Source organism: Cygnus atratus, chromosome 2 (assembly GCF_013377495.2).
Source record: "Cygnus atratus isolate AKBS03 ecotype Queensland, Australia chromosome 2, CAtr_DNAZoo_HiC_assembly, whole genome shotgun sequence".
Lineage (NCBI taxonomy): Eukaryota > Metazoa > Chordata > Aves > Anseriformes > Anatidae > Cygnus > Cygnus atratus.
Window position 1 is genome coordinate 11,279,739 of NC_066363.1, and position 144,179 is coordinate 11,423,917.

The 144,179-nt window shown below is 43.2% G+C and overlaps 3 protein-coding genes and 1 long non-coding RNA gene across 5 annotated transcripts; 2 read left to right on the forward strand and 2 right to left on the reverse strand.

The window, feature by feature from the left end:
- Positions 1-2,060: 2,060 nt before the first annotated feature.
- LARP4B (La ribonucleoprotein 4B) lies at positions 2,061-59,285 on the reverse strand. 2 transcript variants are annotated; one of them, XM_035564318.2, is made up of 17 exons: positions 59,079-59,285; positions 40,934-41,068; positions 27,070-27,217; positions 26,704-26,865; positions 23,886-23,967; positions 22,840-22,976; positions 22,162-22,265; positions 20,388-20,498; positions 19,767-19,820; positions 19,207-19,416; positions 15,761-15,867; positions 14,994-15,248; positions 13,934-13,979; positions 10,537-10,701; positions 7,624-7,748; positions 6,474-6,585; positions 2,061-5,969 (listed from the first exon to the last, which is right to left on the reverse strand). In XM_035564318.2, exons 2-17 carry the CDS (start codon positions 41,012-41,014, stop codon positions 5,688-5,690), a joined length of 2,181 nt encoding a protein of 726 aa, XP_035420211.1. In that variant the 5' UTR covers positions 41,015-41,068; positions 59,079-59,285; the 3' UTR covers positions 2,061-5,687. The 2 variants fall into 2 exon arrangements, with proteins under 2 accessions (XP_035420211.1, XP_035420214.1); XM_035564321.2 differs by having other exon boundaries at positions 14,994-15,131; positions 59,079-59,281.
- Positions 59,286-69,662: 10,377 nt separating this feature from the next.
- LOC126913215 (uncharacterized) lies at positions 69,663-73,227 on the forward strand. The gene is made up of 3 exons (XR_007707929.1): positions 69,663-69,790; positions 72,978-73,029; positions 73,132-73,227. It is a non-coding gene; the product is annotated as an uncharacterized LOC126913215 (long non-coding RNA).
- Positions 73,228-123,423: 50,196 nt separating this feature from the next.
- GTPBP4 (GTP binding protein 4) lies at positions 123,424-133,994 on the forward strand. The gene is made up of 17 exons (XM_035564304.2): positions 123,424-123,586; positions 124,300-124,470; positions 125,502-125,605; positions 125,684-125,820; positions 126,432-126,532; positions 126,923-127,015; positions 127,535-127,726; positions 127,823-127,888; positions 128,621-128,710; positions 129,163-129,273; positions 129,561-129,638; positions 129,747-129,798; positions 130,351-130,451; positions 131,294-131,491; positions 131,865-131,930; positions 133,123-133,257; positions 133,803-133,994. Exons 1-17 carry the CDS (start codon positions 123,539-123,541, stop codon positions 133,953-133,955), a joined length of 1,896 nt encoding a protein of 631 aa, XP_035420197.1. The 5' UTR covers positions 123,424-123,538; the 3' UTR covers positions 133,956-133,994.
- A 1,891-nt stretch (positions 133,995-135,885) lies between these two features.
- On the reverse strand, positions 135,886-141,227 carry LOC118256907 (isopentenyl-diphosphate Delta-isomerase 1-like). Its single transcript, XM_035564305.1, has 5 exons — positions 140,967-141,227; positions 140,509-140,663; positions 139,758-139,850; positions 138,594-138,724; positions 135,886-137,637 (listed from the first exon to the last, which is right to left on the reverse strand). The coding sequence occupies exons 1-5, from the start codon at positions 141,140-141,142 to the stop codon at positions 137,320-137,322; spliced, it is 873 nt and encodes a 290-aa protein (XP_035420198.1). The 5' UTR covers positions 141,143-141,227; the 3' UTR covers positions 135,886-137,319.
- Between the last annotated feature and the right edge of the window lie 2,952 nt (positions 141,228-144,179).

A 144,179-nucleotide genomic window follows, 5' to 3' on the forward strand; every position in this document is an offset into this window, starting at 1 on the left:
TGATTAAGACTGCCATCATGAAACAGATTTCAGAGTTGACACATTTACAGCGTATATATAATAGCCATTAAGGCTAAGGCAAGAACTATACCCTTTTGTCTCTCTTCTTCTCCCCATTATGAAAACAAGGCTCAAAAATGATCAAGCTACCTTAGTTTAACAAGTTGAGCCGCATTCACTTAATGTAAGGTAACACAACACACACAAGCAAGGCTATGTTTACGCCGAAGCCTTTTGCCCTGAATTTGTCATAAGCTAATTGTACATATTTCCAGTTCGTTTCAGCTGATGTAAAACACCAGCATTGCCAAAAACACCTCACCTTTCTCATCAGGGTGCCGACTGCCCACCCCTGCCCCTTCCTCCATTCTGCCGACTGTATGACAACCTGACACATTCTGGAAAAGTTCTCTCTGCTACTTTTCAGACAGGCGAGCGCGCTGATGACATGAAGGGAATCAACAAGAGGACGACACTGCTAGGCACAGGTAAGCCAGCCTTTCAACAGCAGTAGCATTTCTTGTGCTTATTTAGCATAAGAATTTGGTATTAGCATTCCACCTTCAGCATTAGTATTCCACCCAGAACTGTTGTTTGATCAACTAACGTTGATCATTGAATTACGTGAAAGATGTGTAGTCACGTTTTAAGTTTCATGATGCAACAACTCAGCCACCATGACCAGCTGGCATCAGCGCCCTACCCCGCTGTACAGCTCCTTCTTCCAAACACAGAGGTAAGCGGGTAACATTACTTCCACCAGCTAACTTTTAGTTGAAATCACTTCCCTGACTCAAGCCATTACACCCATAAAAGCCAGGCCATAAAAGCAGGTAGAACAGGAGGTTTCCAGGATTTCGTGAAGTAAAAGCACATTAGAAAGTGTAGAAAAAACATTTTATGACATTTTAAAGAAGCCCCAGGATCAAAATGCAACAAGTTTCTGTGATAGTAAATACTGTCTGGATACTCAATTGCATTTAAATCTTCCCCATTTGCTATTTCTCCTCATGCCCAGTAGGAAAATAAACCGTTTCTTCAGTGTGAACATTGGGGCAGCCATCATCTGTCACTTCATACTGGGGAAAACTCGCACAAAGGGGACACTGCCTAATTCTGTTGCGTGAGCAGATCGATCCCGCATTTCGCCCAAGCAGGGATGGCCCTGAGGAGCTACTTCAGTATTGCGGCCACAACGCTGGTGAGTTTCCGTGCATTTCTATGTGTTAGGTAATAGGGGACTAAGTTCCAACAGTAGAAAAGCACACCCTATTCTGACGTTAAAATTGGTTGTCTTCAACTACTTGTAGTCCACACGAGGACCAAACGTTTAGCTGGCACACCAAGGTTTTCTATCATGCAGAAGCCTGCAGTGCCCAGTATGCCAGGGATGGTATACGCCAACAGTTCAGTGCTGCTCCACTCTGTCGGGCATACAGTCGGGGAAAAAAAAGCAGCACACAGCCTCGCCTGTACAAAAGCTTACAGAACATCCAGCCTGTAAAATAATACTGCAATACTTCCCAAGATGAACACTCAGACATGGAAGTCTTAGGAATTATGTCCATCATTAAGCCTGGTCAAATACAGGTGAATGAGACGCAAACCTAAAAAAGAAAAACTGTTATAAGCATTTCTAAAATAGATGTGCTTAGAGGGGGAAGCTCTTCTTTCCTAAAGAAGGCACAACCACAATAACCTAAAAATAATGCCAGGACACCCCCAGATTCAAGTAACCAAAACCTTAAAATGAATGTTTTGAATAACGTTCTGACTCAATCATAGACTCTGAGGAAAGCACTAATAAAGACAAGAACCCCTTGTGAACAAAGCATCATATCAGCTCTTCCCCCCCGCCCTTTATTCCCACCCTCAAGTTAATCATAGTTAACTAAGAGAGATGTTGCTGCCTCCACCAGCGATGTTATTTGCTGCTGCTGCTGCATAGCCCTACGTGATGGTTACAACAGCTGTGCTGAACAGGAAAGATTTTTTTTTTCCCAAAATTAGAAATAAAGAATTTCCAAAAATGGGAGCAAAAGACAAAAGGTAATAAAATACTGCTGAAGAAAGGTTTAATTAAAAAAATCAGGAATTCAACAGTGCCTAAATCTTTATTTTTCATAACCTACATATTTTTTTTTTTCAAATTAGACAGTTTTACATTTTATGACACAAAAGGAAACTTAAATTACTGATAGTTTACATGTAAGCTTGATTCCAGTCTTAATGGAAGAAGAACAAAAACAAAAACCCTCAAGAAGGCTTCCATATTACACTTCTATTTCATGAATTGGCAGCTGTTAGGTCTCCTTAGAAATCTTCGATTGTCTGCTGCTATTAGTGTAATAGGTTACAAAGCACATAAAAATCCCTAACTGTAGCTAGCTGAAGGAGATACAGAGATAGGTATGCACCATTACAGTCAGCTGTTGCTTGTGATACACTGCACCACGCTCAAACAAGGGCCTTTCTGTGCCAACTGCTGAAGTCTTTAAAAGGATAAAGCAGCAACCGAAGAAAATTGCCACCGTTCATAGGTTTCCACGTGGCAAGTGACAAATGTCGTGGTGGGGGACTGATCCGAAACAAGATCACACAAAGTTTTAAAAGCAACCCTTGTTTTGTTTTTTTAAATTCCTGGAAGAAGACTCTCAGATCCCGTTTTAGCTTGTTTGCAAAATGAAGAGCATCACGACACAATCCCACAAGGTAAAATGCCAATTTTAATTACTGTATCCCTGAACCTTTAACTCAGCTACTGCTTTGGGGAGGTTTTTCATTTTAAAAGCCACATTTTATTATCTCTATGTATCGTAGCAACAGTCTGCATGCAACTTCACAACTCTACTCCGAAAACTCCATTTTGTCATCGAGTGGAAAAAAAATCTCCAAGTAAAATGCAGTAAGGATAAGTTGTACATTACACAGCTATTTGGCGTGTCACCTTTTTTTTTTTCTTTAAAAAAAGCTATAAAAACCACATCAGAGGAAGATTTAAACTTTCGATGCAACAGACTGTTGCTGGGTAAGCAGTAATTACAGTGTATTGACCTAGCACAAATGGCAGCAGAATACATTAGAACAGCACAACACATCCTGCTGGTCTCAATATATTACCTTATGTACCAGTTGAGCATTATGACTAGCTGTACACAGTCGCTGTAAGTAACCACTTGTGATTGTTTGCAGCTGGTAAGCCTTTCACTTTCAGCAGACAAACAAAATGAACCATACAGCTGGCCTAAACCATACACAAATCTAGCTACCACTTTCACTGCCACCGGGGAAAGGATAAGCATGTTAAAATCCAACGACAGAACTAGCTGAGCAGTTTTGGTGATGTTGTCAGAGTCCTATCTCCTCCCACGGCATTCACAAAGTGCGCTTTTTAAACGAGAAAAATCAACGGCTTCCAGCATGCCCTATTTTAACCAATTCTGCAGCATACAACAGGCTGGATTTAGAAGGTCAACTAGTTACCGATAGATGCTTTTAATAGGAAATTTATCAGGAGTTAACTTCTACAGTTACTTTACAGTTCTACGAATCATACTTAGGAAAGCACTGATATTCTTGAAAGCAGACAAATAAGATTCAGTGTATATTTTCTTAGCAGTCTGAAGATTTTTCCAATTAAATTTGATTTTATTAATGACTTAAAATTACAGTTTGACTGCTAAAATTCAATATTTACATTGCAGAAAACTTTGGAATTGGTTAAATCACTTGTTTTTAGAGGGATTTAGGAAAACATTTGAGGGCTTTCAAATAAGACTTTCGTTCCATTTCCCTTTTGCAGTGAAGAGGCAGAGTCAGTTCAGCACACCAGAATAAAATAAGAAAAAGAAAAAACAACAAATTAAAGTAATATTCAAACCACAACATTTAGTTTATCTACATCCAGCTCAACAGCAACATTTATAATATCAATAATTTTTATCAGATTTTTTTCTTTAGGGTACCTTTTTATATGTTCTGATTATTTACAACTGTACAAGCAAAGCACACACTTCCAAGTGCACATATTTAATACAGTATTGACTATTTGCATTTACAGATTTTTCAACAATCTGAAAAAGATCAACTGTTTAAGATCTTTAAGGTATATTACAAAAACTGCTGCTAGTTCCTGTACTACAGTATGTTTACCCAGTAAGACCAGTGACAATAGATACATACTGTAACTGAGTAATTCTGTATTCCACTCTTGCTAACCCTCAATGGGGTCAGACCTCATTAACTCTAAGCTGTCTTGTACAAAAGTTAAGGCAAAGTCATTTTCAAGTTTAAATAAAATTCAAGTCTTTAAATATTGGATGGAAATAATTCTTTAAAAAAATCAGTTGTTTAAATAAACATTTTTGTGGAATAAACTGTACTGTCATAGTCAGCAGGAATGAGTTTAGGCTGAACTTCCTGCAGTTTAAACACTTAAAGAAAAGCTTTAGGCATTTTAAAACAAAAATAATTTATATTCAACTTTATTAGAAACTTGCTAATTTAGTGCATCCTTGTCCTTCAGAAAGCGCATCACTTCTAAAGTAAGTGTGAGAAACCTCATCCCAGAGGTAAATATCAGGGATCTCTTCCTCCACCACACAAAACAAACACCATTATCTCACGTCTCGAAAAATTTAAATCCTTATGCCAATGCTTGTAGTTACAGGAAGACGTCAACACAAGGCTGACTAAGATATGAACTCTTTCAAAGAGCACTTGGGGTAGAGTTTAAAAAAAAAGTCTACACAGAGCACAGGGGTAACCAGAACATACAGCGCTGACTCAGTTAACTCCCTTACAAGCACAGGGAAGCTAAGGTTATCACAAGAAGGCTACAGTGCTTTCTCCTGATAACATCCACTAATAAGCTTCACCACCATAGAAGCTCAAAGACTTAATTCTTTCTATTCACAATGTGCTTTGTATTTGCAAATTATAACATCAGTTTTATTCTGGAGTGAGAAGATGGTTACTTGCTTGCAGTAAGTCAAAAAAGGAAACGTTTTAGAAAGACTGCTATGGTGCTCCATAGGATTCATTCTCTGTGTGCAAAACATCAAAAAAAGATTCGATTTTTAAAAACGCTAGAAACAACTACTCGTTTAACCTAAAAGTGCAAGTTCATTTGCTGACATTTAGTACAGCAGCCCAATAAAAAAAATCTTCAAGGTCACATACTAACTCGTAAAATGTATCTACTTCCTTGCACTCTACACACTAGCTGCCGTTATCAGTCTTTTGGACACTTTAGATATGTACTTGCAGACCAGTTTATTAAAAATATTGCAGCAGCACATTTCTGCTTAACAGTTTAGAAAAAAACTCACTATACAGAGCTTGCACTCACACAGCCACAGAGAGGCTTAATAAAAAGTTGATTTTTTTTTTTAAGACAAATATTTTACATCTTGAAAAAAATAATCACACTAAGCTTCACCTCCAATTAAGCACCAACCTAAAGGTAAGGTTTAGAACAACTATCCAGAAATATCCAGAAAAAATAGAATGTTTGTTCAAGAGGGGAAAAAGTATTTCACAGAAAAATAACTTGCAGGCATTGTTATATGCCTAGTATCACTGCAAGCTCCTAACCAGCAACTCATTCTCAGGTATCTTAGTGGGAACATGGGTTTAATTTGTGGGAAGCAGACCTCTTTTTGAATCCCTCCCAGTTGTTAGTTTCATCACTGAGGAGATTTGGGAGGGGTGTTCTGTTCTTTATTTAAGCGTTTGCCAACAGCTGGAGGGGACGATCTGCGTCCTGACTGTCTCCTCTGGTCTTTGGGTTGTCCAGGATGTGACTTCGCAGGAGGAGGTTCTCTGTTTTTCTCTATTGTTTCTGTGGGCTTTCTTTCTTCTTTCCCACATGCTACAGTGTTTGGCTTCTGTTCTTTCTGGGGTTGCAATGTAGGAGGATCCTTAGTTGTTCTCTGGCAAATTTCTGCATAACTAGGTTTTCGCAGTTCCTGTGAAATCAACAGCAAACAGGACAGCAGAGTTTAAGCATCCTGAGCAAAAATCATTTACTTTAATGAACAAAAAAGGAAAACCTTTAGTCACAAGTGACTGATGTGCTTAAATGCGTATAAGAGTTAGAATATGAAGTTTACAGAAGTGGTACAGAAAACAAGGAGCGAGACAAGGTAAAATGCAGAACACTATTCCAGAACAACGGAATACTGTGACAGAGAAAATACTTCTAATTCAGGTAAACGCTAAAACAGCTGAAAGAGCACGAATACTCCGGTTTAGGTATCAACATACAGATTAATACTTCTACCTCAAGGCAACCACCAAGTAAGACGACAATTCGGGTAGCGCTATCATTCACTGGAAGTTATCTTGAACATTTTTGAACTGTTAATTGCATATCACATGACCAAGCAGCAATGGAGAGCAACAGAAGCGATATTCTGTTAAATACACCAAAGTGAATCATTAAGAGAAAGTGAAGTAGTAAGGGCACTTACTGTGGCAGCCCCGTTGACCTGTACCGATTTGCATGCAGTACTGAGTGTGGAAGAAGAAAGCCTTTCTGTGCTCTGTGTCTCTCTCTGCTGTTTATCCACAACCTTGGAGTCCCTGTAAAGCATCCAGCAGGAAAAAAGTCTCACGAAAACTGAAACATCAGGATAAGTGATTGATCTAATAATGGCTCTGAAACTGAAACTGTGTTTGAGTATGACTGTGAAGTTATAGCTATAATTTGCCTGGCACGCTATGACTAGCATTGCATTTAAAAAACACTATCAAACAAATATTAGTGTGGAATTTGACATGACCTAGTATTTGTGACATTCTGATAGCTTTTGGTAGTCAGTTATCTTACTCCTGTTACTTGAACACCTCCATGTGATTTGCAGGCTCCCTCCAAATGGTCTTACTGAAAACTTTCTTTCTCCTATGAAGACAAACTGAGGGAGTTGGGGTTGTTCAGGGAGACCTTATAGCTACTTTCTAGTACCTAAAGGGGCATACAGGAAAGCTGGGGAGGGACTCGTTATCAGGGGGTGTAGTGACAGGATAGGGGATAATGGCTTTAAACTAAAAGAGGGGAGATTTAAATTAGATATTGGGAAGAAATTCTTCACTCAGAGGGCGGTGAGGCACTGGCACAGGCTGCCCAGAGAAGCTGTGGATGCCCCATCCCTGGAGGTGTTCAAGCCCAGGCTGGATGGGGCTCTGGGCAGCCTGGTCTAGCAGTAGGAGTCCCTGCCCTTGATGGGGGGGTTGGAATTAGATGACCTTTAAGGTCGCTTCCAAGCCAAACTCTTCTATGATTCTTTATTGTATGGACAATGATACTGCCCACAGGATCATGGATTTACTCCCTATGCTTCAAAGCTATCTAAATACAAGACAGTAAAGTACTCAGTAATTTTTTTTTAATACTTGCCAAAGCTAAAATACAACACTAAACTTTTGTCTGTTGAATGACCGTCTGGATCACCATTATGATACTGTTCAGAAATTAAGTTTTATTGCCTTTACTACAAGTACAAAAAATTACTTTCATCAATATTTTAAAAGCTATTTACAGTGTTCCATCTTGCATTCTGATGACAGCAAATGCAAACATGACAGAGTAGAATAATTACAGATGTGTAGTTAAGTTCTTACTCAGAAGACTGGGTTGGCGAAGGAGACCTTTCAAACGTCCTGGGCAATGCAGAAGAGACTGGCAACAATGGCTCCCGAGGAATTCCAGATGGAATAGTGTTTGTACTTGCATCCACATTAAGGTTCTGAAGGAGAAAAAAAGGCACAGAAGGGCAATCATAGTATCCAATTAACATGGTTTACCTGAAAATTAATGCAATCGGGAAACAGTTTGTATGTTGATTTTAAATTGTGGATTAGCTACAGGAAGCTACAGAATTAGCTACATATATTGGAAGGGTCCAATATATGGATTGGAACTTAAGTTTTTTCCTTTACAATTACTTAGAAACACTGACAAATAAATCACATCGAGGTTCTTTTGCAAGGAGTCTGAAGCTTTTTTCCCTGTGGGACATATCTGGATGACAAAATCACTTTTCGACCTTGGAATTTTGCATCCAGTGGTGACAAAGAAGGCTTGGTGTCTCCTTACATACCCATAGCTAGCTTATTAAGACAAAAGTCTCTCAGAGTTATACACTAAAAATCAGCTTCTGCAAAGCTCTAGCTTCTAACTCAGCACCATCCTGATAGCTGGTGCTAAAACCAAAACAACTCTAAAAAATTAAGTTTTTGCAAACTAGGTTATGAGCATCAATTCGAAGTCCCTTTTCTATGCTTACACTGTGATTTGCTATGAAAGAGGCGGCTTCTGCAGCCCTGACAAGATTGTTCTAATGTCAAGTGACATGGTGCTTCCGGATAAGGCCAGATAGATTCGAGATGCACACATGAATTTAAGTTGTCACAAAGTAAGAAGAAAAGTGAAACAAGACTTTCTCTAATTTTAAAAATGTATTTCTAATATTTTAACCATTTCACTTGTTCTAAAAAGTGCTCTTTTTCATACTGCTTCTGACCTGACTGATTCTAGAACCAGAACTGGAAAGAAGGGAGATGTTTAAAAATAAAGGAACAGCTTCTATAGTCGTACTCACTGTAGCAGTACGTGCCTAGTCTTGAAATTGCAAGTTGCTGAGTATTCTGGCCCAAGTTCATTGAAATTCACAGGTACACGGTTAATTGAGAATAACTTCAAGTGAAGCAGGCATGCAAGTGCTGTTGCTAGGCCAAAACTCTCAGCCTCTCATCTGACAGAGCTGCAGCTTCCCAGTTAGAAAACATGGGATGATTAGCTCCTGCCATTCCCCAGAGCTACATCTAAAGTGCAGAAAGACATGATGCCTCTCTAACAATTGCTGGAAATCATAAAACCTAAGTCCGCTTAGCTTCTTTACAAGGGTCTTGCTGATCTATAAAACAAGAGCACTACTGCATAAATCTAATTCAGCACTACGTAACTCTATGTCACGCAACAAAAAATTGCTGAGATTAAGATGAAAAGTAGCCTGTATAAACTGGCAAGATTCCAATGTTAACCTTACTAGCAGAACACAATTGCTCTTTGAAGCCAGTTACTGCTATCTTATTCATTATTCACGCCAACATGGAAAGAGTGCAGTTCCTCTCTTGCACACAATGGTACAGACATTAACTCATGGAACCCAGAAAAATAAAAATAGGAAATCAAAGGAAACTTAAAACGTGACAGTGCATTGTACCTGCACGGTATCACAAACCATCAGTGCCTCTACAGGGGAGAAGTGCAAATTCATTACGTTAAGTACACTGCAAAGCAAGTACTGGATTTGCAACAGGAGGAGCAATGCGTTTTAAATCGTAGCAGTGATAGTGACTGCTGAAATTACATTTAAAACATGAAATATGATAGCTAAAACCACTCTAGAAATAATACAGGTAAAATACAAATACACAGATTGCCAAGAACAGATCGCAATCTAGATTACTGGCACACATTAAAGACTGCTCTTGTCATGGCACTGTTCTGCACATTCCTTCTAAGCACAGCCCTGGAACGTAGCTGTCTCTTGTCTACATATGCAGGAGACAAAATAAATACCGTGTCTGTGTAATTTCGTTTGGATGGGGACTGCCCCGCTACCACTACTTTCCTTTACCAACCTGTATCCTAACAACCTCTGATACCTGGGCAACAAGAAAACACATCTGCAACAGTCCAGGTTCTAGAGGAAAAAATCAAAAGATTTTGGCATTCATTGGGTTGCTTTGCACTGTTATATCCAGCAGTTAGCTTCTTCATTTAGAAGTCAGCCCCTGGATATAGCAGTGCAAAGCTAGAAAAACACAAATTAACATTAGAGCTAGCAAAAATTTTAAATGATACAAACTTCCATAGCCTGGGCTGTTCAGTAGTGCACAGGGTGTATCACTCTTGATAGAGAACATACTGTCACTCACAGTTCTAAGGATGAAATCTATGAACAGCTACTGAACGTCAATTCTCACCTGCATCTCTACAGTATCTAGAGAGCAAACTTTGGTTGCCAAATCATAGTTATATTTTATCTTTGTGCAATATGACAAGACAACTCTTGGATCCAGCTGGTTTTGATAGCAGTTCTTGTTCCAGCTGTGATGCTTTGTGTATTAAGACTACATAAGCAGCTTCTTTATATTTCAGCACTTAAGCTTGTCACTTGAAAGTGTTTTATATACAGTTCAGAAGTCTTGACTTTCAAATAGGACGAAAATTAATCATTTTTCACGTGGGTCCATCAAAAACGCTGAGGCAATCAGGAACAGTAAAGAGTACATTTTCTAATCTCTGATAATCTACTTATGTGGGTGCATGTATTCCACACCATTTCAAAGAGAATACCCAACAAATTCTAAGATATAAATGCGGAAGGCAGTCGCACGACATTTGACAGCTGCTTTTTTTTAAAAGCATTTCTCACGACCTGTGTCTTTCTTACATATAAGACACCGAATCTGAAAACAAGAGATACGCAATCCTTTGTTTTCCCAATGAAAACATTGACTACTCACTCTTTCTTTTGACGTTCCTATTACCACACTGGACAGTCTGTTTTCAAAAAGGTCTTCGGTCTTTAAATTGCCAGCAGCCCCGGGTAATGGAGGAAAGCTAGATAAACCCAATTCAAAGCTAGGAGATGGAGGTTTTGGTGGTGGTGGAGACTGTGTTTGGCCTCTCTGGAACAGAAATAACATGCTGAGGTTACCACACTGGATGACAGAAAAGGAAGTCATGACAATAAGTGGTAATTTGCATTTGATTTATATGTGCGAAGCCCTACAGACCTCCCCCACCTCACTTCCCAAGAAAATCACAGTACCCAGGAATTCATTTCCCATTGGTGCCCTTAAAATGTTTAATTAGAATTTAAATAGGATGGCGTAAGTATCTTTAAAAATGTCACATGCATAAACTTTAGTGCTGCTGGTATAGTTAAGTCTTCTCCCTGACCCTTCTTTCAGGATGTGCAATACACTGACATGGAAAAGAAAAAGACCCTTTTAGATATCATCATATAGTGAAAATTCAGATATAAAGCCCATTTACGTGTTGCTGTTAATATTCCACGTGAAAGACAAGAGTTAACAAGAATCTTATATCGTTCAAGTTCAGATATGTTAAAAATTGGCAAGACAGCATGCCTTGCATTTAATGTAGATGACGGCACTTTTCATCAAATTTACTAAGTGACCATATGAATTCACATTAAAAATGCAAATAAGCAAAGTTATTTTTGAAACATGAACTTTTCTAATTAAACCTAAGAAAAACAAAGTTCCAGGCAAAAACATTATTGGGGTAAAATCTGTACCACCTACAGCATTTCAAGAATTAAATGAGTCCCTCAGGCAAAGATCACCCATGGAGACTGCTTGTAAGAATTTGTAAAACTGTTCTATTTCCATTGAAAAACTAAATTCCTTATGTTATACACTGTAACTTAAGTTACCCATTAACTTTGTCTACAACATGTAAACAAAGATGTAACTGTTTCATGACTGTGCTAACATTATCTCTGCTTCAAAATAGTAAATGCAAAGTTGTCTTTGAGATGATTCCTATTTTTGACAAGGGAAACAGTTACTGGTATATCGCTGAATGTGAGAATAATGCTTATAGACAGAATAGGAAAAATGTTGCATTACTTACTGTTTTATCCCCTTCTTTTTCAGAAGAGCAATAGACATACAAAACTACCCTTGAGATCCCTTCACAAACTACATTCTATGCCAAAAGATGTGTGTATCAGTTGGGAAATAGGGAAAGAATAGACACAGAAGCAAGAACAACTGCAGCCCTCAGGATTGCTACTAAATCAGCATTATGCCCCTCCAAAGACAGAATTCAAGAGCGTTACAGCAATGAATGGTGTAAACCTCCCAAAATAGAAGCTAGGTGACCCATCAAAGGGTCGTGGAAAGAAACTACACTTTATCCAGCTCAAACTGTAAGAGGGACAACCTTTTCCTTTTTAAAGTATTTCAAATCACAGAACTTTGTTTTCTTAAACAGGACTCAAGTCCTGTAATAGATACTGCTTTAGATATTCCTAAAAAATAGATCCCCCTAAAACTATGTAAGAGAGAAGTAGCATGGATATATTAACATCTTGAATTAGACGGACTAGGAAAGACTTAAACATAACTTAAGCTGCCAACTGCATAAAATTTCTCAAGTCAACTTATAATTGGCTTATGTCCCTATATAGCCTCAGATATAAACTGATCAATTTCAGGTTTCGTGTGCTTTCTCAAGCAAGGATGCATTCTTCCTGTAAGTGCTCCTTCTAAAAATTAAAAGGAGTCATCACTCCTTTCAAATACAGCTGGCTGTGCTGATGTCCTACATACAATACACAACCACTGCACACGAAATAGGATCCTGCGTTGTACAGTCTGAAGGTGTCAAATGTCAATCTTTCACTTCAGGATACGTTACCTAACAGTGTACGCACTGAGGGCGTGCAGCTGCTCCCACCTTTGTTGAAGCTGCAGTATGGGACAGTAGAGAGTACAGATTCATGGGCCAAAAGAGACTGGAAGGAACCTGACTACACAGGCTGCAGTTAAAGTCTGCTGCTGAGAAAAGGGAACTGGTAGACCTGACTTCCAAAGAAGTCAGTTTTATCAGTTTTACATTTAAAGTTAAAACAACCTTTAAAGTCAGCTGAGTCTGAAGAGCCTCTTTGTTCAGTAAGAGTGCCCCAGGTAATCCTTGCTCTTGCCACTCATTTATACATCATGCCTAACCTGTACCACTTCCTTGTTCTTTCAAAGGAAGGAAAAAAAGTCATTGATGGAAAAAACATCAAGCAGCTCTTAAAGAGCAGAAGAAATAAGTACTGAGAACCTTACATGTAATCTGATCTTACTGAGTTTTGAGAAGTTTGACAAGAACCAAAAGGAACCACTTGCCCTGTTATACTTCCTAAAGCCTTGACGTTCTTTCTTATCCACGTCCCATTAAACTACTCAACAGCAGGAGGCACCAGTATGCAAATGCAATTATTTCAGACTTCTGAGAATGTGTTATGGCTCAAGCAGTGGCATTTCTCTGCAACTGTAACGTGAATCATGAAATAATCCAGTGAGACTTCATGAACTTGCCACGTGAAACAGAAATGAATTGCAGAGAAGTGTCTGGTTTTAGCGAACCAAACCCTAAGCACTATAAAAATATAGCTAGTGGGTAGAAGAAAGAAATAAGTCCAGACTTTTCAAGTATTTATTTAGGTATCCACCTTGAGTTTAAGTTCACAAAAATCACGGTATTTCAAGCGTTAGTATATCCACCCTTATCAAGTGGTCCTGAACACCTTAGTGCCTCTTGCATAAGCAGAATCTCTCATACACTCCCTATAAATGAAGGATGACAATATGGTTCCTGAAAAAACCAGCTTTGTCCTTCCAAGGAGAACTAGAACTGTTTATTTTTTTATTTTTATTTTTTTTTAAACTCAGAGTTGGAAGTAGAAAGGGAGAAAGAGGGAGAGGTATTAGATTTAAGAAATATAACTGATCTCTTCATAACTAACATTCTAGTTATACATTATGTGACACATAGTTCTATACAATACTCAACGTCTACATGAATGATAATCAAATCTCAAGCTAAGCTAAAGTTGGCCCTCCGTGAATGCGAACAGTCAATCATACTGACAAAATAACACTAAGGTAGAAGTCATTTGCCATGACAAAAGAGTAATTTTAACTTTTTCCTGACTTTTGAATTAATGGACAATCTTCTCTGATACCCAAATGCAGTAAACTCCAGTGAATTTAATCAGCTATCTTCAGTCAAACAAGTTCTTATGCAATAGGTCATCTCACCTGCTATTACACATAACATCCATACTATTGCCTTGCTACCCCACTTTAATTATGATTGAATGCGATCATGAAAACTCACCGTAAACTTGTCCTCCCTTTTCTTTCGGTAGCCATACGAATTTTTCCTAAGGGAAAGAAAACAGTTATCAGAACCTCGCCTTTACATGAATAGAGAGATTAGTTTGAATCACTATTTCATTCATCTTTAGTTCTTAATAACCTGCCTACAATGTTTTAGGGGAAGGTTAGCAAACTCATTAAAATAAACACACAGACTTTATACAAGTCAGCATAACACACTATTTGCAAGTAATTCCTGAGTTAAAAGTGCATCTCAGTGCCAAATATGTCTAATGCTTAGACAAAACCTTTGAATAGCCGGGGAAAAGTTGTTTTTTTTTTTAAACACACAAGTTTAATACAGGATCATCTGCAAAAGACTCAAGTTATCTTCCAATTCTGTAAGCAACTCAAAATTATTTAATTGGAGACAAAAGCACAACCATCATTAAAGAAAGTACTTCTATAAAACACTTATTAGAACTGCACTGTATTTCAAAAATTCCAAGATAAACCTGCTAAATTCTCAAATTAAAATTGTTGCCATCAGTTTTCAGCTTCCCCCCCCCCCCTCAAACTGCACAACAATAGGTTTTCTTAGTTGCACATAATCCTTCTTCCTCCCTCCATACAAAGCCATCATCTTGGACATTGTAAACATCTAATATGGGTAAAATTCTGGTCTTTCGACTGAAAGTATTAAGAATAAGCTCTGCTGGTACAGATTCAGGTGCACGATCTACACTGTGACAATGGAATGGCAGAACTGCTTCATTAAAGTCAAACATGCAAAAAACTTTCCTACAACACCTAAAGAAAGCATAGAGGATTAGATCTATGTAAATTGTTCATCAGGTGCCTTTAATGGCTTTCATTTGGTAGGAAAGTATGCAGTTCCACTTTGCATTTTATTTCTCTATTTAGGACTTCCTCTGAAGTACTTTCCAAGATTTTAGGTATGAGGAGAGAGTCTCAGATTAAAACAGTAATGAGAACAGTACTGATAGCATTCCTCTTTTAGTAAAAGCAGCAGCACCGACATTGTGTTCTTCAGCAGACACCTACAGAAGCACACTCACCTTCCTCTACCTAATCCAGGAGACGAGTCCACGCTGGTCTGTTCCATTCGTCCAGTTCCTACTTCCCTCTTGGTGTAACTCGTAGTAGCATTCTGCATCCGTGTCCTGTTTTGTCCCGGCTGCCGCGTCTGTGGACTCCTGACGCCATTGATTAAACGATCAGCAGAAAAGTTGAATATTGTAGGACTGTCTAGAAGCCCAGGTCCCCTTTCTGCACTGGGTATTGTATGTCGTATATGGGACTTGCTAGGATTCCTACAAATTCAAAAGTCATTTCAACATATGTACTATGATAGATCTTCTGAGGCCTAAGTCTATACACAGAATTCAGAAGAAGCAAAATCTTTGGTCCTCTATTGAGCGTTTCATTTACATGTTAAAATATTCATTTGAACAGGCCACGTGAACTATCAAGTTAACCTTTCCATTGTATTTTCAACTCTGGCTTAACTGAAAACTACTTGAAACTGAAAATGCTAGATCAATAATACTGCTGGTCACTTACTATCATTCAGAATATTTTATCTGAACGTATTAAATCATGGAACAGAAGTTCTCAGCTTTCAGACAGTCCATTTGCAATTAGAAGCAGCATGTTCACTAACAATAGCAACACCATCTGGCCTTTGCTGTCACTTAACCTTGCACCAAGTTCAGTTGCACAAGTATTTTCAAGTTAGGTGGTGTTTCTAAGATAAGTAGATTAAAACCCCATATACCGGGTAATATAGTCCTGCATATATGGCTAAAAGATAAGTTGAACTTGCCTGTTCCTGGGAGGGTATTGTCTGAGTGTAGTCAGTGGAGAAGCAGCAGGCTTGAAGGTTGGAGATGTGAACCCATTGATAAATCCAGTATTTGGAAATGGTGTTACCTAAAAAAAAAAAAAAATATATATTGCATGCTCATAATTATAAGCAAACTGTATACTACTTTCTCTTAGCCTTGTATTTTATATCTACACAGGTATTTTATATTCTATATTTTATATTCTATATTCTGTATTTTATATAACTGAATATTCTATATTCTGTATTTCATATTCTACACAGGTCAGTACTTAAAAGAATGTCTCAAACAGCAATAGAGCATTTGCCCAGTACCTTGTAACCATCTTACAAAATGCTTTTTTTTGTTTTGTTTTGGTGGTGTTTTTTTTGAGAACACAGCCACTATATACATATATTCAAGCTCTGACTTGTTAAAAGTATTGAGAAATATTGAGCCAAAATTCTCAACTGTAGCACTCCTCCTCTTATTTCAGACCACACTATGAAGCGTCTCTAACCCTGAAGCCATACATTGTTAGTCTCTAATGTACACAACATGTAAATGTTTCTTATTTATATGCAAATCACTCCTTAAAATAAACCTTCTCCATTAGTTCCTCATTCTAGTTAGTTATCTTCCACATGACACCTACATAAAGCCAAGAGAACTAATGAATGTTAAACAGATCTGATTCTTTTTGCATCTTACTAACTTAAACTGCACGCTACTCACTGTCTCATTCCCAAAAGAAAACGCATTAGCAAAAGATTTTACGGGGGTGGGTGCATATCAACATCTGATATTAACAAGATACCTCAATTTGAAGCACATTCATATTAGCTTCCCCAACATCACTAGTGTACTTTTTTTTTTTAAGGGTATGAATGGGTTTCATTTAGGAAGTATTATTAGCGATAGCAAATGCTTGCTTATCGTCTTCTCTCCCTGGAAATAACTAAAATGCAGAAGAATAAGACTATTTTCAATTAACATTTACATCATACTCAGGAATAAACTTCCACATAGCACTCTTTCTGTACATAATTAAATGATGAAAAAAAGACTGCATCTTCCAAAAACAGCTGGGATTAACAGTTTCCTATAAATGGATCGGTAAACTTGTCTAAAAAAGCTTGTCTTTGTTCTTGTGAAACTTAGAGCAAATCACTAATCAATGAAAACACCAAAGCTGTCATCCCAAACTACTGTTTGCCTAACCTAGTGCATGTTAGCAAATGCTACCTCTGACTCCCAAACCAGACCCTTAAGTTTAATGAAGGAACAAAGTTTAATCAAAACACTGCTTTGAAGTGCTTTGTGCTTTGATATTTATAACTTGAACACTGTAAATTCAACCAAAGCTAGCAAACAGCTACTGAACCTGAATAATGAAAAAACACTGAATGCAGAAAAGGAAAATCCATTTAATTCATTGCTTAAATGGACACTAGCAATATTCACCTCTTCTTTCTTTAGAGGGATGATCCTTTTAGAGATAAAAACATATTTCCATTTTGCAGTAATGACAAATGCCTTAATTTGCTTTCTCCACAGAATTAATTTGATTCCTCAAAAGTACACCTATTTTTACAAATAGTACAAGACAGATCTTTTTTCAAATACTATTATGTACTTGATGAAGAAGTAGGTAATTTTAAAATTTGGAGGCCATGCTGCCGTACTCTAGTTTCAGAATTAAAGCTTTAAGCCCACAGTGTTGTGTGTATTTCATCACAAGCTGGAGATGAGAAAGAACAGTTAGCATTTATGCTGAAGCAGAAGACGAGAGAAACTTCTGGCATATGTGCACACCAGTCTCTACACGCAAACTGCAATCTTGTCTCATGAAAATTATTGCAGTATCATTGTTCTTCTTGGTCCCTGTTCTCCTCACAAATGATTTCTATTCAAATATAGCTTTTTCTATTGTGTGAAACCACCACGAAGGTTCAATAAATATCATACTACGTTCATGTACACAAACTGCAGCCAAATGCTGTAAAGAAGTGCAGCCAACCAACGGCAATATGCCTCAACACAGTGGGAGGCAATGCTCTGCCAGTTAATTTTCCTATTTTTACTAAGAAAGGTATGAGAACTTTTAATGCTGACAAACTTTTAAAGTCTTCCCCCAAAAGCCAGGACTAGTAAGCTTTCAGGAATACAAAGTTCCACGATAACTTAAGGCAGATGCACGCTACGTTGTGCTTGAACCTGTGGCCAATCAATCTACATGTACATCGGTGCTACCAAATGACTCCACTATTCCACAGCAAGACTTGTGAATAGCTGGGTTTCATTTTTCTAGAGTAAGAACCACATTCATTTTAGCTTCTGCTTAATAACATGTCTGCCTCTTAGGATAACATTGTTCGCTATGCTCGTTACCTTGTCTCCTCCACATTCTTCATCCCCCTTAAAAAGCCTTCCCCTGCAAGGGCTCTGGCTGCCTTCCCTATGTGTGAAGTGTTTAGCACACCAACTTTTTAATTAGCTTGCTGTTTGGTACACAGGAAGTTTGCTCAAGTTTGTTCAAGGACACTTTCATCCTCTGCCAAAAAAACTAAAAAGCTTCTGATTTTGAAGCATTACTACCCTAGTTTTTCAGCTGCGAGCAAAGAGGCATTTATAGAGGGGACAAAGCGGCTCCAACAGAGGACAACATTAGTCCCCGACTCATTAACAGAAAACTATATTCATATTAATTTCCATAGGATGACAATGGAAGACTAAAATGAGCCAAGAATGTCATAATGGAGGAAAAGATGGAACACTCACTGCAGGATCGATGTCCCAATACAGTATAAAAGGACTTACTGTTACCACTCTAGCTCTAAGGCTTACCCTTTTTTTTTTTTTTTTTTTAAGAATTTGAAAAATAATTAAAAAAACTTTTAAAATGCTTAACAGAATTAATTCTATTTTTTATTGCCAAAAAGATGCACAGAAAATATTTTACCCTGTTTGAAATGTTCTTAAGGGAATTTAGCAGGTTAAGCTAGAACTTCCCTGCTGGAAGACCAAGACACTAAATCATCCTCATTTATGTAATATGGTAACATTAAAGTTATTCAGTACAGATTTTTTTCTGGTATTCATGTACATATTCTGAAGATCTAGTTTCTACAGAAGATTTTTGACCATTACTGAAAGAAGTCTTCACTTGGCCATTATCAAGAGAAAACTTTGCTAATCTCCGGAAAGAACTACTGCCTCAAAACCTGAAAGATTAAGAAGAGAATCTTGCTCCAGGTTAAGAACAGATGCTATTCTCAATCTTGTACATCATGGAGAATTTTGAAGAACTGTTTTTCAAGAAGAATCAGCATCTTAAAACTACGCTTTTTAGGATACGTATGCTTCCTGTACCTCAAGATCAAGACTCCCTACCAAAAATACCAACTTTGAGCAGAATTAACTGCTTCTTAAGCAAGAGACTTACCAAAGCAGGGTCAAGGTAGCTGTGTGTGGTTGACCAGGTCTGTGGGGCGATTAAGCTGTACAACGGAAACTGCTGTTGGGGGCTGTATACTGGAGGTAAGTAAAAGGATGTTGTGTAACGCTGCTGCGTGTAGAGGTTCATATCCAGAGGTCTATATCCATTCTTTGGCAAAAATGTGTTTATAGCTATTGCCTTTGCTTTTATCCTTGCCTGCAAAGGAGATTAAATTATTTATTACAGCAGCCTTTCAAACGTAATCAGGATGGTTCAAACTAGCAGATCTCAAACTGGACACTTGTCAGTCATTGCTCTCTCCTTCAAGGAAGGCAGGAACTGCTGAATGCTTCCCTGCCGGCCTGATGCTGGGTTGGACATACTGCTGCCAGAAAGGAGGAGAAGGAGAAGTATAACAGCATCTGCTACATTTCAAAACCAATCTCCAGGTCAAATGGCTGCTGAGATTGGACCACCTTAATATATATCAGAAAACACAAGTGGGCCCCCTCAATAGAACAGAACATATGCGCACACACAAAAATAAAACTGAAAGCTCTACTTACCTTAATGGGTTTTCCTTGGAAAGTTTTCACTTCTTCTCTAAGGTATCTGTAAGCCTTTAAAAAGTCATTGTAAAATTTGTCAAATATAGTTTAAACAAAGGCAAGTTAAGTTTTGACAGGCTAAGCCTAACAATAATTCTTGAAGTGTCCGTAAAGAAAACCCCCATATTTAATCTGCATTTGGCCAGATTTAAGTTATCACTGCAGAAGTGCTTCAGTAGCATTAAAACAAGATTTTAAGTCTTACAAATGAAGTGTTTCAATGCGTCATTTAAAATATCAATGCTCTTAGTACATAGTATTATAGCTTTGGCCAGGAAGCCAGGATACGCAAACAAGATAAAACTTAAAGGATTATGTTTAATAGTACTGATAACTGAGTATTAGCTAATGGGAAGCACTACTGATTTTTAAAGGATTTTTTTCTTCTTAAGTTCTTACACATTTGTAATACAGCTTATAACACCTTTTCCAGGAGGACCCATGGGGGTTGGAGTTTGATGATCTTTAAGGTCCCTTCCAACCTGAGCCATTCTATGATCCTACAACCCAGCCAATCCTCTCTAATTTCATCCTTGTTTCCCGTTATAATTTCTAATGCTTCAAAAAAAAAAGTGTTACCTGCTGTGCATCAGCTTCTGATTCAAACGTGATGAACCAGTTGTCATTATAGGCAAACTCACAGTTGATAAACTTAGGCAAATTATCTCCTTTGAAAAGTGCTTCAACCTCCTAAGGAGAGCAGTTTTGACAAGAAGGAAGAAAAAAGTGTGGGAGAGAAGAAGTGGACAGACAAAAGAAAACATCAATTTGAAACAGGATTCAAAAATTCCTGGTAAGAAAAATTAAAAGCACTTTTCAGCTTACAGAACAGGAACCGAGAACTTCAGAACACCTACTCTAAGTGTTCTCTCTCCAAGCTCCCTGGTAGTTTGAAGAAAGAGAGGGAAGCACTGTCTAGGCCATATCAAAGCAGCTCCTGCTTGCTCCCTTGAGCTAGGGGAGATAAGCTATTTAGGCCATAGAGAGACGAGTAAATTTGGCATCAAGTGCAGAATTCTTCTGAAAAGCTGTTGCACCTTATCACTCCTGCATAAAACCACTTCTTCCTCCCTCCTTTTGTGAGGCACCAGTGTCCACGAGAGATGAGGAAGCTGATCCAGAACAATGTCTGCATGTCCCTTGTCCCTAGATCCATGGAGCCACAAAAACTTGTCCATACTGCATGGGATAGGAGATCCCTGACCTTTTGGCAGAAATTTGGAGATACACTTTAACTCAAGTGGCTACAGATTAATAGATTTGAGAGCAGGGTTTATGTTACCTGGAAAACAATGAACTGATTTTTATAGCAAAACACACCTTAGACTTATTATTTTGCACACTATTCAGTTTTGTCACTCAATTGAGTCAACCAGCATCAAAAAGCAATGCAACTTGGGGGGCCTTACAGGAGGTCAGAACATTGCTGCTTAAATAAAGCCTGACCATGCTCAGCCAGAAAATGTATCCTGTTAAGCCTGGCTGGTTAAGTCTAGATTTTCCAGTCCCACAAGTTTAAACACAATGTATAAAACGTTTCACTTCAGACTTCTCAGAACTTTGTTTTTGTTTTTAAGCATTTAAGAGAGACCACCCAGTGCTAATATATCCAACCTGACAAACCGATGACAGTAAGAAAAACAATATATTATATTAAAAGCCAGGCAGTCTTTGAAAGGCTACATTTCATTTAGAAAGTTAAAAGCAGCTGATATTTTTAAGCAGTGTACATAACACATCTAACTTCTTCCCTCTGATTCCTTTGAGCATTTTCTTTTGTGCTCCAGTCTCTCTAGGCCACTTGTTTCTTTACTGTAAGTTTTTAATCTAACAGTACTACTTGCACATTCAAAAAATCAAGCTCACCACTCTTATACCCATTCCACAAGCTAGCAAGATCCTTTGTGACTTGTTGACACCTTTACCTTCAGCATCGTGGGAATGTTCGCAGAGCTTTATGAACTTTACCCTGAAGAGGTGCAGCAATGCCATTTCCCATCCCAAGATTTATCTTCTCTCATCTTTGTTTACTATTTATCCAAATAGCTAAGAGCTAAATGTGTATGGATACGCCAGAGTCCAAGAAAATTATGGTATCTCTACTGAACACACAGCATCATCAGTTATTCAGCCCTCTTTAGAGCTACAGATTTTACTGCAGTCTTTCTATGAGTGATATGCTTCTAACAAATATATTTATTATCCAAACAAAAACTATAAGCTAAGGCTTAGAAATGCAGACAGTAATAAGAAACATAGTAAGAAATATGATGCTCTTATTAAAACCTGGGAAAAAAAATCTAACTTCCAAATATTAAGTAAGAAACGTTCCTCCTACTAAACAGTTACTTACTTCAATGGGGGTAGATTCAGGTACTTCACGTAAAATCACAATACAGCGATTCTGATTTGGCCTAACTTTTTCTCCCTTCTCATCCACTTGGACTAAAGGCAACGCTAAGAGAGGAAAAAAATGTATTTTAGCTGTCAGCAATCATAATAGCTTTGCACACCAGAAGATGCTGTGGACACATTTTTACGACAAAATTGTGCGTTAAACTTTAAATACTTTAAAATATTAAGAAATAATAGAAGACTGCTGATAATTTCAAACACTTGAAACTGAACAGACGTGTTCCTTGAACTCTCCACTCTTTTCCTACGCTTCCAGACCAGGAAATCTCAGTTCATTAGTTATCCCTTTGAAGTTGCACATTGAGTCTTGTTCTTCCTTAATTCTTACTTTAGGGGTAATGTCCAGTAGCCTTTTCTGAGAACCTAAACTCACATTACTCTCATTTACATAGATCATTACTCAATACCTCAAATGTGAAGTAGCTTTTACAGGGCTACCATTCCAAAAGCGTGATGGTCTAAACTGGAAGATGCCTGCTCTTTAAGCTTTACAGTAAGAAGGATGACAATTTACTGTAATACTTGACAAGCAAAATGAAAAGTTATTGAAAATCTTGATTAATAGTCCTACAGCAGTTACCAAAATGCATTCAAGCGTTGAGCTATTTTTACTTACATCTCAGCACTTCAACAATCAAATCCATATCAGTACTGAGTTTCTTGACATGATCAAGGTTTGCTACTGTCATTATTGGCACATACTGATCACTGTCCATCTGTGATATAAGGTACATGTCACTGGCAAGATTTTCTCTGTTGGGAGAGAAAAAAATGGGGACATGTCACAGACGTAGCTTTTTGTGATCTTTATAAACTTGAGACAAAAACTGGGTAGAAGACACATTCCTGCAGTAAGCTGTATTTTCAGTGTTTTCAGTTCCCCAGCCCATTCAACTTACCATGTTCAGCTGTTTCACCTCCCAGAAACCATGAAAATGACTTTTTTTTTTCCTTCATGCAACAGTACTGGCATCTTCCTGTTAAGGCAGCACATTACCCCCACAAACATGTAATACTGGTAAGCATTTATTACTTCAAATGACCACTGATTGCAACAGGCGATGCAGGAACATATGGATTAGGAGTTTTTCTAGGTTACTAAAACAGGTGTTTAGGATTTTTTTTAGACTAGAAACAAGTACTGAGAACAAATGGCTTTGATAAGCTTGCATCGGTCTATAATGGAATGTGTACGTTTCAAAGCCCTTAATTTTTTTAAACTGATCATTAAAAGATAAAGGAATCTACGGATGCATGTACAAAAATCCTAGTCTGTTTCAAGCCAAATTTTAAAAGATTAGTTTACTCAAAGCTTATCACATGGGTTAAGCTACCCAGTTTTAATTTGCAAAAGAAACCCAGTAACAATACAAGCTGTTACACATCAGGTATATTTTAACAACTCTTACTTCAAAGCAATATATCTACTAGCTTAAGTTTTACCCTCAGAAGTTTCACATGAGCTTTAGGAGGTACATCAAATATGATACTCTATCATCCTAAAAGGACCATCAACATGATTTTTCTGCTACCTTCCTCAAATTCTCATCCTTTCCAATCAGTTTTAAGTGGTAGTTGTGAAATATATTAACATACATGCCAAATTTGGTATGAGATCCTGTTGGTAATTCACCAATTTGCTACATTTAGGTATATACATACCTAGATAAGCAGAATTCCAGTGTTTTTTTCAGTAATTCTCGTAGATCTTCCTGCCCCTCTGGCTGCAACTGTTCGTTTCCACCTAGAATTAAAAAAAAGGTTAAAATTTAGTTCTGCTATATTATTAAACGACAGATATTTTAATCAAGTCATCATATTTACTACTGGCTGTCTATCTAGTAAACAATTTTCAAGTTCAGTAAACATTTGAGTATTATAGTTCACCACCCAATAAAACTGCAAAGGGAACACTTTATTTGAGACAAAAGAAAACCATATACACAGAGATTTGAAACAGCTTTAGAAGAACAGCTACAAACACATCACAGTAAATAGTGAACTGATGTAGCTCGTATACACGTCTTCCAGCCTCAGGAAACTAGCCAATTTCTAGCTGACTAAACCCAAGAACACAGCAAGAACGCAATGCAAGAGGCAGATCCATTCTTTCTTCCGTTCCCGCTCTAAATTCTTGATATACTGATTCAGAAAAGGTTTTTAAAATGTAGTTATGAAATATCAACAGGTGTGATCAATTAACAACAGAAATGTAATCATTAACCACCTCTCGGCAAAGGAAAAGAAGTTTTTTTCTTATATCCAGAGGCTTCCAAATTATTGCATGGAAAACAATTTTTTGTTCATTTTAGTTTGGATCTAGTATGCTATAGTCAGTCAAGTGAAAGCTAAAAGTGTCAGTGGGAGAACTGTTTAAAGATCAGAACTTCGATAAATTTCTAAAAGCCACACTAAAGTGTTCAGTAACATGTTACGCTATCAGGAATAGTGCAACCAGCAGGACCAGGGAAGTGACTGTCCCCCTGTACTCTGCTCTGGTTAGGGCACGCTTCAAGTGCTGTGTTCAGCTTTGGGCCCCTCACTACAAGAAGGACATCGAGGCCCTGGAGCATGTCCACAGAAGCTGGTGAAGGTCCTGGTCCTGGTCCACAAAGCTGGTGAAGGGCCTGGAACACAAGTCCTGTGAGGAGCGGCTGAGGGAACTGGGGTTGTTTAGTCTGGGGAAGAGGAGGTTCGGGGGAGACCTTATCGCTCTCTGCAACTACCTGAAAGGAAGCTGCCGGGAGCCGGGGGTCGGCCTCTTCTCACAGGTAACTAGTGATAGGACTAGAGGGAATGGCCTCCAGTTGCACCAGGGGGGGTTCAGGTTGGAAATGAGAAGACATTTCTTCTCAGAAAGAGCAGTCAGGCATTGGGACGGGTTGCCCAGGGAGGTGGTGGAGTCACCGTCCCTGGGGGTGTTCAAGGAAAGGCTGGACGTGGTGCTTAGGGACATGGTGTAGTGGGTGACACTGGCAGTAGGGTGATGGTTGGACCAGATGGTCTTGGAGGTCTTTTCCAACCTTAATGATTCTTAATGTAAGTTAGCTAAAGCTATTGCACACAAACTATTACCCTCTATACCCTTCCCTTCTTCAGTAACCTTCATCCTTTTCTTCAGCTCTCCTTAACCTTTCTTCTTCCTAATGCAACTTTTAAATTTCCTGCCAGTATTGTCCTTCACATGTTCTATTTCGAGGTAGATAATGCCAACATCTGAAAAATATATATGTTGCATACTAACCAGTATTCCCTTTCCCCCATCTCCTCTTTCTTGCTTGGACAAAACCTAGCAAACATTATTTGGTAAGACCAAAATTATATGCATTTTTAAATATTATAATGAAGAACAGACAATAGTTGGAATCACCTATATGATTATTTATCAAACAGAATAGATGCAACCTGCTGTTCAGCTGCTTTATAACACTATTCAACTCTTGTAAGAAATTAACTACTTTGGACAAGTAAAGCATATGCTGATTAAGTTCTAACGTAAGTTGAGGAAAACCGTTCCCTTCTAGAGTGCTAGGCACCATTAATGTAATTTCTATTTGCCAGTTATTATTTAATATTCCACAACAGCACCTTTAAGTAGAAGTGTCAAAAGAACTTTGTTTTCAACACAAGTAAGAATGATGCCAGCAACTGTGTCTAATTTCAGGTGTCTTTATTCCAAATATTATGGATGCTATTCTGGTTATTTAAAATACATGTTATCGTCAGCTAGCCACAATAAATAAGGGGCAGACCTCTCAGGAATCTCAAAACAGAAACACCCACAGCACATTCTCCTCTTCTTCATCCCTTATCTCAGTTGAACTAGTAATCCTACACAAATCTAGCAGACCTTCTGTCCGTTTCAGTGAAATATAAGCATGGCTTAATCTCTACACTAGTTTCCAGAAGTTTCTTAAAACATGCCATCTGGTATAGACTACAATTGCTAACGGCTGTACTGGAAAAAAAACATGAAGGTCAAAGAAATTACATTAAGTTGTTGCTTATTTTAGCATTTTAAGTACTAGGCTCATCTTTAAACACACTAAACTTATCACAATAATACTTGTGAAAGACAAATAGTATGTGAATTTCATCTCAGCACTTGACCCAACTAGAAGCATGCAGAGTAGACAGGTGGATTATCAACAAATACAAATATCAGCACTAGGGACTTGCATTCGAAATATTTCAGAAGAAAATATTCAGTTACATCCAAAAGTTACAACTGGTTCTGTACGCATCTCGTGAGGCCTATTCTCTTAACAGGAAGACTGTTTTCTAAACATGCCTTTTCTAAACATGCCTGAGACCAAAAAGGAGTTTTTTTTCCCCACTAGGATGTGTCTACAGAACATATACACTGAACAAATATATATATATATATACACACACACATACATATCTTTTAATGGATGTTCATTGTTCAACTTTTTTTTTCTTTTAAATCAAGCCCAAACAAATATCAGCTTTCTGTTACCTGTCTGAGCAGTTTCATGCATAGACTCATACTCAGAATGATCGAGAGCCAAAGGGTTCATATCTGTCTGGTCTGACACCGAAACAGCTGGCGACGGCTCCTGCAGTTCTGTCACCACTGCATTCTGATGCTTTTTGTCGCCGTCTCCATTGGCATCCAGTCCTGTAGTGGAGATCGCAGAGGTAACACACTCAAAAAATCTTCCTTCCAAGCACAGTAACATTATAGCTGAATCTAAATCTCAAGGATAAGAGTTGCTTACATACTTGCATTCGTTTTTTAAATACAAAATAAAAGTTGAAAGAGTTCTGCACTGATTTTTTAACCTTTGCTTGAGCAACAGCCTAAAGACTATGTTATTCGTACCTTCTTTACAGGAATCTGGGGGCTGGTCAGGTATTTCTTCCCACGTTTTGCTCACACTACCATCAGTGGCACCACTTGCTTCCAAATGTAACATATGATTTCCCCACACCTTTGCATTAGGATTTAACTCAGAAACCTTGGCTGATTCCTACAAAAGAAATTTTTATTTTGGTTACGCGCTTTGTGGATACACAGCACACACCTATGTGCATGCACATACATTTCAAAGAATAGTACCCAACATACATCTTAATATGGTAGTGCCAGGTGTTTTCACACCTGAACGTATTGACTGAGTTGACATCCAATAGTGATTTTAGGTACAAAAATATCTGAACTGTGTAGCACGGAATTCATTTTCCTGATTAAGAAACACCAGAAAATACTAGCCAAGCGGCACAAACTACAACAGACATTTCACTCTCTGCTTTTGACAGACTGATGCAACCTGAACTTGCCCTAGACTTCAGGCAAGTCTCTAACACACGTTAACAATAATAACAATTTTATTTCATCTGCTTCTGTGAAGGAACAAAATCAAATACAAAACCATGCTTGGTTTTCCTTTGGACTCTCATTAGTACATAACAAATAGTTTTAAGGAAGCATTACAGAAAACTGTGCACGAGATGTGTGACAACTACCTTTACTTCCAGAGAAGAAACAGCATTAGCAAAAAATTAGGGTAGTTTTTTTTTCCCTAGGCAAGACAAAAAAAGGAACAGATTACCAGTTCCAGTTAAACCATCGTGATCTACCTCCGTTAACCTGGACTGGAAATCGTTACGTTTAATGGTAATATATAGAGATATATAACTGTTATGTGAAGAGTTATATTTGCACTTCAGAGACTGCTCTCTGCAGTGCCAACATCTACAATATTTTCTTCTAATAGTTTTCTCTTATTTTGCTACCGCTCAAGCAAAATGCATTATTTTATTCCACGTCCATATCTTTGGTATGTGCTAATATGATTAACATATTGCAAAAGAGTGGTACCCATGATATCACGTACTACTTAGACTTATTAAAATTTGTTTTGTGAATTAAGGGATGCTAGGAACATCATGTAGTTCAACATCAGCACTTCAAATCTCCATAGAGCTTTGATAATTCTGAACACTGGCACCCAGGTAAGTTATTATTGTGCATGGAAAGCAAACCCAGAAGGTAGGAAAATCTAAGGAAACTCAAACACATGTATTAAATAACAGAGAAAGGGCTGTTACAAAGTAGAAAATTACAAAGTAGAAAAGACGTTGGACATTACTACTTTAATAGTAAGGATTCAAAGATGATAGCAAGTTCCACCAGTTTCCATTTTTTAATGCAAAAAGCCCCCCTAACAGATAAACTTAGCTGCTAGCATGATCCACTGCTGGCACTGCAATTGCTGGGCAAGGTCAGAGCAGCTGCCGCAACGCGGTCAGTGCGGAGAACAATGCTAAGCGCCAGCTCTGCTCAGAGGCAGAGGAAGAAGAGCAGCAGCTGCCACAGGTCATGTTTGTTGCTTTCTTACCCCAGCTAGCCAAGATGCAGTCTAGCTCATTCCCCATGCTTCTCCTGCAGCCATTCGTTTCTACAGCACTTCAGAAGAAGATCTCCAGAAGTGAGCAAAAGGTTTCCTAACTGCTATCAAGCAACAACTTTAAGATTTCAGGAAATCCACAAACATTTCTTCCTATACGAAGGTAAAGAGCACTATTAACAGCCTTCCACATACCAAAGTGTTCGTCTCAAGTTCATCTAGAGATTGAGAATTCACAATCAAGACACTTTACCCAAGGTTTAAGCTTTCAGACAAGGTAAACAACCAAAAAGGAAATATCAATATTTAGTAACATTTTGTACTATTCTGTACATTCTGTTTAACACTACATTTTGCAAAGGAAAGAGACTGATCAGTTTCAGGACAAAAAACTCATATGAAACTGTTAACTATTTAACGAAACCAAGGTTTGACTTAGTTTATTTCAATTACAGCTTCAGCCTCAAGCTTTAACATCAGATCACTTCTGCAGAATACTTACAAATTCATCTTCATCTTGCCATCCCCAAATACCAACATTTTCTGATGCTACCAGTTGATAAGGGTATCTTCCCACAGCATATGATGCACCTGTTAAATCTTCAGTTTTGTTCTGGAAGTTTTTGCTACCTTTATGTCGTCTGGCATTCTTTACAGTTCTGTCAGAAATTTTATTATTCCATAAAAAGCCCATCAGATATTGACCATTATCTGCAGTGACACAGTCAGAACACAGCTGATGTGTCAAATCAGCACTGCCACCCTGCAGACTTAAGAAGTGTGACCACATTTCAACTTGGGGATTTTGTCTGTCCAGTTTATAGGAACACTCTTGGTTACTCAATACATCTTCCACCAGATCTAATACGCACCTCTCACTGCATCCCTGAAATCCTTTGGCACCAGAAGAGGCGCTGTGTATTTCATATGAAGGAGTAGCAGCATATTTGTCTACCTGCTCTGGGTCAACAAAAGCTCCAAGCTCTGTATTTGAGAAAACCTTGTGCTCTGACTGTTCACAACTTGTGGTCAAGTCATTCGTTTGAGTGTTTAATACGTAACTGGTATTTTTCAGTTCAGTAGACTTGGCTTCTAACTGCTTTGAATTCCCAGTGGTAAAAGCATCTACTGTGCCAGCTGACAGACTAGCAACAGTGAGGTTTTCCTCCGTTGAGTGGATACTGACACACTGTTTTGCTTCATTCTGAAGATGACATTCATTTACATCACACACACTTTTTTCATGAGTTTCTGACTGTACTTCAGTAACGGGCCCAGAAGAAACTTGGGTATTCCTGAATTCTGGCTCTGGGCTGGCACGGTTACATAACTGACTCTCTTCCATTGGTTTATGATGCACATGAGAATATGAATTTTGATGCAATGAAGGTAAACAACCAAGGTCTTTATGAAAAAGATTAGTATCTTCAGAAGTTTGAGAGTCGTTTATTAATTTTACACTCTTGTACATACAACTGTCCAAAACTGCAGGTACAGCGAGCCCAGAGCAAGTATTTTGATCACGAGTCAAGTCTTTATAGAAATTTAAGGTGCTGCTGTCATGATCAATAACATTAGCATCAGAATTCTGTTTTACATTTTCCGTCTTGTTATTAATCGTTTCATTTGGATGAACTTCAAATTTTGTCTGTTTCACAGATTCTATTCTATCCCCAGCTACTGTGTCCAAGTCAGTCCCTGCACTCCACTGATCTTCCACTACATGGAAGGAACATGCAGCCTGTTGCTTGTCTTGTCTACAGTTTGAGTCCACTTTATTCATATCCTCATGTTCCACAGACACAGAAGAGACACTGCTTTTGCTATCTGAATTTGAATAGTTGCATACTTTACCTTTATTCCCTAGTGACTGTTGTGAAATCTGAAATTCAAGGCTGTTTTCCTTTAGGAATATTTCGTCTGTGCTTGTGTTATGAAGTTCACAAGATGCCAAAGCACCACTTACCCATGATTGAGTTCTGCTCAATCTACGACCTTCCTCAAGCACGTCGTCTTTTAGCTCAATGCTACTCATACAGACATCTTCCTGCACGATCCTTTGGCATGCGCTTTCAGTTGATGTCTTGTTTTCAGTGCAATCCTTAATTTGAGTTTGAAGATCAGAATTTCCTTCCAAGCTTTCATGCATATCAGTCACATTCAAAGTTTCACAGCTATGCAGAACTGTACCTGTGCATTTCTCTTTATCTTTCAAAAATTCTTCCAAGGTGCTGTGATGTTCACATGAGTCAGGAGCAAGCTTTTGGCTATTGCAACACCTTCTTCGAAATGTTCCGTTTTCCACAGACGAGTTTTCTTCACTTGCTGGCTTTAGGCAGCATTTTTCAGCAAAGTTTTCTACATGTTGACTCATCAAAAAAGAGTCATTGCTTGTTTCATGCAACTGTAATGATAATTCAAAGTTACCCTTCATATTCTCTACCACTTGCTTAGTATTTACGTCCTTTGCAACAATTGAGGAATGCATACTTACAATCTCAGAATCATTATTTTCCTCAATTTTCCCTGAATTGCATATTCCAGTGTTTAACAATACACTAGAAGTACAATCACTAACACATTTCATGTTTTCTGAATTAGGGCTGTTTTGGTCCTCTTCAGCAGGATCCACAGTTTTTACGGAATCACAAGTTCTATTAAGTGATTCATTCCAACTGACACCGTTCTCTATGTCATATTCCTCCTCTTGTTGATTCTCAGCAACAACTTCATCGTATACTTTTGCTCCTAAGCCAACTGTTACTATACTGTCAGTGTTTAACATATCCATATGACACCTGTCAGCCAGTAAGTTATTGTAAGAAGATTGGGTGTCCATGTTACAATATTCCTTTGTTTCATTTTTCTGCATATTTGACCTGTCCTCTTTTTTACACACAATCCATTCTTTCTGTGAATTAAACTTAGCTTCCACTTGTGCCGATTGCTGCACTGGAAATTCCTTCCCAGTGTCTAGAGGCTGTGCCATGCTGCACATTCCTTCATCAGTAACAGCTGAGTTATCTACGTCTGCTGCAATCTCTTCATGCACAGTAGCTGGCACATCTTCATCCCCTCGCAGATCTTCAGCATCTACAACACAAAGGCTGTAAAACTCCCTATCTTTTGAATGTTGTCTGTTGTCTACATCAAGATAGGAAAAGGTTGGAGATATCTGCCTATGTGAACTTGAAATTTTTTGTGAGCTGTCACTCCTATCGTCTTCAACATTTACAATCGTTTCGTGTAGTCTTGAATGGTTGCATGTAACTGCATAATCATCCAGAAAATTTCTATTTAAGGAAATTTCATCCTGTAGGGCTTTGTCTGTGACGGCCGGTACACATGAAGTAGAAATATGATATATTGAACAATGCTCTTCTGCAGATACATTTTCATTATTACTATTATTTTCTACATCGTTCATGTGCTGACCACTATTATTAGATTTTTTAGGTGCTCGTTTTTTAATAACCCCATCTTTCTTTTCTTCACTTTTCTGCAGACTTCTGTACCCACCAGAGACCTTCAAGAGGTGACTAAAGGAACTAAAGAAGCTTAAAGGTCTGTCACATGATCTCCTAGAGCTCTCACAGTGACTGTTCTCCACGCTTTTGTATGACTGATACTTTGCTTTTCTATCCCAGAGCCCAGATTTAGAATTTGACGCCGCGCAATCATCGGTACAAACGCATTCAGTGCCGGCTATCCCAGCCGCCCCGTTAACCGTCCTTCCCACTGTACGCAGATCCTTGCTGTCTACAGTTCCTAAAATTGAAGATAAAGTTTTACTTATCCTCGAGTCTGGTGCCTCCTCTTCCACAGATTTTTGTAACAAGCCAGTTTTCTCCTCATTTGTGCTGTTACTCAACTCCTTACTGAAGCAGCAGCCCATGTTCAATTAGTGTCAAAGGAGCCTTCTCATTGCAAATCACCTTCCTCTATACGCTAAGCTAGCTTTCTACAGCTACTGAGGAGACAAGCCAACACCCAGCTGCCAAAAATAGCACTTTAAAACCATGCAGGGGTTCATATGTCAGTGCCACTCAAAGTCCAAATCCCAGTTGCTGAGCAATGTTTTAGTGTTTCATCATATGCGCTGCAATATTCAAGCCAAATAATTTTCCTAATGAGATTACAGTCTGTTTACAAGTATTACTAAGTCTTACGAACTTCCATTGTTTAATTTCCTGAAGGTTCCTTCATCCAAATCATTAAAATATTTAAATGACATCTTTCACAATGTCTGTGCGCCAAAAAAGCTGCCTGCTTTCAAGCTTAACGTGATTCCCACTTTCTATACTAGGAAAAATGCAGTCTGGCTTCACATGTTTAAACCTGATTTGAAGACTAAATTAGTGGAAGCTATTAGATCAAACAAGTTCTGTGCCATTTTCTCCTTCTCTTCCTTCCCCCTAGAGCTGAATCTACACCGAGATGACTTCTTTTGGAAAAACAGGCTAAAGATAGATAAGACCTCATGTATTCCATTGAACAGTCACTGTACGTTATCAGAAGCTAGCTCTGTTCCAGGATTTTTTTTTTATCATTATCTGTGTGAAGAAAAAAATCGCTCTGTGAATTACAGCACTGGAAGAGGCCTCACAATCATCTAGCCATCTTGTGGAACCGTGGCAGGATTAAGTATACTTAATTTCCCCCCCAGAATTGTGTATTCTTTTACAAAAAAACTCTAAAGATTTTAAAAGGTAGTTTGACTAAATGCTGCCTCTCCCAGAAGTCTGTCAACAGTGAGTTTTGTTTATTGCATGTAAACTGACTTCCTTCTATCCTCCTGAGAGCACAGACCATCTTTGTGAATGCTTTTAAATATTGGAGGACTTCTGCTACTCTAAGCCCCTTCATATGTTAAAAAAAGTGATTCTCCTTCAAAAATAAAAGCCCAATAAAAAACTGAAAATACCCAAACTTTTCTGTTCTAAACAGAGTTGCTCTTATTTGCTCTTACTTAACTTTACAACATTTATATCTCCTCTCAAATCCATCGGTGTTATTTCAAATTTGGAGCCCCTCCTTCAGAGAGCTTGCAGACTCTACCACCACTCTACCCCATCAGTTAAAATATACCAAAAACACTGATGAAGGCAGGACAAGACAGACCCTTGAAGTACCTATTTCAAATGCTCTTTCAGCTGGACATCGAACTGAGTGCTATTTTTAATTGGTTATGCACCTTATGGCAAGTTTAATCAAGATGTATTTGAACTAGACTTTCAGTTTAGCCTGGTAGTTTGCCTTCATTGTATTCATACAGCAGCATAAAAGGGTACTAATGCTAATTGAAACAGTTAACTTTCAGATAACTGGAACTAGATCTAGTTCAATTTTTACTAGAAACTATACTTGCAGGGTGATTGTTGCTTAACACATCTAGATCCATGCTTTGGTTTTCCATTTTATTTTTTTTTAAACATGATCGTCATTGTAACTTACTTTACAGCTGCTTTCGTGGCAAGTCAAGTAGCCCACATAATAAGGCTTCGGACATGATCCAGCCTTATTTAAGTGATCATTACGGTCCCTATCACTGCCATATCGGAATCTTACAGTGTTTTGTAAACTGCAGTAAATTTTGTAAATTACAGTATTGCAAACTTCAAAAACTTCAGGATTTTTTCATAAACCAGAGAAGCCCATAGTCACTTCTTCCTTTCAACCTCCCTTACTTCCTTTACTCCAACAGGAAAACCTACTGCTATCAACAGAGGAGTATATGTAGCTGATGCTTAATCATAATTAAATTAAGCATTAGTTCTTCTTTTACTCGTTCATGTCTAGCTAGTAAATAAAGTTCACATCTGTTTAACGAACCAAAAGGAAGCAAACTTCCTTTGTTCCATATTGAAGAGTGAGGGAAAAAATGATGCTGCACTGAACCACAGTAAGCAGAAGCAGGCTGAACTAAAATCAGGTGGAAAGAAAAAAAAAGGTCTTGCTATCTCAAACTGTTCGCAATCTTTTGACAACAACTTGCAAATACAAGGTAGTACTGCGCAAGTGCAGAAGCACTCTTGAAATTCAAATGTTTCACTTCAGACAGCCTCCACTGCAGTCACCATGAAGTACTCCTGTAGTAACAATAGAGTTTACAAATTTAGCAGCTTAAACCAGACTAGAGGTCAATCATCCCATAAACCTGACAGGTAATGCTTAAGGGATAATGTCCTCCCCAAACAGAGGTGAGAATCTGAAACCATTCACCTCCTTTCCTAACACAGCTGAAATGCTGTTGTTCTTTTCTCTGAAGCTTTCACGAGATATTCAAATATTTATTTCAAGTAGCTTCTTATCCTACTTCTCTTATATTCTGTACACAAATGCTCCACGTAACACAAAAAAGCATAACGCTATAATGAAGCTGCCAGCATAGCTTTTTCTCCCCAGGCAAGCGTTCTGCTTGCAGGACAAAGGAATCAAAAGAAATGATGTTTCAGATTGTACTATACATTTAAATGCCATATACATTTAAGTGCCTTTGGCAGACTCAGATTAGTACCTAGAAAAGAACCATACTGGCTAACTTTCAGGGGAAAACTCCTACTCACCACTAATCCTCTGACCATTAAGAAGATCACTGAATTGGCTAGGAAATAAATACATTCCCGCTCAGCAAGTCCACTTCGAAATCACAGAGTACCAAGAGAAAGGTTACCCTGCCCCCCGGGTTATCTAACACACCAAGCCTTCCAAGCACCTGCAGCTATACTGCTCTCAAGGATAGGAAGTCTGATGCATCATTGCTGCCATCTGCTGCATTTTTTTTTAATTCTCCCCTGGGACAAAGTTATTCAAGCTGTATCCAGCTTGATTCAGACTTAAAGCTATGCCAAGGCACTCCCCTCTTTAGCATTCCCTGGAACGAAGTGCAGGGAAAGGGGGAGGTGGCTGTTTGTAAGAGGTTTTGTTGTTGTTTGAAGAAATGCCACGGGCAAACAATTCAGCTGTTTTTAATGTCTGCATAAAGCCTCACTAGTACTTCCAAAGTTTATAACTTCTCAGAAAAATCTCTCGTCAGGTAAAGTAGCAGCATGATTTCCCCCTCTGTGATACAGCCATCACTAAGCACACGCTTTCTGGTGAGGAACTGAGAGCCTCTAAAAGACAGACCTGGGCAAAGTCCACTTCTCTTGTGCCTTAACAAGCAATTCTACTATCAGCTAATGGAGAGAAAATGGCAGAAGCAGTTCAGGCAAGCAGAAGGTTCTTCTGGTTTTCCCATACTCCTCTTCTTATGTGCAGAGGTGCATTCTGTACACGTTCCTTTGGATTTTATCTAAGCACCTATAGCAAACACGAAGTCACACTTCTCAATGCTGTTCATTAACTTCCAAGACTCACTAAGTCTTCGAAGTCCTCTGACTAAGCTAACACCTCCACCCGACTTGTAAAGCACTACCAAAGCTAACAGAATTTGTGCTTTAACACTTCAGAGCCTGATTCAGTGGAGTGAGGCATTTGTATTTGCATTTTTTTTTTTCTTTCTTGCAATTTTGGTTCTCGTGTATTTCTCATATACTCAAGGTTTCCCTTCGCCATGTCACAGAACTGCTCCAAAGCTGCACTTTCACAGCTTGAAATTTTTATTTAATTAATGTTTTAGTCATATATCCTGCATACATCTACATAGGACACCACAGGTCAACATGCTCATTAACAGGAGTATACCTCCAACCTACTTTCATTTCTACATGTATCTATTAACGCTCTCAAGGAATAAGGGTTTGAATCTATATATAGACTGTATTTTAAAACTAACGTCTACAAGGCTATCTGTAAAGTTACAATAGCACAAGTTAAAACAGTCCTTACAACCTTCTGACATTTAATTTCATTTATCCTTTTCCTACAGTAAAGTCATGCAACTGTAATCGGCTCTGAAACAGTTACCCTAGGCAATTACCTGATGTCATGCCCACCACCAGGTACAGGAAAAGGGCAGAGCAGCGTCACGACGGACATCGCAAAGACGCTGTTGCAGGTTGCAGGAAGACAGCTGATCAGACTGCTTAACTTCCCCCCAGTACATCAAGGTTAAGTGTTTAAATATGCACGTTACACATCAAAGCAATTTAAAAATAGCATTCAAAGTCACCTAAACGTGCAGAGCTATTAAATACTTCTTATATTCTAAATGTATAACTGTGTGACAGAAAAAAAGAACACTGAGCAATATCAACGTTTCAAGATGCGATACTGCACATGTTCGGTTTAAGGTCTAATCCTCCCATCTCTTGTTTAAAGCTATTCATGACCTCTTGAATTATTAAATATCACCTACATGTTATACAAACCGTTACTTAACTCTTAATTGGCACATACTGTAATGCTGTATATTGTCAAATGGTCTCAGAATTATATGCTATACCGAATTTTTGCTCAGGGCCTTGTCTTAAAACTAATTTCCTTAGTCCCCTTTAAATTCGATCAGGCTTATTCTTGAATGGGTTGCAAAAGAATTTTTGAACATAACATAGCAGCTTGTAAGCCCAAGACATCCTTTCATATTAACTGCTGCGAAAAACTTCTTACCAAGTTACCATCAAGTCCCATCTTATGCTTTTGAACTTGCTAGCTATTTTTATTGGGCTTAGAAACAACAATTTGATTGAACTTGTATTTACAGTAATTATGAACACCGGCAAAAGCCAGCAAACCACAACAGTTTGACTTTCCACTAATAGAAACCCCTGACAGCACCTGACAATTATTGAGTTAGAGACAGTATGGGTGATGTGCACATCACAATCAGCAAGGGGTTTAGGAGACACCCCCTGCCCCGTAACCTCCTCCACTGGAACAAACATTTGCAGAAGCAGTTGCTGCTTTATGTCAAGAATCCCTTCTAAAGCTTAATTTCAATGTCCAGATTAGGTCTCTGATTCAGCTGATCAATGAAAGAAAATCCTTTGGTCCTTGGAAAGTGCTCTAGAGGCCATGTTCAAATGACAGCATGGCAGGAGAAGAGTTTAGGGTCAACGCACTAGGTAAGACTTTAACACTAAAGGTTAGGTAAGTCCTGTCTGGCAGAGAGAGGTCATACAAGCTACCTCCACCACGGGACTTGGATCTCTAGTAGCAAAAGGTTACTGATCAAAAGTTCACAAAGGAGTGAGTGAAAAGGGAGAGAAACATTTCTCAAACACAGACTTTCCTGGGTCCAGTTTGACAAGGGCTTTCCGAAACAGAATTATAATCAGGATACCAAAAAAAAAAAAGAAACTAGAGAAACTGTGGTTTGAAATGAAACACCTAGTGTACTGTGATATTTTAAGACAAAAGAAAAGACTGCCTCCCTCACCATCAGGTTAAGACTCTGAAAATTGTTAGTAAGCAAATGACCTCTGTATCGCTAACATAAGCAAGCCTGGCAAGTGACTTCTGGAGGGTTCCGTCATGAGTCACAGCACCAGAACTTGAGTCTGAAATCAGTCACTACTGACTATCTGTTCAATGTTAGTAACAGCAGAACACATGTTAAGTTTTGGTCCTGCCAAAGAAAACAGACCGAATGTAGCGATAATTAGGAGAATTTAATATTTAAAGATATAATAACGAATACATTATATATTCACTCTGGAGAGGTATTTTTCCAGAATCTAAAGAGCCACATGAAAATTCCCAATAGAAATTCTGCAGCTTTCTTCCTGAAGTGCCAGAGAAACACTCAGCCAAATTAGCTAGGGAACATAATTCAGCAAATTTTTTTTAAAGGTATTAAAAAAGACTCCTAGAAATCTTGCCAGATACCATGGAAGTACGGCTTCACATCAAATACACACTGGAGGATGGATCACCAAAGACACGTATCAGCCCCGTGGAAAGGGATCTGGGAGTTTTGTTCGATGGCGAGATCAGTATGAGCCAGCAGTGTGCCCTGGCAGCCAAAAGGGCCAGCCGTACCCTGGGTGCATCAGGCACAGCACTGCTACCTGGTCAAGGGAAGGGACTGTCCCTTTCTGCTCTGCGCTGGTGCAGCCTCACCTCTAGCACTGTGTGCAGTTTGGGGGTCTAGATGGGAAGATGTACGAGGAGCGGCTGAGGCCCCTGGGTTTGTTCAGCCCAGAGCAGAGCAGGCCGAGGGGAGGCCTCATGGCGGCCTGCAGCTCCCTCACGAGGGGAGCGGAGCGGCAGGCGCTGAGCTCTGCTCTCTGGGGACAGCGACAGGACCCAAGGGAACGGCATGGAGCTGGGACAGGGGAGGGTCAGACTGGGTGTTAGGGAAAGGTTCTGCACCCAGAGGTGGTCGGGCACTGGGACAGGATCCCCGGGTCACGGCACGGAACTGCTGGAGTTCAAGAGGCATTCGGACAACGCTCTCAGAAGTGATCTGATTTTTGGGTGGTTCTGCGTGGAGCCAGGAGTTGGACTCAATGATCCTTGTGAGCCCCTTCCAACAACCTTGGACATTCCTATGATTCTATGATGAAACTATACCTCTGTGCAGGCTAAGAAAAAGCTTTGCCCTCTGATCCCAAAATAAATAACAAGGAAGGAACAGCAGGCAACTTCAGTTAACTTGTAGCATGCACTTGCTAAATGTAATAGAATCACAACTTCAGAAGTTTTTCTCCTTTTTACCTACCACACTCTTGGAGAGGTAAGACTGTCTTCAGAAGTTTTACTCAAACTATAACATTGTTATAACATTGTTATAGTTTGCAAATGAAAATTTGCAAAACTTGCAAATGAAGTTCTGAAACACTGTCAAAATACACTCATGCACGTACACCATTATGAAAGAGACCTCCTTTAAAAGAACATGACAGCATGTATCGACAAGAATCCTGATGTAACAAAATCTTGTGATACTGTGCATACAGAAGTATAATACTGGCACAATTAAAAAAACTTGAAAACCTACAGAACCCATCTTTTGGGAATAAAATATTCAGAAAAGGAAAAGCTTTCCTCTCAAAATAATAAGTTATTTGAAATGCATTATAGCACTACAGATAGATTCCGGGATATCCATATTAATATTAAAATAATGGATTCGTCTTCTGCTAAGAAATTGAGCAGTTTTCCTGAAATTGCAAGAAATAATCTTTCTCCAAGTATGAAAGAGCAGAAATTGAAATTTAGATCCAAGTTTACATATAGCTTTATAAACTTTTAAGAATACCAAATTACAAGAACTACCATCAATGCAAAGACTAAACAAACTACTTCTAATACTAACGCACTTGTTAGAAGTGCACTGAAAGTTGCAAGTTTGTGGCAAATGGCCTCTTACTCAAGCTTACACATTGGTTGAAGCATGTGGCAAAATAACTTTCAGAACTTCAAGGATTTCTTAGAATTAACAAGCTGAATAATCAAAAAAGGTTCAATTTTAAGCCCATTTCTGTGCCAAAACTTACTCCTCTACTGTCAAATAGAAGAAATTCATATCTGAGAAAGGTAAGACAGTAGAGATGAGATCCCAGAACAGCCAACACTTTTTTTTTTTTGGGGGGGGGGGGGGGGGGGGGGGTAAGGGTAGGGGTGTGCAGCATACAGGAACACCAGCTCCATTAGTTAAGCAAAACACAAGTCTGAAGTGTATTTGAAAACGTTTCTTAGTGCTTGCTGCAAAGTAAGTTTAAGCAGCAAGCATCCACTAATGCATAGTACAGATTAAGTGCCTAGCAGAATATGCAGTGAAACCAAACCCTTCAAGATGTTCCAAGAGGAAACATTCCTCCCAATATACAATTAACTATCAAAGATGAAAACATAACATTATGAGTAAAGCTTATACACAAATCACATATTCAATCTACTTGAAAACATCTGTAACATTTACTGCAACATATATTCATAGAGCACTATCCACTGTATTATCTGCCAAAAAGCATCCCATAAAGCAGCTTACTGGATGCTGCACAGCAGCACCAAAGCAGCAGCAGCACGTGCCATTTGGCAGAACTGACTGAGCAAATCCTATTACAGAAGGCAATTTCCTATTTTTAAGGGTTTACGCTTTTTTCAGTTGCAGATTCAAGTGCGTTTGCTACATGTTAGTTAATCTGTGAGCCAGAATCCAAGTCAAGACTGGTAGTACAAATCCTGTATAGGCTACAAAGCTCTGTACCTTACTGAGTGAAAACTGAGTTTATCTATCTTCTCTGTAGGGTTGAAAAAAAGTTAAGGCTCCTACCAGGTATGGAGACGTAGCCACCTTCAATAGTTCTGTTCTAGGATTTTATGTTGCAATGGTATCATAGCCCACTGTCTTCTTTTAAAACATTCTGAGATATAGTTTTGATGAAGAAATACTAAAGACCTGCTTCACGCAACACTTACGTGATGGGAATGTGTAATTATAATACTTACTAGATGAGAACCGTCTTTAACTTCTTGTACTTGCTGCACCTGCGGTTCAGCCACAACTTTAGTGTCCTGATCAGAAGTCATGAGCTGTCTGCTTTTTGGCTGCTCAGAGAGAACTTTACTGGTCACCTTTGGAAGCTGTGGAAATACAAAGACAAAAGATTCTCTAAGCAGTGGTTGAAATTGCTGCAATTTCATAGCCATTCCTGACGTGCCATGCTGATTCAGACCAAAGGCCCAAAGAACTTCCCCACGACGCAGTCATTATGGGTTCAAGGAAAATGTTAGGGCAGCAGGCATGGATAAGGCAATCCTGTAAACGCGCCCAGCTTATAGTAGCTGACAGCCCTTGGAGTGCGGATGAATAGCACGCACAACACTTGCCGTCGCACAGGGCAGGGAAATTCCATGGGGAAGTTTCATTTCAATCTCACCTTAATTATTCAGAGTGGTTTTCAAACTCTTCTTTACACCACTTGGTAGACTTACTCATTAAGAAGCATTCTAGTCACAAACCAACCTTTGTCTTCTACAGCTACTCTGACAGTCACTTAATCTTCGCCAACTGTAAGAAGCATGTTACAACACTTCTGCTCTATTAGTGACGCTCAACAAGTTGTTCTGCTCCATCATCCTAAAATGTTATTTTATTTGATTAGACAAGTGGAAAACTAAGGAGCATTGAATGTCTGAATGGCTTAGCTTTGAAATTCGAGCCTATTACTTAATATCGTTATTGTAAACAACACCTGGTCAATAAGGAAAGAAAGGTTCATTTAAATGACGTTTCAAAAAGTAAATACTGGGAAGTAAATCAGGGTAACTTTTTTGTTTGTTTCTGTAAGGGCTACAAACAAGCTCTACTACGCTTTTTGGTTTACATATTCACCCAGAAACTACAATTTTGCAGCACAGGGAGGATAACTGTATGATTCCACTACTTAGCTGCATAAGCTCCTTTTATGGTATCTTGACACCTAAAGATTGGAGTTAAAGAGTATTCCTGTCAATCTATGGCTTTACGGCCTTCTGTGCAATCCCTTCCCCATTACATTCTGAAAGGAGCACGTCTTTCATACAATTTAACACATTCCAAAATTTTCAAGTGTAATCATAATATTCATCTACGTATGGGACAAACTGATTCAAGTGTCTGTACGACAGTCATTCAGGAGAAAAGTTGTTTTGCCAATACTGTTGAAAAAACTGACATCCCGGACAGGAGCTGATATTCAGCTTAGATGAACACTTGAACATCATTTCATGCTATTGGTGTAAAGTCAGCATAAAAAAAAAGCACGTTTTCAACAGAAACACACGCACTATGTCACCGTTCAAACACTCAGAAGCTTGTTTTGTGTTTTTGAACACTCTGCCTCTCATCTTGGACTAGAAGTTATTCAAGTACAGGAGAAATGAATTCGACACGAAAAGCAAACAAAGAGGAAATAAAAAACTACACTGACCCACACATACATACACAGAGCCTACACAGGAGAAAGTCTGGAATTAATTTGGGATGCTTGTCTTTTTAAAAATAAAGAAAAATCATCCTCAGGATGAAAACCATTCTTCAAAAGCTAGTAAGTAGCATGATCCTACGTCGTCCAAACCCCCGCATGGGAAGCTGTATGCACAGTAACACTACAGGTGTCCAAGCTTCTTGCTGGAAGCTCCTGTTAAATAGAGGCTAAACCCACTTCCTTTAAAATTTTGGATTTTTTTTTTTAATATAAGAACGGCACAAAACTTATTATGCATTTTATGTTCACTCTACATAAACCACATTGCTGTTCATCCTAACCTCAAGCATGCACGTTAGTCCTCATCCACAAGCTAAGCCCTACAGAAACACTGCTGTGTTTTAGTCTGTTATGACATTATCTCCTCTGCACGGTGATTCCCGAATCAATGCCACGGTACTCTTTGCATCCCTCTATGTCACCTGCTTATCTCATAGATTCCCGTTTCCCTCCTAGGCTCAGCTCGTCCCCAGTCACACCACAATCTCTTCCACCCTCCAGTATGTCGTGTAAGCGCCTGCACTTTGTAAACCCATGGATTGTGGAAGGAAAACAGCCAGGAACATGTGATTCTAACAAACAAGAGTAAAGTTCCACTACACATATGCTCTTTAAAGCATTTGCTGACTGGCCATCGAGCACAAAATATTCAGCTAAATCATTAATTTAGGCTGAGGGTAGACTAGTTGTTAGCCAGCTTGATAGGTAACAGATGCCTGCAACGTTCACATTACTGGTGGCTTGCCCGAGCAGTCTGAAGTTGCAAGAAGAACAGTACAGCATGCTATTGCTTTTCAGAAGCCCTTCAGATGAGATTACACAAGACCCTTATCACGGACTAGGCCTAGATTGAAGCTCTAGGTAACTTTGTTTGGATTGCTCAGACTAATAATTATTCTCATTAGCGCACATATTTGTTGAGATAGACATCACGACAAATCCACTGACCCCATGAAGAGTTATATTAATAAATGTATGGGATTTGCATTGTTGTTAAGTCGCATTTCCACCATTAAGGATCAAAACATTTCTCAAAACAGATGAAATATTATCATCTGTTTTAAAGGATGTTCAAGCTGCCTTTTAAGTCCTATGCTTTTAACAAAGCCCAGCTATTGCCTTTCTACAAATGGGTAAACCATAGTGAAACATCCTGCAGCCTTCTTCCTTTAGTAGTCCACACGGCTTGAAGTCTGCAGGACTGCAAGTGCTCTGCTGCAAAATCCCATCTGTTGCGCTGTGCTTCAGTACAACTTCACGTGCTGGGCTGTTCTGGGAAGTTAGTTGCATGCACTTTTCCACCACAGTTTCCACTCGCCAGTCTCTTAAAGCATAAAAGCTGTATGACAGCAGCTTCCATGACTGTCATGTCAGAGAACAAAGTGCTCGTGGAAAAAAGCAGTGCTATTTCATAGAGAAGGAAAAAAAATAGGAATTAAAAAGAAAAAAAACAAGAGCAGATGTTAAAGGCTACTGGCAGGATGTTTTTAGCACGCTATTCATTAATATTGGTATTGTTATAAATACCTTTACACACAAGCTTATTTGCAGAACCAGCCAGTATTTGATAGTACCAGCAACTACAGATAAGGATTTATAGTTCTGAAGAGTTTATCCTCTCTTGTAGTTTAATGGTCAAATTCACAAGTTCAACGTGGCATTTTAATACAGCAATAAAGTTTTTAATTCCATTAAGCAGTTAACTTGCCCACCACTTTAACAGATACACTGGCTAGCTGATTGCTAAACCATATCTTTGCATAAATACATACTGCCACGGTAAGTAGGAGACATGGAAAATGCAGGTCAGCAGAGCGCTTTGGGACAGACAGAGCATTCCCTATGGCACAACACTGAGCTGTCAGAGGTATTTTTTTCACTCAAATTATTTAAAAACGAGAAAAATCGTCACAGGCATGCAATCTTTTAAATAATATTCTTAGTCTATAGGAAGCAGATTCACAAAAAAATCCATGTCTTCTATGAATTATGTCTTGTCATGTAGCCTACAGAATGGCTGGATTTATGATTTGATTTGGAAGTACCCCATTACCATTTCATTCTTATATATCATTTCAATTCTGTAAATATGTACACTACATCATTACTTTTCCTTCTGCCTTGCTGTTTGATCACCACAGAATAATAAGTCAAGTTGAACAACGTCAGGTCTATTATGTGAAGAGCAAACGAACTCTTGAGACATGCAAATACTCATTTTCAGAATTGCCTAATCCGAGAGAAGCCGAACGGCTTTTACCTCAGCTTCTCCAAAGCAGTTTGGACTTGGTTTGTAAGCAGGCAAGACGCTTAGCCCCAAAAGATTAAAATACAGGTGAAAACAAATTTCTTTAAAGACGACAACAACAACAAAATTCCCAGAACATTCAGCCATGAAGCCCTTACTACTCCCCAAACTGTAACCCTACCTGGTCTGCTAGACTGGTAATTGCAACAGGAAGGGGAAACGGCGCATTAATGCGGCTGTTTTCTCATTAGAGCGAAGACACAATGAGCGCAGTAACTCTTTACAGGTACTTGTACAGAAGCTGTCCCTGTAGGCACCTGGTAGCAGTGCTTGATCTGAGGAGCTACAAGAATATTCTCAGCAGGGACCGAGCCACACCGACGGCAGGCATTTCAGCCTCTGCTGAGCTGGTCTCCCCCCGAAACAACACAACCATCTTGACCAAGGTTTCTGAAAAGCTGTCGACGTGATTCTCTACAAAGCCGCATGGCCCTTGTTGTAAGAAGTGTCGTTCCGGAAGATCCCACGGTGCCCACGGGACACCTACACCTACAGAGGCAGCGCGCACAACCACGCGATCGCCCTTGTCTGGGTGCCAGGCCAATCGCGGCTGGGGCTGCGCTCATACACCGGCCACACGTGCGTGTCAGCAGAGTGCCGACATCAGGCTAACCTTTACACCGCATGTTAGCTCGGGCTGAGGTCTCTTACAGCACTGGCAGAGTTAATGTTCAACCATCCGAAGGTATTTATGCACAAACACACCACATCCACGTATACCACAACCTTGCCAACATCTCCCGAGACATCTACCGAGTCATTACGCAGCCACTACTGCGCCCCCTCAAATCCCCCAAAACCTCCCTTGAGCGCAGCTCCCGATCCCCCCACACCTCCGCCTCCATTAGTCGCCTCTAATTTCTCTAATTCATATTCAAAGCACGCTGTTATGTAGGCTGTTTTGCTGCCTAGAGTTACAAAGGTATGAGTAGCAGCATGCATTCCCTCAATCAGACCGGTCAGATAGATCTGTTATTTAAAAACATGCAAAACCCAAAACAATGCTCTAGGGCTGAGATCTTGCCTGCCAACTTTCAGCCCAGTGTAATCAGCCCTTAAAAAGAGATTTACAAATGCAAGCGCTGACAACTAACTTTCACACTGCAAACAGCAACACCGTAAAACAAAAAAGCTCGCTAGAATAAAAGATCTTTTCACCGCTCTTCCAGCAGGCAAAAAAACAAAAAACCGAAACCAGATTTGAGCCCGGCTGTGCGCGCAACTCTTCCTCACAAACATTTTCGAAACTTTAAACACAGATTAAGATAAACTTTTCACAAGGCTAATAATGCAGAAATACGCTTCCAGGAACATGAGAAAGCATTAAATGTTTTCAAAACAGAGGTGCACTTCTCAACTGACGCCTCATAACAACCTGCCAGTTGCCGGCCAGAAGCCCTGCTTCCGCTGGCACACAGCATACTTTCTCACCGTCTTTCACACCCTCCTGAGAGCATCCATGAGGCTCAGGAGAAGCAAGCACAACTACCACTGACTTCAGCTTTGAAGAGAGCTCCGGCACCTGCCAAATACATCACATAGCTGGTTTCCTGCAGCAAGAAACACCCGAAACATACTGATCACTGGGTTAGCTACGTAGCAGCATGAACTCTCTTAAATACCTGGCTTCTGCATTCAAGCCTGTAATAGAGGATGGAAAAACAGTATTTAACCTCCAAAATCACTTACCTAATTTGCCACGACACTGTCTCATATTCCTATGAGCTAGGAGAGTCTGAACAGCATTTGGTTTTAGAAATTTACTTAAGACTTCACAGTTGATAGGAGAAACAACACATGCCTCTTCCAAAAGTATGTCACCAGTTTAATACATTACCTGCTGGTTAAGTTTACTTTTTTTTTTTTTTTGTTTTCTTGCTCGTCTCATGAGTGTTTTGAATACCCAAGAAATATGTGGTCAACTCTTGGCATATTGCACTCTCACTCCAAGTAAAGCTGCTTATAGAGCACCAACAAAACCTGGTGAATCCAACTCCTTAATGGCTGCAGGTTTCCCTCCACCTCAGCGTTGAAAAGCGTTACAAATTGGAGCCTGCCATTTTTAATCAGAGGGCTGTTTTAAAAGACTTCCAAAGAAAGATTCCAGCTGTTAATGCCAGAGCAGCACCATCATCCCTCTGCATGGGACCAACGGTACTGTTTTGAAGATAAATAACCACACAAAGCTCCATCGTTGCGATGGTCCCCCCAGAAAGCCTGCGACACAACTCTTACCTAGATGTCAGGTTCACGTATTTCCTTCCAAAATGGGAAATCAATCTCCTCCAAGCAGCAGATGGGAAAAGCAATACATCATTCAAAGGGCAGTATTGTTTAAAAGAAGATACACTATGAGGTGGTTACCTTACCACAGTGGACATTCAGAAGCCCAACAACACCAAAAAAAGAACCATTTGCCAGCGGCGATCTGTGCAATCACCATCACGTCTACATAAGTTGTAAACTCCGTGTTACCCAACAGCAATTAAAGAGCTGACGCGACATAAATATTTAGTCACTGCGTGTGTCCGCAGAAGTTAAATATTGAATACACTACTTTAAAAATCAGCACACGGCTCCCGATTTGTTTAACTGCTAATTAACTCCACAGTAGGGGGGAAAAAGTTGAAAGTTTCACCCAGTTTGACCGCATGCCCAGACGTTATCAGAGCCTGCCAGAGGAAGGCTTCGGAACACGCATGCAGCCAGGGCAAGTGCCGGCACAACTACGGGGAGGTTAGGTTTCAAAAAACCTGAGAAGTACCAGCGGATTCTCTTCATTTTTCCTTCCTGACGAGAAAATTGCCTGCGCCCAACCACTCCCCGGGAAGCACCCAGAACAACGCAGAAACTGGGGTTTTGACGAGGAACACGTACATACGCACGGCAGGTGAACCCACACCCGGGTACTTACTTGGCAGATGCGAGGCATTTTAAAACCCATGTGGCACCACGTCTTAACGACACACTGCCCCAGAAGGCCACCTACATTTTAGTGCTGTACTCTCTTTAAAACGCTCTGCAACAGCAAACGCTTGCTCTGAGGGTTTAGAGCTGCTGCCTCTGCTTCCCAAGTTTTTGTTGTTTCTGTTCTTTAAGCAGTCGACAGCTTCCAAAACTATTCCGCGATCCCAGTAATGATCTCTTCAGGTGTAGCTGCTCCTCTAAGAACGGTTCAAATTTCAAGAGCACGAGTTAACTTTGCCGTGCAAAGGGAACACCGAGTCTCCTTATTTCAAGGCCTACCAAACATTTCTGTGCTGGGCTTCGTGAGCGATTTGCAATCTCATCCCGGGCTAAGCTTCCTGATCCCGACTCGCACACAAACCCAGGCAACGGCGCTGCGCGGAGAACTGATTACTCTGCAAGTCTAGAAATTCAGATCGTTAACAGTAATTAGCTGTCCGAGAGATACCGAGCAATAAGTTACCGAACAAAGGTGACAGATTACCAAAGAAACCTGATACTAGCGAATAAGTGCTCTGTGCAGAGGTATATGGAAAGGTCTGGCAGTCACAAGCGAGAGAAATGGGGGGAAGGGCAGAAAGTTGGAGCCTTTCGCACCCGCTCAATCCCAGACAGTAAGAAGAAAGTGTGACAGCCCACGGAAGGTGAGGGGATGACCCTGGCCAGCCAACAGTCCCGGTTATCATTTTCAAGTCTAGCCTTCCAAGCGCTCCATTTCAAATACACACACTGAAAAGGAAATCCCTTTACTCTACCGAAAGGGATCACAATTTCTGCTGGCCTCTCGCACACCAAGAAAGGTTTACGTGCAGGTACTATCCCGTGCACACCTGAACATCACTCCAAGAAGAGTAACAGACCTGTGGAACGCGTCCTCCTCGTAACACAACACACCACGGACTTCATGGTATATAAGCTAAGAAATCCTGCCATTTAAGAACGCTTAGGAGCACCCACCAAATCAGGAATAGCCTACTGGGAAGAAGCTTTCGTTCCTGATAAGAGCACCACGTGCCCCGAAGACAAGTGACATTGTGTCAGGAGCAGTTTCAGTTTGCTTACAGCCTGTTCTCAATTTTCAGATCTGAAGCAGCACTTTCCTGCCTGCAGACTGAAGCACATAACATTATAAACCCCAAAGTATTAATTAACCGGAGTTGCTGCATGCAGCACATCCATCACAAAGCCACAAGCTTGTTTTCTTCACCTTAAGTGGACTAACAGCACACACCCTGCAGGTTATCCATACAGACGCATATTTCATTTCCATTATAACGACTGCATGTCAGATAGGGTTGTTGTTTTTTTTTTTTTTTTAAATCAGATGACGATTTCAAAAACATTCCAGACCTAATTAAAATAAACTCTTCACTCTCCTATTGTGCATTATTTCAGCAACCCTCAAACGGCAGCGTTAAATTTGTCGGTAGCTCAGCCACGCCGTGACAATTTTGCAGAGAGAGGTGGAATGCCACCTCGGCATAAAGCAGCTACCATCGCAGTGCTCCTCAAACCCATTCTCTGGAGTAAGCAGATAAAAAGTATCAGCTGATGTTTTCAGCTGGAGAATCACCAACACTACGCTCATTACCAAGGCCTACCAAAAGCAGAAGACATCTCACACTCAAGGAGAGAGGTCTTAGTTATTTCTCAGGAAGGAGATCACAAATGTGACACTCGAGCACTTTGGGGAAGTACCTGAAGGCAGGATTTTCCATTCAAACATTCCCTCGCTTGCCCTCAGTTCGGTTCAGGAGCGTTTGACCTCCACCCTACCTCCCAGCCCTGGTCTCTCTTCTTACTTACCCAGGATGGCAAGCAGCAGCAAGAACAGAGATGCAACAGCCCTGAGCGAGCTCCTTCCCGCAAGGAGCTGACCAGAGACCTGCACAGTGACCGCACACACGCACTGCTACTTCTGGCACCACCAGCAGCGTGCTAGAGGAGACGGAGCCCAAGCTGAACAACTGATACCATTAGTGTTCCTTTCCTCCTGCTCCCCAAGGAACCATCTCCGTCAGCAGAGCGCTGCTAACCCGGCGCTGCTGCTCTGAATGAAGTTAGCAGGGCAGGCCCACCTCTGCTGCTGCTGCTACTGGCCTACAAAGCAGCACCTCTGCTCCCAAGCCGTAGGATGGGGACCACGCACGTTAAAGGAGCCTGACCATAGAGGGAGGCTAACTTGGCAAACAGTCCTCTAAACCAGCCCGCACATATAACGGCCCGAACTAGGAAATAAAAGCCATTTCTGCTCAACGTGGATTAAAAGCAGCTATAAAACGTGGCGGAAGCTCCCTCCTTCCACGAGATTTTTTAAATATATGGACACGCAGACAAGAGAGGCCCACCGCCGAGGCTTTCGTCAAAGCCCAGGCACCGCATGCTGTACTCACACACTACTCGTTAATTTCTCGTGATGCTCCCATCCATCCGCATTCACCTGCTACACTCGGCTACACCACGAGGCATCAGCTCGTGTCCACGCAGTGCCCGGAGTGCTGGGACTCTCCTCTGCAAATACTCGTTTGCAAAAAATGAGGCAATACAAAGAAAATGTGTTGGTACTTTAACTAACAGAAATACTTGTAACCGCTAAAATTGTCTCCCCACTACAGAAATACTGTAGATGCTTTGGTGGGATCTTTTATAGGCTAAATGCATCCTTCTCGGAAGGTTAAAGCTTCTCAACAACTTTAGAAATGTTTACGCCTACCAGCTCCAGGCTTTTCGTGTTGCACCACTGTTCACTGATGCAGAAATTATATATTTTTTTGATGCAAACGTTAGGAAAGCATCACAGAAATACATTGCCGAAGTTTAGCACCGTCAAATGCGAAACCTCATCGAATTCCTCATCGGCTTCCATCACCCACTTTGCTCATCTGCGCCGAGGTCACATGAACTGACAGTTGCACAACGCCTCTGTGCACACAGAAAGCAGAAGACCACGACAACTGACTGGCAGCCGGGAGCCGAACTGGGAAGAAAATTACAGCTTGACCTGGAGTAGATGGGGCAGGAGCTGCTGTCTGCTAGCGGCTAGGGATTTCAGAAAATACTGCTTTTCATTTCTGTACTATTTCTAAATAGGCATTTGCAGAACACCGGATGGTACCTTAAACTCCCATTTACTTAGAGAAACTTTACAAGAACTTGCACTCATCTTTAGCCCAAGCTACTCCTTCCCACAGCCAACACCCTGATGAGGGGATCAATGTGACTATCCAAAAAAGCCACGTGAAAGGCTTCTCAGGTATTTTTCCTGTAACCTACAGTCCTTCACTTTGACACACCTTCTTTCCAGGAGGTGAGTTTACTGGGGCACTCGGGATCCTAAGTCTGTCTTGTTCGATCGTATCTTCTCATGCACAGCTGAAAAATTACTATGCAAAGATACTATCATGCATAATAATGTATTTTCCTTGCTAACCTTCCCTCCAAACATAGCTGCCTTGCTCTCATTTAATTGAGGGTTATTTTTTTCCTGTTAAACTATCTGCTGAAGGGAAGTGGGAGAGATTAATCTTCCTATTCCACAACTGGAGGAAGCAACAACGAGCTATGCTGAGAGCTCACGTGCAGCGGGGAAGTTTACAAAAACGGTTGCGCTTCTGTCATGAGAGGCGATTTTCAGTTTAGCATCGAGGCCGATTCCCAATGTGGACTGGAAAATGTAAGATTCTGAACTTTGCTGGCTACCAACCTCCTCGGCAACTCGGCAGGGCAGCCTCACCATAAACGGACCCGCGGTTTTATAAATTGTTTATTTCACAAAACAACCGGAGCGCCTGTAGTACCTTGCCAGCAGCTGCACGCGTTTAAAGCTACGATGCAGCAGCTACTTGGCCTTGCTGAATTCTTCAAAGCAGCTAAACCTTCGGGAGATGACACATGTCAGAGGACCAACCACTTCAGCACTTACTTAGAGGAAACAGGCTAAGGGCTGTGCATGAAGAGAGGCAGTTTAGCAACGCTGGGAACAACGAACTTCCTTGTTTCAACTACAGGATGTTCCTCCTCCTGATTTACCAATGCGATCCTTTAGTTTTCCGCATACTTCTCTGTGCTGCTAACCAGAAAGTCGCCAACAGACACACACACTGCTAAAAATCTGTTGGTGACTCTAGGCAGCGCAGTTCCCCAAGGTAAAGGAAATGGCTATTCCTTACAGATCTGCTGATTTCTAGAAAAGCCTAGAAGTTTGCGCAGAGGAAGATGCAGTTTGTCATGATGAAAGTGCAAGAACATCGCTCGAAGCACTGAGGTTAATATTTAGGGTAGTTCCAAGGGTGAGGTTAGAAGTCTGACGTTCTTTTACACGTCTTAAAAGGCTTATCATCCTCGAATAACCATATTGCTTTTATTTGGATTTCACGTTTCAAGCCTGCAATCAGCGCCGTGCTTAAGGAAGTGGAGGTCAAACACTGCATTAAGAGCTTCTAGGGCACTTAAAGAGTAATTCAAAGCACACACAAAAAAAAAAAGACAGCAAATAGGCTTTGAAGCTATGCTTAAGTTCTTTATCATCACATTCTTGAAACGCACAATGAACGCCTAATGCAGGGAAGGCGAAATCTTAAAGCAAGGAGCTCGGATTCAAACGCAAGCAGATCTAGGACTCCCGAACAGATCCGGCGCGCCGATGGGACAGCTGCTGCGGTGCCCTCACAGCACGGCTTTGGTCAGAACAGTCTTGGGCAAGTTCGACAGAAAAGGGTCTATACCTGCTTAAAAGTCCAGGTGGGAGGCATACGTGGAACCAAACACAACAGCGACAATTACAGTACTAGAAGGTGCAATACAAGTTTTCTTCCAACAGGAACGTATACAGCAATCCTTGAGCATGCAAGGGTTACGTTAATAAACAGCTGTCCTGCAAAACATACAACCCAGGACGAACTTCCCTCTGGCTTTGGGGTTGGTTGGTTTGTTTTCAGGTGACTTGAAAGGCATTCATTTACTTAAAACACGTTAGTTTAAGTTCTGAAACATGCTCAGGACCAAACCTAAAGTGAAGTGAAGCTACCCTGCAGAAAAAGCGTCATGTAAGGCTTTGTAACACTAAGAGGAAGCTGATGTTTTTGCCAATTATTTCATTAACCTCTTTGCCAGAAATAGAGTTTAACCCAAATAATCCAGTCATTTTAGCATTACTTCCTCTTCTGAAAGAAGCTACCATCCTCCATTACAAGCTTTACTGAAATCAGAAGCAACTTTTGCTTACTTTTAAAACACTCCATGAAAGACTATCACCTGCTGGGTTCAAAGTTAGAGCACCCCACCTTTTCAGAGTATCACTGTAATCAAAACTACTGGTAATTCAGGTTTTGACTCACTGTTAAAGGATGGACTGTTCCAGTACTGGAGCTTGGATTTAAGGACAGTAACACCTGCACGCGAATCAAAATACCTGAGCAAAGACCCTCCTAAAAATTCCACTGGTATCTTGAATTCAAGCAGTTGGAATACATGGCATTAATTAAGAAATGTATACCCAAAACAAAGTGCATTGTGAACGGAACTGCAGCAGGTTGATAAAGAGAATCCCTGCTAAGTCTTACAGACATGTATTAAGAAAATATCGGGCAAGCTTTAAGCAGGAACAGGAGCACAGACCTAAGATCTTGGAGACGCTCCAACAGAGGCAGCGCTATTTTGCCCAAATTGTTTGCCTTGCTGCTTTAAACAGCAACATGTTGATCATTTTCTGTCCCTATCTAGCAGGCGGCAACAACACCGAATGGGAATGAAACTCCGAGCTCAGACTGTGAATTCTGCACATACAGGCAGCTCTTTCCTAAGCTCTGATACTCAGCGCTCAAAGTAACTGCGCCCTGATGCACCACGCAGTTTTGCTCTGGTTTTTCTGACTCCTGGAACACGAGTCAGAAGCCAGCTGAACACGTCAAAAGATTTGAGCAGAAACCTCCGGAGTCAGGGTACGAAAAAGCGAGGTGCTTTGGACATTGGCCTGTTGATTCACCAGTTCCTTGTTTGAACAACAGTCAGAGTAAGGCCCTGTTGTGGGGCAACCCGTGACAGCATCACAACCTGTAAAAATACGCTTGTGCATACCGGCACTGCCAGCAAACAAACCCGTAGGGCTGGCACCAGGCTGCACTGTAAGGCTGCTCAAGCGTTTCACCAAGTTTCCCACACGTGAGTTTGATAAAACGGTTAAATTTTTTTTTTTCCTCGACACAATTACTATTTGGGTAACATTTTGTTTCTCCAGACTCCCTGTCAGATGGCTGACACCCTGTGACAACAAAACACTTGAAAACAGAGGCAGGATGTCAGGTCTGCAGAGAAATACCAAGAAACACTTTCAGGGAATAACAGCAGGCTACAATTTTGTCAAGTACGCCTGCAACCCCCTTACTGAGGGCTGGGATCTATCTTAGGAATACCTTCGATAAAGCATCGATACTTCCCTGTTGTCACTTATCTGCGGAGGCTAGCAGGGAGGAACCAGCATGAAACTGAAGGAGAATTAATCTAAGCAAAGAGCAAATACCTGATACTTGTGCAAGAAAACGTGGGAAATCTCAAAGTTTAGAGAGACAGTACTTAAACTGACTTGCAACAAGCCCAGCACAGCCTGAAGAGCGAGCCTCAGATAAAATAACTACGCTCTGCAGCTACGCTCCAAACACACGACGTTCCCGAAGTTGTGGGTGAACTACTGACAGCAGCTGCGGGTGTCTCTCTGAAGTCGTCACACGGCTGTCCGGGTGCAGTTTTAGCCGTGGTAGAGACTTTTAGGAAGATGTCCCTAAGAGATAACACAATTCTGGGTCCCACTCATCACAGGCCACCACGCCGGATGGATGCAGCGACGTCTGCGTGCGCCAGGCCAGGACTGAACCTCGTGCACAGCTCCTGCGACCTCAAGCACACGCGTACCGCATCGGAGATGCCTGCGAGCACATAAAGGCAATCCAGAATAAACCTCCACTGCAGGATACAGTCTCGGGGCCACCGGCTCCTTACATGCCAACAGCCTGATGCGAGCACCGAGAGCTGCTGGAAGCGCAGAGGCGGCAATCCATTGAGCTTATGAACGAGTGATTCCTTTGGTGTTACATCACTCAGCTCCCCATTACGGAGCTGGACTGACAGGATCCAGAATATGCATAGCCCAGCCCTCCACGGTAAATGAGTGTTAGAAAAGATTAAGGCTCAAAGAAATCGGTGATTCATCAGGGCGTCAAAACAGCGTTTCCCCAATTCCCTGCAATGTTCTAGGCTAAGTAGCTGGCCACATATTAGCAACCCCGTCAGACTTCCAATTTTGGAGTTAATTGCCGTTCCTGAAACACATAGCCAGACACAAAATACCTGCAGCAGCAGCACGCATCACACAACGCTGTCACGGCTATCCTAATCGCAAAATTACCCCGCGTTACAGTCACGCCTAATGGAGGCGCTCCGAAGCGCCCCGCTCTCGGCAGGCACTGCCCCGCAGCACCGCCTTCCTGAGCGAGGGGAAGCCGCTCTCCCCGCGACAGGGCACGCAACGGCAACCTGCAGGAGCACACAAAGGTGGGAGACCGATGAAAACAAAGTATTCTCGGCTCCGTCACCAAAACTTTTGATGTATCGGCTGCGAGCCAACTCTCTGAATCTGCCTCTCTCTTACGCTGCTTTGTGGAACCGGGCTAAGTTTAAATGAACGGGTGCTACAGAAACCAACTGCTAGTCTCCGTGTCCAACAAGTTCCTCAAACTCCGTATTTTTAAGATAATTTTCGTTTATCGTGAGCCAGTCAGACAAAACCAGCATATTCTTAACAATAAAAAAACCACCGATTGCTGTGCTAGAAATGGGGCTGCTTCCATTATCCAGCCTGTACAGCACCCAATGACTTACTGACCAGCTGAAATACCACCGAGTTTTATATTCAGATTTATATTTTTATTTATATTCATAAAGTGCTTCAGAAGCTCTATTTTCACGTTTGACTCACGACATACTCGCTTGCCTCAAATTTAACACATATGAGAAAGGCATTTGTAAGCTAATGCCTTGGAGAAGTTCTGCTTTACAGCATTTTCAGTGGGTATTTTTGACACAGTACATTGCTTTTATTTTCTTTTTCAGGGTCTCACATAAAACAAGAATTATTCCAAAATGTATGTTTCACATCATCTTCCCCTCCCTAATCTGCTGACCTTACGAGAATCCATCCAACTGGCTAGTTCTCGTTTTGTCTGAGCTGTAGTGAATAAGTTAGATATATCTCATAAAAAGTTCGATCCGGCATGCGTATGATTTGCTTAGGGAACAGCATTGCTCAAATGCCTTTCCTGGGCCTTTTACTACATGAGTAGCTTTTACTCATCTTCTACGCATCTCTCCACATGCTATTGCCTCTTACAAAACCGCCAGGGGAGGGGTTAATTTTCCTCCTTACAACGTCCTGTGTTGTAACATCCTTCCTTTCCCACTGGTACCTGGGTGCCCATTCTGAACGCAAGCTACAAGAGTTGTAAGACTGAAGTCAGCGTAGTATCACCGATTCCATACGGAGTTATTTTTAAGAGTTACACAAACTTGTCATCTGAAAATGTCATATTGCTAGTAAGTGCTTAAAGGAACAAAACGCTAGGCAGACCACATTTTTGACACAACGAGTATCTTCCGTCATAAAGCAGCCCCTCTCACGTCAACGTGTACACGCAAAAATCGCACTTCCAAAGCCTGAAACCACGTTACTTTGCCTTCTTCACCTGGTCTCTTCTGCCTTTGTCTCAGTGCCAGGGACAGCCTTCTCGACACTGCATTTGTTAGCTACCTCCACGGCCACCTCTGCGCCCGCTTTCACAGAAGATCTCCAAGACAAGGCGGCTCCTCTTCAGGAAGGTCGGTAAGGCTGGGGCCCTTGAATACACCTACCCTTCCAACACAGACACAAAAAACACCGATCAAGTGCTCTAGGTGCTCATTTGTATAGCTTAGCCATTACCTTACAAGACTGTGAAAGTCTGAAACGCATCTAAGAACCGTGGAATTAAATATTGTTAGCACTGAGGGGCCAGAAAGCCACCTGGTTAAAAAAAATAAGCTAATGAAAGACATGTACTCCCTATTACTTTGTTCTTTATAATTTCTTTCTTACTGCCTTTCAGCTGTCACTTTAGATTTGCCACGCACCATGGCTAGAAGTATGCCTTCTCTGTGTCTAGCACGTGCCTTTTGGTAGGGAACACACTAAATATTTAAAGAAAGTTTGCGTTACCCTGCCAGTGAAGCTCACAACCGACTTAAAGCCAAAGCCACCGCCAGATCCGAGACTTAGCATGAAATGCAGCAAGAGATCTCCACGGCGCATGTAGATTACGTGAAGGTATGCTGCATTTCTTTTGCATTTCAATGAAATAAGCCAGGTAGTTAATTTCACTTGAAGTTACACATCAAAGCAGGAGATTGCCCATACGGTTTACCACACCTCTGTAAAAAACAAAAAAAAAAAAAGCAAAAAGCAAAATCCCAAAGTCCCCACGATCGCCTTCAGTTACTGATCCCCCATGCTGCCCTGCACTGAACCAGACTGAAGTTCCAGCCGCATACCTGAACATATACATTATCGCCTCTAAGTCAGCCGTACCTTTCTGTGTGTGTATCTGCATCAGAGCAAGCCAAAAAAAAGCACCCAAGGTAGAACAGCTCGTGCTGACCCCCTCGTCCCTTTAGGGCATCCGCGTGTAAACACTTAACAAAACCAAAGAATTACACGGGAAAAAACTCAGCCTAATCCCGAACATTATGTGCAATTAAGGCCCCAATTATATACGAGGAAAACATGCAATCACTTGTCTAGGAACATTCAAGAGGTCAAATGTTTCCTACCAACTCATTTATCCAAACCTTGTATTTCAGTGTCAACAAAGAATATTACTTTTTTTTTTTTTTTGCCTGAATATAACATCAATTAAACACAACAGTAATTTGGGCTTCTCATACAAACAGCATACCCATACAAATGGCAACAGAAGGAAAATCAAATTATTTAGAGACATTATGTATAACATACATGCCATTTCCTATATTTGCTTTATGAGGACATAGCGTTGCCATCTCCCTCCCCTGCCACAACACAGAACATCTAATAGAAAATATCAATGTCACCCTAATTGCTGGGGTGAATAAGCTGATCAGTTTCATATCTCAAGAATTAACTTGAAGAACTGCTTACAAGTCAGCAGGAAACAAGTGAAAGTTCAACTGATAAAAAGTTACCAGATCGGAATCGAAACCCTGGAGTTGTGAAATCCCAGCAAGTTGAAAGAAAAAGCACAAAACACGCTCTGACCTTTTTAAAAATGATCCAGTCCTTTAAAACCCGATCACATTTACATGAAAATGAAGCCACGTGAAAGATTACAGCTTTTCGATCGCGATCCTGAGGCAGCACTTTAGGGAGCTCCCTATTGCTATTTTACTGAGGGTTCAGACGGTGGCCAACAAAACTAGGCCAGAGACGAGGCGCAGCACTGCCAGCCGGAATTCCCATGGTTTTACCCCAACTGTGACTCAAGTTTAAACGGTGGTTTTGAAACCAACTCTCCCTGCGTGGCCACGGGCAAAGCGTTAACCTCAATTGAGGCAAGCTGCCTCAATTCCCTCACCTACAGAACATAAATAATTATACTTATCTGCCGCAGAGGAACCTTGGACAACGTTGTTTGGCAAGCGCGCATCTGTTTAAGCTGCGGACAGAGCTATGTAGTAATTTCGAGCATCTGCACAAACTGAAACCGAGAGTGAAAACAACCCGGCTGAGGCAGCCAGCGACACGATCCCGGGGGGGGGGTGCGTAACGCCGTTTGCGCACCGGCTGCTGCTGCGAGCGCTGCTCTGTGACCTGCACCCCCCGTTCGCCTCCTCGGGACGCGGCTCCCTGAAAAGTCCGTGGGGCCGGCGGGGTGCCTGCTGCTGAAGCGCTCCGGCTGTGCTCCTGCAGGAGCGGGTCAGGGCTCCGCGTCCCGGAGGTTCGCGGCCCCGAGCCCACGGCTCCCCCCCAGCCCAACGGCTCCCCGTTCCCCTTCCCCTTCCCCTTCCCCCCCCCACCCCAGGCCCGCTGCTCCCCTTCCCCCCGAAGGACCCCGGGTGGAGCGAAGCCGGGGCGGCGCCTGGCCCTACCCCGGCGGCAGCACGGCCCGGAGCCGGCCTCCCTCCTCCTCTTCCTCTCCTCCTCCTCCTCCCGCTCCCCCGGGAGCCGCCTCGGGTGGGAAGATGGCGGCTTCCCCAGCAGGCGGGGGGGGGGGGGGGGGGGGGGAGGGCGGGGGGGTGCCGGCGGCCCCGCCGCTCCCCGCAGAGGCCTCCCGGGGAGGAGCCGGGCGCTCACCTGTCACAGCCGCCGCCGCCCTGCGGCCGGGCCTGGCCGGGTTACGATGAGGAGAGCAGCAGGGGCCGGGCGCGGCGGGGCTGGGGAAGGGAAGGGACGGGGACGGGGTGGGGGGGGGGACGCAGCCGGCCGGCCGCCGCCGGGGCCCTGTCGCTGAGCGGGGCCGGGCCGGGGCCTGTCCGTGCGTGGCTGCCGCTGCGCCGCCGCCGCCGCCGCCGGGAGGAGGAGGAGGAGGAGGAGGAGGAGGAGGAGGAGGAGAAGCGGAGCGCGGGGCGGGGCCGGCGGCGGGCGGCGGCGGGCGGGGGGCGCGGAGGAGGAGGAGGAGGAGGAGGAGGGGGAGGAGGAGGAGGAGAGGAAGGAGAGGAAGGAGCGGAGGAGGAGGAGGAGGAGGAAGAGGAAGGACGCGGCGGCGGCGGCGGGGCCCGCGACGTCTCCGAGCCGAGCCTCAAGCACCCGCTCGCATGAGAGACCCGCTTCCGGCTCCCGGCGGAAGTCCCGCCTTCCGCCGGCGGAAGGGATTGGGCGGCGGCGGCGGGCGGCGGGCGCGCGGGGCCGGCGGCGGCGCGGCCGGATTGGCGGAGGGGGAGCTGCCCCCTCCCCCCGCCCCCTCCCCTCCGAGGGACGCCCCGCGCGGCACCCGCCCCGCCCCGCCCCGCCGCGCGCGCCCGGGAGGGTTGGCGCCGCGCGGCCGCCGTAGCCGCGGGCGGCGTTGCTGGGGGCTGGGGGGGGGGGCGCCGGCAGCGGAGGCCGGGCCCCGCCTCGGGGCTCAGCGGTCGGCCTCTGAGGGCTCCTGGCACAAAGCCGGGGGGGGGTGCAAGGGCCTGCCCGCGGTTATAGGGGCTGCCCCTCGGAGTGCTACGCAATCACAGAACCATAAAATAATAAAGTGTAAGAAAGCCCTCCAGTATCACCTGGTCCAACCATCCCCCCCCCGCCAATGTCACCCACGGAACCATGTCCCCGAGCACCACGCCCAACCTTTCCTTGAACACCCCCAGGGACGGTGACTCCACCACCTCCCTGGGCAACCCGTCCCAATGCCTGACTGCTCTTTCTGAGAAGAAATGTCTCCTCATTTCCAACCTGAACCTCCCCTGGCGCAACTGGAGGCCATTCCCTCTAGTCCTATCACTAGTTACCTGTGAGAAGAGGCCGACCCCCAGCTCCCCACATCTTCCTTTCAGGCAGTTGTAGAGAGCAATGAGGTCTCCCCTGAGCCTCCTCTTCCCAAATACAGTCCTTCATACACCTTCGGTCGTGTACAGCTGAGGTGAAATCCAAGAGTGTGCTTCTTTGCCCAAAGAACAAACCTTGCCAAACAGTTCTGGCTATTCAGTGCGGATCATAATTTGTTTTTAACTCCAGTTACCTAGGGAAATGGAAAATGAGGTGTATTCTCCATCAGCACTTCAAAAAACTGGTGGAAAGAAGCGTGCCCCATAACTGTTCCTAACCCTCCGCTTCCTATCCACCTCAAAAGTGACACACTTACAGCACCTCACATCCATCCAATGACAACTCTCTGTACCACGCACTGCTGCCTGTATTTTTATTTCATGAATGTATCTAGATAAGGCCTCCTGGATCCTGTTTTTAATCCTTACTGATAAGAGTCTTGTTCCTGCCTTCAGGGTATCTGACAGAAAGTCCTGTAGAAACAATGCTACGAGTAACCTAGAACACCTCTTCTTATGACCCACAAGTACCCTTTGGAACTGTTTTTGAGACTGCTGTGTTCTGCCACATCCCTATCAAGCAGAGGCAATAAAGTACATCATAGTCCCTGGAGAGGAGGTCAGGTCTTATCAGAGGGGAGGTTTTACTGTTCGTCCCAAGGAAACGTGTCTGAGCATTCATTCTTGGGCAAACCAATATTTCTGCTAGCTTAGATGTTGTTTTCCTTAGTGAGTTGTTTCAGTTTTCCAGAATTATGGTGATGAAGAAAACCTGAGCAAAGGCAGGCGGCTAGGACAGAGACAATTTGGGAAAAGGAATAAAACTTAATTTTTAGCGTAGGTGTTTAGAAGGAAAGATGCCACAAGCAGTGCAGGAACTATGACTGATCCATTAGCTGGTGACCATGCGACTGTTCTCTAAAGAATTAATTACTTAAAAGTCTAAAACAATTGCTATTCCTAATTCCTTTTCATATTATAAACGAGCTCAATCTAATTATTTTTCTTTAAAGCTAGTCTATTTCTCAGCAGGTTACAGTTCTCATTCAGAAAAGGAAAAAAAAAAAAAAAGAAAAAGAAAAAGAAAGGTTTAATAATAAACTCTCAGATATGATGAATCCTGTTATATCCTTTCCTCTAGAGGGGACTCAAAATTCCTGATGCTTACCCCTTTAGACATACAGACTTTTTGTCTCCCCCAAGCCTTATCCTCATGCAATACTTGGGCAGGAAAGCAAACACAGGAGACCAACAAGGAGACTGCACTGCGTCATTCCTTCTGCTAACTCAAAGCTTATGATTTCAGAGCTCACGTCCCTTTCTGTAACTGAAGTGATAGCTGACAGAAGGGGGAAAGAGAGAGAGACACAGCGACTGATTCCTGTAAAGCACCAACACTAAGAGGCATGTAGGTAGGTAGACTTCACTGTAAGTAGGAGTTTCTTTAATCCATTGTAATGGATAGAGTTTGTACTGTTTGTTTGGGATTTTCTTCCCAAAGTAACTGAACTGTGTTCAGAAAGAAAGAAAGAAACAAAGAAGAAAAATACTCTTGAGAAGAAGAAGAAAAATACTCTTGAGACTAATTTTTTTTTAAAGGTCAATATTATAAAAATGTTAGATATTGACAGACAGGCCAATATATAGGTGTTGGGTTTATGATTTTTATTTCCTTATTGTTAAGTTTTATTGTAGTTCACTAACAGTCTAACTAGTGCACTTTTTCCATAAAATAATGTGAGCTTTCTACTTGCCTGGGTCAGTTCTAATACTCTTCTCAGTGTGGGGGATGTAGAGCTTAATGACTGAATGCTTCTATTTGTAATGGCATACAGCTGAGATCAAAGAGATTTGACATATTTTCTTTTGTATGCTAGTAGCTGAGGAATGTGTGCACAGGTATGAGTAAAATATTACAAATAATGCTGGATGCTGTGTGGTTATAGAAACTACTCCAGTTCCAACTCAACAGCCTGGGGGAAGAATGCATCTCTAAAAGAACAATGTGGACATTATTAGGACATTATTAGCCCACAAAAGTAAAACAACATTAGACAAAGTAGTTCGTTCTTTCTTGATCTGTGGTCAAACAGATGTAGAAGGGACTATGTGAGTTACTTATCGATATGTTAGTTATATGTCATTGAAATTATACTTTGTAAGGCTTTTTAAATCAAGATTCCTAGTTCAGTGAAAAAGAATGAGTTATTTGGTATATTTAGGAAGATAACGCCTAATGAAGATAAGCTGCAAAAAATACAGCATTCCTGGAAACTAAGCATGGAATTGAGCAGTCAGAAACTCGAACACTTAAAAATCACTAAATTTACTGCAACGCTTGTGCTTTACAGTTTATAATTTTCCAATGTAAGACAAAGGATAATACTTCCTTCCTCAGAAGAGCAATGAGGATTAACTCATTAAAGTTTGTGAAGCAAAAAACTTCCACTGAAACGGGACAAGATTTCTGCTCTGTAAGGTAGTTCCTGGTTTAGGCTACCTTTTTTTTTTTCTTCTTTTCTTCTTCTTTTCTTCCTTTTTACTCCTTTGCACTACACACTAGCAGTTGCATTCTCAAAGTATTTTATCCTGCAATTCAGTGGAATAAGACTCCATGAATCACCTGTATTTAAGAACTGCTGACCCGGAACACTTGCCTAAACTCACAAACCACTCAATGCTTTGCAGTTTGTGAGACCTCATAAGGCAAGTAATGATACTTTACAGTTCCTGATGCTATTGTGCAAGAAGAGAGAGATCTTTTCAAACATAAGATACAAAATGATTGCATGCAATAGGCTATTCCAGTCATAAAACTTCAATTTAAATGAAATCCAGTAATCATTCTGCATTGCATTGATTTGGTGAGTAGTATTTTAAATATACATTATTTCTATGTCAGTATCTTTCATAGCTCACAAGTGAATAGTTGACTGTCTGTGTAAAAGACGGTCCCTATTCCAAGTAAACTACCATCTAAACAGTCAAAGCAGACAAAGATGAGGAGAAGCTAAATGTTGATTTGAAAGGGAGAGGAAAGTAAGACAGATTAATTGACCTGCCCAAAGATTATGTAAGATATCTACGTTTGAGTCACAGCTCTACATAGAATCCTGTAGTTTAGTGAAAGATTCAATCTTCCTTTACAGCTAAATGAAGATTTGTTATCAAGTAAACTGTTAAAAGTCCATTACTGCTCGCATAGATCTATGATCTCTATTACTTATACATCTCTAACTGTAGGAATTATCCACTTTCAGATCAGATAGCCATAGAGATGTTCCAATATTATTTTTATTTGCTTTTTAATGACATATCCTTTATTTTCAATTAAGTGCTGATGCGTAAATATGGAGTATTGGATCCGTTTCTTTTCTAATTGGAGAATAATTTACAGCAAAGTGGCTAGGCTATCATGAGACAATTTCTTCATTATATTTAGTGCCAAAATTCAATTTGAGTGCAATGATATTCCAATGCAGAGATAGCAGCACTGAGCTATGCGATTGACTCATGTGATTGACAACACGAACATGTGCACTTTCTGACTTTCTTGGATCAGCTGCTCTGTTTGGTAACAAACCTTGTGAAGTGCTGCTGTAGAAATAGTTCAAACAAACCCTTACTTAACAGATTTTTCCCTCTAGCCTTCTCCCTTTGGCAGGTTAGTTATATTTCTTTAACACGCAGAGACAACTTTAAAATAAGGTTGTGGTGTAGGTACCAGCTATTGTTAAACACTGATTTTCATTAATGCAGTGTAAAAAAGCCTAAGCTGTAATAGGTAATGATATATAAAAACCATTGTTAACAGCAGCTGATTACAAACTTTCAAGAGATGGTTTAGCAGTAATAATTAGCATTAATTGGGCATAATCACAAGTCTGAAAATTACCATCCTATTTCATGGAGTTTACGCTATCACCAAACAAACCAGTATATAGGCCTTACTCTATATATAGCAGGTCTGCTGCAGAAACAGGACTTGAAACCGGATCTCTCATGTTCCAGGTTTGATCCGTTGATACTGGCTTCCATTTAGTCATTGTTCATCTGGGAGGATGTTTGGTTCTTTAGCTGCTGAGCCCATTTTTAAAACCTAATTAAACCTTAATAAGGAATCATATAATTTACATAGATTTTGTGGCCGAGTAAGAATTTTCTGAAGGGATCTGAAAATCAACTCTGATTTTCTTGGCAATATGCATGTTGGCAATTTTCTTCCTTTGTGCTTTGTTTTGTTATTCTGTCACTATTGTCTCTGAGCATTTCACATCATTCTTTAAATATTAGTGCAGCCACTGTGTGAAGTATGTCAGTATGTTTATCCTCAATCAACAGGTGGCAAACTAAAGCATGAAGATGTTTGAGCTCTGTCTTGTAACCGATCCTGTGCAAAAGTTGTCTCCTCTGAGAAGTGATTATAATTTTGTATTTCTGTCTTCTTCAGCCGTATGCTGAGACTCAATGATGACCACATATACGGACATTTTTATTTCACAAGCTTCCTATTTCAAACATTAGGGTCTTGAATTGTATTTCCTGATACTGTTCTCATAAATACCAGAAAAAATATTTTCTGGTTTTATGTTTTTGCTTTTTGATGCAATTTTAATTCTTCCCTTCTCACTTATGTTGGAGATCTGTGAAGAAAATTGCATGAAAAAAAAATTCAGTCCCCAGGTTTAATGTCTTGCAAAGCTATAGATATCATACAAGACATATTCTATAATAGTGAGCTGGGATAAAATGTTGGAAGTTAATAACTTAAATTTGAAGACTTGAGAAATAATCAAGTGCCCTCTGTAGAAGCATATTTGTGACACCTTTGTTTCCAGTTATTCAGGAAAAATGTACTCCTTAACTGAAATTAACATTTTGTTTAGCCATTAGTCAATTTAGTATCAGATAGACTTTTTAGTACGCCCCACCCATCATAGCAGAGTATTTGAATATATAGGAATAGACCACACTTAGAACTCAGGAAGTGTTTCTTTTTTGAAGTTTATTCAGTCCAAATAAAATGCTAATTACAAAAAGAAAATCTGGTTCTAAAGCAAGATTTCCCTGAATCTAGCAATAGTCCTATCGTTAAATATTATGGCATGAGTTATTAACATAGAACATAATTTACATCACTGAGCTCTCCTAAAAATTCCAATTTACTTGCAAAAATGTGTTTTTCTACTTTAACTCAGCATCAGATATCCCTCTGTGACACAGAAGTGCAGAATAGTTTTTTATGGCAGTTCATCAGAAGTGTATCAGTCCAGTTATAGTGATAATGAAGATCCTTTAGGTCTTATTCATAGGCATATATTCCTATGTGGATAAAGGAGCACATCTGAAAAATGGTAAAACTAACTAATGAAGAGTTAGCAGGTTCTCTGCTCACCTTACTTGAATGTTCATTTGAACTTGGAATTGTAGTGCTAATTGGTTATAAAGATATTCCCTTCTCATTGCCATTGTATAAATGACTGGACAGTGTTGAAGGACAAGGAAATTGGAGTTGCCACCTTGTCTTTTACAGAAACTGATGTTTTCAGGTGATCAGTGCATAGTTAAATCTGTGCTGGGTGTGCATCCTGCACACACTGGTATTACACACAGGTCTCCAAATTACTGTAGGGCAGAAGGAGATTTTTTTCCCCCATCAAACTGGGCTATGGGTAGACTGTGAAGCTGGGCTACTGTGGTTTTTATGGTAGAGCTGTAAGGGTTGACTTGAATATTTCTAAGAGGTCATTTTTGCAGCTTGGTAACAGCCTGCAGCATGGTCAGGCACGTTAGCAGATAGTCTAGGCCTGGATTATCAGGTATGTACTCACTGAGGAAGGGAAGAGGTATGCAGTCCTTCGCTCTTCAGAGTCAGCATTTCTCGCGTATTCTGCATGTCTGAGTGGTGTTGCTTCAACTGGGCAGCTTCAGGCTTCCCCTTCTTCTCCTTCCCCATCAAATACGTAGGACAGCAGGATGCTGAGGGTGTAAATTTACCCTAAAACCACAGAGGAAAACTGCTGCAGACTGTTATAAGTTTGTTAGATACAAGGCTGGTTATCTGTAAAGGGGGAAAGCTTCAAGTTTATAATAAAGAGCACTTGTTGGGGTCTGCAGTAAATGCACAAGAAATTCAGATGCAATTTAGTGTTTCAAATGCCATAAAACAGCGAGGATTAGTAGGAGTTTAAAAATACCTTGAAATACTGTGGGCTAGTTGTAGGCTCTGAGAGATGCTTTGATGTCAACGTGCTGGGCAGTGCTTTTTATCCAGAGATCCTAAGGTCACGGTGGGTTGCAGTAATCTCTTTCACACTACTGCTTTTCAGGGTCATTGCAGCTCAGGCTACCAAGGAGTGTACCCAAAACACCCTTTCAGTGCTAGCGATTCCCAGCTGCTGTCATAGTCCTTTGTGATTGGGAAGGGACTGCCCAGCCCACACCAAGAACAGTGGAACTGCAAAACTGGGTCGAGGCAGCCGTGCTACGCTCTTCTTCAGGTGCACCCAAACTGCTCCATCTGAATAAGGAGACCGTGTATCCTTTTTCAGAGTACTGGACGTACAATGCCTGGCACTTCATTTCAGCATCCCCTAAGCTGACAGTTCCTGGCTTTGCTGTTCTTTTCGCAGCTTCAAGAACTGATTCACCCTGCTGCTTATAATTAAACATATCCAGCAAAAGAGGTTGTTTTGAGAGTTTTACACCGTATGGCTTGATTATGAGGTTATATCTTTCTTAATGATATTAAAAATATTTTTGCTAGAAGAAGTGATAGGGACAATAACACCAGAAGTGGCAGGAAAACCCCAGCTGTATTCATCAGTCAGGACAGGAGGATTTTTTGGTTTTTCTTTTCACATATCCTTTTGAATTATAGGCTTACTGCTCCTGAAGCTGCAGAGCTCAAGGTGATCATTAGATAAGTCAAAAAAGCGTCATTCTTCACATGCTGAAATGTCTAAAAGCTAATTCCATTGTGGATCACCTGTACCCTGCTATATAAATAAAAACAGTGTCAGTTTATGAGTCACAAACATGAATCACATGAAAGCGGGGTCTGTAATCAAGGGGAGTCTGTTACATCCAGTCCTGAAAATCTACAGATCATTCCTGAATAGATTTAATTAATGAATTAATTTTATTTTATTTTTTGTGAATTGCACTTTCAGTTGCACATGTATTGCAAGGTATATTCATTTATTTATTGTTGTCCAGAAAAGCCCGGTAGCCTCTGCCTGCTCTCTGATAAACCAAGCCCAAGTTCCCTGCCATTCTAAGGAGAGAAGCGATAGAGCAGAGCTGGTTATTTTGTAGCTCCAATTACAAAAGCATCCCTACCTTTGTCACCTGGTGCAGAGGGGCAGAACCACCATCAGTGGCTTCACGTTCACATATTCCACCTGGCCAGCATTGCTTGTAAGTCCTTCTAAATCGCCATACCTCAGAGTTGCCTAGGTTTTATCTATGTTAAAGAAATCTCCGCTGCCCTGTCTTCAGGTATTTTATGCCCATAATTTACAGTTACACTATAACGTGTACACTCTGACTGGTTCTCTGGCGTGTCTCGTGCTCTGCAAAAGCAGGCAGGCCCTCAGAGAAAGAAGCGGTGCTTTCACAACGGAAGACCGTTAGCTGTTAATAATCTGTAAAGTCATGTCTGACTGTTCTTTACACCTCTTCCACCTCAGTCAGAGAGCACAGCTACTCTCCTGAGGCTGGTAGAAGAATCACTTCACGCTCTGAACGCTAGAAATTGTCAAGATGAGCTGTTCGATACAGCCTTGTGACCCCTTTTCGCTGAGCCCTGTTCCATGACATGGGGATTCGCTTCTGGTTTTCAGGCAGCAGGAAGATTCCAGGTAATTTCAAGAGGGAGGGTTCCTACACCCTTTAGTTTCTAGCACTCAGAAAGAGAAACACTCAGCAAAACCTTGTTTGAGAAGCTACAATGCTTTCATCTCGGTTTAAGCTTCAGATAGCAGTCTTGGCATCTCCATCATGTCTCTAACCAGAGGGCCTTGATCCTCAGGACATTTTTCAGAGGAAGCGTTTTCCTGTACAAATTGCTATTGCTCATCAAAAATGCTGACTGAACTGTTCCCTCAGCTACAACAGAGCCTTCTGCTCATGCTGCTGCTTGCTTCAAAACTCTCTAAGAGGGGCCTTGCTAATATATCTATCTCCAAGGAGGAGAGAGGTCAGAGTTTACTCCTCCTCTCTTCCTAGTGCTTCCCTGGCTCAGCTGTGATGTTGGCATCAACACACCCTCTGTCCTCTTCCAAACTGGGATGGTGACACTTAATGGCAGCTGGTTTACTTAAAAACTTGCTTTCTTTCTTCCAGTCTATAAGTTTCCCCCTTCCTAGGATCTCACCTTTTTTTTTTTCTTTCCACTTACAGATGGGTCTTTTCTTTAACCCGGGCCTTCTCTCTGCTAAGTCTCTGCCATGCTTTATCGCAGTACCCAGCTCCAAGCATGTTGAAGGGAATGCTCCTTGTTTGATTAATATTTGCAGCTCCTCTCTGATTAAAGGAAACGCCCAAGCTGAGAAATGCAGGTTTGTGAATCATCCATAGTGCAGGGTCCTGCACTTGTGGTGATGGGTTTACACTGGGGCTAAAGCTGTGCTGATCCCCAGACTGCCCTAAAAATTGTTGCTGCCCGTGCAACAGGGATGTCTGATCTGCTTATAGAAGAATGAGTTTCTGTGTCACCATGGTTTTCAGTCCAGTGCACCAAGATAAACCTAAACTGAAGTAAAATAAATCAGAAGAGAGGGACTGAGATGCAAGTGCATCTGTCTCGGTGTACCAGGCTGGAAGGAACTTGGCCATCAGAGAGTGGCTCACGTGTGCCAGACTATGGGGCTGGAGCTACCTGTAAAAGGAAACCCCAGCAGATGGTGACTGCTGCAGACGTCTCCTTGTAACCTACTGACATAGCTGTTACACACCTCAACTGTGCACTTAGTTCTGTGTGGAAACCACCGTGCACCGCAAGGCACGTGTAAAAACAGTACAGTTTATGCAGAGTTTTTGTGCAATCTTAATTCTAACTTCTGCTTCAGTAGAAGGAAGGAGATAGAAATCTGATTTAAAAGCAAAAGCAAAACCAGTTTATGCTACAGGATGCATGAATAGCAAGCCCCAGCTGGCCATTTCCTAAGCTAAATCCAACATGGAAATCTCCGTGTGCCAGGGAAATAAGGTAGCTTTTCCTCACGTGGTGGCACTCAGCCATGATTGTTGTTTTGAACATGGTCAACTAACGCTGACTTTGGATGCAAACTTACTATTATTCATCCTTTTGCTATTGCTATAGAGCAATAGTAAAATCAACATGAGAACTACCCAGTAGTGAAAAATAACAACAACATGTTTATACTGTCTTTTTTTTTTTTTTCTCTCCTCAGTATGCTGTTTCAGTCCTGAGTTAGGTCTGTGGGGCCGGGAGCTTCTCTGTCAGATTCTGTGCAAATATCCTGACTTAACAACAGGCTCCGTGGCAAAAGCCAATGCCTCATAGTGAAAGAGGTGAGTCCAGGCGAGACAGAAATGACTTAAGACTTGTGCATATAAGAGACACTTTCTTCACAACCAGCTCCCTGCTCATTGTTTCACTCTAACCCTCTGTGCCTCTCCTGTGTTTGGACAAAGAGCAGAGCTCTGCTAGTACAGCTATGAAATTGGAATAGGATGTGAACCGTGCAAATACATGTCGTGTACACTTAAACCCTCATTTTCAATACTCAGCGATTTTGTAAAAAGTTTGGTACAGCCTTGAACTGTGATATTACCTTTTGCATTTCCAGCACCTCTTTTCCGATGTGTCGGCACAGTAGTAGCATGTTTTTAAGTCTGCTGTGGATAGTATTTGTAGCCATATGTTTCAGATTTTTCACCAAATTGAGTAATATGTGAGGGGCATCCCACAGAGAGAACACGAGCTGTCTTTTTAAATTAACTGTGAAAGTGATCCTGTCTGTAGGGAGGCAGTGTGCCTGGCAGATAGAGGGAATTCAGTGGTGTGGAGCGGGTGGGACAATGGTGGCTGATGGCCCAGGATGGCACAACAGGACTGGTGGTCCCAGGAAGTCCAGGGGAGGTCTTGCTGAGAGGCCAGCAGGAGGCTGGGTCACAGGCACGCAAATAAACCGAGAGGAGCTAGGGGAAAATGGATGAACGTGACCCGCCTTGCTTCAAAGACCACAGGGAGAGAAAGGGCTTGTATGTTCCTGCTGATAATCCAGGCCCGTGCTTGTGAGAGGCAGAAGTAGACCAGTAAGTGGATGGGAGTTATGAACATGAAAAAAAATCTTAAATAGGATTAAAGGGAAACCTACAAATATTATTTGAAGTGCAATCTTTCTACAGAGAAATATAAATCACATTAAATCACCGGGAAGGGGGAAAGGAGAAATGGAAAGAAGGATGCAGTTGGTGTTTTGTTTTGTTTTGTTTTGTTTTGTTTTAATTGAAAAGCATATAATTACAAAAAATAAAGAGCAGGGGAAAAAATATTTTGACTGACTTAGTGACTAGTACTGTTACCTCTTTTGCCCATCAGCTTTCTCTCTTCTTTTAAACTCTTGGCATCTTGTTTTTTTAATTAAATTGGAAGCTCTTCAGGGCAGAAGCTATATTCAGATATGGAGCAGTAAACACCCTGCAGCAATGAATACTTACCCTGATTGGCACCGCTGAGCAATATAAACACTATGTAAATAATGAGAAAGCCTGAGAGGTGCTGAATCCTGGATAAACACAGTTTCTTTCCAGCAGCTTATGTTATAGTGAAATGAATTCTAACAGTATACAAAACCATGTCGGTACATGGGCTAAATGCAGCCTGGGCATTCCGTGGAGCTATGGAAACTCAAGAGCTGAAAGACCCCCATGAAGTTCTCTGGGAGTGAAAATGCTCTGGGGAGAAGTTGATTTGGAACTTGGAGCCAAAATTTCCCACCCTTTGGAAAGGAAAAAAATGTCAGAGAGTCCTCTTCTTAATGTGACATTCAGGATGGCATTTAGCTCATGGATTCAATGTCTGTGTGTGAGGTAGAGCCTAGCTTCCATTGCTTAGTGAAACCTGGAGAGCCATCCAGCTGACTAGTGTTCAGCTGCCCACGTACATTTCTCTAATGCAATTCGTGATGCCCACGTATATATTGTGGTGCCACAATACACCATAGCTTCTGACTGCTGCTTTCAAAAGGGGAAAGGTCATGTTTAATGTTTGGCAATTCCCCATAAACATCTTGGGTACCACAGGCAAAGCTGGCACTAGACATACTTAGCCAACTGTGTGTGTCCTGAGAGGTCTACTTTAGGATGAGGTGGGCAGAGCTCTGGATTCCACTGACTGCAGTGAAAGCCTGGACGTCCAACTCACATGTAGATACCTGCCAGGTGTCTTCATCTGCAAGGTGAATCTTAGTGTCCTTTAAGGTGTGTCCTAAGACTTATCTTAGTGTCCTTCAAGATAATACTTAAAAAATAATGCTAATAGTGTAAAAGTTCTTCAACCTCCATTTTAAAATCAGGAGTCAGTCGCGTTTGAGTAGGCTTCGGATCTGCTCTAAGTGTGCCCCCTCTAAACAGAGGAATGAAGCTCGCTCATGCTGTGTAGAGACACCTGAGCTGGCTCTGGACCAGGAACAGTCTGCTCATGATAGTGTAATACCTGCTAGACTAACCAGCGTGGAGAACCACTGCCCTCGCATTGTGCAGAAGGCTGTGCAGAGAATACATGTTCTCAGATGTTACAGAAAATGCATTATACATCTCCAGATCTTTTCTATTTTCCTTTCTTTCTCCTTAGTTTTCCTTTTTCCTTAGGAAGTATTTCCTTCTGAATATGTGAACTTATTGCAGCAAGAAGTAACTTTTGTTTATGTATTTATACAACACAAATACAAGGATCATCTACTCACTGAGAAGGATACCGGGGCAAAACAAATTACAAGTATGGGTAGAAAGCAAAGGTGCACACAGGCACACTAAGGCAAGGCTGAGATCGTCTGAGTTTTGATTCAATACTTCAAATATAAAAATACTCATATTCATTTCCATGCATTGTCTTATATACTAAAAAAAATGGTATTTGGGTAGTGCCCAAAGGTTGCTGTTTGTCCTAGATGTAGGCAAATGGAGAAAAGAAACAGTCCTTGACCACAAGGGATTACAGCATAAGGTCAAAGAAAGGAAATGAGAAAGGCATTTAACCTCCCAGGTATGCTGCCCACGTGTAGCAGCAGGACAGATGGACTGGTTGCCTCTGCATTCCCAGATGTTCTCAAAGTGAGCAGAAACTGAACACCACTAAGAGTTTTTATCTGAAAGTCAGTACCAGTATGTTTTTTCACCTCCTATAAACAAAGAAAAAGAAGGGTTTGTTCTGCTTCACTGGAGCAAAAAAAAAATAACACAATAGACTTCCATTCAGGCACACAAATAGCAACTGTCCTGTGACTTCTCTATTTAAATGGGTATCCATGGTGAGATGTGCATCGCTTTCGTTAGATGGCTGCGGAACTGTGCTGTGGTTTACACTGCAGACAGGAAGGAAAAGAGGGCTGAAAAATTTCCCTTACAATGACTGACTGAAAGAATGAATGAATAAATGCAGTAAGATAACAAGTCTGCATTGCATCACACTGCAAAAAGATGATGCCTGTGTTGTCCATCTCTGCGTTACTATTCCTACACTCTGCTTCTCCAGGCCCACTCAAATGAAATGCCAACCTGTCCTTGGAGGCTCTGACCAGCAGATGGTACGTAAATAGGTGTGAAAACTGCAACATCGCAAAGAGCTTCCTTCTCAGGCTGCATTTCTTGCTTGCTTTCTTCTCTCTTTCTTCTCTCTTTGTTGGCAGATGGGATTAGCAGTTTGTCCTGTGCTATAAGTAGGCTGCCCTGCATCTTGCCCGGCTCAGGGTGCCCAGGGATGACCTGGCACTGCAGGGGTCTGCTGAGCAGCTGGCCTGGGATGGCAAAAAATGAGAAACTGGAGTAAGATTGTTGGGTTTCCTGAACTGCCTGTTTTCTGGGAAGGATGGCAGAACTGTCGAAAATTTAGGATGCCACTGGTTATGTCATCAAGGCTGTTTATATCGGTGAAATAAAACTGAAAATCAACTGAAGAAGTCTGAACTGATGAGCGATGACTGCCTGGTGTTGGAATAGTGGTTCAACTTGTTCACAACAAAGATTTGCTGTTCTGCAAATATATATATATATTTAAAATGGTACATGGAACCCCAAAATAAGCCAAGAATGGCTTAAAGATTGAAATATGAAAATATTACCTTAGAGTTGTTATTTATATTTTGCATTAAAATACTGAAGGCTCACACTTTTGAGATTTTATCTGTATGTAAATCAGCTAGAAACATTTTTAAATGTCATATTCTGGTGATAAGTTGAATGTAAATCTCCTTTTATAGATCATAACATTCACCATAAAATTATTAGCCTTGCCAGTGCGGGATGCAAATTGGAAGATACTGATAAGCCAGTGATAATGCATCAAACTTTATGTTCATCAAAACTAGTGGAAAAGCTGTTCCTGGCTTCAAGTGAGAACCAGCTCTGACCTACATATTCCTTTAAATGTTATGTTGAGGTGATAAAAATTGAAAATATTAATACAAATGGATTCTGTCATTGTTGTCATCAAGGTAAAGTCCCAAAAGCTTTTGTATATATACCTTGTATTGTTCGTTATTGTATTTTGCTTGCATGTGAAGGCTGAAAGCGGACTGATCAGTAAGCATCCTGCTTATTCAAACTAAGTCAGGAGCTAGGTGCTAAGCCCAGCTGTTAACAGTACAGCAGCTATTGGATTGTGAGAGCACAGTTAAAAAAGAGCTAACTTTAAAAGTGTTTTCCTGGGGAATCCAGCCAGCTTTTGAAATCAGACTATCACTGTCTTCAGTAAGCCGTCCAAACGTTACAAAATCTGGAAACAGTGCTCGGGAAGCCTGCCAGTCCCCTGGCGAAGAATGATCATCTCACGTAGCTTCACTGCTTGGCTGTCAGGGCATGCCAAGGTAGATGCTCGTGGCATGTTGTAGTGTGTGCTTTTCTTAGGGAGCATCTGAAGAGATGCCCCTGTGTGTGCCTCTAGGTCTGTGATGTCCTCAGTGCAGCCCGCATCCACAGGCTGCCCTGCAAGGCCGTGAGAAGGCAGAATTCAGCAGTGCTGGCAACAAGGACAAGATAGGAGGAACAAAATCGGCTGTCTGGGATTCTGCGAGGAAATGGAGAGGAAGAAGCGTGGGCAACATCTATCAGGAGGTGGAGGCAAAGCAAACCAGGCATAGGTAGATGTTTGTGCAGTCGTGAGGGAGGACGTGGGCATCCGCGCGCACGAAGGCACAACCAAGCATGAAGAAGGAGCAGAATCAGTTCGCGCTCAGGAGGCACAGTCAACGACCCGGGTGTTTTTGATCTGTGCTTGGGAAGCAGATGCCTGTGGAGTTAGAAACAGAGCCTTGTGGTTTCCAAGTGCTCATATTTAGCATTCTAGCAAGTTGGAGCAGATGGCAGGTCTGACTACCCTGGGCCCCATTTCTGGGCAGCAGCTAGAAATCCTTCAGGCCTCTCTGAACATTGGTGCGGATATGCCTGCTTAAGGAATGGCATCCTGGGATTCCCCATTCCCTTCGCCGCCTCCCCCTAGGTTTCATAGGGCTCTCAGCACGCAGGAACATGTCCCCAGCCACAGTGCTGCAGGCCGGGGACACCCCGCTGGGCCGCCCGGGGCCAGGCCCTCTGAGTGGGGTGGCGCGGGTCTGGCTCCACGCCAGCCGTGCTGTGCTGCCTCTCAGGTGGAGACGTGGGAGAGCAGACGTATCTGGCCTGCCTGAATGCCTTCCAGAAACCAAGTCATCCGTGAGCACCGCTGAAGTGAAGTCAGCACGCTCAAAAAAGTAGGGCATGGCTGGTTTCCCGTCACCGTTCGCCCCTAGAAGCAGAGTGCAGGAAGTTTCAGAGCAGCCTTGGCCACAGGCCGCTAGGATGTCCAAGCCAAGGCTCGCCACCACATGCACCCACCTCCCCAGCATGACTGTGGGGCACGCTGGTGGGCAGCACCAGCTTTATGCCACTCTATTACCCCGCACAAGCCGAAATAAATTCTTTTTTTTCCTTCGCAGTTTGAGAGGACCCGCACAAAGGAGGTAGAACGGAGGGCAGGTTTTCGCCTTACACATGTAGCTTACACAGAAACCTGCAGCCTTTCAAATGGATTTCTAAACTTTGCTCACTAGCTTTAGCAAATTTCAATGTGCAACAAAACAGCTGTTCTTAACGAAGTATTGTCACCCAAATGAGGCTTCTTAGATTCTCCAGCTATTGGTAAAGAATCCGTATGATGAACACCACGTTTACGTCCTTCACAGTCTGTTTTATCTGTGCCTTTGGAGAGAACCAACACAGAAATTGTCCAGCTGCGTGGCAAATAAGCCGTGTGCTTGATTTTTGTGCAGGTGTGAGGTTCATTGTGGACAAAGAGAAAAAGGGGGAAAAGGCAAGAACCTGTCAGTGAGACTGAGGAAGGGGCTTGGACCAGTCCCAGTCAGTCCCTGGTTTACCAGGCTCCACATGGGATGATGTGAGGTGGTAAGTGCGGGCGCTCAGTCACCGTGGAGCATAACCACACTGTGGGGATTAGGCACTTCGCTACACGTTCACCAGTAAAACTAATTCTGGAAGAAGAAAGAGATGAAAAGCAACTCAGAAGGAGAAGGCTGTCATCGGTACTAGATGTGACACAGCAAATGAAGTAGTGGGAAAATAAAATGATGAGAAGTGGAAATGACCTGTCGAAAGCTGATACATGGAAAATTAATTTCAGATTGAAACCACCACTTTACCAGGATGAAGTCAGAGAAGTTCTCTCAGGAAAGAAGCAAAACGCTCAGAAATTCAAGTTTCAACAGTGAGGTTCTACGTGAGCTGACAATGCCTCAGGGAAATGGCAGGCAGATCAGCAAATAACAAATTACCAAAGTGAAATTAGCATGTAATAAAAGTCTCAGTACCCATTTGAGATAACACTTGCTTTTACCTGTAGAGGTTCCTGAGAGGGTTGTGGGAGCTTGAAAGAAAGCAGATGCTCCAAAATCTCAAACCTCAGAAACAGGAAGAAAAGAATTGATTCCCAACGAAACACATGGGTAAGAAGATGCCTCCGCTGGGAGAGGTCATGTCAGAACAGCCATGTCTTTAGTCATCACTGAAGTCCTGAAATCAGAAAGGCAGTCATGCAAGACAAAAGGAATTGCTCTAAGGGCTTTCTCTCTTTCTTTCTCTCTTTATTCCTTCCTTCCCTTCTTTCTTTTTCTTTCTTTCTTTCTCTTTCTTTCTCTTTCTTTCTCTTTCTTTCTTTCTTTCTTTCTTTCTTTCTTTCTTTCTTTCTTTCTTTCTTTCTTTTCCCTTCCTTCCTTCCTTCCTTCCTTCCTTCCTTCCTTCCTTCCTTCCTTCCTTCCTTCCTTCCTCCTTTCTTTCCTTTCTTCCAATCTCTCTCTGTATATCAGAGATGGGGCCCAGCCATGAAGTACAGCTCTGACTTCATCTCTGGATCCAAAATTCATAAAAGATAGGATATGGGATTTCAGGACTGGGCAAATTCCTCTGAACCTCACGGAGTTTGGGAATTTGTTCAGTTCCATGGTTTTGGCTCAGGTTTTGCTCCAATTTATCCTGACTGGTGTATAAATCCCCACTGGAACTGAACCAGCAGAGGACTCAGGACATGTATTTTGTGCTGCCATGTGGTAGCTCTGTTCATGAAGGGGTGGGACGTTGTAGCTTTAGTGACTTGCTGTGTCTGTGCTCATCCTGCTTTTTGTTGAACTCAGTAGCACTGCATGGCTGCTGCTGCTGTTGCAGCTGTATGGCTGTGCATCCTTAAGTATACGGGTGCTCACAGTGGTAAATGCCAGTAAGGCTTTGGGGCTGGGAGGGTAGATGGAAAGCTCTCTTTCCTCACTAATCCCTCCACTCATCAGCCAGTTTTGTCTTGCAGGGCCACACAATCTATTCCTTGGGGATTTAATCACAGGAAGCCACGGGATGTCGCAGGGGACAGGAGCAGTTTGCCTTCAGACCTTCTCCACTCCATTTTGTGGGGATGCTTCAGTCATCCTGACCCAGATCCATTTTGGGGTCCTCTGATTCCTCCCGTGTGTCAGAGAAAGGGAGGAATGCTGGTGGCAAGGAAGCAGGAAGGCTTGGAGGGAAAGACAGTTTGCCTGTCCCCACACGGGAGCACAAAAGGGAGGAACCATGCCATCCGGGTGGCGCAGAGCAGGGCCAGGCAGCAGCGTCGGGCACACGACTGGTATTACAGGTTGTGCTGCTATTGCCTCAGGTCCTGCCGCTGCCTAATAGCCGCGGTATTGTTTGGTGTCCTTGCCGAGTCACGACCTTGTGGGATTTCTGGCACTTGGGCAAACCCCTGACACGCAGACCGGTCGCGTTCCTCCCACGCAGTGCGTGGGCAAGCCTGCGTGTGGCCGCCTGCCCCCGGGTGCACAGACAGCCCGTACGGAGCTCGTGCCTCTCTGGTGTGATGGCAGCACCCCAAAACGTCCTTTTATATATCACACTTGGCCGTTCCTCTCTCGAGAAGGGCTGTGGCCCAGGCCTGCTGCTGCGGGGGGCGTGCTAAAAGGCCCTGCCTTGTGCTGTTCGTTGGAGGATCCCTAGGAGGCCTCACAGAGGTTTCAAAAATGGTACAGTCAAAAGCTGCTGTAGCCAATATACACCTGAAAGGATCATCAGTGCTGAAGAAAAAATAAATAAATAAATAAATAAATAAATAAATAAAAAGGAAGTGGGAAAGGTGGTTGCCAGAGTGGTCAAGATATATTGATAGGAAACACCAAAACTACAGGGGATTTGTCTGGAATATCCTCATCAATTTCTTCCTTTTGGAGAAGGGCAATAAACCTCTCTTCTAGGTGAATTTTGACTTTATTGGATAAAGATTTCCTGTCTTTTTGATAAATTCAGGGGAAAAAAAATTCAGTGAACAGCAGCAGCACAAGTCCCAGGTGTTTATAGATCCTTTATGGTCTGTTCTTAACCCGTGTGGTTTCCGACACATAGGAAGGAGCTCTTTTCTACTTTCCCTCTTACCAGAAGGCTTTGTTCCAGTGTGCAGACTGTTTATATTCTTACACACTAAGCTGCAGCGTCCAAGATTCCAGTCAAAGGTCGAGGCCCTGTTGTGTAAGACAGGATATTTGCCCAGAAGTTGGTTCCTGCCCCAAAGAACTTCCAGAGACAAAGACCATGGCACAGCTTATGGCAGGGAAGTGGAAGACACTGTTGAGACACTTACAATTACAGTAATGAGCATCAATTAGATGACACAATAGCTACCTAATCTTTGTCAGGTACTTTTATGGGCATTACAACACAGCTGGATTGCAAAGAGAAATGACAGGGGTGTTAAGTAGGGACTACTTCCAGGACAAACTCTTTCCACTTCTAAATGCAGGTTTATATGAGACCACATGAAATAAAAAGTAGAGTAGCAGCAATTAATTGGGATATACCTAAACTGTGTGCTGCCTGTTTATCCACAAGCGCTGTGATCTCCCACCTACTGCCCACCTAATGCCTAAATGAGGTCCTGGCTCAGATGCACAGATGCAGAATACTAATCTCTGTTTACAGAATTTTACATGCAATGCAAGACCGAGCAAAAATTAAAACCACTCTTTCTAACTAGAAAATGCAGGCACTGGATCAATTGTATTGTCAGAGGAGACTTCTTGCCAATGGAATTACCTGCCATTCACAATCAAACTAGTTTTGCTTTGTTTTGTTTGTTTAATTGTTTGCTTGTTTTTAAACACAAATCCTTGCTGAGATATTCTGGAAGGTCCTTCCAAATTTCTCACACGGATTTTTAGAACATCTTTACCATCCACCTCTGCTTTACGTTTACTGCCACTGCATAGTGAGCTAGATTTTGGGGGCAGCTTTTCAGTGTGCAGTCTCTATGTGTTCATTCACAACTTTCCATGGGTGAATTCCTTTTCCAACAAGAAATGAATGTTCATGCAAAATTGCAGTGGGTTGAAATGTGCACTGAGCCAACTTGGGAACTATGGTTTTACAATCCCCCTAAGACATTGACCCAGAAGGGACATTTGCCTGTTGTGTGTTGTATAAAAACCTAAAAGAGACTGGTGGAGGGATATGAATTCATTATTCATGCATGATTCAGCATTCATTATTCTTTGCCCTTCTCTAAAGGCCCTGTGGTGTCTTAACTCACTGTAGTCAAGGCAAGTTTAATCAATACAGGCAGTGGACCACAGAGCACAACTTGGCTGACCAACGTTGGCATCTGGTTTTGGGCAGCCTGAATCCCACCCTATGTAACAAGCCGGTGGACATATATGCTCACTGACCAAGGTGTATATGAGCTGAACTGAAACTGTGCCTCAGACCCTCTATGTTGTTAGCAGGTCAAAGAAACAAAGAGCTCATGGAAGTTTTCTCCCTGATGCTGCTGCACACACTGCAGTAAGACTAAGAAGAAGCAAACTCGCAGACCATAAAGCTGAAAATCATGTTGTATATAACTGAAAGGTCATTTCCCTGTATTTAGGATGAAAGGCACAGACCTGCTATAACTAAGCCTTGGAGGCTATGGTAACGTGTGAATTTTTCATAGGCCTGCTTCCAGGATGAGTACATCATTTAATTTATTTTATATGTAATATGAGAAGGTTGAAGTGATGTAGCGTAAAGTCATACAAAAAGAACCACACACCATATCTGTATATATTAATAGAGTTATCTATTGATGTATCATGTTACATACTAATATGCTCTGTGTTAATATTATTTACTAAAATTCAGGCAATAAATATTGTTCTCTAAGATAAAGAAAATGCATACAAAACCAAAGCTTATGTTTTAGTAGATTTATTGCATCCTTAATAGCTCAGAAGTCAGATAATCAATATGCCTGACATAGTTTAAGCTACTAAGGCAAATGAGAGCTGTTCTGTGGTGAGCTGATTGCAGAACCATAGCAGTAATCATTCATATGGCTGTGAATGAGAAAAGAAAAAAAAAAAGAAGGCAGGGAAAACTTCTCAGCATTACTTCCTTGGAATCACAGGAATACTTTCTGAAGTTGCAATGATTTTTCTGTTATCTCAGTAGTCACTCTCGGTGCTTTTATATGCCTAATTCCTTTATTTCCCAATACGTGCAATCAAATATCTGGCTTGACTCTTTGGTTAGTACAGTATCTAACAGCTAACAATGTCATTCTGCAATTTACCAGGTCACTGTCACAAACGTTGCTGGGTAACCGCAGATGTTATCAGACACTAAAATACATGCATTTTCCAGATGTAGTCATCAAATAATTTTCACCCGAGTGATTCTGTGTTGCAACAAAGTTGAATATCTATTTAAGGGTCTAAGTGCTTAAAAATATACAAGCTAATTTGACTGGTATTAAAAACTGTTGTGCTTCATGAAAGCAGAGGAAAGGGATCCAAACGTGGGGTAATTTGACCAGGGGTTTCTTCAGATTCAGCTCCCTAGGAACTGCAATTTTATGCTATCCTCCATTTTTTTTTAACTTCTGCGCATACCTAATGCTCACATTCTGCATCTAATTATTCTACAGCTGATCCCTGCTGATTGGCATTTGTATCAGCTAGTGATATGACTCATTAACCCTTTTGGAAAGCAGTATTTCAAAAGTTAATAACCGTAAAGTTTGAAACTTCAGGCTGATGCGATACCCAGGCACAGAAACGCATGAATTTCCAGGCAGGTTTAGATGTCTTTCTGGAAGCTGATTTTATCAATCATAACGAGTGTGGATGAGCTTGCAGATCAAGATCCCCAGACGTGTCAATATCATCCATGCCACCGGTGGGACCAGGAGAGCTGCTCAGCCGAGCAGATGTTGGTCTCTACATCAGGGTGAAGAGCTCCCAGGCTCCTGGAGTGTGCTAGCTGCATTGGCAGTGACAGCAGCAGGGAGTTAGATACTTGGCTCACATGTAAAAACCTTCATTAAAGTGATTTAATCTGCAAGCTGACTCCATACTCCAAGTAATAGAGGAAGAGCAAGTAATTTGGATAAAATCATTTACTTTTTTTTTATTTTTGGATGCAATTATTTTTTAGACTGGAAGTCAGCTTAGATGATCTAGGGGTTAATTCTAACCTCAATATCTGTGAATGCACATTGAATAGATATGAGGAAGGGTTCAAAGAATGTGTTACTGCTTGCATTTTGCCTAGAGCTTTGACCTGTAACATCTGTATACACTCCCTAGTTCAATGTGTGTCTTAAATGATGAAGAGATGATTTGGGGTAGATTGGCAGGGACTTGCAACATCACACTTTTCAGCTCTGATCATGCTGGAGTTGAGGTAATGTGATGTGTGTTTATTTAAGTGTAAACTGTCCATAAAGAGTAATGTGCTAGTATTAAATACAAAAATACCTCCTTTGGCTTCGGAAGTTCCCAGGCCACCAATGGTGACAGGCTGGGAGGTTGTTCTGAGAAAATACCACTATTTATTTTCTATATTCTCCATTTTTTTCCCTTGACATCCAATTTTGGCCACGTATCAGAGACAAAACACTGTACTAGATGGATCTTCTCCTGACCTGTGTGGTTGGTTTTTGGCTATGAACATATAGGTGATTTCCAGAAGTGTATGGCACCCATATCGTTGGTCTCCAGGGTGTAGTGATAGGTATGGGAAGGAAATATCAGAGAAGAAATCCTTAATCTTTCTGGCAAAGCTGAAAGGACGGCAGTTTGGGAGGTTTCCGGTTACTGTAGGTGCAACATCTAAACATAGCTCAGATAGCTGTGTTTGCTATGCCTAAGCTAAATCTGTCTTTACCACATCAAAAAAAGATCTAGACAACATATAAGAATGTCCATGTGCTCTGTTCTAAGAGAGTTACAAAGCATTTCACGGACTGTCTGCGAGATGCTGTGTTATTATGCCATTGCTCCGGGGAGAAGTGGAGTTGTAAGGCAATCATTGCTCTTCCTGTCTCAGTTTCACTGGCATCAGGTAACAAAAGATGAGAAAGTCACCGTGAATTTTGGCTTGGGATGCTCAGTGTGGACCAGGCGACCTCTGGAAGTCCCCTCCAACCAACATTTCTAGAGTTCACAGAAGACCTGCGCTCGTCTGAGTCAGGAACTCCAGAGCATCTCAAGTGGCTCTTCCTATTTACATGACGGCAAATAATCGTGCTCCTTGGTCAACACCATTAATGGAGAGTGATGCAGCTGACCAGTTCCTCGACAAACTAGCTGACAATTCACCAGCCAAGCAGGTGTATATAATGAGTGGGTGTACGTGCACCAAGCAGGTGTACATATAATCAGCTCCTTTTGGGACAACCTAGCGCATCTGATCTGCCCACTGGATGTCATTTCGGAAGGACATGTATCCATCATAGGTTCTGTGTCGTATCTACGTGAACATCTCAGGTACCTGGAGGTGTCTCCAACGGCCTGACACGTCTAGGCAACTGAACAGAGCCCTGGATGTTTCCTAGGGTGAGCAGAAGGGATTTGGCTTTTTCACCTGCATGAGAGCGGGTTTCAGGATGTCCTCAGTGGCTTGCTTACCTTAAATGATTGTTCTCTGTGGGGCTGTGGTTGGTATATTTAGCTTACAGCATCACAGCACCAGGTCAAAAAAATACACAAGCGCTCCGCTACACAAATGTTGATCTGGGATAAAGCCCTGCTGTCAGATCGCATTTGTTCAAAAACCTAACCACGGCCACAAGTCACAGTCATGTTCACTGCAGCTCATTTGCACATTGGTTGGGTTTGCTTAGTTCTTCTTACTGTCATCCAAACTGGAGCTGGGTGGAGGTACTGGGCCTACTGGTTTTATGGGCAAAAGCCACTCTGTAGCAGTTCCCCCAGCAGCAACACATGTCGTGCCACAGCGTATATCCCATTTTCATATTGATGTTTTAGCACAAACATCAAAGGGACTTGAAAAGCTGAAAAGCATCTGTAAGAAGGCCATGTGCAGCAGTCTGAAGTGTAGGGATGATTTGGTGGACCGTCTGTCCAAGTAAAAGTTAGTGGCATCACCAGCTGAGATGTCTACGTCGTTCCAAAGTGCAAGAGATGCTCCACGGCTGAATATCTGGATCCCTTGAGGCTATTACTGCAGGTAAGGAAGAGCACTGATGGCTAAACTGTTACTCCAGATAAAGCCGCTGTACAAAAAGAGCAGATCCCAGGTAGCCTCTTCCAGATGTCGGCACCTCTTCCACAAGCTGGCATCTGAAGGATTCAGGCCAACAGCAGGCCATGTGAAGAGTGCTGCGGTTCTGACCCTTTCCTGACTTCAGTTTTGTATTTGTTTCTGCTCTGGAATATGAGGCTTTTACTGGGCATGCAGCCAGGTCTGGCACTTTGCTACCAGGGCGTATTAGTATGGCCACTCATACAATATCCAACCTCAGCCTCGGGAGCTGGGCTTCCAGGGCTGCTCCACCTTGCTGGTCTTGCTTGGTGTAAGACTGTGTGAAATCCTATGCTTAAAAAAGAAGGGAAAGTGGTCACCAAAAAAAAAAAAAAAAGAGGTATTTGGAAACCCAGCCATTTCAGGGACTTGCTTTTGAGTGACACAGGCAATTGAATCGGTATAATTAAGGGTAGCAGGGGGTGGGGATGGGACTGAGTGGACAATGGGGACGGGAGCTGGCGTCAGACTGGCCGCACAGAAGCGGTGACTGCGAGTCCAGCGTGAGCCTCACCTCCCCCCAAATGACACTCCTTTCCTTTGTTTACCTGCAGCACCTTTATTCCTGGAGTGGACAGAGACCATGGGTCATAAATGAGGTATGCTACCACTCAAAGCAAATGCTTTTACCTTAGCTCTAATTACTCCTTTGCATTCCTTTCAGGTAAAACCATAGCCCACAAGTAGATGTAAATCCTCCCCTCTCCTCTCCTCTCCTCCCCTCCCCTCCCCTCTCCTCCCCTCCCCTCCCCTCCCCTCCCCTCCCCTCCCCTCTCCTCTCCTCTCCTCTCCTCTCCTCTCCTCTCCTCTCCTCTCCTCTCCTCTCCTCTCCTCTCCTCTCCTCTCCTCTCCTCTCCTCTCCTCTCCTCTCCTCTCCTCTCCTCTCCTTTCCCATGAGAAAACATGAAGAGCTGATGGGAATCGTCCGTCTCTGTTAACAATTTCGGACACATAACAGTAACAAAGGACTGATACAGCTTTGCTTAAAAGCAGATGTTAAGTTATTAATGTAAAAGAAGTTTCATTACTTTGAAGTATAAATTATTTACATGAAAATGTCATAAACTAACGTTTATTTGGAAAATGCAAATTTGTATTTTAAGACTCCTTTTTAGCCTTTTCCAGAATAAATAATATCTTTTAGAATATGTTTAGCCTGGAATGAGTTATTGCAGTTCTGGGTGATAGGCTCAATGAAGAAAAAATCATTCTATATATTTAATAATAATATTAAACTTTTCTTAATTCTGAATACCTTAAAGTGTGGGAAAAGCTCAGTTTTATACTTTGTCTTTCCTTTTTGTGAAGACACAAGTTTCACGAGCACCATTTTCCCTGCCTAACAAAGGATGTGTTTACGGGGATCTGTTTAGTTTGTCCCCACGCTGAGAGATGACTTGGTGACAGTACATAAGCACCATCAGGGGAACAGAACGCGGGAAGCCAAGGAAGTGTTTAATCCATCACAGACAAGACTAACGTGGAAGAAAAGCTAAGAGTTAAAGCCTTGTTGGTAATGAACACTATTTTAACAATATGTGCAAATGAGCTTAGAGCAGTTTACGGAAAGAAAACCGGGCGTTCCCCATCACTTTTTGTCTTCAGAACAGGCGCATGACTGTCAGGGCAGTGCTGACCTTCTCTTGCCATAGTGCTGTGTTCGGGCCTCTTCATCAAGCTGAGGGAGACCTGGTGAGGGCCTGTGCAAAGAGCAATGCCCACAACACCGAATTTTTCTCTTCTAACAGAGTTCCCTAATCACGATCAAGCAATTACCTCTCTCCACCGACTCTAAAAGGAAAACAAGCGATCATTTAAATGAACTAGGTGGCTAACAATTTTTCAGAGGTGTAGAGCCTACACAAACTTCACTAAATCGAGCAGGCTGGATCCCACTATAATTTAAGTATGCTTTTGGTGACCAAGGCTTCAGTATTTCTCCCTCAGTTCAATGGACTGGGGCCCAGCACTGCTCTGCTTAGCTCACTCTTTGGCAGTAGGGCGATGGTTGGACCAGATGATCTTGGAGGTCTTTTCCAACCTTAATGATTCGGTGATTCTCTGATTCTCTTCTGATTTGGCTGCATACAGCAGGCACTCTGTGCTAGCAGCCTGAGATATTTAAAATAAAACTTTTTTATTGGTGGATTGTAGTAACTGTCACAAAATTTTAAGAAGTGTTATCTTCCTACAGCCCACTGGAGCAGAATTAAGTAATTAAAATAATGTATATGTGTGTGTTTATTTATTTTTATGACATATTAACTGGAGTTTAATGGGCCAGGCAACTTTGCTGTTTCAAAATAAAAAGTGATTAAATATTGAATATGCTTTCTAAAGCATACGCATCTGCATCCGCTGCTCAGACTGTTGATCTGATACTTTATTATTTTAAAAACAGCAAATTAAATGAACTCTCCAATGTTAATATACAAACCGCCTATACACATGCACAAATATTCTCTCATTTCTGATGAGACTGAGTTTATTAATAGAAACATTTCAGATAAATCTATTTACCAGTTTATCTTCAACACAAAACAGCAAATCTTATGGAACAAATATTTTATTTTTTTTAATTTATTTTTTCCTTGGTGATGGCGTGGTTTTTTTGTTTGTTTGTTTGTTTGTTCTGTTTTGGTTTGGTTTTTGTTTTTAATGTGAAGAACATGGTCCCAAACGTCCCAAGACTGGTGGTGGCAGGAGTGTGTCACCTCTTTCAGGATGCAGTTGTCGCAGCTCCTTTGTTATGTGTAGCTCATAGTGCTTCCAGGAAGCCCGCGTACTCTTGCTTTTCTCAGTACAGATGTTGGGATATCTTCAGTGAAGCGCATTCCTACCGACATCCCTTTTAGTGCAGTGGCAGAAGGTTCCAAAAAGAAGTTTAAGCTGTAGAAACCTGCAGGAGTGGCAACACTTAAGGACCAAGCCTGCCTATGGCACCACTGACAAGAAAGTTTTCTATACAGCGTGTGCTGTTACTGAGGGCCATGTTGTACAACAAGGATCATTAAAAATAAGCAGAGAAATCCGTATTTCTAAAGCCTGTCTTATTGGCCTTACTCCTTACAGCTTTTGACATGACTCGGTAAACTTTCTTCATTCCCACTGTGCTGGAAGCATGCTCTCCAGTGTTCCCATCCCATCGGTCCCCCAGGTAAACGCAGCTTGCCTGTAGGCTTTATTTGTCAGTATTTTGTAGCCTCTGAGCCTGATTCAGCCTGAGTGGCACAAGGCTGGTTTGGGGAGTGGACAGACCACGTGAGCTGCTGAAAGCAAAATAACTATGCATGGTCTGAAGTTGGGGACACGCTAATAAGTTCACATGAAGTACGGATTGGTGTTGAGAATTTGGCTAAGTTAATGGGAACGCTACCTCTTGGCTCGGGGGTACTCAGAGGACTAGGAAGTGTGGGCCTGGAGGCATTTTACTGGCACACTGATGTTCTGGCAGGGTACACTTTGAACACAGGATGAAGTAACTAGGATTTGTTCTGCTTTTTTTTTTATTATTACTATTTATTTCATTTGACTTGTCTACACATGTCTAAGCCTCAAATTCCATGCCAAGCTTTAATCCTTTCTCCTCCAGAGCCCTTGGAGGTGGAAAACAAAGTTGTGGTAAATCATATCATTAGACTTTAATAGCCAATGAACAGTAAGTAACATTTTTTCCTCCCAAGGGAGTTATTTAATGTTTAATGAAAATACCAATTTGCATAATTCACTTGCAGTCGAAAGGTCACCATCAGTCTGTCACTAGGATAACAGGATAATTACTTAAGATAACTATCTTCCAGCCATAAAAGAATATTAATTTGTTGAAAAGGACAATTTAAAATGATCGTATTTTAATTATTAGATCATTTTTATTCTATTTTTAAGAATGTCTGAACTTCTGCAGCACAGCTATCAAAGCTGTGTATCACTTTCTCAAATGCGGTGGATATTGAGACCAGTCAGACCAGCTTTCTGTACTAGCTCCTAAAAGGCTTTGCTTTGCTCCATTTTTTCTGTCTGTCTTGCTCACCTTCGGTATTTGACAGCCAACATCTGCAAACCTGGATAAATGGCAAAAACAGCCATAAAAATGAGAAGTCTGAAGGGAGCCAGAGTGACAGACCAGCATACATTGAGGTCTCTCGGGGAAAGACCCGGCTGCCCCACTCTGTGCCCCCTCCGAGTAGGGGGAACATTCTCACTGTGCTGTGGTTGGGAAGACCCAGCTCCAAGCAGACCTCTCTGTCAGACCCCATCAGCAGGGCCACCAAACCCTGTTAGGTCCCAAATAAAATATTACCCAATTACAGGCCCACTTCTTTTGAAGTTGTGGTCTAAGAGGAAGCAGAGAGCGGCTTTTAGTAAAGAACATCTAAGCCAACAGCTGCAAAACTTCTGAGCCATTGCACGGCCAAGCACAGCCAAGGGCTTAGACATCAATGCATTGACACAGGAGGAAGCAGTTTATGGAAACATCTGCTGTAGCAGCATGCGAACACCAGCTATTGATTCCCTTACAGCTGCACACAATACGCCGCTTGGGGCAAGGGGTGCCACCAGGCCCAAATGGCCTGCTGGGATGATCCCAAACAGGCATCCAGCTGCCAGCAGTGCTGGAGGACTCTGTATTCCCCGAGGAACACATGTCAGAGCTGGCCTGTAATAGGGCCTTCCTAAATTGCTGGTACGTGCAACGCAGCCACACTCATGCATGAGTACTTGTGGTGCTGGAGCAAACGGCGTCGCTTTGTGCTTCACCCTACGTCCTCCTCCTCCTCTGGGGAGACTCCTGCCAGGGCCATCGCAGTGCCTGGAGAGGTGACACAGTGCAATTAACTCCTTTTCCCCCTTTGCTGTAAAGCTGGGATGCGATTTCTCTCTTGTGTCATTGGATCCACCGTAAGGGTGTCTTTAAAACCGGGAAGTGACCCTGTAAGTTGCTCAAGCTCTGCTGAAGGACAGACCTACATTTTCAACTCAGCACCACCAGCCAAAACCACACTATGTCTCTTTTAATGACTGCTCCTACACAAAGCTTTCAAATAATAGGCACTAACCTATTTTAAACCTGAGCAGCCTAAACATTTCATTCAGCGTTCGCTTGACTCCACTTCAGCTCATTAAATCCTCTGCTGCGCTGGAGAAGGAGAGAAGGGCGATACGATTAGGACAACAGGATTAGGATGGGACAGACGGGTTTCTCTCAGCTGAGAGCTGAGGAAATGCTGCTCGTTCCCTTAAAGAGACGCAGCAGGGTGCTGGTGGCCCCAGCCAGGACAGGGGAGCTCCAGGCACCAGGTTCCTCTGCCTCTCGGGTGCCCCGCGGGACAGCGTGTTGGGGCTGAACATTGCACGGCATGGAGTGAACCCCGCTATTTACCCATGTGTCTCCGGAGAAATATTTGTTAGGGATACAAGAGTGGTAACTCAGCTCTCATCTGCTGTGATTCAGAAGGTGTCTTACTGCATTTACACAACGGACACAGATGTAAATGTGAGATTTCTGCAAAATTCGTGTTCTGTTTGTGTTTAATCACTAAATGTCCTTTTCCACCTCCTCCCAAACTGAGACCCAGAACTATAGTATAGAAGTCAGTGCAAGTCTTCCACCACCCCATGACAAGCCGGTGTACGATGATCTCTTCAGGCATAATTTCCACCTCCTTCCTTTTCTGTGCTCTGTGCAGAAGCCAGCCCTGTTGGGAGCAGGGGCTGGTCAATTCAGTTATGAATTTGAGTCTCGTATGATTTCCAAATGCAGAACTCCCATAAAGAGAATTGGAGCGCAATAAAAACGGGCTTCACAGGACTGGGCCATGTAGTCTGTCAGGAGGGAAATCCAACAGCATGAGGAAAAGGAGGTTCCTTATAGGAGGGTATTCATGATACAAAAGTATATAAACACACAGCAGTGGCTTTTTTTGGTATCCTTCTTGACAGAGGCCAATAGCACATATATGGAAGAGTTTCTTGACAGCAGCAAATGGTGATACTTCTCATATAAAACCCCAGCTTTAAGCTGTCTGACACGGGCCTCCTTAAGCCAGAAGCGACATCTTCATCTTTAAAATAATTAATGGAGCTCTAAATCTAAAAATAATCCCAGAGTCATACGTTCTCTTGTTCTTCAGCATTTCAATCATTCCGGCTACACCACAGTGTCATAAAACAGATTTTGAGGAAATAAAAACCCCAACCTACTCCCAAGGTTCCCTAAAGCAAAATATAGAGTAGGTGCAACCTCTCACTCTTAAAGTGCATACCTAAATCCTATTGTTTCAGGAGGTACTGAAGGCGTGGGATGAGAAGCACGGGGATGCCCTGGTCACTTCGCTCCTCAGGAATGCAGCACGACGGCCACGGGTGCCCATCAGCGCGTGCCAGGATGCAGCAGGTCGGCGGGTGCTGGGCTCTCGCTCATATTCATTCTCCTGTATGAGTTCAAAACCTAAAAACAACCCGACTGGTAGAAATCTGATTTGTCTCCAGAAACGAGATCCTTGGCGGGAGTCCCAGGAAAGCATCGCATCAGAATGGAATTTGGAAGAAACACCAAATGCGCTGGCTACAAGCAACCTGAAGCAGGGAAATTGTCTTCATTAGTGTTACACGCTTTTGCCTTTTCTACCCAAAGCATGAAAGTGGCACAGAGGCATGGCTGGACCTGGACCTCAAATAAATTGTTACTAAATGTGTATATATGTAAAACCCTGTTGTTAATACTCTGCTGCTCAGGTGGGTTTCTGCTAGCCCCTAAATCTACAAGAATACTGTGATCATCTCTAAAATTCTCCAGTTATTTAAAACAACAGTATTTGGTTTACATACACTACCATTTTATATTCATTTTCTTTGGGAGTGCATGAAGGAAATGAGGTTAAGCTAAGACCCAGACTTAGGCAGGTATTTTTTCTTTAAGCGTATGAAAAGGAAAAGCCTGAGACACCTTCATTCCAGTGGCCCTGATGCATCACCCAGCGCTAAGTCCCAAACTTGCTGTGCGTCATCGGCACTGTGTGTGACAAATACTGCTGAACGCCTGGACCACCACCGGTACCCAAGACCTGATGCTCCCTGATTTACGAAATCGGGAAATGTTGTCCTCAGCGCATAATGGGTGTCTGATGTGAGACCCTCGGTGGGTGCTTGGAACAAAAGAGGTCTGCAAGGTGCTCCTAGGGAAAAGGAGGCAGAAGCCAGACAGCATCCCCCCTTCTCCAACCCCTTCTAATTAGTTTTGTGACCTGAGCGCTCATAATCAGCCTGGAAAGAAGTTACACCGGCTCCTCCTGGTGGCTGACTGCATCAAGCTCAGCGCGCAGGGATGTGGTCGCTAGCAGCACGCTGAGCTCACTGCGTTTACACCGCCGCGGAGCTTGGAGCCTTCAACCCAAACCACCTGGCCTCCTCATGCGTCTCACAGTCATGGAAATGATCACCGCATTTGACCTTTGCATCGTGCACTTTTTGGTAACCACCGAGGGCTGGTGACAGGCCTTCGGCAGCATGGCAGGAGGCGTGGGGGACGGCCGTGGGGTATAACCAGCTGCTGGTGCTTCAGAAGGAAAACCAGAGTAACGCAGCTGTGAATCTTACTGGTGGAGGAGATAACACACGCAGTCAAGTCATAAAGGAAGCAGCTGGATTATGACTTGAGCCAATCTGTGTTCCCTAAACAAATCCTGGGGTTCATTTTCCTTACAAAATGGCATCCCCCATCCGGGGAGGTCCCTTCGGGAGGGGGAGCTGTGGGAATGCCAGAGAACACCAAGATTTGAATAAGTGTTCTGTATTAAAGCAGGCCCAGTGACTGAGCGTGCCTGGAGGCTGGCCTGGGGACCTGCCTGCATCTGAAGGGCTGTGGTTGTAATGCTGTCACCAATGTTTGCATCAAGAATTAAAACCATGCGCGTTTGGAGGCTCATCGCTTTTAGTCAGAGCTTTAAAGATGGCTCGCTTTTATACACGCCCAGTGCTTTCCTTGACCTATTTTTGGACAGTTAGAAGATATTTTTGTATCTAGACTTACCAATTAACTATGATAATAAAATGAACAGAGGACTGGGTGTGCTTAGGAGGAAGAGGAGAAAGGCAGCAGCTGGCTGTGTGCTCTCACCCAGGCCATGTAATGCAACAGGGAGAGGGTGCTGGGTGTAAGGCTGGTTGGTGTCACAGAAAACCAGTTTACCGAAAACGTGGATTGGTGTTACAGCATACAGAACAGTGGATGGGGATTACCTTAAGGCTATGTTTGTCTGATGATCTGTGAGGACCATCTGGAAGAAAAGAAGAAATTTGCACAAACCAGGACACGTTACAGGTCTGAGATATTAGACCTCTACTATTTCCTTCTCCATCTGCCTCTCTCTTGACAACTGATGTGTTTAGTAATTGAACTGTATTAAAGGTTTATCTGGTTGTTCTGTTATAGCTTCAATGAGCATCCGTCTGTAGGCACCCTTGACACTCAGCACTATGGCATCTCTGACCAGGCAGTGCTGAGGAGCGCCGAGTTGTCAGAAGAAAAGCAGAAAGCCAGAGGGCAAATGAAAAAAAAAAAAAAAAAAAAAAAGGAAAATGGCTGCCTCTCCACAAGAAAGAGAAAAGCCAAACTGATTATGAAGAGAAAAGACACAAAATGTACAGATGTGATCACAGACCTAGGCCAGAGACACAGGAGAACCTATCTGCTAATCTTCTCTTGAGCAATAACACATTGCTCACATTCAATTTGGAGATCAGGTGAGTGATGAAACATATACCCCAAAACGTGTAAAAAGGAAGAAAGTTTGAAATAATTCAGATACATATTTTAATTGGGGAAAATGTAATTTAAACATGGAAATATGAGCAGTAGTAGAGGCAGTATATACATATAAGCAGTGGGAAGCCATGAGAAGTTGGGTATATCTGTAAAACTTCGCTTCCCCATGCCTCAGGGGCTGGCACAAGAGGGAACACCTCTTCAAGTGCAGCATTTCCATGGGAAACATGGGAGTGGGTGGCCTGGACCAGACTAAAGCTCTGCCCAACATTGTGCTCTGCCTCTTTCACTATCTTACAGCAGATCTCTAGAAAACAGCATTAAAACCAGGCAATGTGTAGTTTTGCCTCCCTGAATTGCATATATTCTGGCCCAGGCTCCAGCAATGTGTGGCTCAGGGGCTTCCTCAGCCACAGGTAATATCTTTACGTTTAGTACCTGCTCCTGGACCCCTTGCTGATTCTGTTCTTGCAGGGCATGAATCCAGGCCATTCATTAGTGTGCTGCGGTAGCACTTCACCCTGAGACGCCCTGCCAAAGTTGCTGTACTAGTCAAGTGGCATGTGCTGTATTTTCACTTTATCTAGGCTATAAAGTCAAGATGAAATTTTTATAAAATGCAGCCCTGATATATTGAGGGGATTACTTCTATAGGTGTGAAGACTTTGAAGGTGGCAGTAATATATTTCTTTAGGACTTACTTTGTGTTTGTTCCTGTGGTGCCCATTACCATGACACCAAGTAGCATTTTCTGAACAGCTCTGCTCCACAAAAGATATCTTTTCCCAAAGCATATCTGTGCGTAGCTCCCTTCATCTCCATATTTAAAGCAAACGGTCCATTTTCTTCTAATTGTTATGCAGAGTCAGAGCAAATATTGATAGATAGTGACAGAATTTAATTTATTTCTTTGTTGAAGATTGATTTTTCTTGGGCTTTGACAGTACTGGCTGCCTTCCCAGAAACATCACTTAATTTATCTTCGCTGGGTGCCAAACTGAGTCAGAAGGAACAAGTTTTAAATACAAAACTCCTCAAAGCATGGGGACATCTCGGTGTGATGGAGTTCCAGCCACGGCCCTCAGTGCTGTGGTGCAAGGACAGCTGAGAGGAACCGCGGCAGGGCATTAGCAATGCCGATGGTGTGGGGTCAGTGTTGGAGCGGGGTGTCCCTTTCTGCCAAGGGATAATTAACCCTCACCACTAGCTTTTGCTTCCTACTGAAGACTATTTCAAAGACACGGTTATGTCTAGGAAGGGAGTGAAGGGAATGGGAGCATAAACTAAGACAGGCAGACTTGCCTGTAGGCAATACTTTGCAGGCTCCATCGCTCGGCGCCGCCGCAGGAATCCAGCTGCTCCAAGGGCGGATGGACAGCAGTTTCACTTCCTATCTTTTCCAACCTTCATGATCTATGATTTTCTGGCAGAGGAAAGCTCATGGCCTCGCTTCTTCAGTCCTCTTCTGCCCGCCCTCATGAGCATTAGCAGCTCCCTCCTGACTGTCATCTCCGCTGAAGAGCGGGGCAAAGCCAAGCAGTGAGGCCCACAAGGTGACATTCCCCAGGGGCACGCAGAGATGCCGCTGGTGGTGTGACGTGCACTGCACTTTTCAGCGTGTCACTGCAGCTGTACCTGTCTGCAACACGGCTGAGCTGAGCTTTAGTACTCTTATGGAGAAGTACAGCTTCAGGGCCTACCCTCAGTAACATCCCACAGCACAAATCGGGAGCCAAGGCGAGACAAGCTGAATTTCACATTAAGCTGCAAATGTTATATACTCGGTTGACTTAATTAATCTGGACTTAGATCGAGGATATTTCAGCTGCCAAGATGCACGGTTCATAGCTCAAGACTGTCCACCGCGGGTAAGGAACAAGAGGCTGGCAGTGATGCTGTATGCACGTGCCACGCCATTTGGCCTGTGAAGGTAGCATGGTGTCTTTCTGAGTGAAACGGAGGCAGCTTCTCCTTGTTGTCCTGAGCTGCCTTGTCAAGCTCACAGTACAGCCAGGTATCCTTGTGCTGATGTGGAACAGGCACAGTGGAAGCAGAGAGGATAGGCTGAAGATGGGTGTCAGGTGAAACAGCTTCTTTCATCAAAAAGATCGACAAGGCAGTTAACAAAATGTCTGGGTACTGACAAGATCAAACGGGATCACTTCTTTTTTAAAGGAAGCAGCCTCCATTTGTGATGATCTCTGGTTTCCACCACCTCGAGGAGATGTGGGGTGTCCTCATTTCCCAGGTGGGAAAGTGAAAGGCCACAAACCAAGCCATTCCCTGGAGAAGTCCTTTCCCTTACCAGTGTCTTGTAATCACAGAATCACAGAATTGCAGGGGTTGGAAGGGACCTCCAGAGATCATCGGGTCCAACCCCCCTGCCAAAGCAGGTTCCCTAGAGCAGGTTGCCCAGGTGGGTGTCCAGATGGGCCTTGAATATCTCCAGAGGAGACTCCACCACCTCCCTGGGCTGCCTGTCCCAGTGCTCCGTCACCCTCACCGTGAAGAAGTTCTTTCTCATGTTGGTGAGGAACTTCCTGCGCTCCATTTTTTGGCCATTGTCCCTTGTCCTGTCCCCACAAACCACTGAGAAGAGGTTGGCCAAATCCCTCAAACAGAATGGTTTGGGTTGGAAGGTACCTTAAATGTCATCTAGTCCCAGCCCCCTGCCATGGGCAGGGACCCCTCCCACCAGCCCAGGCTGCCCCCAGCCCCATCCAGCCTGGCCTTGGCCACTGCCAGGGATGGGGCAGCCACAGTTCCTCTGGGCAGCCTGGGCCAGGGCCTCACCACCCTCTGACTGAAGAGTTTCTTCCTTGTAAGTAATCTAAATCTACCCTTTTTAAAGTTTAAAGCCATTATCCCTTGTCCTAGCACCACACCCCCTGACCAAGAGTCCCTCCCCAGCTCTCCTGCAGCCCCCTTTAGGCCCTGGCAGGCCGCTGTGAGGTCTCCCCGGGGCCTTCTCTTCTCCAGGCTGAACAACCCCAACTCCCTCAGCCTGTCTTCGTACTCCAGCCCTCTGATTATCCTTCTCCTCAGGGCTGCTCTCAATCCAGTCCTCATGAGCCTTGCTTCTCAATCCAGTCCTTATGAGCCTCTCCTTGCGCAGGAGAACCTAGGTCTCTTTTCTAGGTGGGAAGCTCCTCCCAGATGATTCACTCTGGCTTGAAGAGAAGAAATGCTTTGTACCAAGGCTCTCACTTCTCTGGAGATTGTTCTTTATGTTCTGCTCCCCTCTGGGCTCTTGCTCTGGCTTGGTAGTAATGGCTGGTGCTGTGAAGCGTAGCAGGCTTCACTGTGAAGCCCTGCATCCTGCGTATCTTCCTTTCTTTGAACATTTTCCATCAGAAGAGCAACCAATCTCTATTTCCTACGAAAATTGCTTCTGGCTGCCGGGCTGGATGGGCTTTCTGCTAATAGAAAAGCAATCGGAGAAGTGACACTGTGCAAGCCTTTGCACCTCTCTCATTCCATGCACAGCTCAGGTCTGCTCTGCAGAGGTTTGGTGTGCTGCAGAGCTTTGCTCTTACACTGTGTGACTGTCAGGCCAGCATTGCAGTGTCGCTAGGACGTTAGGCAGGGACCAGCAACCCGCCTCGGGTAGGCTGAGCATCACAGATCTGTACCTTCCTGGGCAATGCCACTGCCAGCTTCTCTGGACCTGGAGAAGCTGCTTGCCCCTGGCACCAGCTCTTCTCTTCAGCTTCTTCTGGCACCAGCTGCACTTCCAGACAAGCCTGCAGCCCTGAAAATCCCAAATAAATACCGATCCTCACAACATTGTCTGAACGTCAGCCACTCTCACCCTTTAAATGAGCAAGACTTGGGGGTTCTCTGCTTCTGACAACTCAGAATAAGCAAAACTGTATGAAACATTTCCACCCATCTCAGGCTAGTGTGTTTGATCTATCTATGGCACTCCTGATTCATTTTTTTACAAAACCAAAGCAGTGGGGCTATTCCTCGGGCACTGCATCTTTGCCTTCCACAGCAGCCAACTCTGCCAAAGCGAGCACAGGGCTGAGTCACCAACACTCGTTTTGAGACACTCTCTTTCTCTTCTCCTAGCACTGGGCTTTCTATTTAATTTCTCCATTTGAATTTTGACAGCATTCTCTTTTAAAGGAAGCTAATTCCTGCATTATCCTCAGTCCTGCTGATGTGAGCCACAGACCCTGGCAGGGTCCCCAAGGAGGGAGGTGGGACAAGGGGGGAACGCCAGCAGTTTTGTACCCTCAGGAGGTGAGGACAGGGTGAATTGCAGCCAGCCCATAGCACCACTGACTGAATTTCAGTACAGCTGAGGCACTGCAGTCACATTAAGTTGTAAAAGACAGGAAACATTCTTTATTGCTTTGTCTGGCAGCTTTCTTAAGGAAAAAAAAAAAAGAAAAAGAAAAAGAGCTATAAAGAGCCACTGTAGACGTGCTGCTTATACTAAACGTAGCATCATACCTGGAGGTCCTGTGCACACGTTAGGGCCCAGTCCTGCCCTGTGTTCTCTGAGGTTTTCACACCCGGCAGCATCGGTCTCTGTGCCTAGTCTGTCTGAGAGTGCAAGGTGACCTGCTCAGGGGAAGCAAGAGACATTCTTCATGCAGGAATAGCATATTTTTCCCTTTAGCACTAATAATGTGCTCAGTGGATTTCAGTGTAAGTGCATGAGAGAAATTCATACCCCAGGTCTTAGGTCATACATGCGTTTAGATGACGCTGAGATGCTCTTTGCTGCACGCTGATGCTGTACTGGAAGACTGATGAATCTTCTGAAGAGCTCAGTCTGACTGAGTATAGGGAGACTTCTATTTCCCATCTAGCTAATTTCATAAAGCATGGGGTAAGATTTCAGCTGTTTGGGCAACCAATACCTTTACTGTTTAAAAAACCCCAACAGCTTGCCTGTGTACTGGAGAGCATCTTTAGGCAGATTCAAAATTGTATAACACGCCTTACTGCCTGAGAAACCATGTAAAACACAGTGTATACAAGAAAACCGGAGTAAAGAAATTGTAATACGATAACCATCTTTTTAAAAAAGTGACCCTGGGCATAATCTTTAACATCTCCAAACTTAGCCCTCAATAATTACCATTAAGAAGGATGGTAATTCACTACCTATATCAGAGCATAACAAGTTCACAAGCAAAAATTCATTAAGGAAAACTCCTTCCATGAAAATGACTGCAGGGATTCACACGCATGCCCTTGAGATGTGTCAGTTCTCTGGAAATGTAATGCAGAATTTAGTGCTCTCAGACACCTTCCTCAGATATGGAGAGATAAATCACGGCTATGCTTAGCCCAGACAGCAAACTCCATTTTTTTCTAAAGCAATCCTTGGTCTCCAGAAAGTGAAGGAAAGGGAAGCTCATAGAGCTGCCTGGGTGTCTGTTTTCTGAAGGGGACAGACCCACAGCCAAAGACCCCTATGAGCCCCTTGGCTGGTGCAGTAATCATAGCAGCGTATGGACAGGAATGAATGACAACGTTTCTGCTATAAGACATGTAGGAGGTAGGACAAACCAGAGGAAGGTAAGAGGTGAATGTCCCCAGAGTATTTTCGTTCAGTGAGATCAGTAAGACTGTGGAGGAACAGCCTTGGGCATGCAGGGAGACCTTTCCCGTGCGCCACTTGTAGCTGCACCTGGCAAAGCACCAACACCCGTGCAGTGAGAATTCCCCTCGTGTGCTCAAAGGCGATGGAGTAGCTGTTCAGTATCTCTCTTCCATCCCTAATTTCAGATTTTAAAACAGATCGTTGCTTTCCTTTTGCGACAGAAGTAGGGTGTACAGATAGATAGGAACAAGCGCTATTGCTGAAAATAGCTTTTGTTTGGGCAGCCACCTAGAAAAATTGCATCGGTGTCTCAGTGCCTATATGCAGTGCATGTTGATGTATTCATGAATACATGAATACATATAGAAAGTTAGGTAAAATCCTTCCTCTTCTGAAATCAGCTGAAATCATTAAATTTACTTGTTTGTTATTAACAGGGCACTCAGAAGCACTTAATTATGTATGTGTATGTATAGAATTCTTTCTAGAAGAGGATCTAGCCTTTGAACTCAGTAGAACCAAGATTTCAGCTTAACTTGTACCTTTATATGATTTTTCTCTCAATTTCTGTTTTACCTAAATCTTGAGAAAAGTGCTTTTAACCGCACTGTTTTTTGTGAGGTAGGCAATCTCCTGATTAATCTCCTGTAGGTAATCTCCTAAAATCTATATCCTAGTGTGCAAAGATCAAAGTTAACGATGTTGGTTAACCTCTAGGATTTGGAAGATGGCTGTGAGGGCATCAGCACGATATTCCTAGAGATTCATCTAGTTATCAGCATCGATTGTTTTGCCACTATGCCGTTTCTGTGGAAGACAATCTGGCACAGCCCGTATGTTCCCAGGGAACTCCACCCACATTGTCACGGTCCGTACAGCTGATCTCATCCATCTGCACGCACCTCTAACCCAAAAGCTTGTCTTTCAGTGTAAAATGCAGTAAATACATCAAAGAGCTCATGTGTCGTTCAGTAACAACTTTCACGCATGGAATTTAGGCTGCATTTCTTTCCCCGTGTTAGCACTGAGCTGCGTTTTCGCCCTGTGGCTTCTGACGGAGGGGCCAGGCTCACACCATTTGCTGTCTTTCCAGTGCCAAATCCAAAGTGCCCAGCCCAGCCTCCTAGCCTGGGCTCACAGAAAGGATGCGGGCTGAGTACAGCGTGTCCCTCTTTGTTTAAAGACATAATCATTGGATATTTGTCCTCCACCCCCGGATGGCAAATCCCAGCCGCTGAAAGGGCTGCATGTGAGGGCAGGCTGGGTTACTATTGCCCCATTCTCTTTTTTTCAATAGAGACAGCGTCGATCTCTACCTTTCTGCTGTTGTAACATGTCAAAACACACCAGGAACCACTGACCTAAACCGCTCAAACTGGATTTCACCTAGAAACAAACAGTAGGAAAATAAATATTTGTCAGCCCCTACAGAAATGACCACTACAGATACACCACTACCATCTGACGTGTGGGTAACCCAGCCCTTGAGGAGTGGAGCAGGGGGCTGCCTTTAGGGTCTGGTGGCCTGTTCCTTGCTCAGGGTGTGTGCTCGGGCAGTTGCACCGCTCCTGAACCGTGCCCAAGCCCTGCGGGACACGCTGGAGCAAATCTGGCGTGGGTGGTTTCAGCCCCGTGCTGCCCTCGGAGCAGGGGGCACCCAAAGAGCATCGTTTCCTTCCACCGCCAGACTCCTTCAGAGGAATCAAGTGGCGCAGAAAAGCACCTTAGCTTAACTGACAGCCATACCCATCAAGCGTCCGTCTCACTCAGAGGGAATTCAGCAGGCTCTGCATTCGGCCCGTACAGGATTTACAACGAACAGCTTCTGGACTCCAGCACTGTTCACTGGAAAATGCCGTGCTCGACGCTCCAGCTGTTCCTGACTGCTGGTTACACAGACGTGTTAGCAAACATCCATTTCTTTGGGCACTGTGGGTCACTTGACAGGGAAGATGAGTGATGTCATCAGGTTTCCTTTTTTTTTCCGGATGAGTGATGCGGGGTTGCTGACATTAATATGCAAGCATTGTGCGAGGTCCCTTCACGTGGCTCTGCACTTGGAACTGGATAGCATCAGCACTGCTATCCCACACCTACCTCCTGGAGACAGTCCTTTTAATTGGGCATTATTTTTGGTCCTGTGGACAGTGAAAGGTTGAGGCTGAAATTTGAGAATTCGCTTTGATTTGATTTGCAGACATTTCCAGAATTTAAATTCAGATCTCCCATATGGAAAAAGGAAAAAAAAAAAAAAAAGGGAAGAAAATCGCTAGTATATTGTATTGCCTCCTCCATTATGTAATAGTTAATAATTAAAAACATGCTGCAATTGCTTTTGTGAATTCATAATGTGGAGATAAAGGATTGCTTCAAGTTGTAATTTGACATAAAATAATTGCTATATTTCAGTTATTCCTTAGTGAAGCTTAATTTCTATTTTTTTCAATTTTAATAATACAAAGAATTAACATCAGATGTTTCCCCTGCGCTTGTGCAATTCTGAAGTGCTTTTATTTAAAAGAAAACAACACTGCATAGAGTTTGCGAGAGCACCTCTCCAAAACCCACCTCACACGGTGTTGTTATACCCCAGAGCCCCTAATCCCTCGGGAAGAGCACTGTGCGACCGGCTGCCTTGGGGACTGCTACCACCGATGGGACGTAGCAGGTCCCTTCAGGCCCTGGAAATGCAGCCTCATCCATCAGCAACTCCAGGGGTTTTATGCCCTGTGATTTTATCCTTAGGTGGCTTAAGTTTATTTATGTCTCGAGATGTACAAGGAACACCAGTAGGCATCTAACCCTCGGTACGGCCACGAGCAGCGGGTGGCTCGCTTCGGAGCAATGATCATTTGCACCCGAGCTCCCAACCAGGCCTGGGTTCAGGCAGGGCCACAGCTCGGGCTCAGCAGTCCCCAGACCCACGCAGTCCCACCGAACCAGGTGTCTCTGCATCCCCGAGGCCAGGCTGCACCTGATGTCTGCACAATGCCCCGCCGCGGTGGCACCTCCTCACTCCTGCAGGCCCGGCCCGTGAGCTGGGGCAACCCCCCCGTCGCAAAAGACAGGTCTCACCGCTCTGATTCTTGCTCAGATTAAAAAAGGTGAATTAGCTGGGGTGAATGGGAAGGAGTTACACTGCTAGGTAGTTATTAAATGTTATGATATAGATCGATAGACTTCAGGCAGGGAGGAATCCTCTGGCTGCGCCTGTGGTGGTGGTAGCGGGGCCATGGAAACCTCACCTCCCAAATACCTGCCAGCTCTGTGGCCAGGCCTTCCAGCAAACCCCAGGCTAACAGTCCCTGTACTACTTCCTATATCCCAGAGGGCAGGAATCACCTTGTGGCTTATGGCAAGACCAGCCTCATTTGGTAGCAGCCATGAGGTGCAGGACGAGGGCGGAGGACATAACCATTGGGTTCCATTGACTATGAAGAAAAGCTGTTAGAAACGAGCAAGACCAGTGAACAGCAGGCCATTAAACCACTACAGCTGCTTCACAAGCAAACAAGGCAGGGGACCACCCCTGTGAACAGACAGAAATTGTGTTTCTACTTGTGCTGGCAAGGTCAGGACGCGGTGAAATACTTTTGGAAGGCACCCTCAAGGTACCAAACGCAGCTGATTCTCATCCTCTGGCTGCCAGGGCCTGCAGACCACGAGTCAGTGAGCTGTCACTGAACACAGCTCACGTGTCCTCTTCTCAGGCCCTCTTTATCCTACAGTAACATGGACGTCCTCATCAAGAGTTTGCTGAAGCGAGGTTTCTGCCCTGCGATCTGGTTGCATGCTCTCAGCCAGCTGATCTCTCCAAGGCTGCTTCCAAGGACGGCGGAGAAGAGAACATAGCAGAATTTGGAGTCAGGGCCTGCCTGGTCCTCTCTCTTCCTCTCCCTTTCTCGGTCTTTCTCTCTTCAGCTGCTTTTGTGAGTCTGAAGAGTCTGAAAAAAAAGTGTGTCTGTCAAGTTCTGGCATGCACACCTAACTGCCAAGGGACCATGAAGCACCATCATGGTCTCCCAAGTACCAGATACAGTTTCTGGTGCCAAAGCTGGGCTCTCCTACCTGCAGCCAAAGACTGTTTTCCGACCTTTCCATGTTTATACACAACTTCCAACTTCTTTAATGCAATCCAGCACTGCTCAGTTTTAAAAAGCTGCCTGAACTTTATATGTCTGCTATTTCTTCACATTTCTGTTGGAAAATCTTCTTGCCAAAGAAGCTGTGGGTGCAGGCGTGGTTCTTGCAGATGTTGACCACAGACACAGCTGCTTCCCAGCCAGCCAGATGTGGCTTTTTGCAGTGTATCTGAATGTGAAACACGTAGGTAATGGCATAGTGTATATGTGTTTAGGGAGAGGCATGGGATGCTACGTGGCTAGCTTTGGATGGCATATGGTAGCTAGGAAAGGTCCAGGAGAGCTATTTTGAGCTGGACCTACAGGCCAAGACGGGCTTTTAATTCTCTCTAGTCTATGTCTAGTCCCAACCCATGGGCAGGGACCCCTCCCAGCAGCCCAGGCTGCCCCCAGCCCCATCCAGCCTGGCCTTGGCCACTGCCAGGGATGGGGCAGCCACAGCTCCTCTGGGCAGCCTGGGCCAGGGCCTCACCACCCTCATAGTGAAGAATTTCTTCCCAATACCTAATCTAAATCTCCTCACTTTTAGTTTAAAGCCATCACTCCTTGTCCTATCACTACACTCCCTAACAAAGTCCCTCCCCAGCTTTCTTGTTGCCCCCCTTTAGGTACTGGAAGGATCTCAACTACTATAGATTTGTCTGACCACTTTTACATTTGCCAATATTCTTTTAACAAATGGAAATGAGAAGTGAGGAGCCAATATTCCAATCATGTCCTCAGTATTGTTGCTTTTAGAGGAAATAACATTGTTTATACCAGATTTTTTTTTTTTGGCTGCTGCATCACACTGGGAGCTCATGTGTTCTTAGTTAACTCATCAGGCTTTCCCAACCATTTTCTAAGTCATTCTTTTCCAAGTACCAATCTATAACTATGACCTACATTTTTGTTTCCTACATGTATGACCTCACCATTAGCTTTCTAACAGTGCCTGTTGTTCAGCTGAGCTTTAGTTTCCATCATCACCACACCGCTCATGGGAGCTGACCTTATTAATTATGACTCCAGTAGCTTTTGGGTCATCTGAAAGCTGTTATGGCTAATGGAGATGCCAACTGACTAATTTGTCTGGCACATCTTGCTGCTCATACTAGAGGTTGACTTACATCGTTGCAACCTCTTTGGGAGCTCTGAACAAGCTCCGTGCTTCATACCAAGTTTAACAGCACCATGTTTAATAACCACATGTGTCAGTACAGGCTGGGGGACAACCTGCTGGAGAGGAGCTCTGCAAAGAAGGACCTGGGGGTCCTGGTGGATGACAGGTTGACCATAAGCCAGCAGTGTGCCCTGGTGGCCAAGAAGGCCAATGGGATCCTGGCGTGCGTTAAAAGGAGCATGGCCAGCAGGTCAAGGGAGGTGATCCTCCCCCTCTACTCTGCCATGGTCAGGCCTCACCTGGAGTACTGTGTCCAGTTCTGGGCTCCCCGGTACAAAAAAGACAGGGATCTCCTGGAAAGAGTCCAGCGGAGGGCCACAAAGATGATACGGGGCCTGGAGCATCTTCCCTATGAGGAAAGGCTGAGAGACCTGGGTCTGTTCAGCCTGGAGAAAAGAAGACTGAGAGGGGATCTCATCAACGTGTATAAATACCTGAGGTGTGGGAGACAGAGGGATTTGGCCAACCTCTTCTCAGTGGTTTGTGGGTATAGGACAAGGGGCAATGGCCACAAGATAGAGCACAGGAAGTTCTGCGCTAGCATGCGAAAGAACTTCTTCACGGTGAGGGTGACGGAGCACTGGAACAGGCAGCCCAGGGAGGTTGGGAGGTGGTGGAGTCTCCTTCTCTGGAGATATTCAAGGCCCATCTGGACACCCACCTGGGCAACCTGCTCTAGGGAACCTGCTTTGGCAGGGCGGTTGGACCCGATGATCTCTCGAGGTCCCTTCCAACCCCTGCAATTCTGTGATTCTGTGTTTCAGAGAAGCCCCCGCACCTGGGCTCTCTGGGGGGGAAGCTGCTGAGCCATGCTCCACACAGCACAGGCACTCCCCTTTGATGCTATGGCGTTCTGTTTGTGCTACCTGAAGGCATGCCCTCAAGGCACCGGAGCTCACCCTAAGACAGGCAGAAGGACTCAGGAGCTGTCTGAATCACTACCAGGCAGTGCTCCTAGGGGCTGTCGGAGCCCTTCTAGAAGTGATCGCAGGCTATTCCGTTTGCCCTGGGATGGCAGCACCAGAAAATAGCCGGACACAACACAATGCTCCAGAGTCTGACCATATGCAGCAATGTGCCATATGCAGACCCTAAAGCACGCCATTCCTTTTATATATCCTGTCTGGATTTGCCCTAATTTTAGTCCCAGTTCCTTGGAGTACATGGAGTGGGATGTCAGAGAACAAGGGCTTCACACGAGGGCTTGAGACTGTTCTCAATGTACACAGTAGATGAGGCCCCAAGTTCCTTCTCGTCACCTTGGATATTTGAAGATGCTCTTTCTCTGACTACGGATGGGTGGGACAAACAAAACTAATTATTAACAACCCAGGCTTTACACCTTTCCTTGCACAGCAACAGGTTGGGATCAGGAACATGGCACTGGCCTGCAGACTAAGTGGGAGAGTTGTTCTGTATCAGTAAATTGTGCATCAGTTCTCTAATCCCAACAAAACTCCCAGTTCAGTGACTGGGCATTTCAGATTGACTTCTCTCAGACACAAGCACAGAGCAGAAGTACTTCCCAGTCATTAATGTTAATGCACTGAAAGCAGGAGTAATTGAACACTAATTACACTTCTGTTTGCACTCTGTAGTCCAGGGTAGCAGCTGCTCTGGGTCAGATCACAGGCACGCAGCAGCAACACGCGTGCAACCATTGCTGCTCCTTCCAAAATGACTGTCTCTTGAGCCTTCTGTTGGATCTTTTTTTGGAAATCTGCTAATTAAGGTATTGTTTGAGAATAGTACTTCCTATGCAGGAATGTTGCAAAGATTAATTAATCAGTTTTTTGAAAGTTGGGAAAGTGAAAAGCGCTACAGAAGTGTTCCTACGTATTATCAAGTGTTGTACAGCAACAGCTCGGGACCTTTTTCCCCTGATATTTCCTTGCAGTTTTAGCTTCCTATCAAGTACCATGCACATTTCAGCGAACAATAACAGCCCAGTATACCACCTGACAAATGGTAATTCCCTGAAAATGTGTGAAGTAAATCCTAAAGACAAAGACTGTGTTGTGATTATGTAAGTCTGTATAGGTATGTAAAATGCATATATTTACAAAAGAGTGTGTGTATATGTATACACCCACATGTATGTATTGCAAATTGTATGTATGTCTGGTAACAATAAAATAAAGGGAGGTTTTAGTAATGCTTTACAAATGATGCTGTGGTAACACCTTCCCCAAGGAGTAATATGCAGGGCCCTTTAGGTTCAATATTCCTGTGTTTCTGGTACTACCTTCGTAGCAATTATTCATAGTAAATATGAGATTATATAGCAAATTATAATCATTAAAACACTCACTATCCCAGTTTGCTACAAAGGTGCTCCTGGATTTACCCCACTATTATTTAAAGAACTGCTGAAGACATTTGGGTACTTCTGCAAGGCTCTCTAACAGCACAGGGACAAGGTGACCTTATAAAAACCCAGACAGGAAGAAAGTGGTAAGGAAGTTGTGGGGTTTTTTTGTGTGTGTGTGGTTTTGTTTGTTTGTTTGTTTGTTTTGTTCTGTTTTAATCTCTGTAACACAAATGTTGTCTTTGCAAAGTGCAGGGTGTTTGTGTGGCAGATGCAAATACAGGAGAAGTGACAACAAAGGGAAGCCTGACATGCTGAGTACTAATTCATGTTTACGTCTCAGGGACTATTGTTGATTTAATGGCTAAGAAAAAATACTGCAAGGACTTTTATATAGAGCAAGGATCAATGAAAGATTAAGAAAAAAAATAAAAAGAAATGAATTTGTAGAGGGAGGAGTGACAAAACTGGCAGACATTTTTCGTTTTTCTTCAGAAAGGATGCCAGTCAGCACTCCCGTGACTGACAAGGACAGCGTCGGTGTGACCGATATATGGATCTGTACAGCACCGAATGAAGGATGTGGAAAGAAAATGTTTGTGATGGGTGGAGAAACGGGCAGTTGGGAGCAAGAGGTCATGAGCAGAATGTAAAGAAAATACAAAATTCAAACTGTGAAACGTCGGCTCCTTTGGTGGCCTCGTGTTCAGAGGACGGGGAGCTCCCCTCATCCGAGGAAGTCTGTGTTTCACGTCGGGATGAATGTCCTGCCTCTTCTCTCACCTCAGTGACTACAAGAATACGGAACTGCAGAAATGTTTCTGGCTAGCTAAACAGCAGGCTGCAGCCTTTTCACGTGCCTGATCACGGCAGCTGATTTCGGTCTTCAGGCCGCCAGTGGTCTGACGTGGCCGGGGGACTACAGGGCGAACCCGGCCACAAGCTCCAGCCCTCGGACAGCCAGCAGGAGCTCCCCAGACACACCACAAGCACAGAAGATCCCGAGGCCACCTACAGAAGTTACGTCTACCCGGAGCGGTTAGGCCAGCTGGAAACGATATAAATAGCCCCAAATACAGCACTTGGCCAAAGCATCACTGCCGTGCCTTAAGCCACAGCTGAAGATGCTGCAGGATGCCGTAGAGCTCCCTTTACACGGGGCTGCTTTGGGCAATGTGGAAGAGCTGCGGCTCGAAAGCACCACCTGCTGACTGCTAGCACAGCGGCACAGCTTTCTGAACTGCCACCTCCCAGTCCTCCTTTATCTGCTTGCAGCCACCTGGCTGCATCACGGCGTTTAACAATAACAGGGTGATGTTTTATTTCTCAAATGTCATTACTGGCACCTTTTAAATATATGCTGACAAGGATCCGATATTATTATAAAACCTGAAACCTACCATCTTCGGTCCAGCAACGTGAGGATGAAGGCATTACTTTTTAAAAGGACATCAACTCGGTTTCCAATTTTACATCAAGAATATGTCTGTAGATACAGTTTATGTCACAGCTGATTGCAGTGGCGTTTAAATGTCAAATCGCTTGGTTTCCAGCCAAAACAAAACAGACATGTAAGTACAATGAAATGTGCCTGCAATTACATGTGCCAGCAAAATTACACCTGCAGATGTTCTGAAGTGCAAAAATCTGAGAATGCTAGAAATCATCTCCAAAAATATGAAATGTGAAAGAAGTAGATGTGAGTATCTGAGCACAAAGCACATCCTGCTTCTGCACTGTAAGGGATATCCATTCAGTAATCCTGATTAGTTCTGAAATTTACACTTCTGGATCTTAAAGGTTCTTAAGTCTTAATTAAGGCCAAATAAAATAACGATGAAATAAAATATTAATACTGCCCTCCCATGCCTTACTTTCCAACGCTGCTGTTACTGTTTGTTCTTTTTTATTTCCTTTCCTTTTCTTGCCTTTTCCTTTCTCACACGGAAATTTTTTCCTAGGCTAATTCCTTCTATTGCCATTTAGGGCAGGTTTGCAAAAGTGATTAGCCTTTTGTGAGTGCAGTTTTATCCTTAGTGCCAGGAATTCCACACCTTGGGCTGCTCTGGAAAAAGCGTCTGGTCGCAGGCAGTGCCAGCACAGACCCTGCCAGCACTTCATTTTCCATGGAGCTACAGGGAGTCACAGACGGGTCAGCAACTTAGGATTTGCAGTAATTTAAAATTAGGGTGGTCATTCAATATTAGAAAGCAAGCTAGTGGAGCATAAAACAAAAAACAAACAAACAAACAAAAAACAACACTTATTTTGGACCTAAAAGGTGGGCAATAGGCCACCATGCCCTTCAGGTGCCTCAGAGAGGTGCCCAGGGCACGCAGGGCTGCACTCACTTTGTGAGCTGCTTCTTCCAGCAAACAAAGGCTGGGTGCAACTCCTGAGAACATAACCCATGGATGCCACTCTGTCTGGGCCAGAGCGTTGACAGAACTGACAAAAGGCACCTCTTTTTGCAGAGGAATTACCTATTCCTTAAAGCATTATGGAACTCCGCCAGCCCTGAGGCTGAGCAGCCATATTCAGAAAGATTAGCAAAGCAACTCTTTCCTAACCATAATAATCAGCGGATTGGATTGGTCCTGAGGATATTTTCACAATATCAGGAATTAAGTATCAGTAACCGATCTACTGAGGCGCTCTGTTTACTTCAGTTTGGCTGTTGACGCCTTGGGGAAGCTGGGTGAGACAGGATATTTCAGAAGCTCCCCTTGGGGCTCTTTAAGGCTTTTGAGGATTGTCCCAGCCTGTATGCTTGGTCAGATGCCTGCACGGAATCAAGCACAGAAGGCAGCCCTTCATGAGCCTTTCCCTGGATGCACAGTTGTGCCCCAGCTCTGGCAGCATGGATGCAGCAGCCCCTGTGCATCCAGACGCTGAGGATGAGGGGCTACTTCCACAAGGCTTCCCCAGCTCCCTTTTGGTTAAGCTATCTTTTTCCTCAAACAACTCTAAAGAGGAGGAGCTGGGGAAGATAACACAGTATGTCCTCATTATACTTCCTTTAACAACTTGAAAGTTTACCCAGGATTACAGGGCAGCTACAGCCATTAACATGCATATATTGCATTCCTGAGAGTGTTCCTAAGAGTGTCTCAGGCATGTTACCAAGACAGATCAGAAGGCATTACTCATCTGCAGCAGCATGCTGCTCTCCAGAGCTCTTTGATCTATTACTATGCGTGCCCTTTGTAATGATAATTTAGTAAAAAGAGTCTGATACTTATTAATTCAATCTTGAGACTTCCCCTTACCTGCCTTTTGTGTGCTGATACTAATTGACACTGTTTCAAAATAAAATCATGCTCTCACTATTTCAGATACTGCAGATCTGTGTAAGCACGATTGCCTGTTTATAGCTCTATTCTCCGTACTTAATGCAGTGCTACTGGGTTGGCAGTTTAGAGTCTGATGTTCTCTGATCAAGGCCTGAGTAGTGGCGAGAGAAGAACCAGTAGTTTCTGTTACTGCCTTCTGCCAGGATTCCTTGGCCTTGACCTTTGCATCCAACTTACAGAGCAAGAGGTCGGGGAAGTCGCCAGCTCCGTCCAGGCCTGCGTCTCTTCATTGCGATGGCCAGAATGGGACTGGCTGTTTTTCTGCAAACTGACAACTGATACGATGCAGCTTTTAAAATCTGTCATGATCTTAAGAGTTCCAGAGATTACAACAGTGGGTTCACAGGCTTCTGTAATACGCAAGGACATGGAGGCTTTATTTCCGAAGTTTTTCTACTTTATTATAGGTTACTACAAATCGCCACTATCAAGTATAACTGTGATTAATACAGCAAGCATATATCAAGCTATTATAACTGTTATCAGGAAAGCAAGTGTATATATATCAATCGTAGCAGAAATCAAGAGCAGCAGTAGTCAATAATATGTCAGCAACGTGCTGCTTTTTGGTTGGGATAGAGTTAATTTTCTTTATAGAGGCTTCTGTGGTGCTATGTTTTGGATTTGTCACGAAAACAGTGGTGATAACACACTGGTATGTTTAGTTGTTGCAGAGCAGCGCTCACACAGAGCCAAGGGCTTTTCAGCTTCTCGTGCTACCCTGCCGGCGAGGAGGCTGGGGGTGCACGAGGAGCTGGGAGGGGACACAGCCAGGACAGCTGGCCCCAAATAACCAAAGAGATATCCCATACCATGGGATGTTGTGAACAGCAATGAAAGCTGGGGAGAAAGAAGGAGGAGGGGGGGAATGCTTGGAATTATGGTGTTTGTCTTCCCAAGCAACCATTACATGTGATGGACCCAGCTTTCCAGGAAATGGCTGAACATCTGCTGCTGATGGGAAGCAGTCAATGAATTCCTTGTTTTGCTTTGCTTGTGGGTGCAGCTTTCATTTTACCCATTAAAATGTCTTTATCTCAACCCATGAGTTTTCTCACTTTTACATTTCTGATTCTCTGTGTGGTGCTCAGCTGCCTACCAGGGTTACACCAGAACAAGTATATATATGCACTGATGCTACAGGTTACGACAAACCCATCACCAGGAAAGCAGCAAACCTAGTTATGACTGATTACTGATATGCTCAGGGATATGCTTCTATCTATACAAAACGACACCGGTACCAAGCACTATCAAGCCCATCCCAGAAGGGGACTCAAAGCCACCTCAGAAATGGGCTGGCAAAGGCCGACCCCAGCTGTGGGCCCAAACAAGTAAGGAACAAAGTCTCACTGCGAGGGGGATCCGCGTCACGGCGTCTGGAAGCAGCCGGGCGTCCCCAGCGAAGGGTCGGTTTGTGTCGGGAATCCTGCAGGGAAAGGAGAAGTCCGTGCGGCACGGGACGTGCTCCCAGAGAGAGGCTCCATTCTGGACGGAGACCAGGGCCCTGATATACCCTGGAGACCCAGGGGGGCGTAGGGCACCACCTCTCGGAGCACCCAATGGATGCGGCTGGTTGCCGGTTCTCACCTGAGACAACCAATGGTCGAGGGTGTTTCCAAGTCCCTCAGGCAGAGCTGTCCTTTCCCCAGACTGTTTTCCTTTCTTTCAGCTAACACAGACAACAGCAGTGCTGGTTCCCACTTTCTCAGGATGTTTTCCCCTTTCTTCCAGACTGTTTTCTCTTTGTCAGACGATAAGCTGCTGTTACAGATCCTCGCTTTTGCCCTTATCCATGGTATCTGCAGGATGTCTCCGGTTCCCACGTGCTCAGCTGCACTTCAGAGGTGCCAGCGGTGCCTCTCAAGGATGCTTCTGGCTCACAGGCCTGGTTCCCAGGCTGGCAGCTCTCAGGCTGACAGGCATCTTCTGCCTGGGTTCCAGCAGTCATTTCCTGTCAGTTTGTCTCCCGTTATAGCCAGGTCACCTTACGGCTGCCCCCATCACTCCACCTTTTGGCCTACGGCCACCTGTGGGTCACTAGGAGTGAGACTACACCGTGCTTGGTGCGTCTCTCTTGCCTCCTAGTGCGTGAGGCGGAGGAGACTTATGTCCGTTTATGTCCAGTGTTGTTTTGCCTCCTGAGACGGTTTGTTAGTTGAGACACAAGCAAGTACCGGATTACATAAAAGTGATACAGTGATTTGATACAATACAGAAAAGCACAAATCCTACAGCTAGATTGAGAGCCAATACCGTTAAATGTGCTATGCCCATGGTCCGAGGTCTGACAACCAAGACCCTGACCACTCTGCTGACAGGCTTCCAAGCAGGGCTTGTTGTTTTTTTTCAGTGAAAGGTACAGACACTGCTGAATAATGTTAACATTGCATTCAATTCGTTTGGATTTGATAGCATAAAAGCAACAGGCAGTGTTTATGAACATACAAACACCTCCTTGTGAGGCTAAAAGAGGGTCCAAGGCCCAATAATTATGGATAGCCAACTGTAAGAATGAATTTATCTCAGTTTGTACAGTCTTTAGAGCACCGACGGTAAAATTTTGTGTGATTTCAAGGTGTGATACAAAAACTATTAATATTTAAGATTTGAGAGGTCTCACTAAGAAGTTTATCCTAACAAAAGGCACATGCCTTTTGACCAAAAGCTAGCAGTCTGATCCTTTCCAACTCCCACTTCTGTGTCCCTTGTACAAGCCCCACCACAGTGTCAGTCTTGGCAGTTAACAAGACATTCAAGGAGCCCATCCATGAAGCAACGGGTACTTGGCCTCGTTAACATATATATTTTTGGCTGCAGTCCATTCTTCCTGACAATGCACACCTGGCTTTGTTAACATTAGAATGCTTCTCCTCACTTCTTTCATTTCTTTGAAACAGTAAATGAGGTGGGTCTCTGCAGCCACTGGGTGGAGAACATGGGGGCACAGGGACAGATGCTGCCCTGGTGCTCTCTCGCTATGATTGTAGCTAATAAAGCCTCTGTCTGGCTTATCTCAAATTGCTTGTGTTGTTACACACTCAGAGTCCTGATATTCTGCAACAAAGGGTAGCAGAAATGCTAATGATAGCTCGTTCCAATTCAGCATACCCAAGTTTGGGCACAGTGCATGTACACATTTCTGAAATTTAATTGGTCTTGTCACTAAGGGCTTAGATACTCTGCGCTTATTACTTACAGTTGTGTTGAAAGTTTCACGTTAAATCTTTAGAACAAAAAGCATGGAGGCCAAGATGGGCTATGGTGCAAGTACTGCCCACTGTGGTGGTAGACTCCTACAGGTATTAGTGCCACAAAGCCAGAACCATCCAGGTACTAAAAAAAAAAAAAAAAAAAAAAAAGAAGAAAAGTTACCAGCTCTGTACAGAGTTATTGCAATGTTTGCATAATGAACACCATGGATTAGAAGAACAATTACATTTCATTAAGCATCTTTGGCTTGATTGGCTTGTCCAAAAGGGGTTACAACCCACACAGCCAGACCCGTTGTTTGGGCTGCATGTATCCCAACTACGGTCAGTACTCAGCCAGCCGTTACTGCATGGACTATAGTGTGTAGAATGAGGACTGTGACAGTTCATATGATTAACATTTGATGTGAGAGTCCAGAATTTCATCCCCTAAAACCACCTTTGTTTGTAAGTACAGATTCATTATCACAGGTCCATGAGGTTTTCAGTTCAGAATCAATTTAAGTTTGTATTTTGTCACATTTAAATTGAAACTGCACTTGGTTGCGATTGTAATATCAGGTGTAATTACCACTGCTCATCTTTCCCACCGAAGTTGAACTTGTACCCTGGGGCATTTTATTGCTCCGTGGGGCCTTATCATATGAATGTGCTTCAGAAGGTTTGTTGTCAATCACAGAATCACAGAATTGCTCAGGTTTGAAGCGACCTTAAAGACCATCTAACTCCAACCCCCTGCCATGGGCAGAGACACCTCCCACTAGACCAGGTTGCCCAAGGCCCCATCCAGCCTGGCCTTGAACACCTCCAGGGATGGGGCAGCCACAACCTCTCTGGGCAGCCTGTGCCAGTGCCTCACCACCCTCTGAGTGAAGAATTTCCTCCTAACATCTAATCTAAATATACACTCTTATAGTTTTAAACCATTCCCCCTTGTCCAGTCATTATCTGATTGAGCAAAGAGTTGCTCTCCATCTTTTTTATAAGTCCCCTTTAAGTACTGAAAAGCCGCAATGAGGTCTCCCTGGAGCCTTCTCTTCTGCAGGCTGAACATCCCCAGCCCTCTCAGCCTTTCTTCACAGCAGAGGTGCTCCAGTCCTCTGATGATCTTTGTGGCCCTCCTCTGGACCCGCTCTAACAGCCCCACATCCTTCTTGTGCTGGGGCCCCAGACCTGGACGCAGGACTCCAAGTGGGGCTTCACAAGGGCAGAGCAGAGGGGGACAATCCCCTCCCTCCCCTGCTGGCCACCCTTCTGTTGATGCAGCCCCAGATGCAGTTGGCCTTCTGGGCTGCAAGCACACACTGCTGGCTCACGTTGAGCTTTTTGTCCACCAGAACTCCCAAGTCTTTCTCTGTAGGGCTACTCTCAACATGTTCTTCTCCCAGTCTGCGCTCATGTCTTGCATTGCCCCAGTCCTCAATAATTTGGAGTACTGGGGAGTTAGTATGCCAAATTATTTTGAGACCAAGATGCCTCAGGGATGGGTTCTGCTAAGCACCAAAATTTAGCAATCGGTGTTCGTGGGTGGTATAAGCAACACCAACTGCCTGATTCATTGCCCACTCGAGAAATTGTATTCATAAATTAACCAATGTGATTGCTATTCCATCCCAGGGGTAAGTGAATGAGTGTGATTATGATTATTAGGTATAAGCCAATCACTGCATATATTAAATAACAATTATAAGAAGGGAAGCAAATTGCTCTTGACATTGTTTCCTCCCATGGCAAGCTGCCAGTCAATCAGCTCACTGAATAAGGTCGGACCAGGATCCCAGGAAAATGGTCTGAGTTCCCAGTTGCTGATGTTGCAGCTCGGATAACCTGAAAGAAAAACAAAATCGCTTCATTCCTTTTGGGTACTAGGTATTTGGGACATTCATTGTTCAGAAGTAAGGTGCTCATTACCCTGCCGACTGAGCACCTTCCATGTAGCAGTTTGAAGGAGAGTTTGTAATATGCAAGGAAAACTTCCCTTTGCGGACGATTTAACAGGGCGGTTTGTCCAATATATAATTGATGATGATCATTTACATCTGAAGTGGAAGTTACATGAAGTGGGGATGCTACCGGAAGCTTTCCAGTACAGGAGCCACTGAGCCCTTGCTGCACAGGACTCGGTGTTTCCTGCCCAGGGCCAGCACCGTGGCCAGGAGCTCGGGCACTTCAGCCGCCCCATCCAGCTCCTGTCCTTGAGCTGTTCCGTCCTCAGGTCGTCAGAGAGCAGCCTTGCCCTTCCCTTCCCCTCCAGCCCTCTGAGCTGGTCCAGCTGTGAACCAGATGTCAGACCAAGCCTCGGCATCTCTGTGTAAACCGGACATCCTGACCGAGTGAGGGTGGATGGAATTTCCAGGGGTGGTCTTTGAATATTACAGAATCATAGAATCGTTCAGGTTGGAAAAGACCTCTAAGACCAGCTAGTCAAACCTTTAACCTAGTACTGACAAGTCCACCACCAAACCATGCTACTAAACTTTACATCTACACGTTTCTTGAAGACCAAAAGCTCCGTTCAGGTCCCTGTAAGCCTGGGCTTTCCCTCGATCCAGGTGCAATGTGCGAGGTACGTCCCCCTTTTCTGAATTGGACTGAGCGTGCAAATTGCCTGCGGAATTGGAGTAGGCTCCCTAATTCGTTAAAGAATAGGGAACAGGGTTTGGATTTCTAAGGGTGCATCTGATGTGATGGGCTCAGTATTGCATAGGACTGGGTAAGTAGCCAGCAAGGATTTTTCCCAAGGCAAATATCATACCTGGGAACCCTGCCACCTGTTTGATCGAAATCATACAGGAGTTCATCGGACTTTATTGGGAACTCGTTGCCATTTTTCTCATTGATAACCTCTTTCTGTCAGTCCTACGTGTAGGCTAAATGGGGGCTGGTACTACTGGACCCATAGCCTGGTGTACTGAAACATGGCATAATAAACGAATGCAATGCTTCCTCAGGAGTAACCCTCCATTCCCAGGTAGCACACTGCTTTAACAGATCGCACAGGGCTCGAGCAACTATACTAAACCCTCGAGCGTGGGATTTCCACAATCCTAATGTTCCTAAGGTTTGTCAGAGCTCCTTTTTATTGGAGGGTGAGTCTAACTTAGGGAATAAACCCTCTGCCACCTTGCCAAGTTATGCCTAAAAATTGAACCATCTGGCTAGGACTTTGTCACTGAGCTTCGTATGATCACCTATTATTTGGGCCTTACTGGGGAAATCTCCTCTGATTAAAATGTCATCTATATATTAATATTACACTTTCACCCCTGGTTCCTGTCAAACGCGTTCTAATTCTTTAGCCAAAGCCTGATGTGACAACATAGGGCTATATTTGAATTCTTGGGGCAATCAGGCGAAAGCGTACTGGATTCTGCTGAGGTAAAAGCAAACCTCTCTTGATCCTCAGCTTGCAATGAGAAATGAAAAATACTTCTGCCTTGTCCAGGGGAGACATCCAAGGATGGGGTGCTTGCTGTACGGCAAAAATAAGATTTTTAACAGAGAGAACAGCTGCATGTAAGGCTCTGCTATTTCCACTATTTTCACACAATTTTTGCTAATCTACTGACAAATGCCAGGTGCTGTTAGGCTTATGGACAGGCCACCCAGGGGAGTTATATGGGGACAGAGTTTTCTGACTAACACCCCAATGTTCTAAATCCTGACTGACGGCACTTACACCTTGCAAGGCTTCAGGGCCAATACGATATTTTGTGCATGAGTTAAGGTACTTCTAGGTAATTTAGGAGCAGCCTGTAATAGAAAAGCAGTAGACCCTTCAGCTGGTATTTCATCTACAGAAATTAGAGTTCTGCGTTTGATGGTTTGGCACTCAAGTGCCTAAAGGAACCTTCATAGTCTGAGATTTTAATATATCCACACCTAATATACCTGAGGGTCCTACTGCCACTACAGCTCTCAGTGTTCTTCCATTGGGCACAGTCAGATTTATCTTGGCTACGGGAACCTCTTGTCTTTTTCCAGCAACTCCAGGAAGCCTTTTAAAGTTTTTTTTGTTTGTTTGTTTGTTTTTAATTAATCCAGGGGCATGCTCCGCTTTGATCATTGATATTGGGGCTCCCATATCCATGAGAAAACAACAACAACAAAATATTTACCGTTTACTATTAATGGCATAGAAAGACTTTTGCTAATACTAATTCTAAAAGTTTCAGCCTCTTGGGACAGGTCGTCAGAACTCCCTGGGCTGGAAGCTGGGGGTTCCCCCATCAGTTTCCTGAATCAGAGACTGGGGGAGGGGATGGGTTATCTGGGGTCGGGATCAGAGGAGCAGGTGGATCAACGCTGTCTGTCAGCTTCTCATCACTCACGCTGGGGGTGCAGGAGCAATCCCTTTTGCGATTATCCCACAGTCTCTGTAAGAGGAACGTGGGCATCTTGTCTAATTGTCCTGGCGTGAATCCTATCCCTCGCAGGAGACCCCATAAGCGTCTCCGTTCCAGGTCTCGCTCCTGTTTGTCAGGGGATCTTCTTGTGTCAGACCGATTCATTTCAACGGGGAACTTACGAACATTTTGCCCCTTTTTGTGATTTCCTCTTGGTGTTTGGGTGACCCTGACCCACCCTTCCCTTTGGCGAGCTGTTGATTTGGGGGTGCTTTTCATAAAGGCTACCCAATACTGCAGCCCTTGAACCATTATAGTGTTCCAATCGTAAGTCCTACTGTACAGCATTAAGGCTAAACCCTTCGCTCCCCCGTACGCTGCGTTTTCCAGTAGCCTCGATTTCCCTGCTTCTGTAGCCATCATAGACATCATGTCCTCTGGTATGGCCCCCTGGGCCTTAAGGGCATCCCAGGCAGCCAGCCTCATCGTCCACTTGGCAAACCCATCGCGGGTATTCCAGGGAGGAGGGGGGCTGTATCCCCATCGTACCTGCATTTGTCTGACAGCATGTATTATTGAAGATAGTAGAGAAAAGGTGTTTTGTTCGGCCCCCTCATCGGGGTTGTGAAGAATTATCCCCCCTCCCAGGAATATTTGTCTAGCCTCGTTCTGATTAAGAATAAGTGTTCCAGCTCCCATCTGATAGCATCGCGCCACCCACCCTAGCCAGTCCTCGCTCGATTTCTTGCTGAACTGCACGAACTTCTGCCAGAGCTGTCCCGAATTAAAATTTAAAGTGGCCAGCGTCACCTGAGGAGGGAGGGGAGAGCCTTCATCTCCGCCAGGAGCCGGGAGCTGTGTGATAGGGTACAGAGCGGCTGTCTCGTCTGGGTTAGATTCAGGCAACGAGGTGGGCGTAGACAGCCCGTTGCTAAAATCGGAATCCTCGTTATCGGTTTTCAGCGTGTGCATTTCGTCAATGATCTCACTCTCGGAGACCGGGCGCGTATGCTCTTGCTCCAGCTGGCTTAAAGCCAGGGGTCTGAGGTTAGTCTCTAATTGTTGCAGCAAGCGGTTCTTAATAAGGCTGTGAGATTCATAGGCAGCTGCTCGTGCTTCGGCATCCTTAGCTCGTGCTTCTGCATCTTTCGCTTGTGCTTCGGCGTCTTTAGCTCGCTGCAAGGCATCCTGTGAGGCAGTTTCTAGTTTCTGCCGTGTAGTTTTAAACAAAGTGCCTGCGGCTGCTAATGCCTCTGTGAGGAGCCCAATGAAGGACCCTTTCCCTTCCTTGCCTTTACTTTTATGACTTTCCTGCCACCTCTGAAACTCTGCTCGCAAGGCTTCCCAGTTGAAACAATTCTCGGCTACCCAATTCCTGTCCCACCTAGGGGTTTTCCATCCCTTATCCTGTTGCCATTTTCGCTGCTCTTCTACTGCCTCTTCCCAAGCATCCATGATTTGTATATTTTACAGAATCTGACCTCTTACACCAATTAATATCGCAACCTAAAGGGTCACCGAGCCTGCAGCTTTATAGAGATCACAACAGTGGGTTCACAGGATTCTCTAATACACAAGGACACCGAGGCTTTATTTCCTAAGTTTCTCTACGTTATTACAGGTTACTACAAATCACCACTATCAAGTACACCTATGATTAAAACAGCACGTATATATCAAGCTATTATGATCTATTACCAGGAGAGCAAGTATATAGATATATTGTTATTAATAGTAGCAGCAATCAATACCAGCAGCAATCTATAGTAGTAGCAGTCAATAATATAGCAGCAAGTATACATATATATATTAATACTACAGGTTACGACAAACCCATCACCAGGAAAGCAGCAAACCTAGTTATGACTGATTACTGATATGCTCAGGGATATGCTTCTATCTATACAAAACGACACCGGTACCAAGCACTATCAAGCCCATCCCAGAAGGGGACTCAAAGCCACCTCAGAAATGGGCCGGCAAAGGCCGACCCCAGCTGTGGGCCCAAACAAGTAAGGAACAAAGTCTCACTGCGAGGGGGATCCGCGTCACGGCGTCTGGAAGCAGCCGGGCGTCCCCAGCGAAGGGTCGGTTTGTGTCGGGAATCCTGGAGGGAAAGGAGAAGTCCGTGCGGCACGGGACGTGCTCCCAGAGAGAGGCTCCATTCTGGACAGAGACCAGGGCCCTGATATACCCTGGAGACCCAGGGGGGCGTAGGGCACCACCTCTCGGAGCACCCAATGGATGCGGCTGGTTGCCGGTTCTCACCTGAGACAACCAATGGTCGAGGGTGTTTCCAAGTCCCTCAGGCAGAGCTGTCCTTTCCCCAGACTGTTTTCCTTTCTTTCAGCTAACACAGACAACAGCAGTGCTGGTTCCCACTTTCTCAGGATGTTTTCCCCTTTCTTCCAGACTGTTTTCTCTTTGTCAGACGATAAGCTGCTGTTACAGATCCTCGCTTTTGCCCTTATCCATGGTATCTGCAGGATGTCTCCGGTTCCCACGTGCTCAGCTGCACTTCAAAGGTGCCAGCGGTGCCTCTCAAGGATGCTTCTGGCTCACAGGCCTGGTTCCCAGGCTGGCGGCTCTCAGGCTGACAGGCATCTTCTGCCTGGGCTGCTCCCATCAAAATCCGAGCAGCCCACTGAGGTAAAATTGCCTTCAGAATTAATATATTGCTGACCAGCTTGTTAAGGTTTTGACCAGCTTGAGTTAAGGTGTTGATATCAAAGGTGAGGGGGACTGGATATTGCTGCCAGACCACCAGGTTATCTAATAAATCCCACTCAAAAATATTTTTTGATAAGGAAACAAGAGGCTAAGCTTTTCACTTGGGTGAGGTTCAGTGCGTGCAGGGTTTGCCTGAGGAATGAGCTTTAAAACTTGAACGCATACATACGTAAGGGCTGATGCTGGAAATAGCTTTGCAACAGCAAATTGTTGAAATGGTTTAAACTTTAACTTAATTTGGGTGAGATTCTACAGAATGAATGTACTTACAGATGGAAGAGACCTGTATGAGCATGGGATCTTATTAATGTATAGGATTATCCGAAAGGAAGGTGCAAAGAGGACAGAGCCAGGCCCTTTTTAGTGGTGCCCAGTGACAGGCCAGGAAGGATTGAGCCCAAACTGAAACACAGGAGGTTCTGTCTCAACATCATGAAATACTGCTTTACTGGGAGGGTGACTGAGCTCTGGCACAGGTTGCCCAGAGAGGCTGTAGTCTCCCTTTCTGGAGATCTTCAAAACCCACCTGGATGTGGTCCTGAGCACCCTGCTCTGGGTGGCCCTGCTTCAGCAGGGGTTGGACCAGAGGGACCCAGGTCTGTTCCCACCTCAGCCCTTCTGTGATTCTGTGTCATTGGGAGCTGGTCTTCTCATTTTGCGGGACAAGAAAGCAAAGATTTGCTCTAACTGAAACACTCCAATTAGTTGGAGTAATTAACCTTGAACAAATCAAATTCAGACCCAGACTCCCAAATCTGAGGCTACTTTCAGAATTTTCAGCTGACACTTCAGGGAAACTACGCCATAGCTAGGCACAGCACAAATGTCACATGTCCTGCAGTATTTGTTACAGAGGAGAGCTTCCTTGGCTCCCTCAGGATGCCCATTCTGATGCTCGTTTTCCTGAGTGCCTCTCTGAGCACAGTCCGGGTCTTGCTGGGTGCTATTAGCTGCTCTTGTACAAGGAACAACAACAATTTTGTTTTTAATTTCAAAGTGGTATGAATTACAGTCTACTGGAGCAATGTTTTTAAAACATGAAACTATGCCTCGAGTTTGGCATGAACATGAACAAGGACATCGGAGTGCAGAAGGCTAGCTGGGGTAAAGAACCATGTGGATTGAAAGAAAAACAGCCTGATAAGGTCTCATCTCTCTTGGCTCCTGGAAGAAGTCTCCAGAGGACAGAATATCCAGAACAGTACCCACATTTTGACTTGGAAGGAACTAGTTCTCTTCAAAACTGCTCAGGAGAGTAGCAATGTACACGCTGTGTGAGAACAGGGCATGCAGGGGGCAGCTACTGGATGATCCCAGCGTCTGGGGTCAGTTTTGTGGAGGGGTGCATAATGCACATCTGTGCGTCACTGTTTTGAGTACCAGCAAGTGGAGCAGGACTGTGGGGATCAGAGTCCACATGTAGAAGTGCCAGAAACTGGGGAGAACTGGGGATATGCTAGAGAAGAGCTCCTTCTGCTCTATAAACCCATGTTTTTGGAGGCAAAATGCATATAAAATGTGCACACATAAAATGTGAAGTCAAACCTCACTGCTTCAAGAACGCATCAGGAAAGCAGACTGAAGTACTGTTATCAAAATATTTATGAAGCAGCACGCTCATCATAATGGGGCAGCTGCAGCATCGTTGAGAGGCTATAGCAACAGGGATGGTTCTAACAGCGTGTTTATGATCAAATGATGTTCGTACAGTCATTACGGAAATTAATTTCTGGAAAGGATTAGCTACTGGCTTGACTGATTATAGGGACTCTTAATTTTCTAATACCTTAAGAATTTCCACTGCATTGGAGCGTGCCAGCAAAATTAGTAACATGATGAAATAAAGGAAATGTGGAAGGAATTGTGCATTTGAATTTCTAGTACTGTAGAAAAATGTGCAGTGACAGAGCAATACTTGACTAGATTCTCTCAAGCGGAAAATGTCATGCTTTTTGTGGAGAGAGGAAAAAAAGTGTGGAAGCCAAAGAATTTTCAATTTTTAATCTAACTTATTTTCCAAAGTGTATCAAATAAAATGTAATTTATCTAAAACAGATGTATTTTGGTGCATGCCAGCTTAGTGTTAGCGTCAAGTAGAAAACAGGAACGGACAAGCACATTGCATTACAGGCCTGCATTTCGGTGCATTTCAAGTTTATGTCCTTGGTCTATGTTTGGGTCTCATGTTTGCTGGAGATAAGCAATGAAGAACAGGGCACAAGGTGTAGTCAAGATCACAAACTGCTCCAGAATTCACTCAAGCTATGCCTTTATCTTAAAGGTTTTACACTTTTGTGTGAGACAAGCCACCAAGAGTTATTATTAAAGAAAAAAAAAGAGAAGTGAGCGGATGTGTGTTTGGGGTTGTTTGGGTGCGTACCCATGATAAGCATATACACGCACACAACAGATGGAATGTCCTGGTCCTCTTCCCCTTTCTACCTGATCAGCATAACCTGCTAGCAGAAAATGTACAAAATATACGGACTCCACCACCTCCCTGGGCAACCTGTCCCAATGCCTGACTGCTCTTTCTGAGAAGAAATGTCTCCTCATTTCCAACCTGAACCTCCCCTGGCGCAACTTGAGGCCATTCCCTCTAGTCCTACCACTAGTTACCTGTGAGAAGAGGCCGACCCCCAGCTCCCGGCAGCTTCCTTTCAGGTAGTTGCAGAGAGCACTAAGGTCTCCCCCGAACCTCCTCTTCCCCAGACTAAACAACCCCAGTTCCCTCAGCCGCTCCTCACAGGACTTGTGCGCGTAGCCCTTCTCTGGACATGCTCCAGGGCCTCGATGTCCTTCTTGTAGTGAGGGGCCCAATACTGAACATAGTACTTGAGGTGCGGCCTCACCAGAGCAGAGTACAGGGGGACAGTCACCTCCCTGGTCCTGCTGGCCACACCATTCATGATACAAGCCAGGCTGTTGGCCTTCTTGGCCACCTGGGCACGCTGCTGGATCATGTTCAGGTGAGCATCAACCAGCACCCCCAGATCCTTTCCCTCTGCACAGCTTTCCAGCCACTCTGCCCCAAGCCTGTAGCACTGCATGGGGCTGTTGTGGCCAAAGTGCAGGACCTGGCACTTAGCCATGTTGAACCTCAGCCCATTGGCATCTGCACATCAACCCATCTCGTCCAGGTCCCTCTGCAGGGCCTTCCTGCCCTCTGGCAGATCAACACTTCCCCCAACTTGGTGTCATCTGCAAACTTACTGAGGGTGCACTAAATTCCCTCACCCAAAGATTGGTGTCCCTCCCACGCTAGCATGTGTGTCCACAGTGGCACTGTCCCAGCCTGTGCCAGGAAGTGCCACCACACACAGGAGTGGAAAGGTTGGACGTGGTGCTTAGGGACATGGTTGGGACATGGTTTAGTGGGGGACATTGGTGGGAGGGGGACCGTTGGACCAGATGATCTTGGAGACTTTTTCCAACTCTAATGATTCTATGAGTCTAAGTAGCCAGTCTTGGGCACTCAGACCAAGTAGCTGGGCCCAGTATCTCCTGGTCTTCAGTTTCTGGCAGTTTCACGTGTGAACCTCATAAGCCCACAGCCCTGCTCCAGCTGCTGGTGTTCAGAACTCTTTCACACAGCCTTGCCCTATGCACCCCTCCACATAATGAGCCCCAGACACAGGAACCCTCCGGTAGCTGGCCCTTGGATTCCCAGGTCTCCCAGTTACATGCATACACACACTGATATACACAGCCACCGTGTTTGTGCTGCTGTTCCTGGTGCCCGGCGTGTGGCCCCTCTGAACCACTGCCCTTTCCCTGGTACTTGGATCTGTACACACACACACGTGGAATGAAAAAGTCTCTCAACAAGGTGAACAGTTAGAAATTGAGTTTAATAAGACAGAAGGACAGACAGTGGTGACTGGCACAAAGCCCACAGTCGGACGACCACACTGACCAGCCTGCTGACGTGTTACTGGCTTCTTTTATCCCCCTTTCTATTTTCTAACACCTGTTCCGCCCCAACACGTGGAACCTTGCTTCCTCCTTTATCTTTGCTTTGATCCTTTCCCTAAACACCCCATAAGCCCCATACGATCCCAAGACACTCTGGGGTCCCTTCCAGCTGGGATATTTCACGACTCCTCCCCGTGCCCCAGGAGCCCCTCACGGCTGCAGGCAGCGAGCCCGGGGCGAACATATGAGGGTACGTGTCGTCGTCACGGTGCAACAAGGCGCAGCACAGGCCTGCTCTAAAGCACCCCAGCAAGCCTGAGCGGCTGTCCACGCTCGGGTCTTCCCTCGGGAGACCCCACAGACCCCTCACGTAATGGCCGGCCCCCGTCCCTCCCTCTCTCCCCGCCTCCCCGGCACGGAAGCTCGGGGCTCTCGCGAGAGACACGGCCTCTCTTCCCCCTTTCCGGCAGCGTGGGGCTCGGGCAGCCGGCCGGCATGGCGCTCTACAACTTCAAGAAGATCACGGTGGTGCCGTCCGCCAAGGTACGGTGCCCTCCCCTGTCCCCCCCGCCGTCCCCGTCCCTCAGCGCGGGCAGCCCCTGCTGCCGCCGCGCCTCAGGGGAGCGCCGCCCGCGCTGCCCGGCGTAGCCTCGGCCTTCTCCTCCCCCCCCCCTCGGGCTTATGGGCTCGCCCTAGGGCAGTGCGGGGCGGCCCGGCGGGCTGTACCATGCAGGGCGCGGGGGTGCCGCCTGAGGTGGGGTCCTGCGGCTCTGCTGCCCTGGTGGGGCTGGCCCTGACAGGAATCCCGTCTGTTCCGTCCGTCCCCCCTCCCCCCCCGCTCCGCACCATGCATTTATCGAAAATAAAGTTATTTGCTGGTTTAACGAAGGAGTTTTGTTCCGTAGCAGTGGGGCGTTAGCCATGCTGCGTCCGTGGTGGTGACAGCCGAGCCTGGGCGTTAGTGGGGCCACTTACCGAGCTCTGCTGGGGAAAGGAGGCCAGCCCTCAAATAATTGGCAGGAAAACCCCACTCAGAATGCACAAACTTTCTGTTATTGCTTGGAGATAAAAGTCTGTGGTTTGGGTGTTTTATCCTAAAACATGCTCAATTCATCCATTGCAGAGCAGTGCTGTGGGCCACACCACTTAATGGGCCTAACTGCTCTGCCTGCTCCTCCACCAAAATACAATTACTGCTTTATCACTTTATTAAAACTTGACAACTTGCGTCATTAATAACACTTCTTTGATTGCAGGACTTCATAGATTTGACATTGTCAAAGACTCAGCGAAAGACTCCAACCGTCATTCATAAACATTACCAAATCCATCGGATTCGACAGTTTTACATGCGAAAAGTCAAATATACTCAACAGAATTACCATGATAGACTCACTCAGATCTTAACAGACTTCCCCAAATTAGATGTAAGTATTTGTTCATTTGATCATAAAGGAACTTCATGAATCAGAAATTATTCTGCAACAGTGGTTTTATTAGAGTTTATTTTGGCCTGAGCAGCCCACTGCTGATTCCCTGCATGGAAGATTTAGAATAACTCTCAGCAGATTTTTTGGGAGTAAATTTAGGCAAACTTGTTCTACAAAAATACTTCATTCTTACTAAGAAAAGCCTGAATTGTGCCCCTGTGATTGCCAAAGGATGCATTTTCAAGGTCTTAGCTGATGAGCTAGTGTTGGCCAGAAACTGGTGTTAAATGATGAGAAGGAAAGTTTCTTTTTCTTAAGTATGTTGTGTTTGTGTATTTCTTCTTAATGTATGTACATGTAAGTCATTATGTTCCTATGGTCAGTCTTTCCTACAAAACACCTACTGGAAGTTAGCAATAACCAAGCATGTCACATTGCCTCCTGTCTTCACTTCTTCAGAAGTGTTAATTTGACAACAAAAACCTTATTTCTGGCCACACAAAGGATGTTGTTGGAAATGCACTTCGACAAGACACATGTAGTCTTAACTTCCCAACAGCTACAGCTGCATCCAGGTGTCCAGTGGGACTTCCTTATGGACAGCTGTACCTAATGCAGCCCTATACCTTCCCACTGTTTTTGTATCCAGTGATCATTACTGAAGGATTTCCACAAATGTCTTCTGCATTTTATAATCTCTTGATGAAGTTTCTGCAAATAAATACATAAGTAACTAAAATATCCTTCTAAGATGAAATTGGAAAGTATTTTATAGTGCAAAAGAAGAAATGGAAACTATATGAATGCGTCCAGGATATGCTTGCAGAAGAAATTTGACGTGTTAAGAATTATGCATGTAATGACCAAGGATATTGTTTTCCTTAGGTAAGATGATAATGAAAACAGTCTAGGTTGTATTGTCACTTGTGTTGCTGTATTAGAGAAAAAGATGAACTTATATAGTTGCCAAGACATAGTAATCTTTAAGAAAATATGAACCTTAATTTTACTTTATGCTTTTTTTTTAGGACATCCATCCTTTTTATGCAGATTTGATGAACGTTCTCTATGACAAAGATCACTACAAGCTGGCTTTGGGGCAGATTAATATTGCCAAGAATCTGATTGACAAGTAAGGAACATTCATTTCTTTGATTTTCTACCTGTGTGGTAGGTTGCTAGCTAACTTCTTATTTCATTGTCTCTGCAGTGTTGCTAAAGACTACGTGCGCCTGATGAAATACGGCGATTCTCTGTACCGCTGCAAGCAACTGAAACGTGCTGCTCTGGGACGAATGTGCACGATTATCAAAAGACAGAAACAAAGCTTGGAATACTTGGAGCAAGGTCTGTGTAATAAATAGGCTAAAACAAAGGAGCATAAAGAGAATATAAAATTTATTTGTACAAAGAATAACAGTTAAAAAGAGAAAAATGTGTTTAATATGGAATGGAGATAATGGGAACTTAGAAATAGTTCCAAAACCCCCAAATATATAGAACTTATTTTTCAACTGAGTGGTTCTCTCGTTTTAAATTTAAAACTTTATTTTGTTAATAATGGTTATAAAATGTTTTTCCTCACTTAAAGATCACAGCCATGCTTTTATTTATCATTTCATTTACATATTTTGAAAGATTAGTACTAAACGTTTTCCAAACATTACTTCTTACTTCAGGCTCATTATTCCTTCAGGCTGTGTTGATTGGCTCATTCTAGCTAAGAGACAGTGGTCTTTATTTTTCAAATACTTGATAAATTTCTTTTTTTGTTGTTGTTGTGTGTAGATACTTCTGTAGTTAACAAGCAATTATATATTTTCATAAATAATCACTCAATAAATTTATGATGTCCAAAAATATTATTAAGTCATGAGTAAATACTTCATAATATGAATTTTTCTCCCATCCAAACTGAAATTATCCCAAATACTTAAGATTTTTTTTCAACATTTCAGTGCGACAGCATTTGTCTCGTTTGCCAACCATCGATCCCAATACAAGAACTCTTCTGTTGTGTGGCTATCCAAATGTTGGAAAATCTAGCTTTATAAATAAGGTGTGTGAATGTTTTTGTTTGTTTTGTTTTGTTTTAATTATACTGAGATACCATTTAATTAAGATGAAGTAACATTTAAGCAATTTGATTTCATTATAGCACTGTCTGATATGAAGGATGGGAAACTTAAATGTGTGGATAGAGACTGAGTGAAATTTCTGGAGGGTTATATGGAAACTTGCAACAGATTGCGCTCATAAAATCATTATCTTTTCCAAAATAGCATGTATATGATTAACATATTTTCGAATAGATTAAGTCTTGCAGAGAAACAGTCAGAATAACTAGTTTTTAGCTTTCCTGTAGCAAAGGAAGTGTGTTACAATTAGGATGTCTTCCTTGCAAGTTTAGGAAATGATCAATAAATGTGTGTGAATAACTTGTTTTAAGGTTACAAGAGCAGATGTAGAAGTGCAGCCTTATGCCTTTACCACCAAATCTCTCTTCGTGGGACATATGGATTACAAGTATCTGCGTTGGCAGGTAAGAACTGTCACTATTCTGCATTTTCTTACAGGAATTAACTGGTTATAATCTGATTTGCCATTTTGGAATGTGAGTTGCGTTTTTGTGTCTTGATAAGAAACACTGTCTGAGAGCTTCTGTGCAACATCTTCTAATACAGTGTGCCAAATGAAGGCAGCAGTCCAAATCTATTTCAAAAACGTGTATGTATGGATGTGCTTTTAGTTGGAGGGAAGAATTGGAACTGGAACGTCTGACTAAGGACGGCTCATTTCTTAACCACCATCAAATCCTGGGCCAGGTTGGGGCAGGGCTTTCCGTACTTGCTCACTACTTGGAGTATTGGTCATTCTGAAACGTCATTCTTCTCCTGTTCCATTTTCCCATTCTCAACTTGGCCATGTTTACAGTCTTATTTATGAATGAAAGGAAGGAATACTGCTGTCTAAAAAGGATAATACCGACCAGAAATTGCATACATGTTACAGCGTATCAATTACCTTGTAATGGGGCCTGAGCTAATTGTGTTCATTTTAGGTAGTAGATACTCCTGGTATTTTGGATCATCCTTTGGAGGACAGGAACACCATTGAGATGCAGGCTATAACTGCACTCGCACATCTTCGTGCTGCTGTGCTCTATGTGATGGATGTCTCTGAACAGTGTGGGCATAGCCTGGAGGAGCAAGTAGAACTCTTCAGAAACATTAAGCCATTATTTGCCAACAAGGTAGGTTTGCTTTACATTATTAATAAAATCCTTTTTTTTTTTTTTTTTGTAATGCAATAGCTTGGATTATGATTCTTTTTTTTTTCTTTTTATTAGCCACTTATAATTGTTGCAAACAAATGTGATGTGAAGAGAATTGCGGAACTTCCTGAAGAGAGTCAGGTGAGACGACTACTCCCACCTCTCTTTTTCTTCTGAAATTTACAGAAATACTATGCAAGACTTGTGGGTTTGCATAATTTGTATTGGGCAAAAAATTGTACATGATCATTTCTAAATTTCATTGTCTAATAGCGTAATGGAAAGTAGTTTTCCGGGTCTTGATCCATATGTCTAATGTATGTACTTGTATTGTCTAATGTATGTACTTGCCTGCCTATTGTAAATGCCAAACAGAAAGCAACTCCCTAGTGGTTTCAGAAACCTTGGACACGCTGTGAGAACTACTGTTAATTACTACAGTAGTTGGAAGACTGAGTGGCCTTGATCAAAAATGCCATTTCACTAAAGAGTTCGGGCTGAACTGATAGTTGCTGCCAGTTGCAGCAGGAGCTCCCGTTGGGCAGCAGTTTGCGTATATGCAGGGCTAGTTCTTTTCTATCTGTGACTTCAAGGACACACAGAATTGGTGTTTCTTTCTCACTCTTTTTTTTTTTTAATGCATGTGTCATTAACAGTTACCATATAGAAAGTGGCTATTTACTTAAAAAAAAAAAAAAAAAAAAAAAGAGAACTGTAGTTTTAAATTCCTCTCGTTTTTAGAAACACATTTTAATGAAATACTCAGTAATGAGTTCCATATATTGATGTTAGATTAAAATTTCAGTTCTTAATGTAATGATATATTAAGAAATGGGCAGAATGTAATTATTTGGCATAATGTTTCTATTTCAGAAAATATTTGAAACTTTTGAAGCAGAAGGATTTTCTGTCATAGAGACAAGTACTCTAACAGAAGAAGGTGTAATCCAAGTTAAAACAGAGGTACGTCTCTTTTCTCTCAATCTCATTCAAAAGGAACAGCTGATGTTTTTGCCTCATTTGAATGAATTTAATCTCAGTTAAACTGTGCGTTATAGTGACAAGCTTTAAGCATGCTATCCTTAATGTCCTTTTGAGCCTCTGTGGACTTGGGGGCAAATGGAAACTTATATCTAATACCGTTCAAAAATTGTGGTGATATTTTGTCAGGGTCTTGTTGCTTTTTCTTATAGTCAGCTCATTATAAAAGATGGGTTATACCAACAGAACAGTATCATATGCATCTTCCCATGCTCCTTTTTTATATAAAATACTTTGATACTCTCTTGAGAGCTAGAGAGGTAAGACAGAAGATAAAATACAAAGCTAGATATTTGGGATTGAAAGCTTACTGTGTCATTTGTTGGGTCAGGATGACTTCATCCCTTACCTTCTGTTGCCACGTGCACTTTCAGGCCTGTGACAGACTGTTAGCCCATCGTGTTGATACTAAAATGAAAGGAAATAAAGTGAATGAAGTGTTGAATAGATTACACTTGGCCATGCCAGCCAAAAGAGATGACAAGGTATGTTACATATTTACACTTTTTAGTATATTTTCCAGTACTCTTTAAGAAGGAAAAGAATTCTCTCTTTGCTTAACACGTGAACAGTTTGTATGATGAGATTTGCTTATTTTTTTTAACCTATAACTGCCGTTGCTGGTGGGTGAGTCAGCCTGGGCCTTTGCTTTCTTTCAAAATCCGTTATTTTAAAACGGTGATTTATAGCTTTATAAAAAAAAATGGATTCAAGACTTCAAGACTTCTTCTTCCTATTTTTTTATCGGGATGAATTGTTGCATTAATTTCAGGAGCGGCTGCCTTTTATACCCGAGGGAGCAATAGCACGGAAGAAGCGCATGGAAGTAGACACACCCAGGAGGAAAACAGTAAGTGGCATCTCTTAATTAGGAAATCAGCGGATGGTTTTTAAGTGCTTAATACGAGCACATAGATTTACAGTTATGAGACATATAAAGCTGCGTATGTCTTTGCAGGAGAGAGATCTTGAACTTGAAATGGGAGATGATTATGTTTTGGATCTTCAGAGTAAGTATTATATGTCTCAGTATTATTACTGATCAGTAAAGTTTAACTATTTCAGTCTTATTGGAGAACGCTTAACCTGGACTCCTTTCAACCGAGTAACAGTGCCACCTTTTTATTTCTTACAATCCTTTGCTCCTGTTCCAAAACTGGTGATCTTCATTGATTCTTCCTTGGTTTGTAACGTCTCTTAGTGGTTTCCCATTTTAGAGTTGCGGACAGAGTGACTGGTCTTGTGATTCCCTTTCACTTTATGTTGTGGTGTCTCATTAATTGTTGATGCTGACTTTGTTAAGAAAGCATCAATATGAGAACGGGCTATCCGTTGCTTATTATAGCTTGCAGTGGACTTGTCATTACTGAACAATATTTGGCAGTAGGCAGGGGATCAGAGGTATTTTTGAATACGTCAGAGATGCTGTCATATTTTTGCCACAGAGGGAGCTGACTATTTTTTTTATTGCGATGAGCCTTGTTTTCTGTCATTGAATGTTCTTTGAAATTGTTTTTGTCTTTTTATTAACGTCTGGTTTTGTGTGCTTGCTTTTATTTAAGAATACTGGGACTTAATGAATGCATCTGAAAAGTATGACAAGATACCAGAGATATGGCAAGGTCACAATATCCTCGACTACATTGATCCAGATATAATGAAAGTGAGTTTTCCTTTGTACTTTTTACACATTCTTGCCTCTTCATCCCTTTATTCATTTAGCGTAGATTGCTGTATTCCTGGATAAAAACAATATGCTATGAAAACAAATTCTTCTACACTGTCTGCGCTTGCCATGGGAAAAGATACTGTTTTCTTAACGATCAAGGACACAGTTTCAGAAGAATGGAAAATTACTTCACCCTTTCAGACCTAATGGTGATCTTATCTTTTGAATCTTAAAATATGAGTGTTGCAGGGGAAGTTGTATTTCCTTACTCTGTGACTGTAGCCAGAAGGAATGTAGTTATCAAACAAAATAGACTGAATTCTCAATTTATAGCATTTTTATTTAATAACAAAAACCATCCTTATTTCCTGGTGGTTCTTAGGAAGTTCTGAGTGCAGACAGCGGAGCCTGCTGGTTGTGCAGTTGGGTTCACCTGAATTGCTAGTGCTCCAGAATCATGGTAAATTAGAAATAGGAGGGTTTTTGAGAGCGTGTTACCGGAAAGAGCACAGCTAGTACAGGTCACAGTACCGTACATCCAAACTCACACAGTGGGCAACTTCAGGGCAGCCGTACAAATATAGCCAGACGACGATGTGATGTGTTGTGATCAAGTAGGTCTTCATAGGACTTGAATCCCCTTGGATTCTTGCTCAGTAATCTGTATCACTAACTGCACTAAGCATGGCTGGAGGGGCCCTAAAATAACACAGTTCCATCTTTGAAGTGTCTGCATGCTGTCTTGAAAAGGCCCTGCGCCATACAAAAATGCGATGTTGAGGATTGTAAGTCAAGGATTTGATGAGCATCTTGACTTTCATTTAATCTCTTTTAAGAAACTGGAAGAATTAGAGAAAGAAGAAGAGCTGAGAGAAGCTGCTGGAGAATATGACAGTGAACCAGAAAGCGAAGATGAAGAAATGATGGAAATGCGACAGCTGGCAAAACAGATCCGAGAAAAAAAGAAACTGAAAATCCTGCAGTCAAAGGAAAAAGATACTCGAGGGCCGAGGATGCCTCGAACGGCTAAGAAGGCAAGTATAGGACACATCATGTAGTAAGACTTTGTTGATGTATAATAACTTATAAAACCGTGTAATAATTGTGGGCACTGATCGCTTTTTCTCACGTTTGACCCTCTCCCTTGCTGCTTGCTTCCTTCTGTGCTCCTAGGAGTTCTGAAAACTACTTAGTTGTGGAGGCCAAACCTTTCTTTTTTTGTTTTTCTGTAACACAAGTGAGTCTTTTATAGGATTCCATACATATTGTAGGAAAAGTTTCTAAGAATATAATTCAGCTTGTTTAGTTGGGTTGCTGCATCTTTCTTTTTTTCGCATATTAAACCAAAATTAAGATATAAATACAATTTTTTAAAAGAAACATGATTTCCTAACTGTCTTGTTACAGGTCCAGCGGAAGGTGCTAGAGAAAGAAATGAGTGATCTTGGACTTGACATGACTAACAAAGATGATGTAAGTTTCTGCTAATTTAACACTGTGCTCATCTAAGAGAGATCAATTCCGTTATATGCTAAATTTCTTTGTGCACATGTGAATCGCGTGTCACAGTTGACAGAAGAAAGAGGTGGAATCTATTAAGGAGGAAACAGGAAGCCTAAATGAGGCAGTTGATGCTGGAATTTTTGAGTGATGTGAGAATAACCTGTTGGGTTGGCTGAAAACATGTACTAATGTATATTTCTGTAGAATCACACGTATATATGCGATGCTTTCTATTAGAAGTCTTCTGGAATTCTGGAGGATTCAAGAACTGGGTTTAATTTTCAGGACTGCTTTGTTGGATGAGACACAACTATGTCAGAAGTAGTGATATTTCAGAAAGTGATATTGGATCAGGCTCATCTTTTTACAGTTCATTAATGCTGTGATTTGTACTTGAATTTTTGATACTGTGACTGGCATTTTTAGATGTAAGTCAAAGTACTTCAAACCTAGATTTGCCTTAGGGAGCCATTTTCTTTTATCGTAAGTTAAAAAAAAATATTTTTGTACAGCAAATCCAGCAGTATTATGGATATGTAGATCTTGAGACCTTGAATTCTTTAACTGAACAAGGGGTTAGGAAACAAGGAGCGTCAACAGTGCCCATCTGAAGGAAGCATTCACGCTTCTCAGGGCTGATATGCCATGTTGACTTAAGAGCTATCTCAGCGAGGAGGAGTTTCATACTCAGGCTGTGGGATGATGGTTCCCTAGGGCTTTGTCCTGTAAGCAGGCGCTGATCAGGGGAGATTGCTGCACTGCTTTTTTGCTGTTGCAAATTAGCTTCAGCATTGCTATCCCTTAGTTTGTCTGTGTCTTTTTATCCATTACTTATGAACTTAGTGGAAAAAAAAAAAAAAGATTATAAAAATGGAATTCATAATTTTGAAAAGAATATGCTAATATTCACCGAAATTTGAATATTACTCTGGGACAGAAAGACAATGACCACCAGCTGACAAGGTCTTTTGTTATTGTGGAGTAACCAAAATGGCTCAGGTATCATTTTGTCTTTTGGTATCCAAAGTAGCTGTTTGCATTATGACAGTGAATCAAAGCGGTTTACCTCCTGTTTTTTCATGTTAGTCTAATTAGAAATGGGGCATCTGTCCGAGCTGCTTGTTTCTGTTTTCAGTAACCAAAGTGCTGCTTTGAATTTCAGGCACATTACGCCAGAAGGTCCCGCAGTGTCACAAGGAAACGTAAACGTGACGAGTCCGAACCCCCTACGTCTGTGGCACGCAGTCGCAGCTCCTCTCGCCCGCCACGGGATGTCTCCGGGCTCCGTGATGAAAAGGTTTGTTAAAGTCGCCTGCCCTTTACAGCAGGTGGAACAGCACCGCTGTACTTAAACCAGCTTCTGGGAAACTTGCAATACTGGTTGGTTGTGCTCGTTGAGAGTTCCTCTCTCTTCTCTTTGCAGTTTCATCATCTGTTTGAACTCTCTGTACTTTAAAAACTCCTAGTTCATTCTTAGAAATAAGATGTAATAATACAGACTAAGAAAGTACTTTTTTTTTTTTTTGAAATGCAGTTATTCCAGAAGAGTTCTAAAATCTGTATATACTCTATAATCTAATAGTGGAGTTCCACCTTTAGTGAGTTCTAGGGGTATCATGATCGTATTTTTAGTGTGTTGGGGGGAAAAAAAGTGTTTTTTGTAAGGAAGTTTAGCGTTACTTAAACTTACAATATGCTAGAGTAGCAGATGGTGGTTTGTGTTGGGCAGTATTTAATGTCCCCGTTAAAATCCTCTAGCTTTGTGGTTTTTTAAAGGTAAAGCTAGTTACCTGAGTTGGCGAGGAAGTCACTCAGCACGTTTGTATGCTTGTTTTTAAATAGATGGTGAAGAAGGTCAAGACTATGGCAAAGAAAGCTCAGACGAAAATGAATCGCATGGGCAGGAAAGGAGAGGCGGACAGACACATATTTGACACCAAGCCAAAACATCTGCTGGCCGGAAAGAGAAAATCGGGTAAAACACAGAGAAGATGAGCAGTCTTCTGAATTAAAACATAATTTTATTAAAACTCACTTTTGGTCCTGTTTGACTTTTTTGTAATAGAGAATAGGAAAAAAAAGCACATGCTGACTTAGGGGTAAAGTATTTGAAGCTCCAAAAGTTCTGATACATTGATGTTGCAGCTCTAAGTGGGGTAGTAATAGCATGAGAAATTTGTCAGTACCAGCGGCAGGAGCCATGTCTAAATAGCCATGAAAAATGACACCGCTGGCTTTCCTGGAGCAATAAAGCATTTCCTATTTTATGTAAAGCTAGGTTTAAAATGAGGTTAAAATACACCAAAAAAAGTATTTGTTAATAAAGCTGCCATCAGAATTAAAAACACGCAGCTTCATGAGGAGCTGAATCAGTGAGGCTTGGTTTTCTACGTGCCTGTTAATTCCCAGACGTAGGTGATGGGTTCATGTTGCAGGTTAGGCTGGAACTGGTGGGAAGGGCCGGGAGACTGGCAGGCACCGCATCCAGTTAGGGGTTGGGCACTGAAAGAGTGAATGAAACACTTGCCAGTTAACTAAGCTGAATGGTGACTGCAGCTGGAGCAATAGTCGCAGTTTTAGTGCTGCCCTGCAGCCTAACCATCTGTAAAAGCATGGGCAGGGAAGATTACAACCTAGATTACTCATATTTCAGATTAATATTAATTAGTATTTAAAAATAAGGATCAGACTAAAATGTTTTGAGTTCATGTCAAGACTTTTTCTCTTCAGAAGCTGAAAACAAAAAACGTATACATTCAAGGCAAAATGCATTGTCAAACTTTAAATATCCCCTTTTTGTCCCTAGTTGGTCAAAAACAAGGTAGAAAATATCTGTAAGTTTGTAAAAGTGTGCATTATAAATGTGTTGCATGAACAAAACACGAAGCACAGTTTTAAAAGTTTATACTGGAGCCCAGTAAGACACGTAAAAAAATATAAAGAGGTAAGGGGGCGAATCCTTGATCTTGTTTTTACTTTGAACCATTTTTCAATAGCAGAGGGTGTTGTGGCTAAACCCCAGCAGGCAGCTACACACCGCCCAGCTGCTCGCTCGCTTTCCCCAGGGAGATGGGGGAAGGAAGCAGAAGGGCAAGAGCGAGAAACTCCTGTGTTGAGACTGAGACGATTGAGATAAGACAAGCAAAGCAAAATAAAGAATTCAGTCACCGTTTCCCACCATCAGGCAGACGTTGAGCGAAGAAGGAGCCATCACGCTTAACAAAAGACAAGTGCTGTAACTCCCACCGTCTCCCCCCCCTTCTTTGCCCCCAGCTTTTATTGCTGACCCAAAGCCCCACGGTAGGGAACATCCCCGTGTCATCCTGGCTGTGCCCCCCGGCTCCTGGTGCACCTGCAGCCTGCTCGCTGGCAGGGCAGCCTGAGCAACACAGGGCCTCGACTCTGTAAGCACCGTTCAGCAGCGCGTAACCCTCACTGTGTGAGCCACGCTGGGTTTTCCATCACGGATCCAAAACACAGCACCCTGGGAGCAACTATGAAGAAAACTTTCCCAACCAGGCCCAACGCGAGGGGGAACGGGAGCGCTCAGGTGTCAGTTTTTACATACTGGAGTTGTATTTGTGGATTTACACTCGTATTCCTTCCCTCGTCTCCTTCATGCAATAAATTCAGCATTAAAATTATCTTTAATGCTGCACGTAAGTTCAATGTCAAGAAAACCTTTAATATCAAAACGTTTAGAGAGCTTTAAAGACCTGTTTAGCAAAACTTTGGTTTCAGCTTTCATGTCCATTATTCAGGATATGCTTTGTCAGCTCATGCCCCAGGTGGCTATTTGAAATAGAGGAGACCTTTGTCAGAACAAGCGTGTGCCCCGTTACTCCCAGTCGTATCGCTTCACTGATGCCTAATGGGCAGCCTGTTCATGGGGCAATTAAGTCTGCAAAGAAAAGCACAGTCCATGTTTTTAGGTCAGGAGTTTTAATTTAATTAATCTTATATTTAAGACAATCTTTAAAAAGTATTCCAGGTATTTCAAAAGGACTATAAAGACATTACTTGGGTAACGTGGCTGATTGAACTCAATTCGAGAGCTGTTACACTGCATTACTATCCCCGCCCCCCCATTATTTGCTTCATGACAATAAATCCGCTCAGGTCAAAATACAACAGCTCGCCCCTAAAACCTTAAGCGTAGAGCTGCTGGCACAAGTGGGATGGGAAAAACACAAAGCATTTGAAAAACTGGGTTTTACCTCGACACCAGGCACAGACTAGTTATAACCACAGCTCACGGACACGGAGAGCCAGTAGGAACAATACCCTATTTCACCAAGAAATGACCTGAAGGTACCTGGATTGAGTGGTCTACTAAGAGAAGAAATCAATTTAAGTTTTTTGGGGCTGGGAGAGGCGAGAGGCGAGATCACAATGGATTGGCTCTTACACTCTGTTGGAACTTCTGATTAACTGAAGTTAAGACATGGTATAAACCCCCAAATTCTCAATCCTGAATTTCGGTATTGAGGAGTTTGCATTCTCCAGGACCTTGGGAAGATTATCACAGCAGATGTTGCACAAAAAAAGAACTTGCAGCAGGAGGCCTTTGTTTTCTGGAAGATGAGGAAGAGCTACCTAATGCATATCCCTCCTGCAAGGACAGGCTACTACCTATGTTAGGTACCTACCATCTATACCTAAAAATTAATGGTTAATTATACCAATTAGCAATGTCCAGTATTTGGTTGTCAGCTAAACAGGTGGGGGACAGGGAGAAATCAGTGTTTTGATCTAAAGCACACCACGTAGCACTTGCAGTCTGTGTGGAAACGCAGTCCACACAATCCAATTACTTAACCTTTATGTGCTTGGTTCATTATACAGTACAGCAGTTGAAGAGATGCGCTCTGCAATTAAAATCACCCTAACCACTTTGAACTAATCGCTTCTCCTTTGGTGATTGCTTTTCCCAACATCAACGCAGAACCCAAATTCCTTTGTAATCGCTCTTTCAGAAGATGTAGTCACCTCTAGGGGATGAGCCGGGCAGCAGGCGCCCCAGCTCCCTCCCCAGGACACGCAGTTCTGCAAGGAAGGGCCAGCCGGGCACATGCAGGCTGGGGATTCTTTAATATCACCCGAGGCAATGGAGAAAGACGAACCCAAGGGGGATTCTTGTATGACTGTTGCTCATTTTAAATGACATCAAGCTTAATTCACTCACGGGAAATGGGGCTGGAAGAAGGGGTGAGGAAGCAGGAAAAATAAGGCTCTAAACAGCTCTGTATAACATTATTCGTTAAACGTGCTCCACGTGGGGCACTTTTCTGCACTTGAGTCGTGAGTTCCCACGCTTAGCGCATCATTACTAGCCTTCAGCATCTTTCACTGCAGCTATTCACATTCTGTGTATTTTTTCATGATCAACGAATTTGCCCAAGTTAGATAAGTTATCCCACCACTTAAAAAGAAAGGTCTCTGCAATCAGTTTAAACCACGGAGTAATCTTGACTTCGTTCCTGGAGGCTTTGTCCAAGAGCTGTTTCAGTTCTTTCTGCGTCACGTAACGGTAGCTCTGGATCTCGTTCGGGTCGGGGTCCAGCGTCACATCCTTCTGCACGAACAGGATATAGTCTATTTCGTGTTCACCCCAGATCCCATCAGACTTGGCCTTGTAGTGAATTCGGGTCAGATAGAGGATTTCCTCTGGAGTTACCTACAACCAAAACACACGTCGGAACCAGGAGCAAGGCAGCATAATTCAACTGCTGGGCGTTACAGAGAGTTACCAGCTATTACCATCCTGCCACATAAATTATTTCTCCCCTCGAGTATACAGCTGCACTGCACTTCTTCATAAATAATTACTAGGAAAAAATAATTTTTGTTGCGCTTTGATCAGACACATTGCACAGCATCTCTCTAGGCACACTCACCCGATAATATTTTGACAGGATTTCTTCTGTACACTTCAGTTTCAAATAACATTTCCCAGAGCCTACAGCACGCTTCTGGAAGCACTGACGGACAGCCACTTGTACCTGCCCCGTCTCTCTCAACCCAAGGGCCCAACAACTCTTTGACACCAAGGCCAGAAGCGCTTGCTGACAGACCACGCGTAACGCTGACCCAACAGGGATCCGTGCAAACAGCAGAGCAGGGAATTAGTTCAGGGGATCACAAACCATCGTGTTCCCCAACAGCCCACAGCTTCTGTGTCCCACGACACAAATGTACCTAGCTGCAAAGCGTGGAAGGAGATTTTGATCACCAGCATAATCCAGCCAGCTTTACCCTGCTCTCTGTGCACTCCCAAATTGCCACCGTACCAGAAGGCAGCCAGAAGCAGGGAGTGCAGTTGTTTTGGAAGGAAAACCAGGTGCCCAGGGCACCCTTTTTCCCACAGGAAACCTGGAATCACAAAGGGACTCGTACACAGATGGTGCAAGTTCTCTTGGGCAAGCAGGATAGCCTGCTCAGGAGAAAATGTAGGCACCCATAGTTAGAGCTGAAGCAATACACTCCTTCCTTACTGCTGAGGCCTCAAATTCATTAAGTCCTCTGCATCTCCAAAATTAAATTCATTTTCAGATTTCATGCTGCCCCCATCTGCTAGCTGCAGTTAGTCTGTGAGTCAGCACACGCTGTTAAGAACTGCCCTCTCTCCTTTACCTGCTCCATGGGGATTCCTAACTCTGCTTTCATTCGTCTTTGTGCCGCTCTTCGCACACCAATGGCATCATTTTCTTCCAGCTCCAGTGGGTGGCTCAGTGGGTGGCTGCAGCAAGTGTTGGTAAAACAATCTGCAAGAAGTTTCAGTTAGCACACTTTTAACATGTATAAATCATTAAAAGAAAACACAAAAAACAAAGCCTGAGACATAGACTAGCTAATCACCATACTACATTTTTGTTCTCATTTGGAGAAAAGGTTCAGAGAGGAAGGAAGTTTTCCACCCCCTTATTTTTCTTTCCATTTATGTACCTGGATTTGCCTGTCATGTGCTGCTTTGCAAGTTAGTGTCTGATAAATATGAACACACGCGTTCTCTGACTGCACAGCATCTACTTCAAACGCCAATTTGAAGAGACCTTGCAGATGCTGACTAAAGCGACTTTTGAGAGTTGACATGCAAAAGAATATTGACAATACCTCCAGCGCTTGCAAGACCAGCTGACAGTAAGTAAACAGGCAATTTATGCTTGTAAAAAGTTGTAAGAACGTACCCTCCATACTCCAAGTATATTAAAAATTATTTATCAGTAACGTAGAGCAACCGATCAGCCAACCTTTCACCTTTAACAGTCTAGCTCAAAAAGCATCTAAAATGGAATCTGATTACTTACAAGCTACATTTGGGCATTTTGATTAATTAACAGTCAAGGAAAAAAAAAAATCAATCTGTAGAATAAAAATTTGCTTGGAAGGAAGGAAAGGTCTTCCTTTCTCAAGTTAGAAACAGTTCCATGATAAATCAAATGCATGTCCTTCCCAGAGGAATTAAAGCATTCTCCACAGCTGCCAGAGCAATTTCTCCAGTGCCATACAATATGTCTTGCAACAGATAAGGTAAACAACATATACTCTGCCATAAACAGGATCAAACAAGTCAGGGAGCAATCATTTCCCAAGAATATGCATACTAATAAATTCACGTTCCCATTATGTTGCTTCATCCACAAGAGAAGTGCAACTCAGAAGTATTTAAAAGGATCTCCTCTCCAAAGAGAGTAAATTCTAAAGCCTCAGAAGGAGTTACTCTGCAAAATCAGACTGAAATATTTTTAAATATAGATTTAAATGTAACATTTATGTGCAGTGTGTTTCAGAACTAACCTGGAAATGTAATTTTAGCATTTGACCTCTGCTGCAGTAACAGTTTATTTTCTGTATTAAATAAGAAAACACTGAATGCTCGGTGCAATAACCCTAAAAACAAAAACACAAAGTTATTTTACAAAGGAGAAGAATCACATGAAGACAAAATTTCAGGGCTTAGAACGGCCTCATTTGTTGATAAACTCAAAATTTTTCAAGTGTTAAAAATCAATGATTTGACAAAAAAGAGTTATTGTTTAGGTTTTTGTGTCAATATGCGCTAAACATTATGAAATTAACAAAGTGCTATGAACAACGATGCAAAAATTACAACAGAAAATGAACTCTCTCAAGCACAGCATAATTGCTTTTTTTTTAAAACAATTCTGAGCTTATTATTCCTCACTCTTCAGGAAAATGCTTCCCATAACTAGAAAAAAGAAAAGTCACAAACTGCTAAGAGATTCACAAACATGACTAGCCTAAAATAAAGCCCATCACCAATTAAAATGACAACCAAAAACCCTATCCCGCTAGAATCAGCTGAAGCAGAACTCCATGTTAGCTAGTTAAAGATAGACATCAAAGCCTCCTCTACATGAGGACAACCCGGCAAAGAAGCAAGCGGCACTGCTTAGAAAAAACTACATAAAATCAAGTATCTATAACAGGAAAATAATACCATTTTACCAACACAATGCAATTCAGAAATATTTATCATAGCATAGTGCTTATGTCCATGATCACACATTTCTCTGCTTTGCCGTACCTTTATCGATGTTTTCGTTCAGGTGACAGTTCTTCTTGGTGTCCGCTCCCACCCTGTTGTCGTTCTCGTCGATGAGGATGCACATCTCGGCCAGCAGCCGCACCTGCTGCTCGTCCAGGCTGTCCGTGCTCACCTCGGGCATGGCGGCGACCGTGCTGCGGGACAACGGGGCGGGACGGGACGGGCCGGGCGGTCACACGGCCGGGGCCCCCCACAGCCCCTCGGCCCCCCACAGCCCCTCGGCCGGGCTGCTCCTGACCGGCTGCCCTGAGGGGGCGCTCCCCGAACCACTACCTGCACCCACCGCCCTCTCCCTCAGGAATCCTGCTGATGGCCGCTGGGGACCCGCTGGGGTCGGCTGGGGACCGTTGGGGCCGGTTGGGGACCGTTAAGGGACCGTTAGTGGCCGTTGAGGCGCCGCCGCCGCGCCCCCCTCCCCGCAGCCCCTCCGCCCTCACCTGAGGGCCCGGGCCCAGTTCCCGCGCAAGGCAGCAGCGGCGCGCGGCGGCGGCTCGCGGCGGCGGCAGCAGCTGCAGCGGGAGCAGGAGCGGGAGCAGCAGCAGCGCGTGCAGCGACGCCCCTGATGCCCTGCGGCGGCCCCGCGGCGGCCCAGGGCGCGCAGCACGCGCCACATCGCCCGTCAGCCCGCCGCCACCAATGGGCGGGCGGTGGCGCGCCGACGTCAGCGCATCGCCCGATCGCCCCACAGCGGCGCGGGCGGCCCGGGAGGCGGGGCCTGCCGTGACGGGATGGAGGGAGGGGGGAGGGAGCGGGGGGACGGGCGTGAAGCGCAGCCAATCGGCGCACGGCGGGGTGGTGGCACGGGCCAGTGAGGAGAGGGGGGAATGGCGAGTTAGCCAATCAGGGTGGGAAGGGCGGGACCCGCTTGAGGCGGGCGACGTCGGTGCCTGGCAGGGGGCCTCACGGGGGCAGAGCCCCCCACAGGGGCAGCATTTGGGGGGGGGCAACGCGAAAACAGGCAGCACCACAAGAAATAATAATAATAAATATATATATATATGTAAAAATACCATCTGCTGCACAGCCCCTTAGCTATAGAAAATGCAGAAGGAGAAACACCCACAGGTACCCTCACAGAGGGCTCAAGCACCCACAGCCTGCCCAGTCACTGAAAGGTTTTGTATCGTCCACACTCACTGAAGCGTTTTGACCCGAGCAACTGGACGTTGGGCCTTGTGGTGATGCCTGATGTCCTTTGCCAGATCAAACACTCGCTAGGTTCATTGATCCCTGTGAAAAAAAAAAAAGTTAAAATAAAAAAAATAGTAACTTTTCTTTCATTATCCCAACGTGACCAAATATAAGCTATGCAGTTCTACCAAAACCACTCTAACTACCGAGATGGACACACCAACCAGCAGCACGTGTGGAGACAACGCAGTTAACAATCGGCCTTCCAAGGGGGAAGCTCTGTTGGTGTAGAAGCTTCCGCCCTAAACCCAGAGCTGCTGTCTGTAAGCGGGACCAAGCTGACGTTTGGCATGCAGGAGAAACAACCAGCGGGTGTGCACGGCAATGTGCAGGCTGCACGGTGGAGACATACTAAGTGTCCGTGTAGGTTATGAGGAAAAGAAAGATCTTATTCCCAGTAATAGCTATTGAGAACTTCTATGGAGGTATTTTAGAACCTGACTGTCAGAAAACAACTACAGTTTCTGTCCTAGGCAGAGAAGCGAAGTATTTCACTTGGAGTGGTGTTTGTGAGCAACAAGTCCCACTGGCTGATGAGAGCCAAAAAGGATGTGAGAACGACAGTAAATCTTATCACAAAACAGACAAGTGAGAGGTGTCCCAAGCATTTCGCTAAGGATTCTTTCAGGACCAAGTGCTTTATATCATTTGTATCATCTTTCATCTCACTCACACCCCTCCTGCTTTGCCTTATACCTGCTAACAAACTATTTGTGTTGAAAATAAAAGATTCTAGTTTTGGTAATGGTATGCATTACACTGAAACCTCAGAAATTTTGCTCTGCCCTGCTTGAAAAGAAGCGTGCATGAAGTGACATATATATAGCTTTACGACTTGATTTAATTTATTCATCTCTTGAAGTCTGCTGACTGTTTTCCGATACTCTGCCAACAAGAACACTTGTCACCACTGGGAAGTCTCTCATTTCACCTGAAAATCCACCCAGCTGCAAATTACTGACAGAATTTTGCTGTCTACTGAGTTGAAAGGAAATGCAAATACACCAAACTGGAGCAAAACATCATAATTATCCAAGAAGTTAAACTAGAAGGCAGTAAACTGCAGGATAAATAAATGCAGAATTCCATGGGATTTGACCTCAGAACACACAGACTTGAGGAATAAGCCTCTCCTCAGTTCTCAACTTGCCAAAGAAAACAAGTTTTCATTTTTCTTCACCCTTCACATCCAATCTGCCTTTTTTTAAGCTTCCCGTTCAGTTGTTTTAAAGCTTAAGACTTCCAGTTCAGCCTTCTCAGCTGTAGACCTAGCTGCTGATCTCCCTGCAGCATCCTTGCCAGAAGTCAGCTTTTGCCCTGAGTCATAGCTCTTCAGAAAATACCCGTCTGAAGGCTACACTTACGTGCAGAGCTAACGCCAGCCTGGAATTTATCTGTATTGGCAGGTAATAACTCCCTGTCCTAAATACTCTGCTGTTTGCTTTCTTAAAAGACCAACTGCAGGAAAGTGGGTTGGTTTCAGCCTGCTTCAGAGAAGACAGATGGCTTTGTAGTAAAAATGTAATACATGTATGCTAAATATATAAGTAGGATGTTGTATTTGCAGTTTGCTATCTCGAGTGTGATGGAAAGACTTATGATGGAAAGTTGCATGTACAGCATAAGGTGACGATGAATAATATAGGAAACAGCTCTTTTAGCCAGGAATTATTAAGAGGTTTCCTATAAGAAGGAAAAAATAACCCTGGAGTGCTTTTATCCCCTAGATCTGGTTTTCTTTTATTTATTTATTTATTTTCTTTCTTTTGGTTTGAGCACTGGGCAGGAAGTTCTGCCTTTTCCTGCTACATTTGCAGGCTTGGAAAATTTTTATGTAGAGGATTCAATTATTATTCTGTTCTATTGCTGGTTTCCCAAGCCTCTTATCTTGTTTTCTCAAGTCCAGCCACGGGTGCAGAAGTACAGCTGCAGATGGTCTGGAAGGTGGTGTCAAGGACAACCCAATGTTTGCCACTACATTTACTGTAGCACTTAAAAAACAAACAAACAAACAAAAACCAAACAAAAAACACCTAGCAGTTGGTAAGACTCATGCTAACTAATCCTGCCCCATGTTTCCCTAGGCTCCTGTACCGGTACCTGTGCAAGTGTCTTTTTTAAAACAAGCAGTTTGTGAAAAGCAGTTCGTTCTGTATGCATTACTGTTTGTTAAACGCTGCCTTGCTACCCTTGTAATGCAACAGCAAAACAAACCAGTTCCAGGGCTCGGGTGACAACAGTGCTGCTTGTCACGCATTTCTCGTGAAAAGGCAACTGCATCCATACAAGCCCTGTTGATTTTACGGTTAGTCACCCCGTGTCAAGGAAGAAGTTGTTTAAACCCCTGTCTTTCTCTATTGCAGTATTTTGCATTGCTTCTACAGCGTAAGAAATGGTGTTATCTTTATTGCCCCCTGCTGTTAGAGAGTGAGCTGTTCCAGAGAAGACAGTTGCCAAGC

Coding starts and splice junctions, on each gene's coding strand:
- LARP4B (XM_035564318.2), bottom strand. CDS start 41,014: ATGACTTCTGATCAGGACACTAAAGTTGTGGCTGAACCGCAGGTGCAG. Junction 22,266..22,839: donor GATTGTTGAAGTGCTGAGAT/GTAAGTAAAAAT, acceptor TTCCTCTCTTAG/CGTTGCCTTTAGTCCAAGTG. Junction 20,499..22,161: donor CTGAATCTACCCCCATTGAA/GTAAGTAACTGT, acceptor TGCTCTCCTTAG/GAGGTTGAAGCACTTTTCAA.
- GTPBP4 (XM_035564304.2), top strand. CDS start 123,539: ATGGCGCTCTACAACTTCAAGAAGATCACGGTGGTGCCGTCCGCCAAG. Junction 123,587..124,299: donor CGGTGGTGCCGTCCGCCAAG/GTACGGTGCCCT, acceptor CTTTGATTGCAG/GACTTCATAGATTTGACATT. Junction 131,931..133,122: donor ACATGACTAACAAAGATGAT/GTAAGTTTCTGC, acceptor TTTGAATTTCAG/GCACATTACGCCAGAAGGTC.
- LOC118256907 (XM_035564305.1), bottom strand. CDS start 141,142: ATGTGGCGCGTGCTGCGCGCCCTGGGCCGCCGCGGGGCCGCCGCAGGG. Junction 138,725..139,757: donor TGCTAAAATTACATTTCCAG/GTTAGTTCTGAA, acceptor AACTTCTTGCAG/ATTGTTTTACCAACACTTGC. Junction 137,638..138,593: donor TAGGAATCCCCATGGAGCAG/GTAAAGGAGAGA, acceptor TTTTGGTTGTAG/GTAACTCCAGAGGAAATCCT.